Source organism: Lipophrys pholis, assembly GCF_963383615.2.
Source record: "Lipophrys pholis genome assembly, chromosome: 13".
NCBI classification, from domain to species: Eukaryota; Metazoa; Chordata; class Actinopteri; order Blenniiformes; family Blenniidae; genus Lipophrys; species Lipophrys pholis.
The window spans coordinates 24,973,686-25,101,015 of NC_137632.1; the positions used below are offsets into that span (position 1 = coordinate 24,973,686).

General features: G+C 42.4%; 2 protein-coding genes across 5 annotated transcripts; both read right to left on the reverse strand.

Moving 5' to 3' along the window:
• Positions 1-7,954: 7,954 nt before the first annotated feature.
• Positions 7,955-90,234, reverse strand: LOC308118776 (mitogen-activated protein kinase kinase kinase kinase 4-like). Of its 4 annotated transcripts, XM_080478326.1 has the most exons (32): positions 89,961-90,234; positions 89,621-89,686; positions 50,825-50,881; positions 40,749-40,874; positions 38,523-38,633; positions 38,334-38,424; positions 36,779-36,909; positions 35,851-35,905; positions 34,767-34,845; positions 34,489-34,664; positions 33,772-33,844; positions 33,086-33,296; positions 30,442-30,603; positions 29,296-29,382; positions 28,207-28,437; positions 26,950-27,141; positions 23,806-24,111; positions 22,573-22,682; positions 21,537-21,691; positions 20,488-20,585; positions 19,853-20,031; positions 19,416-19,533; positions 17,719-18,090; positions 16,284-16,398; positions 15,333-15,500; positions 14,524-14,667; positions 13,052-13,186; positions 11,380-11,480; positions 11,061-11,210; positions 10,383-10,542; positions 9,509-9,648; positions 7,955-8,194 (listed from the first exon to the last, which is right to left on the reverse strand). In XM_080478326.1, exons 1-32 carry the CDS (start codon positions 90,015-90,017, stop codon positions 8,111-8,113), a joined length of 4,440 nt encoding a protein of 1,479 aa, XP_080334452.1. In that variant the 5' UTR covers positions 90,018-90,234; the 3' UTR covers positions 7,955-8,110. The 4 variants fall into 4 exon arrangements, with proteins under 4 accessions (XP_080334452.1, XP_080334449.1, XP_080334450.1 ...); XM_080478323.1 differs by lacking the exon at positions 23,806-24,111; XM_080478324.1 differs by lacking the exons at positions 23,806-24,111; positions 28,207-28,437.
• A 5,258-nt stretch (positions 90,235-95,492) lies between these two features.
• Positions 95,493-108,227, reverse strand: LOC308118861 (LON peptidase N-terminal domain and RING finger protein 2-like). Its single transcript, XM_080478511.1, has 12 exons — positions 106,688-108,227; positions 103,421-103,539; positions 103,200-103,322; positions 102,871-103,026; positions 100,624-100,810; positions 100,399-100,498; positions 99,832-99,946; positions 99,229-99,350; positions 98,962-99,148; positions 98,755-98,889; positions 98,508-98,657; positions 95,493-97,377 (listed from the first exon to the last, which is right to left on the reverse strand). The coding sequence occupies exons 1-12, from the start codon at positions 107,433-107,435 to the stop codon at positions 97,219-97,221; spliced, it is 2,301 nt and encodes a 766-aa protein (XP_080334637.1). The 5' UTR covers positions 107,436-108,227; the 3' UTR covers positions 95,493-97,218.
• Positions 108,228-127,330: the final 19,103 nt, after the last annotated feature.

The following is a 127,330-nucleotide window of genomic DNA, read 5'->3' on the forward strand; positions in this document are numbered from 1 at the left end:
GACTAAAGCCATTTTCCCCCCCCAAACCATCTAAACCCTTATTCCAACCCTGAAACCCTAAAATCCAATTTTCACCTGCAAAATGCATGCAAACTGAAGACACGTGTACACAGGATTTTATTAAATCAAGCTTTATGTACATAGTTAAAACTCTACTAACATCACTCTGTGCATGTGAACAGGATATCCTGCCACAGGAACATCTTTATTAGACTGGAATTTTTTCCAAAATAGGTGATAATTTTGATTATTTTACTCGGAAACAAGGTTTAAAGGAAGTTGATCTAAAATGTGTAACTTGTGTTGGGTAACAATAATCCATATTGACAAAAGGCACTTCACATAGCAATTGGGAAAATGCATTAAAACTAAATTATTCAGACAAATCTAATAAAACCAATGAAATCTATTGCTTGATGGAAAGCATGAGTTAATAATGATGTTTTAAGTCCTGATTTTAAAGAAGTGAGTGTGTCAGCAGGAAGAATGTTCCACAGGTGAGGAGCAAATACGTGATCAGCGATATTGTAAAGTTCCGTGACTTGAGCCAGAGGGGGAATAGAGATGCTAAATAAAAGAGGCCCAGGGACGGAGCCTTGAGGAACCCCACAAGTGATTTTCATAAGCTCAGAATCATAAATACCTACTGAGACAGAAGGGGTCAAACTTGAAACTATTTAATGTCCAGCAGCATGTTGAGGTCGACTGGGTGGAAAACAGCACGAAGATGCATTAATACTAATCCTGAAACTCCAGATGTGGTTTAGGATTATTTCTGTTATCTACATTCAACACTAACGTTTCTGCCCTTAGACACTATCTGGAGAAAAACTATTGGAGTAAAACACACAAACAGAAAAAAAGCTTACGCAGTTTGAGTCACTGTGGAAGAATGTGTATAAATTATAATACTGAGCAAAACACACACCGATAACAGACACAGTCTCAAATAAACAGATTACAGAATATTATTATTACAAGTAAATATGTTATAAACACCTATATTAACGTTTTGTGTCTGCGGGCACACACACACACACACACACACACACACACACACACACACACACACACACACACACACACACACACACACACACACACACACACACACACACACACACACACACACACACACACACAATTATATATAGTTATACTCACAGTGCGGTGGTCCCCTCAGTGTGACGGTCGTGGCAGCATAGATTCCAGCTATTAGCTCAAAGTGTAGGTGTATGTGTGAGTGTGAGTGTGAGTGCGAGTGTGTGTGACAGAAGGGGGGGCTCTGTTCTCTTTAAGGTTCCCACCCCTCTGAGATGTAAAATTCTCAGGTTTCCCAATGTAACACGGTGTACATTATAGCTCACACACACACACACACACACACACACACACACACACACACACACACACACACACACACACACACACACACACACACACACACACACACACACACACACACACACACACACACACACACACACACACACACACACACACACACACACACACACACACACACACACACACAGTTATTGCAGCTGTTTGGTTTTTTGTTGTTGGACTTCCTGTCGGTCTCATAGATCACCTGACATGCCTTAATGGTAAACACCTCTGTTTGCTTTAGCAGAAAAAAACACACACACACACACAATAACAACGAACCAGTCCTACCAGGAGGGTTACGAGACGAGAAGAAGCACCGTGGGGGAAAGTCCCTCAAATAAACATTATTGATTCATTAAGCTACATTACTGCTGCATTCAGAGGGAAGATTGGTTTCTGTTGTGGAGGTAAGAGCTGAACTAAACCAGAGACTTCTGGGGGACGCCGGTGCAGTGGAGTTTGTCTAGAAGTAGACAGCGATCAACCGCATCGGAGGCTTCGGATAAATCATGAAACTAAATAAATGAACCTGTAATCTTCCATTTTCAGAAGCAGTACATGAATGCAACATTTGTGAATGTTAAGGGAGCTGTAATGGTTGAGACGTTTGGTCTGAACACAGACACGGAGACGAAATATCAAACCAAAGAAAGTCAAAAAGTTTCTCCAAAACTATCATCACTACACAGCCACGGTCAGCAGGGGGCCTCGTTGGGGGGTTTCCTTGCTTGTTGACAGTGTTGCACACAGTGTCTAGTTGATGGAGCTCCTGCATATTGTCATTGATATTGACCAATGTCCGCTCTCTCTCTCTGGGGGCCCCTCTGAGAGCCCACAGGAGTTACATAACTTGTTGCAACACTTCCGAGCGCAACACTTTAACCTTGGATATGTTTTAGATTTAGTAGTTGAGTTATTAGATCCAGTTTGGGTTTTGGGGGGTCTTTCTGTGAAGTTTGCTGGTTCTCCTTTCATCGTACTCTGGTTTTCCTTCAGAGTAAATTACAGTGTCGTCGGCGTATAGCGAGAGTCTCTAAAAGCCCGTCTGGTGCCAAGTAACATACAAAGCAAGTTATATTTGTTGAACAAGAAGGGAGCCATTAAATAAAAGGCAGAAAAGTCTCAAAATAGTCTAATAGTATTTTGAGATTGTAGCGAGTTATGAGTTATGTGATGTGTAAATTACAACGTCATCAGCATGTAGGGAGAGACTCCAATAGCCCATCTGGTACTAAGTCTCATACATATATTTTTTGTCCAATAATCATGTGTTTGTTGTGAGCGGAGTAAAGCTCCGGTTCAGTTTTTGGCATTCGATGTGTAAATACCGTTGTCGTCCATGTTTAAAAGCGGTTGCGTCCAAGAAATATTTTATTTCCATTGTTGTTATAGAACATTTCTCTTTCAATTATTTATGATTTAATGTAATGAAGAAGCTGATACTTTAACTGATATGCTAAGCTAGGCTAACGACCTGCCTTCAGTTGTGTTTCTGTTCAGAGAGGCAAGAAAACTAGTCCTGCTGACCACACCATCCCCACTGTGAAACATGGTGGAGGCAGCATCATGCTGTGGGGCTGCCTCTCTTCTGGAGGAACAGGGAGGCCCACCAGAATTGATGGGATGGTGGGCGGAGCCAAATACGGACGCCATCTTGGAGGAAAACCTGCTCATCTGAGAAAGACTCGAGACACGAAACATCCGGCTGAGTCACATAGGAAAGATCTCGATCAAAACATGTTGATGTGTTAGAACGGCCCGGTCAAAGTCCAGACCTTCCTCCAACTCAAAGTCCCTGGCAGGACCTGAAAACTGCTGAAAAAGAAAAACTGCTGTTAACATGAGTTCTCCATCTAATCCGACTGAGCTTCAGCTGCTTTGCAAAAAAAACACCTCGAAATGACTGTGTTGTATTTTGGTTCTATATAAATAAAGTTTAATTGAACTATGGGCAAAAATGTCAAAAATGTGTTGAGACTGACTCCAAAAGGCCTCACGGCGAGGACTGCAACCAAACGAGGCTCGACACAGTGACTCAGACCGGAGGGACACCCGTTGTGTCGGTCTCTCACATAAAATCCCCGTAAGAGACATTCGTGGTTGTCATGTGACAAAATGTGGAAAAGTTCAAGGGGCATCAACTCTTTTGCAAGCGCGTGCATGACTGGCACCGGTTGTCCCATCGCTTCACTTCCAGTGTTGGGCAAGTCGCTGAGATTGGCATCCGATAATCTGGACGGGTTTTCAGAAAGAAGCTCCGTCCCGAGGATCTTGTTGCTCATTGTGCTTCACATTCAGTCGCCCCACGTTCAAGTTTGTCACCAACGGATCAGATCGGACATTTCAGGGGTTTTTGACGAGGTCTTTTAATAAAAACGTCGAGCTCTCTGGGATTCACGCTCCAGGTTCCTCGTCAGACGAGTGGCTTTTCTGGTTTTAGTCCGTCGCTCGGCTCCCGTCTGACGTTTCCTCACAATTAGTGAACATCAGGAAACAAGTGACACTCCCTCCAGCGAGTACGTGAGCGTGTGCACCTCCATCCGTTCAGGTGGCATTAAGCCTTTGATCGTCATACTCAGTAGCTTCCTGTTTCTATTGGTAAATAGGTGAAACTCTCAGAATGCAGTCATGAGTAACGCCCAGAGGAGCTGCACACTATATAGAGTCTTATTTAAGGTGCATTTTTACATTGAATACATTATGTAGTAGAGTAACTGTTTTCTTTTTTGTAGAAATGGTAAAATGTGTGTGATTTTGGTCAATTTGATGACTTTTAACACATATAAGAGCCTCATTTTGGCTAAATAGGAACATATTTACATTTTCTCAGCAATGTGGGATTTATTTATTTAACTTCCAAGTATTTTGAGCAGTTTGCTGTAAAGTTCCTGCCTCAGCAGATTAAACAAGCTTAAAGAGGACGGCAGGTTAACGTGAGAATTATTCATTAAAGTTTATTATTTCTCATCAGTTTACTCATAAAACTCTTAGTTTGAATTGGACGTTGTGAGTATAAGTCGAATAAGAAGCTGTAGTATGCTGTATAATGTAAACAAACATATTAACATCGACGCTTCTTCATATAGAGGTGTAAAGTGGTTTGCACTGTTGCCTCACAGCAGGAAGTCCCGGGTTCGATTCTGGCTCAGTTTTCTGGATAGAGGCTGCATGTTCTCCCCGAGTCAACATCGATGTTCTCTGGTTACCGTTTTAGAACTTAGAAGGCACGTTTGTTTTTAGGCTTCTTTAAGTCGATATTTCCGTTTTAAGCCGTTTTTGAATTTTTTCTTTTCTGTTTTAAACAAGAAGAAAGCTGCAGAACGAGAGTCAGAGGTGGAGAAAACTGATGGTTCCAACACCACAAACTTCCACTGGATCTGTTGGAGATCCTGCAGGAAGGAACGGAGAGAGAGAGAGAGAGAGAGAGAGAGAGAGAGAGAGAGAGAGCGAGAGAGAGAGAGAGAGAGAGAGAGAGAGAGAGAGAGAGAAAATGGAGAGAAAACAGAGAGAATGGAGGGAGAGAACAGAAAGAGAACAGAGAGAGAAGAGAGAGAGAATGGAAAGAGAACAGAGAGAGAATGGAGAGAGAATAGAAAGAGAATGGAGAGAGAACAGAGACGAGAGAGAACAGAGAACAGAGAGAAATGGAGAGAGAGAACGGAGAAGAGAGAGAGAACAGAGAGCAGAGAGAAATGGAGAGAGAGAACGGAGAGAGGAGAGAGAACAGAGAGAAATGGAGAGAGAGAACAGAGAATGGAGAGAGAACAGAGAGAATAGAGAACCCAGACTCCAGGAGAGAGACCGTCGTAGCGACTGTTCCGATGCAGTGAACACATCAGCTGAATAAGCAAACTGCAGATAGAAAAAAAAAATAAAATAGAGAAAACTGTCACAGAGAAACAAATTGTTCCTCAAGAGTAAAAAATTGTCCTGGTTGCATAACCGACGGTAGCGGTGTGATGGAGGAGTGACTCACTGGCTCTGCATTCCTGAGAGTTAAGGAGGATCCTGCAGAACGTTCCAGTGTTTACACTCAAATCCACCGTTCTGAGGTGAAGACCAGACTCACGTCTGAGTCCGACTGGCGTCTTTCTTTAAACATAAAGTTTTGTTTGAATTCAGGACAACATCCAGATTATAGAGCGTCTTCCTCCTTTAACATCCAGATTATAGAGCACCCTCCTCTAACGTCTATATTATAGGGCATCTTCCTCGCCTAACATCCAGATTATAGAGCACCTTCCTCCTCTAACATCCAGATTATCGAGCATCATCCTCATCTAACATCCAGATTACAGAGCATCATCCTCCTCTAACATCCAGATTATAGAGCATCTTCCCCCTCTAACATCCAGATTATAGAGCATCTTCCTCCCACTATAATCCCACACATAGCAGGCCTTCCTCACACCGTTCAGCTCAGTTTGTTTGCACCAGCAGGAAGGAAACGTGCAGAACATCCTGTTCCTCTCTGGTCGACTGAGAGCAGAAAGTGTTGCGTGTTTTGGGATTTCTCCACATCGTCCGTCTGTCCAGGTGTGACGCTGGCCTGGGACTGACTCAGCATATTTCCAAATTCATCACCGTGCAGTGAGACGCGGCAGTGGGACACGAAACACCCGAGGATGAAGTCCGCAAGCTAAAGTCGCGGCGGGCCAGGTGAGGAAACGTCTCCCACGGCGACGAGACGCTCGGAGACGCTTTGAGAAAACAACAGTCTGTCTGTAATTCTGCAGAATAAAGAAGGTTAAACCACTTTTTCCATCCTGCTGACGACATGCGCAGCTTCTACGTATGCAAACAAACGTTCCTCCGAAGTTTGGTGACGCAACGCGTGGAGCCGAGGAGGACGTGTGTCGCTCGTACGACACTGACAAGACACACTCGTGCGAGAAGAAGAAAAAAAAAAACCAACCAGCACGTCGTTACAAAAGACATCCGTGTGTCGCTGTCACTACTTCTCTTTTAAACAGACACGCACATAAACACACGGACAGGAAGTCCTGAGCAAGAAGTCTGGAATAAAACAAACACTCTTCCTACCATCTGCCTCCGTCTTTGTTCGAAATGCTTCCTTCCTACTGCGCTTCAGTATCTGGAGCAAATCTCAATTTTCTGCAAGTAAAAATCAGAATTTCAGTGATTGATGAGACACAAATGGGACTTAATGATTATTAAATCGCTCCAATTTAATTCCTTTTAGTTAAGTGTTTTTTTTATATATTTAACTGTGTTATGTATGTTTGTATCTGGTATTTAAACCTGTATGGTGCCGTTTTTCCTCAACACCACTTTTTTTTCATCGTTAGAATTTGACTTTGTGATTTTTTATTTTTTTGCCTTCATACATACGGAAACCAAAAAAAAAAAAAAAAAATGTTTGAAATATTTTTCTTGTGTTGAATGTCTCTGCTTTATTTACATTTCGTCAACTATAACTATTTTAACTCAAATTAAAAAATAATTAAAGTTGGCCATCATAATATTAACATTATTATTTGTATGCATTTATTTCATCAGGACACGTCGGTGTAAATCATGAAAATGTGTAAAGAATTAATGAGTTAATAAGATTTAAAAAAAAAAAAGAAAACAAGTTTTTATTTTTTGTTCAGGAGAAAAAAACTTTAAGATTCCTTTTAAAGTTTATTCAAAGAAAAAAAAAAACCTTGAGTAAAACACAGGACTTCCTGTCACACGTGCACACACACACGCGCACACACACACACACACACACACACACACACACACACACACACACACACACACACACACACACACACACACACACACACACACACACACACACACACACACACACACACACCTTTATTTTAAATATCTGACTATTCACAGCAGTTTGGAGTTGGTCGTGTGTGGTGGTGGTGGTGGTGATGGTGGTGGAGGGGGGGGGGGGCATGACACTATCCAGAAGCTTTAAAGAACTTTATTGTACATAAACACCTTTCTTTTGTTTTTGAGTTTTTTGTTTGTTTGTTTTTTTCTTGGATCACACCCACGTCACGTTCCTCCGACACAAACACACCGAACAACTTCTGTGGTTTTACAGTAAAAGCAAGCAAACGGTGGGTGGATGTGCGGAAATATGTTATAAAAACAAGGTAAAAGACATGTTTAACTGCACGTAGTTACACTTATCTCCGAGGAATAATCATCATCATCATCATCATAATAATAATAATAATAATAATAATAATAATAATAATAATAATAGCAATGATTCAAAAAAATACTATAGTGAGATCCGTCTGCGTCGTCCTCCCTCCGTGTGTGATCCATCGCTCCTCCTCCGTCCGCAGAGTCCAGCTTTAAACTCTTGCCCGCTCCTCCGTCAGCAGTACTCGGACCAAACAGAAGTACATGTACACACACTACTGGAGCATTTATACAACCCCTCCCCCGGAGGTTTGGGGGGGGAGGGGGGCTCCCGCACAAGGTAGTAGCAGTAGTAAGAAGAAGCTAGACGACCTCGAGCCCGGCGACGACGCAGGACGACAAAACCTCAAAGCCTCCATCTTGATTTCTCTCTTCCTTTTTTTTTTTTCACATTTGATTTCATCCGGTGGGTTTGTTCGATCCGGCGGGACGTCGACGGCAGGTTCTGAGATCCAGTGTTAGTGAGGGGGGGAAGATGAGGAGGAGGAGGGGGAGGGGGAGGGGGAGGGGGAGGGGGAGGGGGAGGGGGCGGAGCTCTGGACCTCTACCAGCTCAGCAGGTTGCTTCGGCCCAGAGTCATGAAGTAGACCTGGCTGGATCCTCCGGACCGGACCGAGGCGAAGAACACCTGAGGACGACACGGAGCCGGAGGAAGAGCTTTTATAGAGACGAGACGGATTTCAACTTAGAAATAAATAAATAAAATGTGATCAGTGACCACATTGGTCCAGATAAAAGCTGGAATCAGGTCTGAGAGACGGTCCCCCCGAGAAATTCTGCAAACTTCATGAAGCAAAACTCGACTTCCGCCTCTTTTGTGAAAATGAAATTTTCGATTTTATATTCAGCGTCTTTAATATTCAGAGTACGTCACTTCCAGTATGAGAGAAAAAAAGAACGCGCGCCCACACAAAGAGGGAATAATAAGAAATAAAAACTAGCCGGTCTGCAAAAGCCAGACGAAGAGGAAGAGAAACTTCCGCAGCTGAAGACCTGAGAACAAACTTCACCCTGAAAAGAGACAATCTGACCACTTCCTCCAGAAAGAAGATGAAAATGTTTCAGGACTTTCATGACCAAAGTTTCACCGCTTTTGACCACTTGTACTTTATTTTTTGTTATTGTTTCTAGTGTCTTAAGTTGTTTTAACCAATTTAGTTTTTTGTATTATCTTGTTTTATATTGTTTAAGCTATTTCAGTCATTTCATCTTTTTTTATTTTTTTTGCAGTTTTGAAGCAATTTTAATTGTTTTTAACCACTTTCAGTTGAACAAGTCATTGTAACTCGATCGTGTTTAGGCCTCGTTTACACGACAACATGTTGGGTGTGCGTTTACACGACGACGGTGCTCGGAGTGGCTGAAACCACAACTTTTGTAAAGTGGCTTCCGAGGTGGAACTTTTTGAAAATGCTCCGACTCCGAGGAAACAGAGGAAAACTAAACCTTTTGAAAATCATCCAATCATCAACTTTACTGAAAAGCTGACAGCACCCACTAGTGGCCTGACATGCTAACTAAATCGTTGTCAGCATTTCTGCCGTTTCCGTGGCGAGAGACGTCGTTTTCAACGTTTCCGTGTAAACGCAAAAACAATGCATTTTTACGTGAAATATTTCTGTGTAAAAGAGACCTTTTTTTTTAAAATACAAATTTCAGCAGTTCTGTCGGTTTGACATGTTTCTTGAGGTTTTAGTCATTTTAGTAAGTTTTCAGGCAATTCTTTCCATTTTGTCTTCTTTACCTCTTTCACACGGGCAAAAAGATAAAAAACAAACAAACTTTCATTAATCTTTTTTCACGGAACCACCGAGAAGCTGAAGAGCCTGGTGTGGTGTGAGTCACCTGAAATGAGTTATTCCTTAAAAACTATTAGTTACATTACTAGTCTTGGTAAATAAGAAAGAAGTGGTGAGCTGCGGAGTGAGAGTCGGTCTCTCACCTTGTCGTTTCTCTCACAGAGGAACTTGAGTCTCTGGGCTCGCTTGTGCATAAACACTCCGTCTAGATGTCCCGTCTCCACCGAGCGGATCTCGATGGCCTTCTCCCCCCAGCCCATGATCTGGTTGGAACGGATGTAGGCTGGAGAGAGAAGGAGAGGGAGGGAGGGGGGGGAGAGAGGGAGAGAGAGAGAGAGAGAGAGAGAGAGAGAATTTTAATCGTCCATTGTATTGTTGTATAATGTATTTCAGTATTTTGTATGAATTTTAGGAATCCAGGTGTTGTAGGTTATATTTATAATGTGTATTATAATGTGTTCCTTCTCGTTGTGTTTTCTGTATAATGTGCTTTTAATATCTGCAGGAATTCTTTTATGAAAGGAGGTGCTACATTTTAATGCTTACTGCTAATGTTATAATGTTTTACTGTATGTTATATTTGTAAATGTGTATTGTTATGTTGTGTGACAGCAGATGGAAACTAGCTATGGCTAAAATCTTTTCTTAAGGATTAATGTTTTTGTACATGGTCTCTGAAAAGTGAACTAAATGAATAAATGAAATAAATCTTGAGTTGGCTGGACCGCTAAAATAGTGGCGCAACAACCTTTAAATTTAAACTTCACCGACGTCTCAGCTCGGGTCTCAATCAATGTAAAATATCTGTAAAATTTGGTGGTTTGACGGGCAGATTAGAGCCTCTAGCGGGTCGGTTTTGGCCCACGGGCTTTATGTTTGACACCCCCTGCCGTACATGAAGATTTTCATACTTTTATTTTACAAACCAACATATTTGGTGGTCACATAATTGACTGTTTGCCTGCATCAGCTGCATTTTCACCCACTGAGGTGGGCATCGCCCCTCCCCCGACTCACCCACTGAGGTGGGCATCTCCCCCCACTGCAGCACCACGTCCTTGGTGATGCGTCCGTACGTGTTGACGTAGACGCCCTCGTCCTCGTAGCACACCAGCAGCTCGATGCCGTCCGTGTTGGGCAGGATGATGATGGCGTGAGACTGGATGTTGGTTTGGATCTGGAGGGAAACGGCACACGCACACATGTCAGCACTTTTTTTCCATTTAATCAATTAAACATGATTTAAGCTTCATTTTTAGGGAGAAGACGATGAAACGTTTAGGTAAAGATAGCAAAACTCTACATATATTTAGTTTAAAAATATATATATTTTAGATATATGTATTCATTTTTTATATCTTTTAAATATATAGTTTGTTTGTTTTTTGACATACATTTTGTATTATTGTAATATATTTTACTTTTTTTTATTTAAATATATTTTTATGTATTTTGTATATGTTTTTATATATATCTTTATATATTTTATATATACTTTGCTCGTTTGTTTTCATACATTTAGTTTTTACATATTCATATAATTTTGTTTTATGTTTTGAAGCCGTGTTATCATCACTCTGAATTATAAATACGGCGTGAATTTGTTGAAAATGTTGAAAAGTGTTAAAATTGCAGCACTGTGGATTAGATTGTCACTAGTATTCCACAGTAAACACGTGTGTGGTGTGGTCTTACGTGAGTGGGCAGGTAGATGTCGTAGACCGCCCCGGAGTCCACGTCCACGGCGTGGAAGCCTGAGCAGGAGCCGTAGATGACCTTTAACCTCTGGCCCTCCTCCACAGTGAGATCGACTAGCAGGGGTTTGTGCACCAGGTCACCAAAAGACTGAGGGACAAGAGAAAGAAAACTAAAGAAAAGTTTCCTTCTCCTGAAATTCCAGAGGTGAAAAACACCCAAGAGGAAAGCGGCGTGTCATCGGCGTAGTGCCGTACGGTTCCTACATGACCGTCACGGAGGTCCACAGGGAAGGTTGAGTTTCTCCGCAGGTTCTTACCTTAAAGGCCATGAACTTGTGGTATGGTTTGGGAGCCCAGGCGTAAACTTCGACAGAGTTCTTCAAGGCCAGAACCAAAAACTTAATCCTCTCGTATTTCACTGGGGACAGAAAAAGAAACGCACAAAAACATCAGAATAAAAGAGCACAGCTGGAATCCAGGAGGGAAAGTGGATCACGTTACAGATTACGTGCTTCAGACAACGATCTTTTGGAAAGTGTCTCGTTTCTGTTTTGTTTGACTGGAGCGATGAAGCCTTTCAGCCCATTTTATTGGATCCGAACAGGAAATTAATAAATATGTCACTTTTAAAACAAATAAATCTAAATTTGGCATAAATGATGAGTCTTTTCTCTTAAAGTCCGACCTTTCAGATCCTTTTAAAACAAACTATAATCAGTTCAGATGAATGGCTAAATCTAATATGTGTTTTTAATCTTTTTATTTTAATTTCTTTGAAAGCCTCAATATTTTTCTTGTGTTGAATTATTTTTTGCAGTTTTAGTTGTTTACCTTGATGTTAATTTTAACTAAGTTTTTAACCTTTTTTAAGCTTTATTTTCTTAACTTTGTGAGACTTTTTGCTACATTACTCTTTTTTTGTCTGATTCATTCTGTAGAAGTAAAGACCGATTGAAAAATTCGAACTGTGTCTCGAACCCTCATTTTTTCACTCTGCATTGTTGGAAGTTCCTCAGCGGTCCACGAGTGCAGCGTGAATGAATGTCTAGAAATCCTGGAGAGGAAATTAGTTTCCTCAGCAGATGAACTGAACAGGAGTTTCCAAGAGGAAGTTTCCGTCTCTGCTAAAATGTCCGAGGACATTTTGAGTTTTCACACAGTGAGACATCGGGTTTGGGTCTTCACAGCATTTCTTTCCTAATCGAGGGATTAGTGTGTTTATCAGCATTTTTATAGTGGGAAACGAGGACGCCTTTGTAGCCCATCATAGAGTTGAACTAAAATGATGAAATAAACGAACGTACAGAAAAATACCATGTTTCAATGTATTTCCATCACAGATACTTCTCCATGTTTCAGTCTGGATGGAGAACCCGACTCAAAAAAAAAACCTTCCCTTTTTCCAGCAGTTCTGAGGCATCGTAACAACCAATAATATAACGGCTTTTTTTTATTTTTATTTACTTTTTTATTGTGGATTAAAAAACAGCCACAACCAAGATGTTACCCAGATATTACTCTAGACGTTCCCTGAGATGCTACCCTAGATGCTAGACCCGGGGTCCTCAATTCCGGGCCTTGAAGGTCGGTGTCCTGCACGTTCTGATCTCTTCCAGCTTCAGCTCACCTCAATCAAGCTTGTAAAAAAAGCCCAATAACGAGCTCTTATTGCGTTCAGGTGTTTTGCAACTGGGAGAGACCTACAACATGCTATGTTCCACTAGATATTACTTGAGATGCTACTCGAGACACTATCCTAGACTTTAAACGAGACGCTACCCTAGACGATACTGTAAACGTTCCTCGAGACGCTACCTAAGACGTTCTCCAAAATGCTACCCTGGACGTTCCCCGAAACGCTACCTGGGACGTTCCCTGAGACGATACGCTAAACATTCCCCAACACGTTCGCCGGGACGCTACCCGGGACGTTCTCCTCTCCTCTCCCAGCATCTGCGTCCATAATCCTGCAGTCGGATGACGACTTACCAACTTTGTAGTGGACGCAGCCCTCCAGGTCTCCCACGGTGGTCCAGCCCTGCTTCTTCTCCACCTCGGGGTCATTGTGCAGGATTTTGTTCCTCAGCCAGGACAGGTAGTACACACGGAGCTTGTTCTTTTTACCTGAAGTTCATCCGAACAAAGGAAGAACCCGTCACTTCCGCAGTAACACTGATCGCAAATTTTACCATCAGCTTGTGTCGCTTAGCGGTCAGGTCGTTGTACTAAAAGCTTCTTTACATACAATGTGATGCACAACATTTCTACAGAATGATGGTCAGACCTCCTCCGCGTTGTATCCAAGGAACTGTAACTGTACCACTCATGCAGTATCCTGACCTTAGTACCTGGTCAATAAAAACGTGTTTTTATTGATGTGTCCATCTAAATTGACAAAAATCCTCTTTTTCATTCCTAAAAACAAAACCTCCTGAACTCTCAGCTCTGAAAACGCCGTGGAAAATCTCATGTGCCAGTGTTTATGCCGTCTCCTGGTAATCCGATTACAACAAGTGACTGGAGTTGCATTAAGCGTTTTTACGTCGAACACGTGTGCAACTCTGCGGCCTTTTCTTCCATCATGGAAACCTCGAGTGTGTGCGTTACTTTAGCACACACACACACACACACACACACACACACACACACACACACACACACACACACACACACACACACACACACACACACACACACACACACACACACACACACACACACACACACACACACACACACACACACACACACACACACACACACACACACACACACACACACACACACACACACACACACACACACACACACACACACACAAAGATGACCAGACATGACTCTGCCGGCGGAGCTTTGCTCCACATCCGTTCACCTCAAAATATCTGTTGTGACACTCGAGCGTGCGACGTTGAGAAAGAGAAGTGAGGCAGCGAGGGCACTTTCAATCTGACAAACTTTGAATTCAAACGCATCGAATATTTCTGCAATAGAAACCAGAAAGTGGCGGGAAAGAAAGACGAGAAATACCTTCCTCTGCAGGCTGATATTTCTCTTATATTAGATTAGACTGTATCGTTGTTGCATGCAGCAGGCTTCTTTAGCACCGATAACATTTGGTGTGTTTGCCTCGTCTTAATAAAGAAAAAAAATAAATAAATCAGTGTTACTGTAGTTAAGCTAAAGTTAAATAAGAAGAAATGAAAGAGGTGGGACGACCGCAGGTTATTTATTGAGGATTTAAAAGATTGAAAGCTTCTAGTGACAGCACTTTTACTACGATTAACAATCCCGTTTTTTCATTTGAGATTTACTAGGATACGTTCAAAAGTCTGGCCGAACTACGTGATGTGAAATAAAAGCCTGTCCGAGGAGTAGAGGCCGATCAAACCTCTAAAACTGGATTTTCACATGATGAAAACACGTTTTGTTGCACTTTGGGTTGCGTGTGTGTGTGTGTGTACCTGAAATTGTGACCAGCACGTTAAGTCCCTCCAGCACGTCCATCTGCTGGAAGCGCCTCCGGTTGATCAGAGGGTAAACTTTTCCCTGACCGCTGCGATCCAACAGCATCAGACCGCTCTCCGTCCCCACCAACAGGTTGACTCCTGACACACACACACACACACACACACACACACACACACACACACACACACACACACACACACACACACACACACACACACACACACACACACACACACACACACACACACACACACACACACACACACACACACACACACACACACACACACACACACACACACACACACACACACACACACACACACACACACACACACACACTATTAAAGCTTTAGCTGCCACCTGGTGGTGAAAAGGTGTAGCCACAGCTTAAGCTGAATTTAATTCAACTGAATTAAAATCCTTAATGTGTAAAATGAATATACATTAAAGAATATTACAAATATATATTTAGTAATCTTTTTAATATCTATTTGTCAAAATATAAATTAAACAAATATAATAAAATGAAATAATCCATTAAATCAAAACAAGTGGATAGAGTCAAAAATACATAAAATCCATCAAAACAAACCTACCCGGCACATAAAAAAATTTATATCATGTAACTTTGTACGTCACTCTGTCCGACTCTTTCACACCAACAGTTTATTTCAGAGTCAAATTCAAATGTCTGTTTTTAAAATCTGTGAAGCACAGGTAGAACATGTAAACTCGCCACACAGCGGAAACGAGGGCACCCTGTGTCGAGTGTTGACTCGGTAAACGTGCGACTCCTCACCCCAGAGCGCAGCACAGAGGATCTCCGAGTTGAACCTCTTCTTGTACTTGCGGATCTCGGGCGTGTCGCTCTGGGGGCGGGTGTTGACCGGGTTCACGTTGACCACCGAGCCTTTCCGCGACGGGTCGGCTCTCAGCGCCTCCGCCAGCCGGGCGTCGTTAGCGTAGCCTAAAAGGTCAAAGGGAAGGGCTTAAGGTGGGACGGTGCAGGATGTGGAGGTCACCGGGCGGGGTGAGGGTCGGTCAAACGGTAGGAGTTAGAAAAACACTCAGCTCCTCAGTTTGCTGTGAAAACAGGAAACTGAACAAATTGAATTGTTGCTAATATTCGCTATGCGATTAAAACTGCACTGGAAGTTTTCATCACTTTATGAAATCCTCTCTACAATCTGAGTTTAAATAAATGATTAGATGATAATTGAGCAATCTATTACAGGAGTACTGGAGGTTTTTCTGAGGTACTGTAGCAGCTTTCTGTTGTCATATAGTGACATCTAGTGGCCCCAGATAGAATGTACCGATATATTCTAATATATAAGTCGCTTCGTACCAGCTTAACAACTGAAAATAAGTTTGACTCATTTGTCTGGAAAATAGAGTATTTTATAATCCTGTTTTTTATAAATGTTGCAATCATTCAAAAATACTTTCTTGCTTATATTTTACTCCTTTGACAATTTTTTTTACTATAGGTACAGTTATATTTATATATATATTTACAGTGTGTGTATGATGTATGAATACAGATTATTATAACGAAAAGCAAGTACCACCTAGTGGTCACACATAGTTCCTACAGCCAAACTATTAAAGAAGTTTGACTTATATTCTGGTAAATATGGTAATTATTCAGGCGATTTCTGCAGTATGATCGTCCAATAAATCACAGAAAAGATTTGTTTGACAACTCTCCAGCTATAAAGTGTAAATAACAAATGGCGAGTGAACTTACCGACATTGTTGAGGGCGCTGCCGGTGGATGGAGAGACCTGGAGGAGGCGAGGGTCGATGAAGGGAGTGAAGGAGGAGGAGGACTTGTGTTTCTGCATGTTGTTACTAGACTGGCTCTGCAGAGAGAACGTCAGCAGGTTAAACGGCGACGCTGCGGACAAAACATTCTCAGGCGGAGACGACTGAGCACCGACGACACAGATACACATGCAGTCGATCACAGGGTGAAAACACGTCGAGGTAATGATGAAAAGGGACAAAAAAAAAGAAGAAGGTATAAACATACAGATGCTGAACACAAAAGGGTTTAAAAAATAAATAAAAAAATCTAACAAGAGTAATACTTGCCGTGGGCCTCCTAACTGCCCTGTGTGTTATGATCTACTGTCACATTTTGTTTGCTGGAAATAGCGACATTAAGGAAGAAAATCATGAGATTTTAAATGTTGATTGAAAAGTTTGTGAACTTTAAGTGAATTTCTCCACTGAAGAACATTTCTTTGAGCAAAAAGAGCGACGTCGGGACAAAAAGAAAAAAAGGGAAACCTGCTACATCAATCAGCCACAACATTAAGACCACGTGAGTAATATTGTCTCAGTGATTGTTTCTAAACCACCGAGGTATGGACTCCACCAGACTCCTGAAAATCTGACCTCCGAGTTCCTCAGACCACTTTTGATAAGAGAAAACCCAAATCCTCCTCAAGCTCGTCCAACATCAACTCTGAGGACAAAACGTTGACTTGCTGCCTCACCCACTGAGCTGCCCAGACCACGAGAATAAAACAATACTAAAAACACAACTCTGTCAAACTTTATTTAAAAAAAATGTAAAATGCTGTATCCTCTTGCCTTGGATTACTGTAATAAAATTTTCCCCCAGACTCTAACCTGTTTTCATAGCGATGCTAAACATGTAACTGCAAGCTAATGCTCATTATTTAAACAATTTTTAATTTAAAATAAATGTATGAACATAATTTCTTGTGTTAACATATTCACTGATTTACAATAAAAACTTTGCTCTGAAATACTTTCAGAGGTTAAAATAATTGATTAAAATATATTTAACAAGATTAATATTTTTTAACGGAGTCCCACCACTGGTCATAATGTTGTGGCTGATAAGTTTAAGGCGCAGAAGGTTTGAGGGAGGAAATAGAAATGGTGAGAAGGCGCAGAGGAGTCACAGTTCCAGTGGTGGCCTGTCGAGGGCACTGTGCTCCATCTGTGGAGTAAAATAGTGTGACCAAGAAGAAGAGTCCATTCAGCTTCTAATGTTTTGTTTTTACAGGTTTCACCACATTTGACACGGCAGGCTTGTAAAGGGATTCGAACCGGGCTCCCACACACTCAAAGTCACTCCACTACGACGATCTAGCTGCTCCTGCTCTAGGTGACATGACTCCGGACGACCCTGAAGCTGGGTGACATACCTCTGCGAGGATGCCAAGCTTGTCCAGGGGGCTCTGGGGGGACATGGAGGAGGGGCTGGCGAGGCTGGAGGATGAGGGGGAGTTGGATGCGGTGGAGGAGGGGGAGGAGTGGTGGCTCTGCTGGATCAGGTCGGGGAGGTGGTGGATGCGGCCGGCAAAGCCGTTCCTGTCCGAGTGCGGAGTGGGGGGGTGATGGTGGTGGTGGTGCGGTTGATGGTGGTGGTGGTGATGATGGTGGTGGGGGCTGGGGGTGTGGTGAACGTGGCCCGGGCCCGATGGCGAGCCGGGGCCGGGGGCGAAGCCCGCCAGCAGGACGGGGGTCTGCGTTTGCCCCGGGCCGGGACCCGAACGCTTTCTGCTGTCACCTGCACTCTGGAAGTAAAAAGAGGGGTAGACAGCTGAGGGTCTACACGTGATCCTGAGGAGCTCCGGAGGAGGGAAGGTGTTCGCTACAGTGAAGGACAGTCTACAGTGGCTATTCTACAGGCCCACAGGAAACGCCCGTTAGCACGCCGTTAAGCTCAAAAACTCTGATGCTTGTAAATTTAATTCTCATCTTTCTGCTTGAAATGTGATCCGATCGACTTCTAGAGCTGCATTTCCACCACAGGAACTTTCTGAGTGCCAGGAACCATTACAGCAAGTTTCCCCAAGTACTAAGAACCACCACAATATCTTTACCAGAGTACTAGAAACCATTACAGCAAAAGTTACACCGTGTACAAAGAATCATAACTGAAACTTTGCCCGGGTTCAAGGAAGCTTAACAGGAACTTTCCCAGAGTACCAGGAACCATCACAGGAACTTTACCCATGTACCAGGAACTTTCCCAGAGTACCAGGAACCATCACAGGAACTTTACCCATGTACCAGGAACTATCACAGGAACTTTACCCATGTACCAGGAACTTCCATAGAGTACCAGGAACTATCACAGGAACTTTACCCATGTACCAGGAACTTTTACAGAAACCTCCCCGGTGTACCAGGCACCAACCTTCCCCAAGCACCAGGAATGATCACAGAAACATTCCCTAAGTACTGTAAACCATCACAGGAACTTCCTTAGTGTACCAGGAACCATCACAGGAGCCTTTTCTTTTTAGAACCAGGCACCAACATTCCCCAAGCAGGAATGATCAGAGAAACTTTCTCCAAGTACTAGGAAACATCAAAGTAACATTTATCAGGAGCAGGAACCATAATCGGAACTTTACTCAAGTACCAGGTAATTTGTACACCTCGGAAAAAAAACGTTAAAACAGGGCGTGTTCTGCAGTGCTGAACATTTCTGATTCCGAACCTGATCTTTATAAACAATTAACACATTCAAGTTTTTAGTTCCTTTAAAATCTGGTGGAAATACACCTCAGAGTAGATTATTTCACATTTTTTGATCATTTAATGATGAAAACTACGTACATGTACTTACATTTACTTAAATTGTTAATTTTAATATAATTAAGTTTTAAATGAATATACAACACATCCTGTACTTTTAAATGGGTGTTAAATTGATCGAAAGTGTAACCAAACCTGTAAAAACGAATGTGATTAAAATTAAAATCTGTGTGAGAAGAACACAAGATGAGGAAAACGAGGCACAAACAGAGTGGATCAACACATTCGGGGAACCAACAAATCAAATGAAGGTGACTGAAAGGTGTTCTTGGCGTACTCCGGTTCCCGGCAGTACCTGTCGGACAATCAGCGTGCTGTCTTTACAGGGCGTCGAGCCCGCGTCGCTTTCACCTTCATCGTGTACGATCATCGTCTTCACCGACTCCGTTTCTCCGTTACTGAGCCGGGAGGAGCTGCAGGAGGAAGGGAGAGAAACGAGTTATTCTGCGGGTTAGATCAGGGCTGTCAAACACTTCTTAAACTGAACATTTACTGTGTCTAACAATATATCGTTCCTTTAAATTTATATTCTACCCAAGAGTTAAGATTTTAAAATGTCAACAATCGTAACAAATATTGACTCGTTTTTTGTAAATAAACTAGTCATATCATCAACGGGTTTTTGAGTGGAAAAGCGCCATTAGAGTGAAACCGTAACCTCACACATGTTCTGAGACTCGAACAGGGGATCCTGCCAATGTGAGGTGAGCTAACCACTCGGCGTGTACGTACACGGCTCGGGAGTCCTCCGGTCCGGATGTAGACTCCTCTCCGGCCTCCTGGTCCACCTCTTCGTCGTCGTCTTCGTCGGTGGTGTCCGAGTCCTCGCTGGAGGACGAGTAGTCCGTCACTTTGTTCGGGGGACGCACGTCGTCCACCGCACGCAGCTCTTTGGCCAGCGCCGTCAGATCCTGTAGGCCAGGAGGAGCCAGACATGATTAAAACTCTTTTAATCCACGTTGTCTTGTGGTTTGACACACTGGTGATTAGTTTCTGTTAATCTGCCTGAAGTGAGAAAGCTGCAGAGAGAATCCAGGTTAGAAGCCAGCGGAGCGGAGCGGAGGAGGAGAGAAGATGACGCTCTGCACGCTGATGCAGCATCGGTTAGTGGATTAATCATGAAAACCTGGTTAGAGCTGCAAAGATGAACATTAGACGAAGTTCGTTGGGAAAAGCATGAATGAGAGAGAGAGAGAGCAAACGATAAGTGCAGAAAAAAAGTCTTCAGCCAAACAGATCGCTCAGTCAGACCTCACAGAGTCACACAGGAGGAGAAAAGCCTCGGTTCTACAGGAGGAGGAGCAGCCGCCTGGTTTCCACACAGCGAGCGCTACGTCTAGAAGCTAAAGGTCTACTGAGCGTCTCACCGCGGGTCTGCTCGGCCTCACCGCCTCCCTTCTCTCCTCGGGCTTTTTCCCAGCGTTCGCCGGCCGCTGGAGCGGCGAGCCCTCCGACTTGGACGAGGCTGGGGGGTTCGGAGGCAATCGGGTCAGTTCATCGGGAACACAACGGGGGGAAATGTGTGCTTGTGTCGCTCGGGGTGTCAAACACCGGACGGAGGAGGTCGATCGCAGACGGTCGGAACTGAAACTGATCATCGTCTCAAAAGATACAGTCTATTATTAATGTAACTTTGGTGGCAGCCGTGAGCTACATAGGGTTGTTTCATGTGTTTTTAGTGAGGTATTACGGAATGCTGTGCAGGTTTTTATCCAAGCTGACATTTTTCTGGAGGAGAGACGAGAAGTCTACAGGTTTCTGTGAATTCCTAAACAGAGAGAGAGAAAGATAGAGAGATAGAGCGATAGAGAGCTAGATAGAGAGATAGGTAGAGAGATAGGTAGAGAGATAGAGCGACAGAGAGCTAGATAGAGAGACAGGTAGAGAGATAGAGCGATAGAGAGCTAGATAGAGAGATAGGTAGAGAGAAAGATAGAGAGATAGAGCGATAGAGAGCTAGATAGAGAGATAGATAGAGAGATAGGTAGAGAGAAAGATAGAGAGATATAGCGATAGAGAGCTAGATAGAGAGATAGGTAGAGAGATAGAGTGATAGAGAGCTAGATGGAGAGCTAGATAGAAAGATAGGTAGAGAGATCGATAGCTAGAACTTTATTGATCCCCGAAGGGAAATTCCACTGTCTCATCAAAAGAAAACCTAAAAACATCAACTACACTTCCATCCATTCACCACTACTTCATAGGGGTGAATCGAATAAGTTAAATAAGTTAAGCATCAGTCCTGGAAGGCAGCCACAAGGTTCCTGTACTCCTGTTCCCGATTCAAGCTGCTAAAGCTGTATCATCTGAGTATTTTTGCATGTGGCAGGACTCCGTGTTGTTTTGAAAGTCTGCTGTGTAGAGCGTGAACCGAGTGTTTGACACCCCCGTGGCGGTGCAGTGTGCGTGGACTCACAGCGGGCCCTGAACCTCTCCCCAGAGCCGCAGTGAGAGCCGGGCTGCGAGCTGGAGTTACTGGAGCTGCTGGAGGAGCTGGAGCCGCCGCTGTTACTGCCCGGCCGGGGAACCAGCTTCTCCACTCGCTCCCACAGCAGCCGGGGCTCGGTCGCACTGAGGTGGGGGGGGGGGGGGGGGGGGGGCGACACGATGGTGGAAGTGAACAGAAGAGAAACTATTCCTGCAGGTCATTCATTGCACTTATTCACACGTCGTCCTACAGCTTATCCACTCTGGATTTAATGAATCAAATTTTTTTTTAAATTGTTTCTTGGGCCCAGTTCACATGATGTCACATTTGAATTGAAGAAGTTTCGCGTTTACACGGCAACATTTTGAGGAAGTGAATGAGAATGACAAAAGTAAGACAGACTGAGAATTATTATTCTGCTAAAATGTCAAGAGGAGAAATATAGTTGATACAACACCAGCAACTTCATCATTATTAGCTTCACTGCTCAGTGGAGCTTGAGGATTTTACTCCGAGCTACATGCTACATGCTAAAGAGTTTCGGGGCTCACACTCGGGCAATGCTACGTGCTAAACATGATTAAAGTATTACTGATACACTCATCTGAAGCTCAGTCCCTCAGTCTACAGTCTGCTTAGTGCAGAGCGTAAAGGCAGTCGTATTCTGGAGCCCTCACGGCAGACGGATTATGAATTAGGCTAAATGGAATTAAAACGTATTCGTATTGGTACTCGGTATCGGCAAGTAGCTAAAGGTTAGTAATTGTATTCATCCTGTGTAGTGACTTTTATATCTCCATTAACTTCTTTAAGAAGTAATAAGGAACAAACCAGTTTTTACCTCGCTTTGCTTAATTTTTCTTATTTTTGGAATTCGGTTTATGCAGCGGGAAAACGTTTCGATTTGATTTAGAAGTGATATCGTTTACGTCTGTATGACAACGCGCGGGAACACTCGGCGTGGCGACACAAGACGTGTAGGAACAGGAAACCCTGCGAGACGGGACGGGTCGCCACACTTTACCTGGGAGGGTTGCGGTGCGCGGCCTGGCCGCCGTGCGAGGCGTTTCCGTGGCGATGAGGCGAGTCTCGCCTCGGCAGCACCGGGGACCGAGACGTGGTCCTGACGGGGATCTTTCATGATAGAAACAGTGGCAAGGTTCACACACACAAATGCACAAACTCCAGAAGCAGGAGGACGCGTCAAGAGGTCAGCGGATGCACAGAAACACGGAAAATATCTTCAAAAGTGACGATTTAACCCTGAAAATGACAATAATAGAAATAACCCTCTTCACCAAACTGTTGTGGAGAAACTCCACCACAATCAATGAAAACCTTAATTTCTCCACAACACAACCCGACCACACCGTGATCAACTTCAGTGAGTTAAATTTGCTTTCAGAGCGAAGGGCAGATGATTAGAAAGGAAAGTGAAGAAGAGGAGTGATGCAGGACAGAAGGTAAAGCCCCATTCACTCTGTTCGGTCACGTGAAGGAGGGAAAAATATGACTGGATGCAGCTAAAACTCTGCTTCTGATTCAGCTTCTTTCTCTTCGTTTTTTTTGCGCATGAAAACTGGTGTCGCCTCGCTGTAAAGCTCACTATTTCGCCAAGTTGCTGTTTTCTGGACGAGCTCATTCGTTCTGCTTCTCGACTCCTTCAGCTGGGAACAAATGGTAGCTTTTCTGAATTTAGTGCACGGAAAGATAAAACTAATGTTGTTAAGGACGTAAATAAAGTAACGCGTTACTATTTCGATTGACATTTAATTGTGACTTTAACTTCTGCTGTGGACTTTGTTCATTTTGGAGAGTTTCTGTGGCGCTGTAGCAGCATTCTTTTGTCATACAGTGACACCTAGTGGTCATAGATGGTGTGTATCAGTATATTTGTTTTAATTAGATTTCTTAAAATAAGTGACATGACAAGACAAACGATTTAAAAAAAAAAAAGAAAGCATGACTTAAAGTCTGTAAAACAAAAAGTGACCATATTTCACATTGGTAATTTCTTTTTTTACCGTATTTTCTAGACTATAACTCACAATTTAGAATATAACAACTAAAAAAACTGCATCTTATGGTCAAGGAATAACGGTAATTAACCTTAATTAATTAGATTTTTTTTTTTTAAAAAGGGTTCCACAACTACAGTTAGTATAATTGTGTCTTAAAACTGGCAATTTAACAAATAGTTTCTAACTATTTCTACCAGACTACATGGGGGGGGGGGGGTCTCTCTTCCTAAGCTTACCCTGGGAGGGGCCACCACTGATAGGGGCTGTTCATTGACCGAGGGTCTGTGCTGGGTTTGGGGCTGTGGGTCAGTGCGTGCAGGCATTGATGATGATGATGATGATGATGATGATGATGATGAGGACGATGATGATGATGATGAAGGGTGATGGTGTTGGGGGCTGTTGCTGTGAAGCTTTTTAAAGCTAGGGACAAGCGGCTCGTTGAAGGAGTGCGATCGCGACACGACGGGCAGCGTGGTGGAGGTGGAGGAGGTGGCGGAGGAGGAGGACACGCTCTTTAAAGCAGCCAGGTGAGAACGCACCTTCCAGACAACAGAGAGAGAAGAAAGTGAGGAGCTGAGGTCAGTCTACATGCAGGGGCACGGACCAGCAGAGGGGCTTTGGGGGCTTTTAGAGCCCGATGTTTAACAACGACCCAAATTGTTATAAAATAAAATGCAGTCAAACCTGAAATGTAATAACTGGTCAATAATGTAACAAGATCCTGAGCCCAAAACTTAAAAAAAAGCCTTTAATATTACATTATGGAGCAGGCAAAATATTTTTCACCTAATACTGTAATAATTTGATCACATCATAAAGTGAGTCAATGATTTGAAAATTTGAAAAACACTGAAAGAATGACTTCTAAAAGTTTGGACTACTTGTTCATACGTATATCTCTATAAAGTTTAGGGTATTCATGTATGATTTCTGTTGTCATTTATAGTTCTGTTGTCTATAATTTGTAATCTATTGCTCCAATCATTAGTACAAAATAATGTTTAATCATTACACATATTAAGATCACATTTAAATTCTTGTTAAATCTTTTTACATTATAAACCAGTTATTACATTTCAGCCTCAGCTTTTTTGTTACATTATCAACCAGTTATTGAATTACAGGTTTTACTACATTTTATTTTATAACACTCCGTTGCATCTCGGGCTCTCACGGGGATTTTAGGGCAGATTTTTGCAACCTGAGGCTTTTAGGCTGGGATTAGATGACAACGTTTCAAGCGAAAACAGGAAAACCTTGGTTTGGGTTTCCGTTTACATGACAACGGTGTTCGGTGCCACTGAAAAACGCAACGTTTTTGAAAATGGCTTCCCATGGTGGAACTTTTTGAATACTTCCCGTTCTTGCGCACATGCACGAACAAATGGACCATAAAAACAATGTCTCTGTCGTGTCATGACTCTCAGTCCATATCCTCCTGGGACTTGGTAGTTTTATTTTGACAGTCACTGTAATAACAATCCAACGTGGTGGTCTGTCCACGAGAACGTCTCCCATCGTTGATGTTTATTGCGTATTGTTCTCTGCGCATGTGTGTGTGGGTTTCATTACAAAAGCAACACACAGCACCAACTCATGGCCTGGCAATGCAACTACATCGTTTTTCAGTGTTTCTGCCGTTTCCATCGCTTTTTAAACGCAAAACTGTTCCTAAACGAAAAAGCAAAAAAAAAAGAAGATACAATTTCACTTGAAACGTTGTCGCACAAACGGGACCCTAACATGCATTATTACGTTAGAAAAACGTTGTAACTTTACACACTACGGAACCTCTCCGCTCACTTTATTTGACGAAAGAGTGAGAGCAGCATCTCTGAGAGTAGAACCGTCCGTCACACTCAAAAACAGGAGATTGTCGTGAATGGATAAATGAATTAATGATGTCTAATCAGATGAAGAGCTTGAGTGCAGACTGAAGTGTGTCACAGTGTTCAAAGACGCCACATTGGAGTGTGAATGAAAGCCAACTGATTAATCCACTCCTAACATGATGCTTTAATAACATCGCTGCCCTCCTGGTTCCGTCTCACCACAACACAGCGCCGCTGCAGCGAGATCTAATCCACGTGACGTGTTCGAAGCAGACTGTGGTTATTCCTGCTTAGTGGCCATCGCTGGGTGTTTTTGTTTTTTTTTAATTACGAGCCAAGCGGAGACGCACGCACCCCCCCTCCCATCACACTGCCGGACACCACGGCGTCACGTTATGCTCACATTCACACACCCGCAGGGAAAAACGGAACATTTTGGAGGACGAGCTTTTGTTTGGGAACACGAGGGAGGACAGCTCGTCGATCAACGAGGCTTCAGAAGGCTGAAGGCGGCTAAGTGTGACATAAAACACAAGACATTTTGGTGTTCTCATAAAAAGCTCCTTGCTAACATATCATTAGACTCTTTTTCACCATAGAAAGTGATATTAGTTTAAATTTTATTTATTTTTTTAGCAAATTCAGTTCAAACTGAAGGATTTCGTGAAGATTATGTTTCAAACATATTTTAGTTCAAAAGCCACATTCAGCTCGATTTTATCTCTAGAGAGTCAGACCGGTTAAAATTAGAGCCCTAATAACCTTTAAATCTAAATTTCAAAGTTTTTTTCTTGTGGCGCAGAGTACACGTGATGAAAATGTCTATATTATCACAAAACCAAGCCGGTTTTGCATCACGGGCTCCATGAGGAGACGTATTTGGAGCTACATGTGGGTTTTTAATGGCCGCAGGTTTAGAAAAATAAAAAAATAAAAAAAAAGCCTTTAAAATCAGGCTGATTCAAGACTCATTTGATTCAGCTGGTACAGGGGTATAAAAACACATTCAAGTGTTTTTGACACAGATCAAGCAATCAACAAACACACAATGAAAACTAGTCAAAATAAATGCATGTAGATGGAAAGAAGTGAGATAGAAGTAAACACAACCTAGAAACTGAGACGAGTTACATTCTTTATCCAGATGAAACAGCCTGAAAGGTTTCAGTCAAAACAGGAAATTAAAGAAAGCAGTTTAGACGTTACCTGAAAGAGAGAAACTGAGTGATTAGAGGAGAATAAGCAGGAAGTTAGAAAAAGAAAGAGGCAGTTTGCTGCGGGAGTCACAACACAATCATGGATAAAAACGTAGTTTTCAGTCAACCATCATCGTCGTGACACAAATCTTTCACTGTGGAGTCGCACAATGAATCAAAGCAGCACGGATTGGTCTAACGCCGACGCCAGTATCGTCTGAATTAATGGCTCCCAACCTGCCTGCCACTCGGCAAACCTCCCACTCCCACTAACCCTTCACCAGGGTTGTTGGAGGTGAATGCACGCTGAAGATGTGCACATCTCAGCAGAAGAAGAAGCAGCGGTTACCTGTGGCTCTCCGGGCCGGTGCATGGCCGGAGCCTCGGGCGCAGAGTTCCCGTTGGGGTACGAGGACTCGGAGCGCGGCGGCACCGGCGGCTGCTGCGGCTGCTGCTGCTGCGGCGGCACCGGCGGTGGCGGAGGTTTGCTCTGCGCCGCCTGAGGAGAGCCCTGGATGTTCTTCCTGTACCGCTCGTCCGCCTGGAGAGGACAAACAGGAGCGGAGTGAGGGAGGGCCGGAGGCTGCAGGTCACACTCAGTCAGTTCACACAGCCAAGCCACCAGCCGCTACCGGTTGTTAGAAACACCTTCAGCTCCACCTGCAGGGTTAATAATGCTGCTGCTGCTGCAGTCAAACACCCCGGATACACACAATCATGCACTTCTCATGTGGACGGAGGCGTTCACGGTTAAAAACAGAAAGGTTAGGCAACACACCGAGGTCCGGGACACCGACTCACTGGACTTTTTAAACCCTGAAATTAACACTTCTGCTTAAAATAAAGTTTACCTTCGACTAAAGGAAAAAGAAATCCTGAAAATATACCCAAAAGGTTGAGACATAAAGCAGCTAAAAAGAAACACAGGTCAGGCCAAATCAAGTATTTAAAAAAATACTGTGATGTTCCCAAATAATACAGTCATAATAGAATAAAAATTCTATTTAAATGCTTATAATTCTTATTCACCTGTGGACTTGCAAGTAAAGCCTTTCGTGACAGATTTATCAAACATACATTTAGGGGAGCATATGTGCTTTAATCCAAACTCTTTTGAAAGATTTGAAAAAGTTACTAATTTAACCAGCAGCTGATAACGCAGTGATGGTTGTTTTAATAGGCGTAGTAACGCTCACCATCTGTTTAACGTCGGTGCTTTTAAATTTTCAATTTGACTTTTTTGAAAAAAATAATATTTTGTTGTTTTTTGAGACAGAAAAAATACAAAAAAACTCGGCCTTGAAATGATATGATATGACAATGATAAAAACTCATTATTCTCCATTTCAAAAATAATTAGTGGGTGCATTATAGAGGGGTTAATGAGAGCACTGTGAGTATTTATACTGATTTCCTCTGACGTGTGAAAAAGGTTTCGTTGGACCTGAAAAGCTTCGTCCAGCATCACCAGAGCAAATCAGGACAGGCTTGATAATTAGACGCGAGAGTCACACGGCTCGTCTACGAAGCGTCCATACACCGCCACCGACACGCAGCACACCCGCCGACACACACAAGCAGGAGGCGGCCCGGACGCAAGCGTCACCTCTCTGATTGGCTCAGAGTGAGGGGCGGGGCCTGGGAGGGCCGAGTCTGTTTCCGGTTCGGGGGTCTGTGCGGGCCTCGGCTGGGCGGCAGCTTTGCTACTGTCCAGGTTCTGGTTCTGGTTCTGGTTGTGGTTCTGCTGCAGGGACAGCAGGTAGGCCTGCTCCTGCTGCAGCTGCTGCTGGAGTTTCTGGGCCTGTCGCTGCTCCTCCAGCTCTCGCCATTTATATTCCTGAGTGCAAGTTCAACCAAAAATCTGTGTTTTTTAATGATTCTAGCTTCAAGGGAGCCATTTAGAAATCCTGCAGGGATCCGAGAACACCTACTCTACATTAATCAATGAACATTCTTATTTCGAGGGCTAAAACTGAACCCAGAACTAGTCAAAATAGTGAAAAGCAGAAGCTGAAATGGAGGTGAGAACTACTTGCAAATACAGTTTTAAACATAATGAAATTATACAAAAACTATTGCATTATTTGAGGTCTAAAATAATCCTTTAATTCTAACTATTGCGGCTATGAAAGGAATCTGCACTAATAAATGAAAGAAAATCACAGAAATAAGAAAAAAAAATAACAACCCACTTCATAAGTGTCATTAAACTCAATGCAGCAATATTTAATGCAGCTCATTTCGATCTCCACATCCAGCAGAAAGTGAATCAGGATGTGAAAGATTTGTGGGTTTTAATGCTAAACTTTATGAATGGAGGCCGTGTGTGAACGCAGACGATAATTAGACGATGTACGTGGTCACATCCTTCCATTATGTGGATATCCTCCGTAAGCCCTGAGGAACAGAAACCTTAAAAAATAAATGAAACATCCATTAAGTCAGGCGGAGCAGCAGAGTGTCAGAGCGGGAACATCTGGAGTGAAAACAGGGGAAACCCTCTCTTCCTGCCGGTGACGACACTGCGGGCCTGTAAACATCCGACCGGCCCAGAAAAGCCTGAGAAAAGCCGTTAACGTCTCCCCTCGGATCTCCTACAGTCCCACGTGACTCTGTGGAGGAGCTCGAGTAACGCGGGAGAAAGAAGTACGAGTGTTAAAGTGGAAGCTGTCGGCACCGAGGAAGAGATACTCACCAGTAGCATGGCCTGTTCGTGGAGGAGCTGCTGCTGCAGGATCTCCAGGTGCCGCTGCTCCTCCTCCAGCTGACGGCGGATATACTCCTGTCAGACAAACAGCACGCTTAAATCACGTTTATATCCACAGGAAAAGATCTGAAGGATTTATAGCACAGGTATAAATAGTAATTTGCTGCATATGTTTCAATCATTCTACAATCATAAAATCTCAATAAATCCAGTCATTTAAGTCACAATAGAGTGAAATCGATTTTCTTTTGTCTTAAATCGATATAAAACTCACCTGAAATTCAGATTAAACACAAAATAAATGAATACATGCCAGTTCGATCATCAGATTTCACTATTTGCAGGACTTAAAAATCTTTCTAACTTTTTGACCTCTTTATTAGTCATTTTGATCATTCTACAGCTATAAATAAAGAAATTTTCTAAATAAATCACGTTATAAAAGAGTTAAGTTGATCTTTGTTGTCTCAAATCTATTTATAACTCAACCGTAATGAACAAATTCAATGGCTACACCCTGGTTTGATTGTCAGATTTTAATATTCTGATTTTCTATTTTATCTTTCTAACTTTTAAACCTTCTTATTGGTCACTTTTTACAATTCTACAGCTATAAAATATCAATAAACCCAGTAATTCAAGTCTCAAAAGGGTTTAATAGAATTTTATTGATCTTTACTTTATGTAAAACACAACCAAAATACAGATTTAACACTAATTAAATGACTACATGCTGATTTGGTTTGGCTATTTGGATTTCTTCTGTTTATCTGTCTAACTTCTAAACCTCCCAATTGGTCACGTTTTACAATCCTACAGCCACAAAATATCAATGAATCCAGTCAGATTAGCTGAAAGAAGTTGAAAATAGAAGTAAAGTAGGACTGTTAGCTTGCAAGATTTAAACTCACACGCTCCTTTATTTTTTAAATGTAAATTTCTTATTTTTAATCACAATGAAAGATTTCATTGTTTACTGGTTTAACACACTGACATTTAATTTTCTGGTTTGATTAAGCTTGTCAAGCTTCTATCTTCAGCTCGTGTTCCGTTAGTGGTTTTTGATAAACGGATGTTTAGTGACACAGTAACGCTGAGAGGTCTTCCTCCCGCTGGTCTAATCTGATCTGATACCTGTTCTCGGTCGGCCCTCCTCTTCTCATCCTCCGCCCTCCTGCGCTCCTCCTCCTCTTTGCGGCGTCGCTCCATCTCCTCGATGCGTCTCTTCTCCTCCTGCTCGCGCCGGCGCTGCTCGCGCTCCTGCTGCCTCCTCATCTCGCGCTCGCGCCGTTGTTGCTGCAGGAGGAGACGGAGGAGAAAGCTGTCATCTTTATGGTTACTATTTAACTAAACTCCTGATGCCCCCCTGAAGCTCTCTGGCGCCCCCCTGAGGAGGCCTGCAACGCACTTTGAGAACCACCCGGCAGATTTTCACTGCATATTAACGGAATATGAGACGAATTCAGAAATATTCATGACTTCTTTTTGTGTTAATTCAGTAGCTGATGCATTTAACTCCAAAGTGTTTTATTTAGGTAACTAGTCACACTAATCCCAACAATTGCAGACGTGTTCCTCTGCTCGGGATCCGTTGGTGGGATCAGTCCGAGCAGGAGAGCACACGGAAGGCTTGCACTTGGGAACTTGTGAAAAAAAAAAAGGTAATTACATTTGACTTTGTTGACACGGAAGTATTTCTGCAAACTGTTCATGCGCCCTTTTTGGAAGCCTGTTATTGGCGAAGAACTAGGGCGTGTTGTTGAAGAACAAAGGGGGTGCGCTTCTATTATAAACTACTCAGTAAATACTCCAAAGTTTAGGATGTTTACCGTATTTTCTGGACTCTGAGTTTCAATTGTCAAAGAATGCTGTACTGAGTACCATATTTTCTGAACTATAATAAATGTGTGACTGAAGAGAAGCAGAAAAACTGTTACCGTGGCACAGAAAACAAAGAAGGCTAATCGTGGGCTAAAAGCACGATGGCCGGAGCCGGGGAACAGATTCAGAGAATGTTCTAGAACAGCAGCTACAGGACCAGGATTATCCACAGTTACGTCGGAACATGGAAAAAAAAAAATATATTTTTCCACTTTGTGAAGCAATTTTTGAAAATAGTCCAGAAAATACGGTAACGAAAGATTCAGTGATTTGTGTTTTAGCTTTTATACAGAAACTAAATGATCTTCTAAAATAAAATCTAACGTCACTTCCTAATTTCATCACCTTCAGTGTGGATAAATGTTACCACGAGCCGTTTCCATCCTTTCACTGGAAATGTGAACCGTCCCAGAGAGTTGTTTTTTTTAATAAGGAAGGACCTTGTTTGAAGAATGAAAAGCTGACAAAGTACAGAGATTTTAACGGTCTTAAAAGAAATTCTAAAAGTGTTTGCGTCAGGTGTGATGAATCTTCTCACACCAACTTCGTTCCCAAACATACAGCGTGCACCTGTCAAACTGGCTCATTTCCCCTCCAGCCCTCGAGAATTCATCATGAACAAGTCAGGACTGGATCCGTCGAGCTAAAAACCAAAATCTGTCGCTAAGACAAAAACAACTGAGTGACTCAGTGAGTCAGTGTGACACGACAAACAGCTGCTGGTTAGGAAAAAAAAAAAAGAAAAGAAAAAAAAAACAGCTTGTGATTATTGAGGGAGAATTGGCTGCCAGATTTTTAAAGTTCAAAGTTCTATGAGGAGAAATACCATGTACTCCTTTCTCCTGCATCCAAACGCTTACGTAAGTGAGCCAGCTCCATTTTTAAAGATGAAGCAAATTGAAAGTGACCACAGAAAACAAGAAAACACGCAAACATGTATTTGAAACCTCTGCGAGGGGAGAAATGACAGCGTTGTTCCGTCTCAAAGGAAAACCCGGCCGATTCCTCGAGGACACAAACCCTCATAAATATCTCAACTCCTCCTGCAACACGGGTATTTTTAGTTTTTCAAACACGCAGAGGTTTAGTTGATGATCGTAGACTGATCATATTTTATCGGTATCCCATCGGTATCTGATCAGTGGGCAGCTTTCTTGTCATGTATCTGTATGATATTGACATTGCATCTGTATCGTATCACTACTGTATTGCTTTTCTACCCGTATTGTATCAGAACCCTATCAGTATTATATCGGTATCCTATCACTCTGGTATCAGTAGTCTATCGGCATGGTATCAGTTTCGTATCGTATTGGTATCAGATCGGTATCCATGATACCAAATATGGTTTTGCTTTGCATCAGAACACAAAGATCGGTTGCCTTTGTCATATCAGTATCGTATTGTACAGGTATTGTATTGGTAGTTGTGATTCCAGCCATGGTTTTGCTTGGCATCGGATCAGAAAGTAGATACTGGTGTCAGCATTCATATGACTGCTTTTGTCCCATCACTATCGTGTTGGTATCAGTACCCCATCAGAATCATATCTCTATTGTATGGATATCCCATCAGTATCGTATCGGTATCGTATCAGTATCAGTATCCATATCAGTATCGTATCGGTATCAGCATTGTATCCGTATCGTATCGTATCCGTATCGTATTGCTATTAATATCCATTCAGTATCTGTACTGTATCGCTATCAGTATCCGTATTATATTTGTTTCCTATCGCTATTAGCATCATATTGACATCAGTATGGCACCAGTACTATATTGATATCCTATTGGTATCGTAGCGGTACCTGTGATACTAGATATATGCGAGTAGAAAGCTGGCAGCCTTCGTTTCCACGCGTTCAACTCGATTTCCGATCGCTGTCCGCCTGCTCACCTCCTCCAGCCGCCTCCTCTGCTCCTTCTGCTGCTCGATACGTTTCTGCCTCTCGGCCAGCAGTTGGCGCTTGTACTCCTCCTGCTCCCGGAGCTGCTGCTCCTGCAGTAGCTGCTGGCGGCGCAGCGCCTCCGAGCGCTCCTTGTTCTCCTGCTGCAGCCGGATGAAGTCGCGGCGCAGCGTGGACTCGCCCGGCACGTTGACGATGGAGCTGCACACATAAAGCAAAACCACCATCAGATCAGCGAAGCTGCTTTGTTCACTTGAAGGAAGGTGCTAGAAAAGTGCAGAAGGAGTCGTTATATCAGGTGTTTTTCCTTAGTTGGAACAAAAATTAAATTATTGAACTTATCAGAGTTGAACATAGCTTCTAAATCCAAATAGTTGCAAAATGAAAAAATTGCTTTTTTGTAAGTTTTACTGGTTTTCAACCTCTAATATTATCTTGCCTTAAACATTAAATAAATGATCTGTTCTTTTAGTCTTTTTAAAAGGTTCTCTTAATCTAGCGTTACTTTAGTCAATCATATTAATCATAAACTGTGTTGCTGTGTTATTTTTCGCACTGGTTAATTCTCTGTGAAGCACTGAACTCAACCTGTATGTTTGAAAGCTGCTAAATAATAATGATTTGATTTGGTTGATGAGACGTGACAGGTAAATCTAACTTAACGGCATGTGGTTACCTGGGCTCGCCTTCTTGCTCAGAAGCTTCCTCCTCCTCTTCTTCACTGCCACTGTACTCGTACTCCGTCTCATCTGGAGACAGAAAGAACCAAATCAAAAATGATACCAGGCATCATCAAAGCGATGTTAAAGTCTCTGGACGCAAAATAAAAAGTCACGCGGAAGCAAATCGATGGAAACTTCCTCCACAAGCGGCTATTAAAGAGTTACAGACACCCTGATGGATATGCTGTGTTTACAAAGTGCTTCATAGATAAGAGGGTTAATTGTTCTTTAAAACACTGCTGAATAAAAGTGATGGAGCGGAAAAGGAAAACAAGCGTTAACAAGCAGCAAAAAATTTTCTTTTAGAACATCGGACGTGGCCTCGTCACCATGGTACTCATAGGTTCATGGTCGTCATGGAAACATGATGCTTTACACGTTGTCATGGGAACATGATGCTTCTGATGTAGATGTAGAAACTAAATTCTCCTGACATCTTCATCCTCATGTCGTCGTGGAAACGTGACTTTCCTGATATCATCATGGAAACATGATGTTCCTCGTGTTGTGGACAAACGATGTTCGCAGCGTCTGAACCTCATTCGAGACTAAAGACTGAATCGTAACGTGACGCAATTTAACACACAAAACGTACATTTTGGTCGGGATCAAATACGCTTCCTGATACACACCGTCAGGCGAGAGAGCAGCATTCTCCCCGGTGGACTCACCTTTCTCCCCCCTCTTCTTCTTGGTCCGGTCGATGTGGTCTTTGAGCTGGATGCGGACCTGCCTCTCGTTGGGCTGGTCCCGGATGAAGGGGTGTTTCAGCAGCTGCTCGGTGGGAGGACGCTGGGTGTAGTTCTTCACCAGGCAGCCCTCGATGAAGCTGAAGAACTTCTTCGACCTGTCGGGGTCCGGTGTGAGGTTTGGGTTACAAACACACTTCATGTTTTTTTTAAGTGTGGAGATTTAAAAAAAAAAAAAAAAAAAAAAAAAGTGAGTGCACCATTTTTTGGACTTGAGCCGAGGAGGAGGGTTTCTGGGAATGAGGAAGAGGGCTCTCATTGGATGCATGTCACACAGAGCTACAGGAAACAAGAACAGAGAGGACAGATGAAAAGAAAATCACAGAGGCATGCACTTAACTTTTGGATTTAACTCTGACAGAGGACATTTAGGTCACTTGTGTGGCTGAAGTTAACCTCGGATTCCTCACTACACCCCATCATCATCATCATCATCATCATCATCACCACCCAGGCTCAGGGGTCTGCAACCTGTGGCTCTTCAGCTGCTGTGTCGCGGCTCAATGAAGTTTTCACAAAATGTAATGTCAATAAACTTTTTTTTTTTCATTTGGAGACCATGCTGATTTTCCAAAAATTTTTCTTATCTCCGGGATAAAAACCGCTAAAGAAGGCCAGAATAGCTGGAACAGCTAAAAATGGACAGAAAAAGGTAATAATAAAGTAAAAACGGTCAAACTAAAATCATTAAAATTGCTAGCTCAGATTTTCTTTTCAGGAAAAGAAAAAAGAAAACAAAAATGGATAAATTAAGTAAATGAGGAAAGAATGGTAATATAGCTGAAACTGCTCTAATAAGAAGAAGTACAGAGTGGCAATAAATGCTATTGCAACTGAAACAGACAAAAATCCATGAAAAAAGATAGAAAGAAATCGCAGCAAAAACTAAAAATGTAATAAAGTATATCTAAATTGTACCTTCATGAAACCACAGTGTTTGTATGCAGAACAATTCTCTTTAAATGTTTCTTCTTTTTCATCATTTCAGATCATTTACAGATTTCTGTGGCTCCAGACAAATCTTATTTGGTGGAAAACCCTGAAAGTGGCTCTTTTTGGTCATGAGGGTTGTAGACCCCTGCCCAAGCTGCATCTTTGTGTTTTTGTTCCGGAAATCATTTGACCAGATTTCAATCTCCGCAACAGAGACAAACAACTGCAAACATGCTGATCAGCAGCTGGGAACAGCTGCTAGTTTATGATTCCTTCACAGCAAATTGAGCAATTCATCACGCTGTTTTATCACAAGGAAACGCCGCTGAGCTGAATCTGATCAGTACTTACGGGGAGCTCCTTCAGCCATCTCTATGGCCGTGATTCCACAGGACCACAGGTCACTCTGAAGGAGGGAGGACAGCATTCGTCAGGTGTGTGAGTGTTCGCTTTTATCACTATATGCATGGGTACTTGTGCACACAATCGCTTTGTGAGGATGAGCATCAATAAGGCCTCGTTCACACTGCAGGGAAATGCGACCCGATTCTGATTCTTTGCGCACAGCGACTCATATCCGACCTGTTTTGAGGCCACGTGAAAGAGCCAGTTCAGGTTTTTTTCCACACCAGACCCAGGCCTCCATCATATCTGGTACCAATTCGGATATTGTTCTACATGCGACTGCTTCATCATTGATGTGTGACGTCACGGATAAGCGCTGGAGGAAGCGGCTCCGCCAAAATGTTAAAAGCTGTGCTATCTTTTTTCTTCATTCTCTTTCTTTCCCTCATGTTGTCTAGATTCTGTCGGCTCGTATTTAACAACCACTTGAAAATGGATCTACCCGCTGACCTGTGTTGCCAGATATGGCGGATATCCCCCAATTGGGGACCTAAATTCTCGTACATTTTTATTTTGTTTATTTCATGTATTAGTGTGTTTATGGCGTGTTCTTTACTACACACATCATAGTTTTATGGTTTTTAACATGATTTCTACACAGGCTGAGATTTAGGCTGGTTTTTATTGAGGTGTCTGGGTTTTACGTCGTTTGGGCTGGAAGCAGTGAGTCACATCTGGCAACCCTGGTGCTGACCGGCGTGGCGTCCATATTTAGTTCTGTCAACAGTCTCCTGCGCTCTAAGGCCCGAAACCATCGAGTCTGATCACGTTTAGGATGGAAAGTCCACGCAGTTAATCTGGAACTTATTTCTGGAAGGCCCGACTGACTGCAGAAGCGAGTGACCAACTGACTCAGTCAGTCGTTTGAGCTTACCCTGTAGTCGTAGGTAGCATCTGGGTTTTCATCGCAGGCAATGACTTCAGGGGCCATCCAATATGGCGTCCCGATGAAGGTGTTCCTCCGACCGACAGTCCGGTCCAGCTGAGCGCTCACGCCGAAGTCCACTGAGAAAAGAAAAAAAACAAGAAAAAAAAAAAAACACTCAACCAGTTTAGAGTTGTGTGAGAAAACTGCATGTTCAAGTATTCCAGCTTGTGTCAACAAAACAGTCACTGGTAGTTTTAATAATGTGGAGCATGAGATGGAGTGAGTGAGTGAGTGAGTGAGTGAGTGAGTGAGTGAGTGAGTGAGTGAGTGAGTGAGTGAGTGAGTGAGTGAGTGAGTGAGTGAGTGAGTGAGTGAGTGAGTGAGTGAGTGAGTGAGCGAGCGATTTCATAATGTTAACTAGTTACTAATCCTTTAGTCCGAGGTTGTTTTTGTCTCCATGTATTTATTTATTTATTGGTTTGTATGTATTTGACCAACTTTTCGCAAAAACTACTCATCCAAATTACGTGACATTTTCAAAGAAAGTTTCAGAATAAATCCCCCAAAAACTGCAAAAATATGTCCTCTACAAAGCAGATGAGAAAGGCACCTTGTGGAGGAGATCAACATCTGTTGCTATGGCAACTGCTCAGTGTCTCACACGGTGATTTAACTACCTGACCAACTTAGTTAGCGTCGATATGAGCTAACGGCTATCATGCTAGTGAGGCTAACGCTGTTTTGCAAACAAACCGAGAGTAGTTCTAGTTTTTAAAAGTTATCATCTATTTAGTTAACTATTTATTTATTTAACCAGTAACTCGTGTGTAACTAATTTCACAAAAGTAATCAGTTACTAGGTGATTACACATTAAAATCACTGTTTGTGCTTTACTAATTCACAATAGTAATCAGTTATTAGCGCAAAACTCTTTTAATAACAGCAATCAGTGACTAGCATTGTAGTCATTTTAAAAATAGTAATCGATGACTGACATTTACAATTTTAATTTACAATTAATTACCTGACTATTGAGCGCCCCCAACTACAAGCTGCACCCTCCAAATTTAAAAGAAGAAAAGAAAAAAGTAAGGTCAGATTTACGTGATGCACCTTAACGCATCACCCACGTATCATTGACATGAAAATCGTTAACCCTGAAAAATCCATAAATTAATCCCGTCACTGTTTAAGCCACAGGGTTCAAAGCGCGTGAAGGAAGTAGCGACTTGTAGTCTGGAAATTACGGTAATATGTAACAAGACCTTACTACAAACTTTACCTTTAAAGTGGCAGGAAAATAACACATTTAGTATGATAAAAGACATTACTGCTGATACTACTGTAAATGTGTTATCTTTTAGTCTTTACAGGCGGGTGTGTAACGGTGTAACTGAGGTTGGGGTTAGAAAAGAAAAGTGTGGTATTGCAGTGGAAGCTTCGGCTGGCAGCGGCTTGGTGCTGACTCAGTATTGGCTCGGGAGTGTGTTTTTTTTTTTTTTTAGCTCGGTTGTCCAAACGTGGGCGAGAGCCAGGCTTCCTGTCTGAACACAGTCATACCCAGTTTGACTTCAGCGTTCTCAGTCAGCAGCACGTTCTGCCCCTTGATGTCTCGGTGGATGACGTGGTGAGCGTGCAGGTGAGCCAATCCCTGCGGAAGTGAAAAAAAGAAACAACATCACTCCAGGTCCGGATTCACAAGCATTCGATTCGAGGAGTCGACTGCAGGCATGCTGAGAAAGCACCGACCCTGAGGATCTCCCTGGAGATGTAGGCGATCCAGTCCTCCTTCAGCGTGTTGCCTTTGGTGTTTTTCACCAGATCTGTGATTGAACCGGCGCCGCAAAACTCCATCACCAGCTGCAGGAGACAACAAGAGACGTTAAGCCACAAAACTCTGTCACTGAGATTCCCGTACGGGTTTAATCAGCTTCCATCAACCAATCAAGAAAGAATGCTATAATATATTTAAAGGGGCACTATAGAAGATTTAGGTCATGCTCTGTTGTACCAGACTATCCTCCTTGTGTCCCTGTTGTTGTTTTAACTGTCATAAGTGACTCAATGCACCATCTAGTGGTGCAAACTTAGATTGCATGGCTAAACAGGCAGCGGAAAGTGGAAAAGTTTCTGACTTTTGGTTGAATTACCAGAAACACGTCTCTAAATCATCTTCGAGACGACGCTGTGGCTTTTGTTATGTTTTAACCATGACCTCTCCAAAAAACACAAAAAGTAAATACATTCATATGAAATAAAGTTTATAATATATGAGATCGGTCCCGATAAAACCCATTTAAATTCACCGAGTAAGAAAATGGGAATTCTAAAACGCTCCCACTGACTCCTTCAGGGTCTCCAGTGCAGACCGCCAGTGTCATAAAGTGACACATGCACACCGTGTGTCACTCTCACGTGCGCTCCTGGCTGACAGCATGAAGCCACAACATCGCGGCTGTAAACCCGGGTCGTGGAAGCAGCTGTGAAAACAAATCTGTGCCTGAGCGGCGGCGTGAGAGTCGGGTCGCTCCTCTCCAGGAACAGCAGAGTCGCCACATCGTAAAAAGGGGGAATTCTGCCTTCGGCCGAGCGGCGGCTGGAAACCTGTTCGCCTTATACCCCCCCTCCTCTCTACTAATATCCTCTCTCTTCGTCTAATAACTCAGAGCACAGTGAGAGAGAGAGAGAGAGAGAGAGAGAGAGAGAGAGAGAGAGAGAGAGAGAGAGAGAGACTTGGAGGTTCACTGTCTTGCTCAATTTAAGGAGGACACCTATATCGAAATCTATTTCTATCTATCTGACTATTTCTATAGTCGTCTAGCTGTACTACCAATATACATCTACCAATCTCCATATCACCTATATCTACTATCAATACCATTCTTGCATCAGTTTTTTTATATTTTGATACGGGCAGTTGGGGTTGGTGGTGTGTGTGTGTGTGTTTCATTTCTCCTTTAAAGGTATGTGAAGCACTTTGTGCAACAACACTTGTATAAAAAGTGCTATACAAATAAAGTTTGATTTGATCGATCAATCAATCAATCTTTATTGCCGACTCTTAGGTCCATATAAAACATAAAAAACCCATAAAAAACAGTGAACACTATACATACATATTATATATATATATATATATATATATATATATATATATATATATATATATATATATATATATATATATATATATATATATACATACACACATACATATATATACATACATACATATATACACACATATATATACATACATATATATATACATACATATATATATATATATACATATATATATATATACATACATATATATACATACATATATATATATTTTGAAAAAACGGCAAACAACAATAAATATATAATAATATAAACCCATATAAACATTGTCTCCAGTGCCTACAAAGTGCAGGTGTGTACCTGACACTACTTTCCTTTGGTCTGATTAAAATCTTTATAAACTCAATGTTGGACAGCTCTAGTCTGGTGATAAATCTAAATATACATCCATATATATATAATCATCCATCATCCCCTCTATTGATCTATCAATCAATCTATCCATCAACATTCCTCCATTCTAATTGTTTTTTTTCTACGTAATGGATCTGATCATTACTTTATTACAAATAATTAACTCAGTGCAATAAACTCATCAGCATATATTTGTTTGTCTGTCTGTGAGCAAATCTACCGAACCTATTTTGTTGAAATCTTCACCACAGATAGAACTAGACCAGGGAAGAGTCCATTCAATTTTGAAATCTCAGAAATCTCAGATTTTTTTAAAGTAATTTCTGATTAGAAAAGAAGACTTAATGTGATTGTTTGACGCCTCAACGGGAGCTTCTATTCGGGCTTGTTTTATTTTCTACCTCAATATTCTGAATGACTCTTTCTGACTGGTGGAGAAAAAGACTGAAACCCGTCAGTCCGTCTCACTGCACTGAGTTCTGGGACAAAACCCACCCAGAGCTGGTCGTCGTGGCCCGGCGGGCTCTTCTTGATGAAGGCTCCGTAGTAGGTGGCTATGTTTCTGTGGTGCGAGTACTTCTTCAGCATGTTGATCTCCAGCTTAATTTCCTCCTCTTCATCCTGCAACACAGACAAATACCAAGAAGAGAAAGGCACCCCGTTATTGTGAGCTCAGACATCGTAATATTTAGATTATTAATAATCTCAGTTATGAAGCAACTTCTCTTTGACGTTAAGGCTGCTTCTGGTACATGTGAGATCGATTATCGTACCGCGGTTGTTTCTGGGCTCAATAAAAAGAACATGCACACAGAGAGAGAGAGAGAGAGAGCGAGAGAGAGAGACAGAGCATTACAGTATGTTCCACAGACTTTCAGGGTGCGTGTGGCAGAATTCATTTTAGGTTTTAAAAGAATTGAATAACAATAATAAATTGTAATTCGGAGAAGAAAAAGTATGAAAAATTCAGAAATCAGGTTGTTTTTGAGGCAAAACTGAAAACTAATGACCGTCTCAGCGCGAGCAGAGCTTCAGCTGTGTGGGTTTAGACAGATCTGAGCGAGGAAACAAGGAAACAATGTCCCAACCAGCCAACAAACAGGCAGATAGAGCCTGAGCCAGAGACGATAACGCAGCCAAACAAACTGCCATCTCAGGATATTACAGTGCAGACTCGGATACAAGCTCGTAACAAGATCAAGTGATTATTCCCCGATCGCCGCGACATCACTGAAGCTGGGTGACATTTATTTACCAGAGCTGCACTTCAGCCGAGTCTGAGAGCTCGTCTGATCGTACAGCTCGCCCGGGGCCGGCGGGACGGGGCGTTTTCTTTGTTGTTATTGCGTCCGCTCGATAAGCGAGGAGACGAGCGAGAAAACTGAGGTGCAGAAAAATCGTCCGATCAGTAAAAGCTCAAATAAGACAAGAATCACTGCATATAATACTAGCTAAGCATTCTGTGTGTTGTAAAGTTATCGCAATAAATAGAAACACATAATAATACAATGTTTTTGCTGTTTGAGACTTCAAAACTACTAGCTACTAGCAAAAACTACTCTCCTGAATTGCATGTAATTTTCAGGGATGATTTGTCGTCATCCAAGGACCAATGGATTCGATTTTGGGACGTTAACAGCTAACCGTTTATGAATAAATCCTCAAAAACTGCAAAACAAAATGTCACATACAAAGCGGATGAGAGAGGCACCTGATGAAGGAGATCAAAGGAGATCAGCGTCTGTTGCCATGGAGACGCTCCCTGCTCAGTGTTTTACACAGTGATGTTGCTACCTAACCTGACCTAGCTAGTTTTGCACCGATATGAACGGCTAACATGCTAGCGATGCTAGCTTGGCTCAGCAAACAAATGTGGCGTTGGCGAAGGTCTGCGCTCTACCGAATGTAGTTCTAGGATAGGTAGCAAACAGTTGCAAAAGATAGCTATAACTCACAAAAACTGCATGAGTAACTGATTTTAAAAAAAAGTTAATTAATCCTAATCTTTTTTAATCTGGTGGCCACATGTCAGAAGCCAAAATCATAAAAATTAAAAAATAAATTTACCAAAAAAAAACACAAAGTCAACAAACATCCAATCATTTTTCATGTGGAAACTCCAGTTATTTTTCCTCCCTCCAGTTCAGTGCAGGTGTTTAAACAGGTTTTTCCTCTGTAGCACAGGATCGGTGTTAAACGTCGGCACCGGAATTAAACCCAAACACACATCTTATCGCTCGCCGCAGCTGCAGAAGAGAACGAAGACGAGCAGCTGGTGACATTTCCAAGCCAGGCCCGGAAGGTTAAAGGGCGAAAAAAATAAGCATTTTGAGATGAATGCACGCCTCAACGGAGTCTTTCTGGAGACGCGTTATTACCTGCAGCTCAGTTACACTATCTCCCACAAGCAGAGCAGAGAGGAAAACTCAGGTTTGGTCACCTGGAGAGTGAAGACTTGAAAAAGAACATGTTTTGTCATTTGGAGACGTTAAAGAGAGAGAGGAATTTAGGTTAATTTAGTAAATTCATATTTAACTGTTTAGGTCCAGGCCATTGAAAAAAAATAGAGTTGATATGTTTTTCACTTTTATCATGCCAGAGACCATGTTTGTCGCAACTTTTCTTCCAACATCCAAAAATTAACTAAAGTTGTCCGATCTGCCTTTCTCATGTGAAATGTCGAGTATTTGTGGCAAAATTATCCCAATATATGACACATTTGTTTTAAGAATGACATCTTTTACCCTGTTATTTGTTCAGTCACACACAAGATAATTTATTTTGCACGAAAGCAAGATGGTTTTCTGAAAATCATTATTCATTTCAACAATGCTGGAGGGTTAAAGTTGTAAAGTTTAAGCCTTTTTCTTCCAGGGTATGGAGAGTTGTTCTGTAATCCTTCACTCCTCGCTCTTGCATTTTTGCCTGATTAGATGAAGCCACATCACAGACACATTCTTGTGTTTCACTTTCCAACATGTTAAAAATTTTAATATTTCTCCAAACGTGAACTCCGGCTTTGGTTTATTGCCCACAGTTGTGCATCGTCATGCTAGAAAATAGTCAGAACTGCTCACAGTTCCTCATTATCAACACTGAAAAGACCAAATCCCATCTGGTAAATTGAAGACTGGTCGCTTACTTTCCTTTCTTGGTGGAATAAGTAACAAAATCTGTCATTTCATCCATTTAATATATCGGGTTAACTCTTCTTCTATGGTGTTTGCTAAATCAGAGTCAGCATGTCCTGCCAAAACATCCACCAAAGACAAATTCCCCTACTTCCTGTGCTATGTTTAGAGCCCATTAGTGCACCACAGAAACCAGATGAAATTGTGATGTCTTTATCAAGGCCGCTTAAAGACTTGAGCAGGAGCTGAAGACGACGGGGTCAGTCGGCCGGCCGATCGTCCGTCACGCAGCCAGTTGGTTGGTCCGTCCAGGCAGCTGGTCGTTTAGCCAGGCAGCCGGCCAATCGGTGGGGACGCCGGGGAGCCAGACTGCTGGCCGGCCAGACCTTCTGTTAATCCCCTCATCATCATCATCACCATCGTCATCGACGTCCAGCCGGCCGAACCGTCACTCAACTAGTCATTGGGTCACTCAGATATGGAAACGAGACTAAGCACAACGTTCAAATCCAGAGTTAATCCATCAGCACCAGCGCCTGCTGTGGTCAACAGAGAATCCCACTGCCCACCAAATGAAAGTCGTTTAAACGCTCTTGGAAAAAAAAACAACTAAGAACTATTACAGATGTTGAGGTTACGCAGCAAGGGAGCTCGAACACAATGTCTCAGGCAGCAAAAACAGAGGGATTGCCTCCACTGACGTGATATCTGGGCAGCACACACTGGCTGCACAATGTATCGCAAACACGTTGACCGATCTGGACAATCAATTGGAGCAAAACTTCCCGAGACGCCCGCCCACTATGTCGATGTGACCGTATAAGGTCGTCAAGTGTTTGGGGTAAAAAAAAAAGAAAAAAAAAAGAAGAGCCAAAGCTATAGAGCATTACATAGCGCTATGGTATTCTGATCTATATTTGCAGAACTGGGGACTTTCTCATTGTACGGTAACAATGCTAAACAATACACTAAGACGTTTCAATGTCGCACATAAAACAAATGCTGTGAAAGTTGTTTTTTAGAAGAAAGGGCAGAAATCATTTCCTGAAAAATTTTTAAAAAGGAAAAACTTTCTCAAACCCTCTGGTTTAATTGAACAACCAAGAAACACATATGAAGCACATGCAAACTCAGAAAGTCCAGACTACATTTCGCTACACCAATATTTTAGAGCTAGATTTCTCAAACGTATCCTTAACTTTTAACCGTCAGTGTTCATGTTTGTTCTGACGAGAGGTTTGCTTTTCACACTGATCTCTCATAGTAACGGGTCAATCAATCGGGTTAAACTCAATCTTTTCTAAAAAGCTTTTATTTGGACTCATTAGACACAAAACCAACATAAACAGCAGACAAATATAGTCAGACAATATACCGTATTTCCCACAATACAAGTCACGCCTGAGTATTACTTTGTGTCCAAAAACCCGTTGTGAAGAAAAAAAAAACTAAACATATATGTCACACTGGTGTACAAGACGGATTTTTCTTTCCACCATTTGTTTCTCAGTAACACAAGAAAATAAATGTGTCTATTAATTAGTCAAGACTATTCTGTTAAACTAGAGGTTAAAGAATAAAGGCCAGATTTATTTGAGTTCATGAACTCATTCTCCAAAAATTTATTTTTCTACTCAATCTAAGATACATCATAAGCTAAAGAATAAAACATCACTTCATATATCTCTTACGTTGTGTATCTTTTTTTGGCCCAACGTTTTACAGTCAAATACAGTCGTACTTGAGGTTTGTTTTTTGGTGGTTTTTTTTTGGTGGCACTGTATCATAATGTTGCTGTCATACAGTGATATCTAGTGGCCAGTTGGTGTATACTGGTATATTTCATATATATATAAGTAATTTCTTAATATAATTCACATGAACAGCTAAACGAAACAAAAAAAATAAAAAAAGTGACTTATAGTCTGGAAAATACGGTATATGTATTTGTGTGGTAGATGGAGCAAAAGCAGGAAAAATGTGCTGAAGGATGCAGCTGCTTTAATGAGTAGAGGACACCACACCATCTCTCCGCTCCATTATACCGTCTCTCCATCTTGTTTGTACACCGCACATTTATTTTGGACACTCTCCGCCCCTGCCCTCCTTGTCCTTGCAGCATCACTTTCCATTATTGTCTCCACTAATGACTCCAGCTTTGTTGGTTGCATCCCGTCATGGCCACACCTCAACCTCTGTGTCTCTCTCTTTCCATCGCTCTCGCTTTCCTCCCGACGTGCAGTCAGTCATTCCAAACAAGCCATCCCGAAAGCTACTCATTATCATTCCTGGACATGAAATGGTGGGGAGACACGGCGGCAGCCATATTGCCGCGAAAGTATAACACTAGCACACACAATGTAAGTCAAACAGAACGCGAAACCCTGTGGGAGTGAACGGCCGCAGAATGGAACGATAATGGAAAGTGGAAGCAGAGAGTTAGAGGGAGACCCTGGGGGGTTGGGGCATATCTTTACCAGGCAACCGGGAACCTGGAGGGAGTCAATTCAGGCATAGTGTTAAACAGTGTGCGCTCTCCTGTCACACCTCGCTATAGCTGACGCCCGAATGCTCTTCTCATTGTGATCAGACCTGAATTCTGTGAAATCAGAAGCGGGTGTGGGTGTACGCCTTTAAAAAAAAAGAAAAGGAAAACACTCAGAAAGTGGTAATACAAAAGTAGTTTGGCATTTTAAAACCTGTCCATGGAAGTATTGTGTTTATTAAAGCTTTTAATCGCGATGTTAAACGACCATATTGGATTTTAAACGTTGCTAAAGTACGAGGCTCTTTTCTCTGTGCAGAAGTCCGCTCAATGGAAGGGACCGTGGGGGGAGGAATGGAGGTATTCAGATCTCAGAATGAAGATACCACCACAATGACCCAATATTCGGATAATCGGGTCCAGCCCTACCGTCTACGTATTTAGCATCGACCATATCCTACAAAGTCTTTTAAAGTGAATAGAACATGGATTCCTACAAAGCAATGGAAATGAAAGACCATTTTGAAAAGACGTCCTCTTGAGACATTTCTTCACACCTTCCCACTCCTCACTTTCACAGCTCGGACTGGACGGGGAGCGGTGTGACAGGGTGGGGGGGGTGACGCTGACTGACTAACGTGGTTTTGATGAGTCTATTTCTGTTCAGAATGCATTCGGCAGAGGAAACGTGAGGTTACACAACACAGCAAGAGGAGGCAGGAATCCTCAGAGGGGACAGAAAGGGAGAGCAACAACACACACAGAGACTTCTTTTCCCCACTAATCAACATAGATTTATTTTTTTTCCCCCGCAGAATGCTGCTGTATTACATCAGGTTAACGGCAGCGCTGAGAGCTGCATCCTTCTCCCTCCCGCTGTTCCATTTCTTTCCCGTTAACTATTGTAAATGATGAGGACTTCACTCCATCAATTTTCACAAAGAAAACAGGAGTGACGGCCGAGGAGAAGTGTAGGAAACGGATCAATGGACAGGGGAGAGGAGAGGATGTGAGCGAGAGGTGAAGAGAGAAGCAGCGACGGCCTCTCCTATAAACCCACTGCACTTCAGCTGAACCTCCTCACAGGAGAAGTGAGGGGAGGGGAAGAGGCTCTCTGTGATTTCTTTTCCTTATCTGAACTCTCTCACTCCGTTCCCGCTCTACCTTATCCTCCACGAGTCGAGAGAAAATAAGAAAATCCACTTATAGGTATTTTAAAAATGTCGCCTATGAAGGGTTTTTATGTGGGATGCATGTCTTGATCTGAATAACCAGATTGCTTCAATAGCACGAGATAAGCAAAAAGTTTTTTAGGTATCTAGAATCTGAAAGAAAGAAAGGAAAATATGAGCACAGAATTTCAACAACAAAAGTTTCTGCCCCGTCTCAGACAAAAGACTCAGACAGTGAGAGGAGTTCACAGCCGACTGTTGTTGTCGCTGTCCTGCACCAAAACAAACAGCTTGCAGATCTTCAAGGAGGCTAATCCTGGACCCCGTCCAACAACAAGGGCCAAACACAGACTAGAACGGGGAATTGGTAGAGCACATACCTTCGATTCGTCATGCTCGTTTGATGCTCAGACATTTTACAATTTTTGTGCGATAACCCTCCCTGACCTTTGACGCCTGACCGCTAACCAGGGTAACGACGTCGCTGCATAATGTGACATGTCAGAAGATAGGAAATTGAAAACGGAACGTTTTGCAGTTGGTTTGACATCAATCGAACTGAGTTATGACGAAAATACATTTTTGACATTTTCGTGACCGAGACCGAGACCTTTGACCCAATCGCTCTCAAAATCGAATCAATTGGTTCTTGTATGATGACAAATCATCCCTGAAGATTTAATTCAATTCAGGTCAATAGTTTTTGCGAGAACTTGATAAGATACATACATGCAAGCCAATAAATAAATACACACGGCCAAAGACGTAACCGTCGCTGGCGAAGGTAAAAACCAAACGAAGGGCAGAGTCACTCAGTCACAATTCCGCCATCAGGACAAGGTCGTCATACGTACCGGGGACTTGCTCAAGCTCTCAGGGAGAGCAAGAGTCAAACACGTCCATCAGTTAATATGAGAACCGTCACGGATTGTTGGGATTCTTTGCTCATATCTCAATGTTTTCCGGTTATTTCAACACGCATTCCCTGACTGTTTATAATTCACGATGATAAGTTAACAAACAAGTTATGTAGAAGTTGACAAATGTACTCACTTCACTGTTAGAAAAGCTCTTTCATGATTAAAGGAAAATATATACAGAAATCCAGTTTCTTTCAAAACGTTTGTAGCTTATTGGATGTCCATTTATATGAAAACGGTGCCCAAAGGCACTGAAAACACAACTTTTTGCAAACAGCGTACAAGGTGGAACGACTCGATTCAATGGCTGAAACCTGGATCTGTTCTAACGGAGGTTTCTTTCTTTTAATAGAAAGTTTTCAACTGCACATTCTTCTTCCGTCCTGTCGTCTTTTTCAGCGTGGAGTCTTTTCCTGTCCTCGGCTTCGCTCCCTGCCTCCGTTTATGGAGCAGGAAGTGGAATGTGGGTCAGTGGACACAAACACAGAAAACATGGAGAGCTTTTGCATCGGTGACACGTGAGAGTGTACGAACCGATGGCTCACACACATGCTAATAAACGTCCCATGGAATTGGTGTGTTTGAGCTAAATCTTAAACAACCCCAACGCAAACAGCTTCCTCTGGCGCAACCGTCGCTCTTGGCAGGCGTCCACACTAAATGTTTATTTTAGAGAACGGCTGAACCCTGCGGAAAAACGGACCGCTCCGAACGTTTTGGAGGAAAAAGGAGAAAAGTAACTGCGATGCCTTGGAATCCCAACATGTGTGTTTCTCTTCAGGGAATCAAGCTCGTGCACATTTCCATGAAACTTTCCTGACGCTTTCGTCGGTGTTCTCCTTGATCCTGACCGATCTAAATCGCATCATTAATTCATCGGACAATTTTTGTGTATAAATTCCACTTTTTTAAATATATAGAATCCTTCCATTTTAAATTTGAAGAGCATGAACATCGGCAGTGACCATAATTAGTATTGTGCAGCCTTAATGGCAGATTTCAAATGACGTAATTTACAGAACTTTTACAATAATTCAGATCAAAATCAGAAATCAAAAAATAATAGGTTTTTAACTCAAGGCTATGATTGTGTTTAAGAGCCATATGGAGGACTTTTGCAACATTAATGGATTAAATTCTCTTTGAAAATTAAGAAAATTAATGAAATCAATGATCCAGTTTTTATTTAATGAACTGCCTGAACTTGATACTTTATTTCAGACATATCTATATATATATATATATATATCTCATAACTTTCTACATATGTACAGATTATGTAATTACATCTGAAAAGGAAGGTCAATTCCCAGTTTGGCAGAATAATAGAAATATGATAAGATTGGTTAAGAAAAACATAATCATAAACTATCAAAATGTTGATGAATTGAGTTGTATACAATGCAGGAAGATATTGGTAAAGGTCGAGGTCATCGTAACGGCTCATTTATAAAAGTTGGACACGCAGACAGACACATACGAAGCCTTTTGTCCGTTCATCTCATCTGCATTTCTATCCATCTACGTATGGATACGGATCAACAGAGCAGTACCACCACTAACCATACAGGGGCAGTGTAGCCACCAACAGACACGAAGAAGAAACAAAGTCAGCCGAGCAAGTCATCAAATGCAACTTTCTGAAATATTAGAAATGCTGCTCGCCGTCAAACCCGACCTGAGTTCATCACTGCGATCTCTTCAGCTGTCGCCATGTTTTACAACTTTTACAACTTTGTTGCCACGGAAACTGTTTCCAGACTCTTTAATCAGAGCTGACCCCCAGTGGACGTGTGCTGTAATGCGCATGCCAACGTAAGGAACATAAAGAAGTATAAGCAGTAGTAACAAAATTCAAAGTTATAATTTCTACGTGTACTTAGTAGAGCCTCAATGAGACTTCAGTCAAAACCATCATATTTTAATTGAAGGATACACGTCTTCCTTGTGTCTCGATTTGCTTCGATCCTTTACTTGTTCATGTTTTAAAACATTGCAGTCATTTATATTTGATGTCAGACGTGACACATTTGGGACAAACTTTACATGAACTAACAGGGATTTCTGGAGACGGAGCTCAAAACCAGCAGGGGGACTAAAACGCAGAAATCCTCTTCAGATTAACCAACACTAAAGGTCTGCTGATGCGCCCGCCCCCCTCTGAGACGTCTGCAGGAAATGTTTGCCAACCTCAAGTACGCGTTTGTGGATGTTTCTCCTCCTGTCTCATTCAGCGAGAACGAATAAGGCAGGAAAGTCACGAGCTGCAGCTTCATCAGGCTCGCAGGAGGATCTTTTGCATGTATACACAATTCCAAACACTGGCTCTGATTATGCGGAGACACAAGGGCCCCCTGGCTTCGACTTCGTGGAAGCTCGCTTCAAAACATCCACACACACACACACACACACACACACAAACACACACAGGGACCGTCACTTTTTGAAACTGCTCCTCTAAGCTGCCCTCCGGAGTGGGAAAATCTGTTTAGCTTTTAAACACCAACTGAATTTATTCAAAGAGAAACAATTCATGGTATTTCAAGCCATTATGAGTCCCACTGTTTCAAATGATCAACGTGAGGGTGGAAAGTAAAAGGACTAAAATAATTAACTAATTCGGCTGTAGTTTATGAATCACAAAAAACAAGATTAATTGCTCATCTGCAAACTCCCCGATACTAGGTGAAGATATGTTCAGTAATGCGATAACAATATGGTTTACAATAAAGAGCTATGTAGAGGTAATGTCCTCGTGATTTCAGATTTCTTCATCCAAATAACTGCTTTTTACCCATCAGACCATTAAACTCTTAATCCGTTCAATGTGCTGTTTTTATGAATTAATCGGGATTACACTGACCTCCGTGACGTCCATGACCTTGATGGCCGCCAGTTGTCCCGTCTTAACATGTCGACCCTGGAAATGAAAGAGAAGAAGAGAAAAACGTAAATTTTTGCTCCACTGTAACATAAACAGCATTTATTCATCCGTGTCGATATCATCCATGCATTTTTTTTTTCGTGCTGTGTTACAGGAAGCAAGAAGAAGTGACTAATTTCAAGCAAAGGGTTGGCTCTCGCACCTCACAAAGAGAAAAACACCGGCCCAACATTCTCCTCCAGACACCCAATATAGATCATCTTAGCACTAACTAATGTGAACCTTGAATCCACGCAGAATCACAGCTGACAGTAAAATGTGTCAAACCCAGCTCCAACAGCATAATCCCAAAATGTCAACAGTTGATTTATAACAGTGTGAATGTTTAAAGTCACACGAACATACAGCATAGTTTAGTATCTTCTAAATGGTGAAGGCGGGCAGCAGTGCATTAAAAAGGTTTCAGGCAAAACAAGCATAAAAAAAAAAACACATGGGAAAATGTCAATACATTAAAAAACACAGAATCAAGGAAAGACATTTTTAGACATGCAAAGTTGCTAAAATAATTGTCTGTTGCTCATAAATTAAAATTAAGTCCATCATCATTGTCACTAAGCAACTTCTTAAAAGAGTCCAGTGAAACCAGGATTTTGAGTTTCAGGTCTTTTTGTAGATTTGAGGACGATCAGATGTTTGCATGACTGGAAAAAGTGAAGATCAACAACAGAAAACTCGAGTATTTCTGTTAAAATCCTTCATGTCTGAGTTCGTGTAGTCGTCTCTGAACCGCCACGCTATCGGGTTCCCTTTGTGAGAGAAGGCCCGGCGACACCTGAGCCCCCGATACCCCCTGTCCCTGTATGACAGAGCGACGTCTACGGCCTGAGCCATGACAGACGAACACATTTGGGTTTAGCCGGAGGGGGGGGGGGGGGGGGGGGGTGTCTGTGCGAGTGTGTATTGAATCCCGAGAATGCAGGAAAAGGTCGAGTAAAAGACGAGAATGACAGGAGAACAAAGGATGGGATGAAAAAAAAACTACACAGGATGACGATAAATCTTTTTAAAAAACGAACTCAACATTTGTTATTTGTTACTTCAACGTTGGATTATTATTACAGGTGATTCTCAACTACTAAACTAACAAGTCCCAGAACAATATGGACTGGGAGTCATGTCCCAAAGCAAATTGGCAAAAGAGGGATTGCGAATTGGGCAAAAATCTAAATATGAAGAAGAAGAAAAAATTTAGAAAACAGAAATATTAAGATATTGCCTAAAGTCGTTCAGGTGCTTTGGAGTGTGCATGTTTTCCCGGTGAGTGGCAGGTTTTCCGGTTTAGTCGAAAAATCCCAAAATGTGTGTTCTGAGGTTGATTGGTGTCTGTAAATTTCCCACGAGTGTGTCTCTGTTCGCCGTTTCCCACAACATCGGCTGGGACCGGCTCTGGATAATATATCACCATGGAACCGGGGGGTGGAGAGCCTGCGCTTAACTAGATTCAGGTGTGTGTGTGTGTGTGTGTGTGTGTGTGTGTGTGTGTGTGTGTGATGACACATTTTATTATTAGCTGTTTTTCCAACTGATGCTTCAACCAACCCGACGCTCTCTAAATCATCGCTATGCATCTCGTCTTTGTCTGGCAGGAAGGAAGGTCACCTCCAACACAGACTGCAATAATTACGGATCTCGTCGTCCTCCGATCGCGAGCTCGGACGGACGCACAGCGGTTAAACAGTGACATCATGCTGTGGTTTCTTTGTTGAGAAACAGACTCACTCACACACACAACCGGCCGACAGGAGCGTCTCACACACACACACACACACACACACACACACACACACACACACACACACACACACACACACACACACACACACACACACACACACACACACACACACACACACACACACACACACACACACACACACACACACACACACACACACACACACACACACACACACACACACACACACACAAGGACAATATGGAAAAGGGGAAAGAAGGGACTCATTTTTTGATGTGCAGAAAAATACTCATCGCTTTTTCCTTCAGCTATAACTGCAAAAGCCTGTTTTCTTTTCATTGTTGCACTTCCTGCAAGCCCTACATGCCATTCAAATGTTTTGTTTTAGAAATGAATACAGTAATGAGACAGAAAGTAATAGAGAGTAACCGAGTAAAAGTGATCATTGGAGAGATACACAGTGATAGATTGATTATATTCGCCAATGAAAGTTGGTCGAGAAGGTTATGTTTTCGTCTGTGTGTATTTATTTATTTATTGGTATGTATGAATGTATTTTACCAACTTTTCACAAAAACTACTCTCCCAAATTGCATGAAATTTTCACCGATGATTTGTCATCATCCGAGGACCTATCAATTACATTCTGGGACATTAAAGGCTAACCGTTTCCGAATAAATTCCCCAAAAACTGCGAACAAATGTCGATATGAGCTAACGGCTATCATGCTAGCGATGCTAACTCGGTTCCGCAAACAAATGTGGCGTTGGCGAAGGTCCGCGCTCTAACGAGTGTAGCTCTAGTTGTAAAAAGTTTTCCTGCCGGCCAAACTGAACGTGCTGATCACAGCAGGGGTTTCCTCCCAGACAGCAGCAGAAGACCCTCGCGGCGATCTGAAAGTTGAGTAAATCTTTCTCCTGACTCTCGGATAATGTTTTCATTGAAGCTCTCAGCGATCGCCTCCCAGCTGACTCGGCCCCCAAGGATGATATAATCCTTCTGTCATCCGACTCTCGCATGACCCCCCCCCCCCCCCCACCTCCACCCCCACCCCCAAGTCTGTGAGCTAGCTCAGGTCTGCATGTGGGAGGTTTCCCTCCATCATGAAGGAGCCTGCAGCGTTCGAGGTGGTGAGGGCGGAGCATTGTCAGGTTTCTGTTTGCATCAGATAACTCTACACACTCGCATCGGGATGTTTCTTTGCAGAGATTTATGGCGTTTTGACTTTTATTTTCACAGGAATAATGAAACTATTCATCACAACACACTTAAATCTGATTTGAGGCATAATCAATAAATTAAACAAGGACTGCATGTAATTAGGTGAACATATAAGAAATAAAACATGGAAAGATTGCAAACACGAGACACCAGATGACATCACTTTCTAAATTTAATCCATCCAACAAAATGTCTCTCTGATCAGGAATGATGGACGCTCTTAAAACAGGAGTTCCTCAGGGTTCTGTTGTGGGTCCTCTTCTTTTTAACTCTATTCGTCCCCGTTTCAAGTGAAAATGCCAACCTTTCATTGGGGATCCGTTTACACGACACTGAAAACACAACTTTCTCAAAACAACTCCCAGAGCGAAACTTTTTGAAACCACACCGACCCCGTCGTGTGACAGAGGAAATCGCGACACTCGAGCTCCCTCCCCGTGAAGACGGCACAAACGCTGCCACTGCACTTGCACACCATTGCCGTAGTGAATAGTTCTTGCTCAGTAGAGGGATAACAACAATGGCAGCCTCCAGACACACAACATCAATCACTGGTGACCCAACCTTAAAACTACATTATCTTCTGCACGTCTGCCATTCCCGTGTTAACGGATAACATTTTCAAAAAGTTGCCGTGTGAACCTGAAACTTTTCTGAAACAAAAACGCAGAAACGCTGTGTTTTCACTTGAAACATGAGAAACGGGAAAGGAACTTAGACTCTCATCACAGTGAGAATATAGGAAGAACTGCACATGGAAGTGAACTAAGGCAGTTCAGCGGGCGAGGAAAAGCTCAGTCAGCAGTGCTAACGTGGGGTCAGAAGGTCACCTGATGACCTGATTCACTCTGTGAGACTTCACTTTTTCTTTGGTGCCGGGGTATGTACCACTGACTCAGAGGTTTTCCTCCCTCTGAGGCCAACAGTCACGTTAATCAGAAGCAGCTTGCCAATGCTTGCTCCAAAGGGATCACCAGCTGACTCATGTTCAACCACTATGAAGCCAGCGACCATATTAGGCAACTTCTGGATTTCGTCACATCCTTCCAAATTATCTTAGAATGCTTTTATATCTTAACTCTACCGCTCCTCACTATCAGAGGATGCCTCCACGAGTCATTTAAGCACCATTTCACAAATCTAATGCTAAGGATTGTATGTCTATTTTCAGTGCATCCAGTTAGTTACATATAAACTGTGTTTTTGCCTTTGATTCCTAATTTCTTATCCTCTGAGCTCATTCAGACTACTTTGAAGAATGAACTGCTCCCCTCTCACACATATACAACAGCAGGAACTTTCAAAATATAAGAAATTAGCAGCTTCCTAGAATTGCTGTAGAATTTACATAGAAAAGGTAGAAACGTTGGAAATGATGCAGTTTTCACATTGGGCCACTAGTGGGTGCCGTTTATATGCAATAAAACCACTTATGTATGCAGAGAGAACATTTAGGCTCCTTTAATCGGTCTCTCTTCGTTGTTTCGGCTCACTCAGTATCGGTTGTTTGTAGGAAAGAAAATGTTTCTCCATATGTGATCCACAGGATGTTGTAGTAACTGTACACTTTAAAGAAGTGCTGTTAAATTCAAGAGTGAAAGACACACACTGCATTCATTGTCATGAATGAATGAACCCTTCGTGCGTATGGGCAGAACCATTTACTACGGCCGTGGTCCCCATGGGCTGTAGCAGCATTTTCAAAAAAGTATACTACAAAGATATTTCTTTACTTTTAGACTTTACAATATTTAATACAAAAAAATGTAAAGAGTTTGAAAGTCATTCTTAAAATTTTCTTTTTGAATTTTTCATTTGCAAGAGATGGAAAAGTATATTAGAAATGCTCCGTGTTTGTTTGTTTGTTTTTTTCCAGCGGGATTATTTCTTCAACTGGTATTTTATTATTTCTTCATCTGGTGTTTTACTTGGTCCACCATCTGTCACCAGAGGCCATAAAAAGCACAAAACTCTATTTAACCTAAACACTCAGTGCCTTTTTTTTTTGTGGTATTTTATTTGCTGGAACATGATCCCACACATTTCCCAGCGGTTCTCAGAGGTTTCATCAATCTGCTGCTGCAGCATTTGAAGAGATTTGTTTACATGGCCGGTAATTAAAACGGCGATCGGCTGTAAACGAGGCCGAGGAGCGGCAACTTCCCTTTAAAGCTTCCTCCGCTCAGATGTCTCCAATTGTCCAGGCCAGAGACAAGCAGGATGTGACCCCGGAGCTCCTGAGGTAAAACCTGGGATCTTTCAGCTGGAGCTGGTGTGACTTTTGACCTCGGGTTTGAACTCAAAGGGGGGGGAGGGGGTCTGGATTCCTCATTACCATGGCCAAGTTAACTGTTCCCGAGAGGCCTTATGAAAAACTACAAACTTTTTAAAAACACTTGATCCTGCTACTAGAGGCTGATACACATGAAGGTTAACTCCTGCTACATTAGGTCTGATCTTTTCAATTCTAAACATTCATTCTTCAAAAACATGACATTTTGTTGTTACTCAGATGACTCATATTTTCTTAAACCCTCTACTCAAGCTGGATTGGACAGCCTCTTCTTAGATAATGAATTAGTAAAAGAATAGAAAGTCAAAGCCGTTAGTTTTAATGTGCACTCTAAAGGGGGGCAATGGGGTCCCGTGCAACAGTTTCTTGCTTGAATCACACCAATAATGCTATTTTCTCACCCTGTATTTCCACATTTACACTTGCGAATCGATAACATTCTCACGGCCTCAAAATCAGATTTCTCTACTTTTACTTCTTGAAATTCATTTTTAAGCTGTCCTGGAAACCTGGATCTGCTTTATGTGCGTCTTCATACTGCTGCCAGAAAACAAGGAGAGTTACGGCGAAGACGAGCAAAAAGAGGAAAGAGGGTGAATGTCACAGGGTTTAAGAAGAAGCCAGAACGACAACATGGTGTGTGAGTGTGTGTGTGTGTGCAGTAGATAGAAGCCAGATAGAATTAAAGCGAGGGAAGAGAGGAACTGCGTGACTTCCCCCCCAAGGAAATGCCAGTGAAGTGGAGTCATTCTGGACCAACACTCACACACGCATAATAATCTGATGTCAACACATCTACATAGTTTGTGTTGAGCTCAAATGTGATTAACCGTGTGTGTGTGTGTGTGTGTGTGTGTATGTGTAGCCTACTTCTTCTATACTGGTGGGGACGTCAACCTGATTGCACACTAACTCATGTGGACAGAAGCTGGGGTCCCCATAAGAGGAATCATCAGAAGTAAAGACATGATTTACGGTTAAACGGAGGGTAGAATACAAGCAATGTAATGTCCCTGCAAGGCATGGAAACATGTGCGTGTGTGTGCGTGTCATGGTTTTTGGGACAAGGCGTTCTTTATTGCACCCCTCTGGGCTTTGAGGCAACGACAAGGAGCCAGGTGCAGGCTTTGACACACACACACACACACACACACACACACACACACACACACACACACACACACACACACACACACACACACACACACACACACACACACACACACACACACACACACACACACACACACACACACACACACACACACACACACACACACACACACACACACACACACACACACACACACACACACACACACACACACACACACACACACACACACACACACACACAGAGAGAGTCATCACTTTCAGTTGTGTGTGTGTAACTCTTGTGAAACTAGATTTCACTCATATAGCGCTCGATAGTCCCAAAGCATCGTTGCATCGTTAATCACGTTCAGCCATTCACACACACATTCACACACCAATGGAGGCTGCAGCCATGCAAGGCACTGTCACTCCAATGGAAGCAATTTGGGGTTCCGTGTCTTGCTCAAGGACACTTGGGCATGGACAGGCGGAGATGGGAATGGAACCCGCAACCTTCCGATCGAGAGACGACCGCGCTACCATCCGAGTCAGCCCAACTAGTTACTCTAGTCTCCCTCTGTGTTCCCAGTGGTAATGATGTGCAATTAGTTGGAAGTTACATCAGTCAGTAGAGGAAGATGCTCTATAATCTGGATGTTAATGGAGGAAGATGCTCTATAATCTGTGCTTCGATTCACTTGATTTCCTGCTGACGCACCGCCCTCAGCGCGGCGTGACGAGGTGGTGTGCAGAGAACACAACTTGTGCCGATGACAACAGGGTTAATGTGAAAAGCTTGTAGTGTTGAGTCACGTTTAGCAGCGCTCCCGGAGCTGGACCACAGCTGCCGCTCCTCACAGAAACAAACAGGGACGATGACGGGAGGCAGAGCGCGGTGACAGCCTGTAAACTATTAATAACGTCAAGAAGAGCTGAAAGGATGTTAGTGAGGCTTTCTGGCATCTACACCGAGGGGCAGTTAACGGAGATGATAAACTAATCATAAGTAAATATGAAAACATAAATCATCTCTTCGATTTTTTCTTATACAATAGTTTTTTTTTTTGCCATATTTCTTGGTTATTTCGGGTCGTTCCCAAGTTGAATCTTTTTAGTTAAACGCAAATTTCATGGTGCTTCTCCGTTAAAAAGACTCTTCTTTGAGACTTCTTGCCAACATTGTGACTTTGTGTGGATTAAAAAACAGGCTGCATGCCTGTGATAGTCTGCTCCTGATTCACTGCACTGATGTTTTTCCAAACGTGTCCACGACAATTGTGCTTCATACTCTGTTTACACCCTGTACTGGTTGGAGTGCAAACCATTAATTCTGACAACAATGCGCTCTGATCTCTTGATCTATACCTGTAAAACCTTCGTCTTAATGTCTTCACTCATATTCAAGTGTCCTTTTTGATGGCGTTGGGGACGAAGGCTCTCAAAACCATTTTCATTGATCCCAAACACCATTGACGTGCAATCCAAAAGCCAGTGCACAACAAAACTGTTTCCGCTTCACTTTGAATACGACGTTCTAACAGGACCCGCAATCCAGACTGGATTAGCATTTTCCCCACATAGAAGACGTCTAATGTCCTTCCACTCATGTGGAGTCGCTTTTTAATGGTTCTTCTTCTGATGTCAAAGTCAAAAGCAAATGTTGAAGAAGTTGATTAAATGTTGAGTGTTTTTTTTTTTTTTTTGCTGCCGTGTTGGCTCTGTTCTCAGTGTACAAATGAGGAGCTCTGTGTAAGTAGGCCAAGAAAACAGTCTGACTCTGGGGACCGCCACAGACAGACGGAAATAAAAAAGAGAGAAAGAGACAGAGAGAGAGAGAAGGAGGCCGGTCATTAGAAATGTCCCTCGAAGCCTCTGGAAACACAAAACACCTCAGGAAGGTTCAATATACATACATGAATTTAGATATTTATGTATAAGCAGTGCAGTGAAATCCAAGATTCAGTTTTGGACTTAAACTGACAAAAATAGGTGAAAATGTGCAAATATTAAAGTGGTGAGGTCTAACAGTGTGAGTAGAAGGTGAGACAGGTTGTTAAAGAGAGAGGCAGGCAGCATTAGAAAAGCATAGCCGCTGTAATTGGATCTTGTAGTAGTAAAGTGGGGAAGGTGGGTGGAGTGGGGTGGGGTGGGGGGGTTACATTCTGGGCACCGGTGCAACTTTCCATAACGTAATGGTGCTGTCACCCCATTTTTAGACACCCTGAGGCAAGACTGACCCGTCACTGAAATGGATATCTCTCAGACGCAGGCCACAACATCTGGGCTTCTCCACGGCCGTGAGGCAGCAGCCCAGGAATCGCAGAGATCCTCAAAAGAGCCACTCAAAGGCCGCTTTCACCCAACGATCAACAGTGGAGAAGAGGTTACTCTTATACTCTCTCTGTATGTATAGATAGTAACTCAAACCGTCTTTTACAGTTAGTATTTGAGGAGCAAACACACAGCGTCACAGCTGCACTTGGAGATGACTCAGGTTTGTGCCTCCAGCTGACGTTCAAAGTGACAAGAGATTTGCGTTCAGTGACTGTGAAGCCCGGCGACGGCCAGACACAAGGCCAGCCGAGCAGACGTCCTCCCTCACTGTCCCCTCTCAAGAGTGACATTCCCTCCATCAGCCCCGCTGAGCCTGGAGGATCAGCAAAGAAAACACGAGACAAAGGGAGGGAGGGGTGGAGAGAAGATGTGAAAGGCGAGAAAACGCTTCAAAAGGCACCGGACGAGCCAAAAGTGAGGACAGCGCAAAAACAAAGAGAAAATACTGGCCGAACTCAGGAGGGATTTGCTCGGATTTTGACTGCGACTTCATCCTCCGGCCAAAACACGTCCCGCTTATGAAAGGAGAGTCTCAGTTAAGACATGTTCAGAGGGAAGACCACCAACAACAGAAAGCTTTCTAGTTATGAAAGCCTTGGTTTGGACAGAAGGCCTCGTTTACACAACGTTTTCTTTTTTAATTCTATTTTTTGTCAAGAGAGATCAGACAGTTTTCATGTCAAATTCAAATCATCCAAAAACTACACATCTACATATTGATCTTTCAGTTACTGCGCTCCCTTTTCATTTTCAGATATTTTCTAATCAAGCATAAACACACACGACAACGTTTTCAAGTGAAAACTGAAAACGTTTGTTGTGTTTTGGGCGTCTGTTTACGCAACAATGTTGCTCGGAGTCACTGAAACGCCGCCCAAGGTTGAATGAACAGCGTTTTAGTGGACCACGTGAAACTTTGAGATTTTTTAAAATATCGTGGGCTAAGTTATCACCTTCTCCCTGCTTCAGTAAACTTTTCCCCAAAAGGTCTAAACTGTCTGGACGGGGCCCAGATGAAGCGGCCGAGCACACCGGGGAAATTAGCCGGCTGTCAGACGCCATTAGCAATGTTGGTACAGAGATACGGCGCCGAATCCGCCTCCACACGCCGCCCTCCTGCGTCCAGACGACACCGAGCGGAGCGACTGCTGGAGGGTCATTATTCCCTCTTAAAGGCTCATTAGTGCTCATCAGGCCTGACTGGGGGTGGAGGGGTGGGGGGGGGGGTGGAGGGGTGGGGGGGTGGGGGGGGCAGAGATATGAATCAGGGGAGAGTACACTATTAAACAAATCCTGTTAGGGAGGCCTGCTCGGAGGCTCCGGCCTAATAAATTGGAGGAAACAAGATAACACTTCTCGCTGAGGGGGACTTTAATTCAACAGAAAGGAAAATCCACACAGTTCTGTCTAATGACTGATGCATTGCAACCTCAAATGACAGTATTTTCTGTTACAAGCAGGCTGTAATTTGGGAGAACGGATGAAGGGACAAATTCTTCTTGAGCTTTATCTCCAATTTTAGTGATTGAAGCTGCTGAACCAGCAGGCCAGACAAAAGTACACTTGACTTAAAAATCTATGAAAATCCTGAAACTCAAAAACCTTCTCAATAGCTGATCCATAGAGGATATATTCATTTGTTATTACTTCTATATATTCATGAGTTTCATTCAACTTCAGGAGTGAAAACAGCTGGTCTCTAGTCCATCTGAGTCTGCACCACAAGATGGTGTATTGAGTCGACTCCAGAGTTAACAAGATGGATAATGTAACGACAGCTGAAGCTCTTGGCTATAAAACATTGATGTTTTCAATGAAATAAGCACAGTCTAGACACTATACCCAATCTGTGCTGCAGCCAACTAGAGATAAGAGCCAAAATAGCCAAGCAAAGATAAGCTGATAATGAAATTTCAAACAATGCCATCTCATATGCAACAGATGAATGATTGCCACTCTAGATGTCTCAGATCATAATTCCTCAACCATGATACATTCATGAGACATTAGACTGATGGCGTCCAGTAAAGGCCCAAACTTTAGTGAGAGATGAAAACCAGAGTATCAGTTTTAATCCTCTGGTTGGCTCGTTGCCTTCTGCAGCTCCCTCAGTGACCCACAACTCCAACAGCCTATTTCATCTCGATAAAACCTCCACCCACCACCTCAACATCAGACGAGAGGCTGTTTACAAACAGACGGTAGGAGTTCATAGAAGGGACGTTCAGAGCAGCAGATTATTTAGGCTCTAAGTGAGTTTAAAGAAAGGTTTCCGTTCAGCATATGGGCTAACATTCAGTAGGGATGAACACTAAGTGGCAGGAACCAACAGAAATCTCCATAGATTTGGTATCTGAGGGGTTCTAAAACATCTCACACACCTTCTGCTGCAGGGACGTTGTGTAGGCATCAGCAGCTTAGACTAGTAATTTCTTTAGTACAGTTTTGGGACTCTAATCCCCCTCGCACCCCAACGTAGGCTCCCAGACTAATTTTGAAGAGAAAGGAAAAAACGGAAAACACTTCAAAAATGCAAACGACACAAGCAAAAATTAGCTGTGAAATAAGAGGAAAATAACTCAGTCAAAGCGTGGCTGACTAATCCTCAAGGCCCAGGAAGCTGCTTATATTCAACCTGGAAACCAGCGCTGTGCTTAATCAGAGCGAGGCAATGCCAAGCTCAAGTGTTAACTCCATTAGCCTGTTAGCCCGGGATGACTGCGAGTTTGGCCTTTCCACCTTCTCAATCTAGTAGAGGGGGGACAACCGTTAAGCTCCTACCCTTTAATAGACATCTCATCTGTATTTGGATAGAACAAATTTTCCTCAGGGGTTAAAACACATCGTGAAGAAGTTATTTAACATGATTGTACGTTTCCCGAAAACACAACCGCTGTGCCAAAGAGCTTCGGGGCTCAATGGGACTGAGCTTGAACGTGACATTAAAATTAATATATCGAGTTTACTTCAGGAGCTGAATCCACTCCTGAGGTTACTCAGATGTGGAAAGAAAAGTTTGAACATTTGCTCTCACAAGACCCCTTTTCTTTGCTTTCCAACGCGTGATCAGAAAAATAAACAATCTCCACAGATCCGCAGAATCATCGGCCACCACCGGTCCAGTCAAAACAAATTTATGTCTGATTGCTGTACCAGTTCAGTTTCAAACTAGTCTATTGGTGGAGGGGTGAACCACCAAAACCATAATCTAGGAATTCCAGACTTTGAATATGATTTCATTTAAAACAATCAAATAAGGGCTGGACGATTTGTAAGCTATCAATTGCATCGCTGGGCAAAAACATTTGCTCAATGGTTTGAACTGATTCGTCCAACGACTTATTAGTTGAAATGCGTGATATCCTCACCCTTCTGCTTATACTCCACTGCAGTACCCACTATTTCTGCCTTTCGCTTTAGACTTTAACATGCCCGACTTGAACTTTCCACAATTTCAAAGAGATGAGCTCAGATTTTTCTGGCAGGAAACCCAAACTTGTCCATTTCGAGGGTAAAATTAGCTGGTTGTTGATTTCTCTTTAAAAGAGGTTTCGGAATGTTTGAGTTTTCCATATTTCTATTAATTTTAATTACGTCTGGGCAGTGCCAGGTTGAGGTTTGGGGTTAAAGAGATTAGTTTGTGAGAAATAATAAATGTTGGGATTAGGATATTTTCTCCAAGTATATCAATTTTGAAAGACAATGCTCTCAATAATGTCATTACTTTTTACGATGACACATCACTAGAGGTGGAAATCTAGATCATTGAATGTTATGGGCATTATCACAAAACACTCAATCAGGTGCGAAATACCCTGAATTAAACTATGAGAATACCTCAAAATAAAACCTGTGTCCATTCAAAAAGTTGATTTACTAAATATCTACCTGTTGCTTTTTAATTGAAGAATGCCACATTTTAATGTGACCATCCCGATGATGTCTGCTCAGAAATGCCCCAATAAAAACAATGAATCTTGAATGAATCCTTGTTGTTTAAAATCAGACCCTAGCGTTTAATCCTTGCTGGTTTCCATGTAAAAGCAGATTAAAACAAGGAAACCACGTTTGAAGCACATCCACCAATCACACAGTGTCTCTGCCGAGCGTCAAACGGGAGAGAGACGTCACATGGCCGGCGTGTCCGTCCACCCGTTCACTCCATCTGGGCGCGAGCGGACGTGCGGCATGTGCGTGCGATCGGCCATGTCAGACGCGGCTCGTTTTGATGACCCGCGCGTGCTGTGGCGGTCAGCTGCACGCCTGCTCGGCCCCCGTGTGTCTGTGCTGTGGGAGAGAGGCTGGTGGCCTACTTCTCCCCCCCCGCTGATGCAAGATGGCCACTAATACGGCGCTCTAGTCACACTCGGCCCAGCTGTAGAGGCACGCAGAGCGGCACGCCATAGAAACATGCCGATAAAGCATTTGCCTAATTGATTACACGTTAAGTGATTTATTTAAAAAAGGATCGCTGATGGCTCATGTTTCTCTCAAGTGCAAGATGACTCATCGGTTATTTAAACACCTTTAACAATAGAAAAAAGAGGAAATTTGACTTTAAAAAAAAAACAAATAATAATGCCTGGACAATTATTTTGCACAGATCATGAGACGACCTAACCGTTATCCCATAAAAAAAAAAAAAAGATAAAAGACTAAACATTTTTTGGTAATTGGGTCTTTAATGGTTGATGTTCTGTGACTGGAAATGTTTCAGCCTTCGCCCTCTCTGGACCTAATTTCACATCTTTTGTTCAGCGGCTACTGTTGCTCAACAACTGCACGTACAAAGTGTTTACACTGGAGGCAAGGCAGCACGGCGACCACAACAACAACAACCGGCATCCAGGCAACAATCCAGGAGGTGGAAACAAAGGAAAGGCCGCGCAACGGTGCTACCCAAACAAACTTTTCTTGTGATGGAGCTCGAATTTAAAGTGAAGAGCTTCGACAAACACTGCAAGACAGGATAAACTGTCCAACAGAACAACTTTTGTCTAAAAACAAGTGGGAATTGGTTGGAGTGGAAACCACGGGGGGACACAAAGACACCAGAAAGAGACAGGAAGGCGGGGCGATGCCCCGGGTGTGGAAAAACATATCGCTGTAGCTCTCTGGATCAGTTCCCAGGGATGATTCGGCCCTTTGATAGATGGTGCGCAGGGTACTGCGGTGTTTGGCTCTCTGGAGGAGCTGCCACATAAATGAAATCCTCCCAACGCACAATCGGAAGGAAAGGAAAGGAAATAAGAAGCGAGGGAGGGAGGACGTCTTCAAACGGAGCAAAACGGTGCCAAGGAAACCGATCGCCCCCCTCCCGAGAATCCTCCTCTCTGTCATTTTCGGCCAACGTCTGGACCTGGAAGCTCTACAGGAGGCCAACGTCTGCTGGTCATGCACTGCTTCACCTCCTCCACCCCAAAACCCCACCTCCACCACCCCCACTAGACAGGAAGCTGCTGCCAGATGAAGAGACAAAGTAACAGGAAGTGAGTGCTTTTTCTGTGTAATGATGCAACAGAAACAGCTTTTTATTTTCATGTGTCTTTGGGGCAAGTTGAAGATTTCTCTGCTATAATTTCTTCAATTGATGCTAACTACACCCTCTGCCTCTTGGAGACAAGGGCAGGGCGATATCCAAACCACTGGAACTTTCTACACTGGCATTTTTATCACCTCTTCAAAGGCCTGCCGGGGTAATGAATGGGGTTTATTTTAAAGAGAAACGGGGGGGGGTAGAGATGGGTGGTGACGGGTAAATATAGGGGGCCGTGTTATGGTGAGGAGCGAGTTCTGAAGCAGGTTTCACATTCACAGTGGGCCGCAAGAAGAGAGAGCGGATCTTTTTTCAGCGCGGCCGAGGGTGAGGCCCACTTAATTAAGACGGAGATGTTTTAGGAGCTGGTGAAAACATGCAGCTGGAAAAAAAAAAAGAGAGCGAGAGAGAGAGAGAGAGAGAGAGAGAGAGAGAGAGAGAGAGAGAGAGAGAGAGAGAGAGAGCGAGAGAGAGGGAGAGAGAGAGAGAAGTGGGGTGATGGCTGGTTGGCTCAGAAAGAGGAAATTATGAACTGGGCGCTTCGAAGATGCTTCTCTGCCATTGTTAGATATGCTCTCTTATCAGAATATAAGCAAATCCACAAAGGGTTTGACCTCGACCTTACTTGTTTCGTCTCATTATCACATTATCAATCATCTGTGAAGCGCCTTGAATTGAATTACCTGCATTAAAAAGTGTAATGTCATAAAAGTTGTATGGCTGGATCTCTCTCGGTACCATTCAGCATGTTCAATTCCAGACCAAAAACACGTGTCAAAGTTCACATTTCACCAATTTTTCATTAACAGATAGTGATCAGTGGTGTAGACCAGCGGCCACAAACCTTTGCGCCTCCGGGAAACGTTTATATCTCTTTCTTCTTCTTCTTTTTTTTTTTTGTCAGTAGATAACAGAGCAGGCTGTGTTTAAGAGCTGAACTCATCAACTCAGAGGGGGTTTTCTGCACGGCGCCGCTCGCAGCATCACCAGAGGTCTGATGTGCCGATGGCAAAGGTCACCGCAATCATGGTGTTTGATTTCTCTTCAAAGTGATCCCGCATACCAACAAGTCAACAAAGAGGGAATTAAATATAATGCAACCCCCCCGATTAACCAACCGCCCCATTAAAACCACAGGTTGGCTTCACAATGGCCACTCTTCCCACTTCATACTCCATCCTATCACACTGAAACACTGCTACTGTTTTTGGTAAAGCTTAGCCCAGTAAGAAGACCTGTGTAGGAATTAAAAACAAAGAATTACAGGCCACATAATCAACCATTCACAGGCAAACTATTCTCAGCAATGTAGAAACACAGACGGGGCAAAAACATTCCAGGACAACGGGGGGGGGGGGGGGTCCTTTAAAGCATCATCGAGCTTTATTCCAGGATTAGGAGGAATAAAGAGTAATTCAGTCAAAGCCTAAAGTCAACAGTACATTTGCGAAGCCCCGACTCAGTCCAGGTCGAGCTGAGCTGCTGAGGGACGCCGAGTCAGCTCGGATTAACTGTGAGCATGACTACGCCGGTCAATGTGGAATAAGTCCAAAGACAAGTTCACTTGATACCTTTAAGCATCACTAACTTCTATATGAATGCAATAATTAGCCAGTGTTTCCTTAAAAATCGATGAAGAACATTGTCATATCTGCAGACAAGGTGCAATTTTGTGACTTATTCTTTGCATATTGAAGCAAATAAATCAAGTGGAGCTTCAAATAAATAAATAAATGTCATAAAGAGTTCAAAACAGGTATGACACCCGCAAGACTTTATACACAAACACACCTAATCTTTCTAATTAAAACCCTGCAGCAGCGTTCCTACAGTCCTCTTTTATTTTTTATGAACATTATGTTTAATTGGAGGTCCAGCATTCAGCTGTAAATCAATGCTGCTGGTAGAGGTGCTGGAGGCAAAGTATGTCCCTGATCTGCAAATCACAGCAGGCATTTGAGGTCCCGTTTACACAACAGCATTTCAAGTGGAAACGCATCAATTTTGCGTTTTCATTTCAGAAAAGTTCCACGTTTACACGGCAACGTTTTGAAAACAACGTAGTTAGCATGCCAGGCCACGAGATGGCGCCGTTGGTTGTTTCTGTAAATAAACCACACACACACACAGTCACAGGATGATAAACATGCTCAAGGACCCCCGGTGCATGTTTTTTGGATTGTAGGGGAGACGCACACACGGGGAGAACATGCAAACTCCACACAGAAGGGCCCCGGGTTGGATTTGAACTCGCGACCTTCTCGCTGTGAGGCTAGAGCGCTGACTACCGCGTAAAACGCCACGACAATTATGCGTTTTCTCTTAAAAACGACGTTGTGTAAACGGAGCCCGGTACACATTCGTCACGACCTGTAGATGCTGGGAGAACTGTGCAGCCTTTGTTTTCAGGTAACAACTTGAGGTGGCTGGTTCCACTAATTATAGAGCTTCGCCTGCCGACCTGGACTCGGCTCCACCAGACCTCTTCCTTCTGTCAACAGTCTGCAGTCGACTGTGCGACGGGTACACTGGGTTTGTGTGTGTGTGTGTGTGTGTGTGTCTCTGTGAGATATCACTGCCCGTTTCTGATAGTCAGCGTGCAACAAGTCACAGTAATCAGTTCCTCTTGAACTTATCGTTTCCATACATTGTTGTTGCCCTCAGAAATGAAACCATTCACAATGTGATGCGCCACGCAGCAGAAAGCAGCTCCTCCTCCCTCTCAACATACTGACCCACAATTCAGCTCTCTCGCTCTATAAATAGACGCAGATTTAACCTGCAGCGGGGAGGGAGGGAGCGAGGGAACCAGAGGGCCAGGCAGGAAGATAAAGAGGGGATGAGAGAATGAGAGAATGAAAAAGAGAAACAAAGACAGATCTTGTTCCTGCACATGCAACTCATATCTGGAAATAATAGGGAGCGGCGTCGATGGTATTCGGTGACCACCGGGAGGTCACGTCAATCCATCCCCGTCCAGAGAAATGAGTTACTAACAGGTTCTTTTTCATATGTTTCTGAAATATATGTTTACATTTAGTTTCCCATCAACTGATTTCACTTCGATCACTCCATATCTGTTTTCACAATGATAATAAAACTTTATTTTTACTATCTTTATTCATTTGGGTGTGAGCCTGCATTGGTTTGTTTATACTGCTGTGGATTTGTGTATGTCACTGCATGTGTATGTATGCAAATAGTTTTGGATTGAAAGTTTCTGTCTCTTTGAGTAACAGTCTGTACGTAATGTACATTTACAGGGCTAATGTGGCGCAATTTTCAAGGTAATAAGCAGAGCTCAGGTAGGTAAACCGAGTACCGTATTTTCTGGACTACAAGTCACTTTTTTTTTCTTGTTGTACAAGTTTTATTCCAAAAACAGTTACATTTTTTGAACATATTCGTACATACCCTCTGGGACCATTACATTGTTTAAATTTTACATTATTTTGCAGTCTGCAGATGTACATAGTTTAATCACTGTGGAGTGGGGATGGATTTTATATTCAATCAGGAGGGACTGACCTGCAGTTGGTAAATCTCTTCAATCATATTCCAAATGCACCCTGGATAGATCTATATTTAGTATTTTAATATCAAAACAATTTCAATATAAACCTTGAATAACCTTTGTTTTTCATGAAGAAAAAATTATCTTAAAATAGTCCAAATAAACCAGAAAAAAACGTTGCAAATTAGTAATAAATCTAAGAAATTTCAATATTTAAAGGAAAAAGTACCATTTGTGACTTGGTGCAGTTCACTCAAAATGAGGAAATAAAATAATAGTTTATTTTCCATGTTTGACCACTGAGCACCAAACTTTGTGCACAGCCAAAGTTTCCAGGCTTTGTCCAAAAACCGGTGATTTAATTCAAGTAACTCAATATACCAAACTACAGCCTTATAAATCACCGCTGAACAAGCCCCGTGACGGACCGCGGTTCAGAGAGAAGCCAAATAAAACAAGGGGGAGCAGTCAGTCGTGCATAAACAGCGATTTGAAGACACGCTTTAAGGGCTGCGGCGTGAAAACAGTGAGAGGAGCAGAGAGAATGAGGCCCTGCGTTCTGCTCCGGTTGATAATCCCCACAGCAAAACTGGGATTACAACCGAGGAGGAGAGGAGCGAGGCGGAATCATCAGAGCAACACGCTGGTGGAGGAGAAGCCCGTTATGGTCTTCAGGTTTCCACTCAGGTGGGCTTACAGCCGGCTTGCGTCATCAACCACACGTCTGCCTCTGAGTCAGTTTCTTCAAGCTCGGGTTGGACGTCACGCATTCGCTTCTTGACCCACAATCACTGTATATAATCTGGAAATATATGCATGTATGTTGATACTTTACTTGATTTATTCTGTACATGTTGGTGCTATTTTATTCATTCAGAGTCGCTCTTACTTTTAACCCATTTAACACATACATATCTGCATATAGGCTGGGATTATTTTACTGTATGTAATCTGTAAACATCTATATATATGTTGGGATTATTTTACTGTATGTAATCTGTAAATCTCTATATATATGTTGGGATTTTTTACTGTATCTAATCTGTAAATCTCTCTCTATATATATTGGGATTATTTTACTGTATGTAATCTGTAGATCTCTGTATATATGTTGAGACTGTTTTACTGTATCTAATCTGGAATTCCCTGTGTTTTGGGGAGTATTTTACTATATGTAATCTGGAAAAATCTATATACTGGTCTATGATGGTGTTGTTTACAGCATTTAATCCCTATGGATTTGTTTATATGCCAGGATATTTAATTTATTAATCAGGATGTATCTGGCTATGTGTTGGTATTATTTTACTGTATATAATCGGAAAATATCTTTATATACTATCAACTGGGATTATTTTACTATAGGTAATTTCAAAAAAATCTCTCTATATATATAGATTGATGTTATTTTACCGTATTTGATCTTTATATGTTGTTTTGTTGTTTTTTTTACTGTGTATTCAGTGCATGTAATCAACATATTTATTGCTACATATACTGCATTGGATCTTTATATGTTAGTCGATACTTTGGAATTAATTTGGTGCATTTAATCTTAGAACTGTATCTAATTACAACTAATTACAACCGTGCGATGTAATGATAAAACGCACCGATTTAGAAGAGACTAGAGAACCACTTAGACGTCAACACGTTCAGCTGAAAAAAAACAAAAAACTTTGTGAAGCCGAAGCGGCTTAGCTGAGACGCCCAAAATACCCACAATTCCCTGCACGCTTCACAAGTTCCCTTGGGATCAAACTGGCAAGGAAGGTTTGTTGTGACCACGTGGTGGATGAGGAGGAAGAAGAGCTGATGGGGGTCAGAGAGGACATCAGACGGAAGGAGAAAGACGGAGATTACGGCGTGATTTCACGGCACAGCAACGCCACGATGAGAAAAGAGAAACAATGAGCCCTTTGGCTCTGCTGAGAGATTTACAGTGTTTGTGTGACAGGAGAGGTTTTTATAGCTCCCCCCCCCCCCCCCCCGTCAACCTGAGCTTTTTATTTTGCCCTTTACAGTGTTGAAATAGTGCCAAACCTTCACAGATGCTTCTATAGCTTGTAAATTTACACATACACACAATCACACCCATAAACCTTCCTTTGCAGTCAAGTGAAGTCTTGTCAGTTTTATTTAAAGAGCAAAAAAATTCTAAGTAAATCACAGGTTTGTTTGAGAGGGGCGGGTCCATACCTGGGGTCCAGGACTCCCCCGGGGTCCAGGGGGAAAATTCTCAGTCTGAGACCCCGTTTACAAGTGAAAACACAAATCTTTTTTGTCTTTTGAGATGCACCAGTCAAATATAAGTAAAACAAATGTTTCAGCTCCTTTGATTGGGTTATTGTTTATATTACTCCAACTACTTGTTTCAATGAAGTTTATTTACACAGCACTTATTATTCATTCTCTCGGCAGGATGCTTCTGTGCATGTTTATTTAGATTTCAGTGACTTTGTGAAGTGTGACTAGGCTCTGAACTCGGTCAGAAGTAGGTCAAGTTATGTAGGGCAGAGTGCAAGCAGCGGAGCCCTCAGCACCTTTCTATCAGAACCGCCTCCCCCTTCGCGTTCAAGGAGACGGGCACAAGAAAAGGCGCAGTCCCCATTAAATGGGAGGAAATGCTATATTGTTATATTTCAAGGAAATGACCCGGCTGATCAACATTAGAGCAATCTTTAGGTTTACTCGGACTATGTGTTTGTGAATGTATAGAAAACACCAAACAGATCACAAAGCGGAGCAACAAAGGAGGACTGAAAATACAATATTACTTCAAACTGGAGAGGCTGAATTCCAGAAAATAGGCAATCCATCAGGGCGGATCAGAGGGTTCAAAGTTATTACCGAAAGGCTCGGAGGAGAATAAACTCCACACACACATTCCCATTTACTACAACGTCTCCAAGAATGCGCTCATTTCATGCATCGAGTGTCTCACTCTATCGCATCTGTTTCCAGCGACTGTCATTCCACTATTGCAAACCTCCGAAATGAGAAACTACTTGACACCACAACAGTGAGAAGTATATACATAACAAATGCTGTTATGTAAAAAAAAAAAAAAAAGAAAATGCTGTTTGATGATGATGATGATGACGCAGGCCAACTGCCACACACATGCCTGTACACTATGCATGGAGGATTGTTTGTGTTGTAGACATGAACACGTAGTGCTCATGCATGGAAACATGCAACTCCGTATGTCATCACGCTCGGTTGTCATGGAAACATCCTCCTCCTGAAGTTATGTTCATGATGCTTCTTGCGTCGTCATGCTTAGTCGTCATGGAAACTTGGTTCTGCCGTCATCTTCCTCAGTCGTCATAGAAACATGGGGCTTCTTATGTTATTGTAAGTAGTCATGTTAACATCGTGCTTCTTATTTTGTTTTATGTAGTCATGGAAACATGGCGCTGCCTGTGTCATAATTCTTAGTAGTCATGGTAACATAGCCCTGCATAGGTCATCATAGAAAAGTGGTTTTTCATGTGTCATCATGGATACAGGATGCTTTCTGCGCCATCAGGCTAAGTAGTCATGGAAATATGGTACCCGTGTTGTCATGGAAACATGGTGCTTCTTTTGTAGTCATGGAAACATAATGCTTCTTTTGTAGTCATGATCTGTAGTCATTTAAACATGGTGCTTCTCATGAAGATATGTTCTGTAGTCGTGGAAACATGATGCTGCCGTCATCTTCCCGAGTTTCTCATTTTATGGAAACATGGCACTTCCTTTTTCATCGTGCTCAGTTGTCGTGGAAACACGCTAATCCCCATTTCAAAATCTTAAATAATCATTGAATTTTCGAGCTGCTATATCATCTGTGATAGAAACATGGAACTCGGTGTGTCATTGTGCTCATTAGTCATGGTAACAAAACGTGTCTGATTTTATAATGACATGGAAATACGGTTCTAGATAATTCGTCATAATGTATACTCATAGAAACATGGACTTCTGATACTGTCATGCTCAGTAGCAGGCATAATGTGAAACTTTCTCCTAAAAGCAAGAAAGATTACTGTGACTAACGCATTTCGATGTAAGTGGCTAAATCCCTAATACACCAAGGCTGACTTTCTCCACTGAGGATAAAACATGAACCTGAAAATCTCAGAGTGGATAAATATGTTGTATGTAGCTGAAACATGGCTCCCACACACAGAGAGCAGGAGTCAGCGTTATCCACGGACATGTTCAGACTTGTCCCTGAAGTTGGTGTCCTTGAGGTTTAAAGAGGCGTACAGGTTAGTTCAGGATCACGTGCTCTCAAGTGGCTGAAGCAAACTCTTTCAACAGTTCACTGCACACCAAAGTCCTTTTGTCGAAGGCTGCACACACCCTGTGGCTGATGCACGGAAAAGTTCCTGTCGTCCCGCTGTGCCATCAGAGGGACTTCACCGGGACAGAGGCGCGTTCAGAAAAACAATCCAATTGTTCAACATCCACCAGCAGCTGAAGTCATACCTCTGCAGACAATAAAGACGTTTCTAACCAAATACCCTCCCCAAGTTTTCAAGCTGAATCTGCTCAACGGTTTCCAAAACCAGTCTCCATGGCAACCCGGCGGACGGCGGGATGGTCGTAGGTGGGTGGGTGGATACGGGCACGCGGACTGGTAGGAAAACAACGGCGGTTGGCGGGCATCACCGCCCGATCTGACCCGGCGCTGACCCGAGTACCAGCTGCTGTCAACATGCTCGCAGCACGGCCACAAAAAACAAGCAGCGAACAGACGGACGCCCACGACTGCACAATAACAGGCTTCTGAGGAAATGTTCCCCCACAACTGAACACTCCAGTACAAGTAAGTAAGACTCAGCAGATTCTTTGACGTCACTTTCTAAGACTGACCTAATATTGTCATCTCATTCACCTTGTGATCCGTTTTAGTTTTATCTCCATCAAACCGAGATGCTGGAGGCGACAGGTCACCTGTCAACACGTTCATATCAACGTCTTCAGGCTATTTACACCAATTAACCTGGAAAACATGCAAACTCTAAACATAAGGTTTGTTAGATAGATAATCCTGTCCCATGTGCTTTTTTAAAAAACTGTTTTATAGTCTGTGCTTTTTAAAGTGTTATACATATAAAAGGTATTATAGGTAAATACTGAAAAGCGACATAATAGGAAAGAATCTGGATGCAAATGGATGCAAGGCCTTTTCCTTCATCAATTATTCATCTATTGGTATTCATCAATAAAACAAACACTGAGGATGATGTCATTCCGAATATAAATAAATTATACACAGTACATCTAGAGAAGTGATTCAGAATTGAAAGAAAACCTCAGAAACTTCTCTTTGCTCTCTGGATTCCCTCTAATATGATGTGATCGTTGGATAATAATATGCAGAATTGATCAGTTGAGTTGGTGAATTTTGTATATTTCCATTTTGAGTGGAATTAATCCAGATTGCCTTCACTTGCTGTGGCAGTATGAGCCCCCTATTGCTCTTCAGGCTTAGTGAGCAAACAAGAAAATCTTTAAGGTTTCTACTTTACCGTCTCAAATCAGTCTCTGCTCCCTCCTGCTGTGAGCAATCTCTGAAATCTGTTTTTTTTTTTTTTTTTTGTGTATATCTGCCTGGTAACACGAGCAGTGTCGGAGTCACGACAGCATCGCCTGTACTCGGGAGGTTTTTTCAAGCTTCAAATGAACCTCACTCGTGTCCTCAGTTCACACCGGCTTCAGGATTTCAGATGAATTCAGCAGCTTATTCAAAACTCCAAAAGACTCCAGCTACAGCGGTGTGGTCAACAAGAGTTTCAAACACAGTGTGGTTCGTTGCTATGGAAATCAAGATCATTTCACTCAATCTGGATATTTACTTGCTGAGCCACTATTTGGTTATATAACCACAATAAAAGGATTCCTTTTCATAACTGCACGTCTGTCTCTCCACTGCAGCCTATATGTGTTTTGAAGCCTCTCGGTCCTCACGGGAGTTTGCACAGTCTGCCCGGCTACAGGAGGAAGTGTTGGGGAGGATCAGGGCCAATCAGAGGCCTCGGAGCCGGTCAGCTGGCTGAGACTCGACGGTGCGATCCAATCAGCGGCAGCGGCGGTTGTCAGGTGACAGCTCAGACCGGCTCATGGTGTTTTGAAGCAGATGACAACAAAGCTAATGAGGCTGTCAGTCGGCCCCGGCCAGCTGGGCCGAGAGAGGCTACAGGGCACAAACAGAAGATTTAACATCGTCACGGCAACAAGTGTGTGTGTGTGTGTGTGTGTGTGTGTGTGTGTGTGTGTGTGTGTGTGTGTGTGTGTGTGTGTGTGTGTGTGTGTGTGTGTGTGATCAACACACCCTCGAAACAGAAATGGGGTCTCCGTTTGGAATTTAGTCACCAAACATAAGGTCCGTGGACCAAAACTGGCCGGAGGCTCCAGCCAGGAGGACCATGATGCAATGCTTCAAAATCACAAAACAAAACACTATCGGCTTTTAATTTCAGTATGTAACTGCCGTGTCAGATGGATTTAGTGGGGATCACATGTCTTACACTACACAGAGACCCCAGGGACGTAGCAGTGAAAACGAGCTTATTTTCTCATCGTAGCATCAAAGCCACCCTGTGTAAATGAGTGAGGAGATGCAGGCTGAACGCTGTAGAAATAACCTTAAAAGTGGCAGACTTCTGTCAACATTAGGCTCCGTTTCAACAGCGTTTCAAGTGGAATGCATCGTTTTTGCATTTTATTTCAGAAAAGTTTCACATTTACACGGCAACCCTATTGAAAACGATGTCCGTATCCATGGAAACGACAGAAACACTGAAAACGATGTGGTAAGCATTTCAGGTGAAGAGTTAGCACTTGTGGTAATATTAGTCATTTGTACTTATAGTAATTAGTAATCTAACTCAATGCAAAGTTTCGTCAAGTGCAGTGGTTTGCACTTTCACCATACAACAAGAAAAAAAAAAACCCAGTTGGAGTCCAACCTTGTGTGTGGCGTTTGCATGTTCTTCCAGCGCGTTTCCCTTGAAGTGAACCGATGACTCTGTATGTGTGAATGTGGTTGTTTCGTTTCCACAACTTCAGACTCAAACTTCTCCAAGACTTCCCTTAAAGCTTGTACCCAGGAAAAACTACCCCCCCCCCCCCCCCCCCCCCCCCCCCCCCCCCGGCACCCCACTGCCCAATAGCAGCTTTGTTTTCCCCCTCCAGATGGCCACCCATACAGTAACCACCCCCTTCCCATACACACACTCACCATGTCCAGCCATTTAAACCACCGAGGCTCAGACAGCACAACAACCGTCATTAAGAGCCCCGAACAGACGCTGTGGGTAAGCCGGCGTGTGTGCGTTTTGAGGGGGAGGGGCTTTAAGAAGCCAACGGGAGGGAGCACTGGGATCTGTTTGTTAACTGGTTAGTCCACTTCTTATTCAGTCACCGTAGTCCAGTCATCCAAAGCCAAATCCCCAGACAAAGACGCACCTCAGCCCCAAAGGGACCAGTTTTCTACTCCAAATAACACCGAATATCTTTAATCAGCCACCTTAAGCTCCTCAGGCGTCTTCGTGTACAGTAATAATAACGTTTTTAATTTGATGGGGCCATTATCAACCACTTGATGCAGGCTGCATGAAAAGTAAGAAGACATGCAGGGTGCCAACAGACCTGATGAGATGTGTAACAGAACCAAGTATATAAGTTGCTTCGACAAAAGAAAATGGCAAACCACCACAGGTTTAATGACCGTAAAATGTAAAATGAGCTACTTATTGGCTAACATCAGCTCAGAAACATCCCCGATTACCTTGGTAACATGACTGACGATAAGTTGTTTTTAACTCCTGACATAATAATGCAGTGTGAACAAATACGTGCAAAATATAATAGTCAATAGTTTATACTCAATATCAATAAACATACAGCTACTTTTTCAAGCTGGATTACGTGATTCTCTGTAGGCGTCAAAAATATGAAAATAACACTGCATATTTAACATAAATTTACTTTACAGCTTTAAGACAGAGAAAATCGTAAAAAAAAAAGAAATTATTTTAAGTGATAAAAGGACATGTAACTTATCACTAACTAATCCTGGTAAAAGCCCTTCAAATTAATGGATCCCAACAGTTTTGGTGAAGGGAGCCTGTATGAAATGCTCCAGTCGCTCTCTACGATCTCTGATTACCAAAACTTACAATAGATATTCTTCACATAAGGAGGTCGAGAAAAAAATTTGATAATCACATAAAAATAATATTCAGGGTAAAACCCATTTCCAAAAGTGAGCTGGCCAAGACGCCAACATGAAAATGTAGTTAGAACATTACACACAAACCAAAAAAAATACACAAAAATATAAAGATATAAAACAGGGTAACCACGTGATCCATATAAAAATTCTCCAGATTTCTACAGTTTCGACTGTTTCTCCATCTCATTCCAGGAAAATTCCTGGACCTGAGGTCCTTCACACAGACTGGGATATCATTGGTTCAAATGGATTAAAATAAAAAAGAAAGAAAGAATTTTGAAGAAGTGAAGCGGTGTAGTTTTGGACTTATAAATGGTTGGTTTAGTCATGTAAACATACAGACACGCACAAATAGATCTCACGAGCCTTTATACCACTTAGATGGCCACTGCCATTTTGGCTCTAAACATAGAGGCTTTCAGTGCGTTATCAGGCGGGAGCAGGTCACAGATAACAGAATGAAGGGACTGTTGTGCAAGATGCTTGCCAGGGCTATGGAAAATCAATAAGGGTGGAGCCCTGGGATAGAAGAGCCAGGGAGGCATGAAAGCCATCAAGGAAGAAGTGGACTCGCGTGACAAATCGCCTCCAACCCTGGAAATATGACCATTTGTTTACACCCATGACTCATGAGGCACTTAGCCGAGCTCAGAATCAAAGGTGAGAGAAAACTTAGAGAGAGACTCCTCAAACACCAACTTCTGCTCCCGTTTGCTCTGGGAGACGTGGAGTACTGCTGGAGTACTAATCTTTGTTTAGTCCTTATAAACAAACTATCCAAGTCTACATGTTAGAATGAAATGACACGTTCAATCCTGTACAAACTTTAGCACCTTTCTAAATGATAAACTGAAGAGAATAGTCAGTTAAAGCAAAGCTGAATGTCATTTTACCAGATACAGACGCTTGTGAACTATGCGTGTGTACAGTGTCTCAACATTGTAGGTAACGAATCGCACTGAAAATAGAGACAAAAATCAAGTGCATTTAAAGTTAATCATTCATTATTGAATTTGCATTAAAAAAAAAAAAATTACATATTAATTAGGGATGCATGCAACTAGTTGGCTAGCCGTTTGAATATCAGCACCATGTTTTACTCATGTACAAGGTCGATAAACTGTCATGCAGCCGCCGGCCACTAGTTGGTACCACAAAACCAGTCAGTACTTTCACATAGAAAATAAAAACAAATTAGCCTTTCAGCTGTGTCGGAAAAAAAACTAGCATATTATAATCACTCCACTGGAGAAACGCACAACCATGTTCCATTTAAAGCGTTTGACTGCTCGCTGTGCCAGTTAAGAACACCCGCTATCGTTTACTCTGAGACACTGTGATCCCGGTAGGAAAAGATAAAGCTGCTTAAACTTTACTGAGTTAAAGGTAGAGGCTTCAGGAAGGTAATGACATATGTCGATGATCATATAGTCTTAATTAAATTGTGCTTAATCAAAACGGAAACATCCTGAATCTGTACTTCCAGAAGCCTGACGCATTTCAACAGAGAACAAGCAAGTATGTTACTGAAATAAAAAAACCTGTAAACTCTCAGCTGAGCTCATATACTTTACGTGGAAATTGTAGTTAATTATGTGGTTCTAATAAAGGAGGATTATTGTGTTTATGTGCACATCTGCTTGTCAACGTGACTGCCGGCGAGGACAGAGGGGCGAACACAAAGGGCCTTCTATTCATAACACGAGAAATAATCAACCTAATAAACTACAAATCACTTCCCTCCGAGTCCCCACAACGGCCTCCTCACACAGAGAATCAAACCCACGACCCCGTCTAAATCACATTTTGGCATTTAGCTGCCTCTCTTATCCTCAAACATGTCTGACGGGCGTCACTGGGGTTCTACGTTTAGCTCCAGACTGCATCCAACACAATGTAGGCCAAGAGAGGCACAGACATGAAGGATTCAATATTCTGATCGCTATCGTCTCATCGAGTCTTGCAACCATGTTTGTTTGTTGATTTCCGTCACAGATTTCCTCCATTTCAATCGGAAATGAGTCAATATTGATGATTTCTATAATTGTGGCTTCAAACCTCTGAAATTGTGTAGTTCAGTGAGCCACCTTTGCGGAATAGCCGATGTCACAAATTTAAAAACAACCGACTCCGGCAAACGCAACTGAACAAGTTGACAGATTGTCTGCGTTTTCTCATGTGTCCAGACAGGAAGCAGCTCAACGCAATTGAATTGGGTCAACTGGACATGGTTCATACGTCTTCATTCCAGTGGTTTCGTCGGGGCAGGGGCCTTGTTCCGACATTACATCATCCATCTGCCAACATGTCCGCCATATCGCAACGTCAACGTCCTTGCGTATCAACGCTCGGCCCAGCAGGCATCGCCATAAGACCTGACTCAGTGGAGGTCGACGCCGTGCTCACGGAACTCAAGTGTCGATTCATCAACCTAAAACACTGCTGAAATCGTACAGTCTGTGGAAGCCTTTATAATCCTCCAACCGGTGCAGAGGAAAGCTGCCACCTCGCCATCTGGATCTAATAAGGTTTTTTTATTCTAAAAAGGGAGCTTTTTTTTTTTCTTTCTTTTTTCTCTTTCTCTCCATTGTCACCAATGCTTGCTCATGTGGGGTTGTGGGCGTTTTCTCCATAAAAGTGGAGAGAGAAATTTGTTTGTTGTAATCGGTGCTGTATAAATACAACCATTTGAAACCATCCTGGCCCGTGGAAGGTGAATCCCTCCGTCTACCCAACTGCAGTTGAGATCAGGTCATTTTCCCCGAGACGCTCCAGGCTCCTACAGACTGCGAGATCTCGTAACGTCGGCTAGAACGTCATCCAGTCTGCCATCGGCGTGCGCCATCAGTGCATTCAAGACAAAAATAAAGGAAGAGAACAAAGAATGGAAACATTGTGCTACTCGCATGTATATGTGGGGGAAACGCTTTGTGTGAAAGTACATGGACAATGTAGAAGTGGTCTTTTTTTCCTCTATGGGAAACCGCAAACTATTGTTTGGTGGCATCGCTTTGATTGTCAGTCATTGTCTGCTTATCTTCTAATGGTTTTTCAGTAACTGTAGCTCGTAGCAGTAACCTCTCACACTCTACGAAATAAAACTAGAGATTTTATGCGATGATCAAATACATCGCCACAATTGCTCGTCTTTTATCAGACGTCCAAATATTGCAGTGTCCAGCCGACTTAAATGAGCCATATTATGCAAAATTCACTTTCTAATGGTTTCCCAAAAGTAATATTCGTCCCCATACCTGGAATGACGCCGCAGAAGTGAAAAAAGTCTGTCCTCTCTCTCCCTGGCTTGTTTCAGTTTTTAAAAAGTGTGTTGCTCCAACCAGCCAATCAGAATTCAAACTCTATATAGTGTCATCGGGGGTTTAGCCAATCCCAGTCAAGGTAGGCCCTCCCTTTGACTCCTCCCACAATAAGGCAGCTCTGCTCTGGCCCATGGCACCACGAGAGGAAGTACTTCCTCCTCTTCCCAAGATGGGCATGTGTGGGCGGAGCCAGTCCAGCTCACACATACACAGCAGATTCTGAATGCAGCTCCTATGATTCAATATTCAAATTGGGGCAAATCAAGGAAAAGCTGGATTTGGGGCAATATACTATGAATACAACGTTTTTGGATGAACAAGACACACGTGAGAAGTGTTGAAAAGCTGGATAGTATGGCCCCTTTAACTTCAATAAAGCTGTATTGAAGATGGATGGATGTCAATATGATCCAAAGTTTCAGGCCAGCTTGCTGAACCTCACACTTTCCGACATTCGGCAAGACAGACACATTTCGGTCCACACCGAAGAGTTACGTGCTCCTTCAACAGCACATTAATTCACAGTACAAAAGCTCACTTACAGTGTTTCTCATTCTGCTGAGAAAACCCAAAGTCCACACTTGACAAAGCAGAGTTCCAGTCCTCGCTCTCCCCGAGCCATCTGTCTGCACGCATCCATCACTGCACCACATTAACACTGCAGCCGGTTACACAACACCAAACCCCACCAATTAAAAAGAGGTGCCTTCTTCATTAGGGTGGTTTTTTTGGGGGGGGTTTTCATAGCGACGTGCCAATGGGACATACAGCTGAAATTTCCATCTGTCCTCTCAAGAGTGTGCATCCACGTCATATTCATGACAGAAAATCTGACAGGTAGATGTCGAAACAAATACACCGACTTGGAAATAGAGGCTACTTACATCTAAAAATGTGTAAATGGGTATTTTATAAGGACTTAATTAGGAGCAGAGAATAAGTTAATAATCCTGATCAACCCTGACCTTAATTCCTCCTCTTCCTCCCAACATGTGCCATCTCATGCAGAAGGATTAGTAACTATGGTGCCTTCGATCAAACCCCTTCCTCCTCCTCCTCTTCATCTTATTTCTCATCCCCCAGCAGCACGTGACCAGGGTCAAAGAGTAAGGATGTTCTGAGTTCATTACACTGCTCTTTTCTGCCTCGTCGTCTACAAAACATCCCTTTTTGTTCGTTTTCTTTTTTTTTCAAACCCTATAGTCCCATAAACTTCCTAATAATCGGTTACCAGCTGGTTACTGTAAAAAGATGAAGAATCTCTTCGTTCCCAACACGGTTTACAAAAACACTGAATCACCAGGCATCGGCCACAATGAAAGAAATAATTGATTCATTTGTCACGCAGACGTGAAATTCCTGTCTGGTTCCAGTTTAGTTTTTTTATTCTTTTTTTAATAATAACTCGCAGTCTGTCTCGCTTACATAATAGTGGATAAACTAGCACTGGGTTGGTCGTTACCTTCATGTCACGATCACAAAAAAACCATGAAATTAAGCCACATTTTCTAACATTTCTGCTCCGGTGTTGTACAGGCTAAACTAGCACAGGTGTGTGAAACACATGTATACAAACCGGCTCCACTAAATTCCCCTGCAGGCCGATCTGCGATAGAAATGTGTGCTGAAAGTGCCTGGAAATTTGCACCCAAACCCGAGAAATCTCTGGGCTGATGTGTGAATGTTTCCACCGAGAATCACCAGCAGCGGTCAGTGCATCAGTCCACTCAGTGAGCATCAAGGAACATGACCCAGATACCGTCTGCGTCTTATTTTTAGATCAACGATAGCCGGCAGGGCAGAGATGGTCACCGCTAACGGACTCATTAACAACAGTACGAAGGATGTCACCACCGTGCCAAAAAAGGAGGGGGGTAAAAAAAAAAAAAAAAAAACTATTTGTGGAGTTTAATTTTCTGAGAATGGAAAGAACGCCTTGGAAAGCTATTTAACCTTAAATTAAGTGAAGCCAAACAAACAGTTTCAAACATACAAAATTATCTGAATTAAAGAGGATTTCTAAAAAAAAACCTGTTGCACTTTTTAACTCAAATGAAGATATCGGCATCCGCATTTTAGCAGTTAGGATTCGGGATAATTTGATATGATTTACGCCGAGACGCTGCAACCCCACTCGATCGGAGAGGATGACAATAACCTCTCAACAGGCACTTCCGCTTAACTTTGTTGAAATAAAAAGCTTCAGGAAATGCATTCAAAAGTAAAAGGCAAAATTAAAATAAACCGTCTTAAGAACAAAACTTCCAATTCAACACACTTTGAATGAAAAGGAGCAGAAGAGAAGATCACTCTTATAATATTACTAATATCTGCCCCTTCGTTGCCTTTACGTCAGTCTGTTACACAATGTTCAACATTCTAAATATTTACAGATATTTTTAAGCATTCTTAAGAAAGAAATTATATTCAAATCTAATTTTCATACTTTTTTTTAACATTGCAGACTTTATGTGTTTCTCGAATGTCAGGAGAGTTCCTGACTCTTTTACTTCTTTCTGAAGTGTATTCCATAAACTGATTCCTGTCACCGTGTGTGTTTTAGCCGCACTTAAAACGTTGTTGATGTTAAAAACGTCTTAATCGTCTATTCCTTTGGTTGAATATGAATTTACCCTCATCGATTTGGAACAAATGATCAAATATGTGTGATCAAGGGTCGAGGAGTTCATGATCGATACGTGAAACAAAGAGTCGGTCCCGGTAAGAGCGGTGCAACTTCTCCATCGCAAATCACGGCCGAGTCAAGTTCCTGTTCCTGCTATCGGCGTCGGTTCCTCCACCGCTTCTGTTTGGAAAAGGTCGCAGTAGATAACGTGCCGCTCGGACCGCAGAGTCGGACGAAAGTTGCTCAGTGGAGACGCGCTTTAGCACCGCCGCCGCCGTTTGTTGCAGCCGTGCTTTACATCCTGCGCTGTGAAAGGTCACGGGCAGACACGACTCACATTCCCGGTTTGAATAGCCGGAAGGTCGGTGAGCCAGCGTTGCATGAGTCTATTCCTTCTGACAGCTTTGTAGTTCCTCCATGTTACCCAGCCGGGGCTATAAATACATCCCCACAGTGATGGATTGAGTGGGAAACAATGCAATATTTGAGAGGTGTGGGGAGAAAAAAACTATAGATATATACAAATAGATATATATCAATGTATGGTCCATGTTCCAAAACCGGCCCACAAGAGGTTTCAATCTTGCAAAACTGACAAGCAAATTGTAAATAAGGAAGAGATTGTTTGTTTTTTTAACACATTTTGTAAGAGTAGTGGCCACAATACAATACTGAGACCGGAGTTGAGATATCGGTGATGCTGGCATTCACCTCACAGCCATGCTGTCAGGGTGAATTTGTAAAAACATGCATAATGCAACAGCTATAGGAGTTTTTTCATTTCACTGTCTTTTGCACCAGGTTTCATTAAAATTGGCTTTATGTCGAGACTGTGGTCATATTCCGTAATAATTGTTTGACTTTGTGAAAATATACACATTTTTATCACGTATACTCTGTGCCACAACAGAGAAAAACTTTAAATTTAAAGGTTATTATGGCACTGTTTTACCAGTCGACACCCTTATTTACACCGACACACTGCGGGATATCACACAGCCTTAAACAACATCCACGGACTTTATTAGCGCCATTGCACTTCTTAATGCAGGAGCTTTCCTCGGGGAAGCCTCCCCCACGTTGTCGTTTTTTTTCCAACCGACTGAGACGTTTCATGTTGATTCATCACGTAGTGATGGGTAAACTGCAGTTTTCTTATCCGACAATCACTCACTCAAGATTTCCCCCATTTCACTGCTTCCTCACAAACATCCTCCAAACCAAAGCAAACGAACTCCGTCTCCTCTCCTTTCTCCGAGTTCGTTTGATTCTCAAAACACATGTAAGGAAGACTTTTATGGACTCGAATGCGGCGTGTCTCAGAGGGCCTGAAACCATTAAAGCTGTGTGGGGTTTTTTGGTTTTTTTTTTTTTCCAAGGAGAGAGTCTTAAACTCAGCAAGTCATTAACGGGTTAAACCATTTCCTCCGAAAGAGGGGGGATTCCCACTCCCACGTGCCGAGTGTGGTCCTACCTCAGAGTTTGCAAAAAAAAAATCCCTCAACCTCATTTTTCTTTTACCTCCCACTGTTAGGTGGAAAAAAAGGAAAAAATTTGTGACCTCTATGCTTTACTGCTTATAACTACGTTTAGTTTAATTGATCTTCTCGGCACGTGTAGAAGTTTTCTTACTCGTTTTCTTCAAGAAACATATATGTAAAGCGATCTGAGGGGGAAACTCCAAACGCAACCAGAATCCAATATGTTTAGACTCCATTACATTCATTGACTAACATTATTGTGAGTTGTGCTTTTAAATGTCGTCATTTCTTCTCTCTTTTCTATTTCCACTTTTTTTCTTGCATCTCTGTGCCCCCCCCCCCCCCCGCCGCCACCCCCGATCCTCTCCTCTCCTTATTTTCCTGTCTCAACAGCTGTTGTGGGTGCACACAGCTGCAACGCTCAGTCAGCGTCTCTCTGCAGCGATTGGTTAGCCTGGAAATCACAGCCAATCGGCGCAAATCAAGTGCACATGTGCAGAATCTAACGCACACACATTCGTGCGGCGCGGCGAGTGAGCTCCACGTTTTGACCTCAATCATACCTCGAACCCTCATTCGAGATCAGCTGTAAGCCTAAAAAATAAAAACTACGTTGAGCACAATTTCATGTTGAGTGGGCCACTTAAAGGAGGAGAAGGAGGAGAAGGAGAAGAAAAAAAGGCCTCTTGTAAGTCCACTTTGACCCACAGACCCCCGTTTTAGACACAACGGAGTCAGACAAGAACGCAAAGTCACGTTTTTTTTTCGCAGCCTCATGAGGCCAACTCGTTGACATTATGTGTTCCCAAGCCCCTAACTCTACCAAACTACATGCTCAGCCCTGAAACTACATCTAAACACTTAAAACATGAAAAACCTTGAGGACAGACAGCTCGGTACGCACATTGTTGGTTACACACACATTTCAACAGCATGACACGTGGAGGCCGACTTATTGATTTATTGCATTTCTCAATCTCTCATTCTAACCTTAACCAGCACAACTCAGAGCTTCACCCTGACCAGAACCAGAACTAAGTATAGACTTAGTCCCTGAATCATATCTTTACTCTTAAAAAACAAAACAAACAAAAAAAAAAAAACAAACATGCAAAATTATGTGGAGTTTGATATTCTGGTCTCCACAAGATTAGCAGGACCCCACCTTTGTGGAGGTTTCTCAGGTTGAACAGTGAGAATGAAACAAGGACACATGTAGACACTCTTGCAGCATCGTTGTCGGGGGCCAATGTATCGATATAATTTAATTCTATATCTCCTATTCCAGCTTTAAACATCACAACTGACAGTCTAACCGAAACCACATCATAAACCCGGAACTAGTAAGCGTTTAAAGGAATGAAAATCTTGTGAGATCAAACATTTTGGTCTCCACAATGTAGATTTTCAACCAATCTGTCCTCGCAGCGACCACAGTGTGGCAGTAATGAGCCACCCGTGGCTGTAATCAACAGGAGAAGAAGTGAACAGCCGAGAGTGGGCCCTGTTTTGCGTCACAGAACAGTCACGTGTGGGATCACTTTGCGCGAAATACACAATAAAGACGTGTGACCGGCAAAGTGAGACGAGGTTGTCCACAGATTAATTGATTAGCAAAACAATCGCTAGCTGCAACCCTAGCCTTCAGAGTTTCTGCCTAAACGGGGGCGTCGTTTTTCAAAACGTTGCCATGTAAATGCAAAACTTTTCTGAAACGAAAACGCCCAAAAAAACGATGCGTTTCCACTTGAAACGTGGTCGTGTAAACGGGGCCGAAGTGACCACAATTACAAGCTCAGCATTAAAACCTTGAGGAGGCCAACATTTTGGTCTCTGTGAGGGAGTCAAGAGTCCACAAGTGTAGATGTCTCTATGGTTTCAGAGCGAACAAAGACACACACGCGCACACGCACACGCACACACACACACACACACACACACACACACACACACACACACACACACACACACACACACACACACACACACACACACACACACACACACACACACACACACACACACACACACACACACACACACACACACACACACACACACACACACACACACACACACACACACACACACACACACACACACACACACACACACACACACACACACACACACACACACACAGGTTTTTGGGTCAGATGTTTGCGGGGCAGACGAGGGAAGAAAAGGTTCATCTTCACTCAAACCGGCCTGGCGCACGTGGTTATGATTCACTGGCTCCTGAGGAACTAAACTCAAAATGTCAAGGTTAATTTGTGTGCCGGCGCATCTGAGCATTTCCACAACCACTTTGTCCCCGGCCGTAATGAAACGTTTACAGCCGCCGTCATCCGTCCGCCCAAAACGGCACGGATGAAGGAAATCTGAGACTAATTTTAAGTGCGCTTTGTTTTCCTATCGCTCCGGAGGAAAGAAAAAAGAAAAATGAGACCAAAAGTGTTTGATTATGAGGTGCGATCACATGGCACACAGTGTGGCGTAACGGCAGAAGAGCAGGCTTTGACACAGGATGGCCTCGGGGGGCCGGCCTCATTGTCCACCATGAGGAAAACCTGATTCAAAGTGACACTGGTCTCGGCAGTGGGATCGCACAGCGCTGCTGGCCACTTGGGTGAACCACAGAGGAAAAGATCCAGTGGACGCTGGGACCGCTCGGCTGTATCGTACACATGTGAAATGAGGGCAGAGTCATCAGCCCTGAGCACCAATGGAAGCGGCTGCTTATTTATCCCCCAATCATTACGTGATGCAAAGACTTTATGGCTCCGATGTGTATAATTTTCATCACCCGACGAAGCTTCACGCTGGCTAATTTGTGGCAGCCGCTCAGATAAGTAACGCCACTTCCTCCACCCCCACCCGGCCCTTCAGCTGTGCATTCACAGGCGCTCCTTTAAGGCCCAAAATGGCTCTTCATGTATACTCTGTAATTTCCTGAAGGACTGCATACAGCCCGTCAGTTATTTTCTGTACTGTTTACAATGACCGTCTGCCTTAGAGCTGCGGGGCATCGGCAAGATTTCATGTAGACTACAGTTAAAAATACACGCCTGCATAACGCGTGCCGACGTACGCACGCATCCATGTGAAGGATGGTTCACTTGTGTGGCCTGAAATGTACGACTTGGGCCACGTTTACGAAGCACCTTCAAGCGAAAACACAAAACTTTGGGGTTTTGGGGTTCGAGTTTTTGAAAACGCTCCCGATTCTGTTTCCGTGAAGACGGCGGAAATGCTGCTGCTGCACAATCCCACTTGGTCGTCTGGCTATACGAATGTCCATGTACTCCCATTGTTAATGTGTAGAGCGGATGGTTTCATTACAAGGAACATTTGCAGGAGAGAACCCACACCACCAACGCTGACATGTGTCTGGTGGTGTATCACCTCTGAATCTTCAGTGTCGGAGAGCAGATTTAAAGAATCTGCTGCGAACAACATCTCGGTCCCAGTTTCTCCTTTAAAGGAGTCATATTATCCAGCTTTTCAACACTTTCACATTGATCTCATTGGTCAAAAAACGTTGTACTCAATGTATATTGTCCCAAATCCAGCTTTTCCTTGATTTTCCTCCATTTGAATATTGGATCATAGGAGCTACATTCAGAATCTGCTGTGTCTGTGTGAGCTGGACTGGCTCCGCCCACACATGCCCATCTTGGGAAGAGGAGGAAGTACTTCCTCTCGTGGTGCCATGTGCCAGAGCAGAGCTGACTAATTGTGGGAGGAGTCAAAGGGAGGGTCTACCTTGATTGGGATTGGCTAAACCCCCGATGACACTATATAGGGTTTGATCTCTGATTGGCCCGACACACTTTTTATAAACCGAAACAAGCCAGGGAGAGAGAGGACAGACTTTCATCACTTCTGGGGCGTCAGTCCAGGTATATTAGAAAGTGAATCTTGCATAATATGACCACTTTAAGTTATTAATTAGTTGCTGATGATGAAATAGTCACTCGTTACTCATGCATAACATTTAATCATGTGTCTCCACAATGTGAATTGTAATTCTATTAAATCACACATTTTCCAAACTGAATCTGATATGAATAGAATACCATTAAATACTACACGTGTAAAGGGCACAAGTGTAACAGGTACACAGATTGAAGATTATGTATGAAGTCTAACTAATGATGACCAAAGTAGCGGTTTAACTCAACTCGTATCAAACTAAATGATGCTCCATTGCTAACACACATCACAACCACGGAGGAAACATATCCAACAATACAGCAGGAATTCTAAATATATTGTGTAAAAGCGCAACAATAAGCTGGATGGCGTGGCGACAAACTGCTAGGCGCTTGCAGTAAAGCTCGGGATGATTAAGTCAGATTTGCCTGCATCTGCACCACACACTTCAGACTCCAGGTCTCCTCATTGAGATTCACATGGATTTGTTCCAGGGGGCCTTTATTTGGCTCGTTTCATTGCCACAATGCAGCAAAGAGGCAGAAAAACACACAGGAGGGTCTATTTACCAGCCAAGTCCATCACAGTTGGACACAGTTGTTCATGCATGGTGCACACCCATCTTCCAATAGAGACGCACATTTTATTCCAGCTAAAACACACACGAGAATGAGTGCAGTCACTTTCAAACAGAAGCCCGAGCAGATTTCTCCCGTTTCATCTGCTCTCATTTCTACCAGGCAACAGCAGGAAAATGTCGCTGCTCGTCCCTGATGGGCGACGGAGGTGGAAATCTAGGATGCACAAGCACCAGGTCTCCTTCTCCATCATGTGGGCTTTTTCACCACTATGGATGAGTGTGTGTGTGTGAGATGGGATGAACAGGCCTATCCCCATTAATGCAGCACACAGCCACTCCAGCGAAAGGCCTGCTGGGCAATGGTGTGCACAAATGCGCAATGAAACACCGCCCACCCAATGGCGCACAAGTCGGTCAGCGTGGAGAAGAAGCCTGTCATGCAGGGATTGGGTTTAACCCGGCCATCAGAGCAAAGGGTGCACTGTGCAGGGAATATTTCACCAGGGTGTGGATGAGGAGAGGAGAGGAGGAGGAGGAGGAGGAGGAGGAGGAGGAGAGGAGGAGGGACTTAGGGACCAAAATAGGTGTCTTAGAATGATGTTTGCATCGCTACAATAAAAAAAATAATGAATGAATGTGCAGCTTAGAGAGGCCAAACCGCTATCAGACAGATAATCCAGGCCCATGTGAAGGAGGGGAGGGGAGCTGCTGGAATAAACGTCTACCTGAGGCCATCAGAAAGGAGTGAAATACACAGATGAATGTGTGTGCTCCTGTTTCCACCCAGTTTCTGTCTTTCAAATCCATTCAAATGCCACAACCCACAAGGAGATGGAGGCTCAAACTAACCTTGTAGACTTGTCCATAGGTGCCATTTCCGACCACTTCCACCAGCTCGAAAATCCCAGCAGGATCCTGGATTTAAGAAAAAAAAAACAAGAAACAAACAAATTAGAAAAAAAAAAAAAAAAAGAAAGAAAAAAGATTAATCGATCCGCTATAGTGATTCTGATCGGGTTCGTTCGATATAAGAGCCGGCTGCGCCCGACTGGCCTCTGCCAGCGGATATTATAGACAAAGAAAGGGAACCGCAGGGCTGTGTCAACAACAGTACTGCTCTTTATCGGGGTTTATTTCTCGTTTGTGCACAGCAGCAGTGTGAACGAGACACACACACACACACACTCACCCTGAGGGATGCCAGGTCTATATCCACCAGACTTTTGGCCGGGGAGTCGTTCGCCATTTTTGCGTGAAAAACGGTGATAAATCAGCGGGGAAACGGCGCGTTTTCGGTCTCGATCAGGCGGACGACGCGTGTCTCATCCTCGTGTGGTTCCACTTGTAATCCCGCCGTTGGTATTTTGTGTCCAAAGCGCGTTTTTCCGCTCTTTGTGGTGGCAGAAAGACGCTCCGCCGCTGCTACATACCGAACGACTGCCGGAGCTCCGCCGCTGTCCGCTGCCCGCTGCAGGCCCCGCCCACCCGCACGCCCTCGCTGCCTCTCGACCTCTCCCTGCCTCTCTCTCTCCCTCCTTCGGCCCCGCCCCCTTTCCCGGCGCTTTTATAAACAGGGCCGGCACGAGCTTCTTCAGGGTCCATGGAGGAATTTTCTGCTTGTCCCCCTCGAACCCACCAGGTGCTGACAGTCACCCTACAACTACTGTAAAATCCGTCGGTTTCACTAGCAACACCATGGAGAAGTCATTTGACTTTTCTTCCTCTAGATACCAAAGAACAGTCAATTGACTCACAGACTTTTAGCTAACACCTCACCCTCAGCTGTTTGTTACGTAAACAAGGCTAATACTGGTGCACCACAGGAGGGGGAGCCAGGTATTGAAATACACATGTGTACATGTATATTTATTGACATCAGGAGAACCACATTGAGATTACTCACCTCTTTTAGTACATAAAAAAGTTTGCTGTGTCTTATATTAATTCTAAATACAAAAATATTCTTAAAACAAATAAATAGCACAAAAGACAAATAGATGGAAACAATAAAAAGTACAGTCGCAGAGAAAGACAAAACTATAAAAGCCACCAAATACTTAAATATAAGTTAGCTAAAACAAGAACAAGGTTAGGTTTGTGTTTACATGTGCTGTAAAACGGCCCTAAACTCGCCCAGCATGACAAACTGTGAGTTTTTAATTTTTTTCTGTACAGCATTCCATAAACATGGAGCAGAATACATAAAGGCTTTTTTGCCCAGTTTATAATGGATGGTCGGAACTGTGTGTAAAAACAAGTCTTTAGACCTCAGACTGTAGTTATTCCTGGGACACATTATAGGTTATCACACACGCAAATATTCTACAATTTATTGCTGAGATTTATTGAGTGTGCTAAAAGAAGCTCTGAGCTTTGCCCATCCCCAAACACTCCAAAACATCCAAGGTGTGAAAAATTCCAATGCACCCCCCCCCATGTTGGGACCTCTCTCTATGCAAGTCAGATTCTCATTTTCACTCCCCTGCTGATCCTCAGGCAATGTCCTTTCATTTGTAAATAGAGTCATTTGACTTAGAGCTGGGACTTAGAGGAAGTCTGAAAAATCATGGGTCTCCTAGGTAAAAGAGCTGCCGCGACGCCATCTTTGATTTCCCAGAAACCCATGCGGCAGGTTTCCCAAGATGACGTTAGCAACACCTAAACGCAATTTGACGGCTACAGATTCCGGTTTGTTTGTGAACATATTGACTTTGGTGTGATCGATTTGGACATCTGCGGCTTGGAAATTTTGGGGAAATGAGTGATGCCGGTCTTGTTTTGGTGCAAAAGCACAAAAGTAAGCCCTCTTAAGTAACTTTAAATCACGGTTTAATGGAACAAAATCTGAACTCCACACGCGTACGCACAGTGGCGATCCGAGAGTATGCTGGGGCCAAAGGCTAAAGGCTCTGACAAGCGTCAAACATATTTATAAATGAAATGAGACAACCACTGACCAGAGAGGAAGTAAAGAAGAAACACGGCTCGTTGATTGGTCTGGCCCGTGGTGGCTACGCTAATTAGCCTTTTTGTCCTTATGTTTTGTGTCTTAAGGCCTTTTTTTTGCGTGTTTTCAAACATCGTGTGTTTCTTGTTGGTGGCGTTGTTAGTCATTTTTGTGTATAGTAGTTTTTAAAATGAGGTCTTTGGGGATCATTTGCTGTCTTCTGTTTTTAACTGTGCGAGTAAAGGCAAGGCAAGGCAAGGCAAGGCAAATTTATTTATAGAGCACCATTCAAACACTGGGTAATTCACAGTACTTTACAAAGAAATTAAAGAAATACAGAGAGGCTTTACAAGGACATAATAAATATATTAATAAAAGAAATACATCATAAAAGTTTTAAAAACAGCATAAACAAGGTAAGAGATTTATTGAGATAGATTTAATAATGTAAGTAAAATCTATTAAAGACATTTTGGAACTTTTTATCTGAAGCTCCTTCGTCCTGATGTTGCAGATTTGTTTGTATCTACTCACATACAATATTTGTACGTGTGATAAACATCTGCAAAATCCTGGAAACAAACCAAATAACCACATTATGAATGCAGAAGACAAATAGAAGCTCTGTGGTGTTTTCGTAAAGCACTTTGGATAACTGCAGATTATTGTAAAATACTGTACAAAGACAGATTTGCTTAATCAGTTGATGAAAACAATGCTTAAAATATGTAACATTAATTAAAGATATATTCTGTAATTACATGCATGAAACAAATCACTTTATTTTCCAGATGCTAACAAACATGTGGTCCATAGAAGCACATAGGGCTGTATGTAGTAGTAAAAAAAGATAGAATGGAAGAAGAAAAATCCCTGAAAAAGTATCACAATTACACAACAATATCAACATTACAAATAATAAAAACAGACAAAGAAATGAATTGTTTTCTTGGCTAAGCCCGTTAGAATCGATTAATTTATTTTCCAAAACCAGTTTGAGTTGAACAATGTTGCTACTTGAGTGAATCAATCAAATGAGATTCAAATAAGATTTATTATAGTCCAAAATTCATTAGGTTTATTTACACAATTAATTACAAGATATTGATATTTCCAGTTTTCATGATCTATAGTGTTAGAATATGTGGTAAATCCTAATTTTGAATCTGTTGTTATAGTTTTTAAGCACATTTTAAAATGTTATTTCAAACACTACAGTAAATTCAGCCATTATGATATATATTTTGATGAGATGTTTATTAGATTTAAACTCAAATAAATTATTTTTTAACATGATATCTATATGGGAAATAATGGTGGAAGAAAATCATGCCTGGCTAAGTGTTTCTCTGGCGCCCCCTGTCGGTCAGACGAGGCCGTGTATTTCCAAGAGAGATTGACATAGGAAACACTAATACTGACTCTCAACAAAAAAAATAAAACTTTTTTGAAGGTTATTTCTGTTGTTGTTGTTTTTATTTCCACTGGAGATATTAATATGTTTTATTTAAGTAATTGTATATCTGCAGGTCCTCTACCATCCAACAGAGAGCGCTGCTGCACCCTCAGCCACTAACACAGCCTCAAGCTGGATTTGATACAGCAATGAATAATCCTAATCTTCAATCTACGAGCACATTAACCCAAAAGAGGATCTTGAAGTGATTCATGTGGCAGCTTGTACATTTATTTCATACACACACATGAAAATATAGAATGGTATTGACAATATTTCAATTATGTTTTTATTTTTATCTGTCTATCTATCTATCTATCTATCTATCTATCTATCTATCTATCTATCTATCTATCTATCTATCTATACGCACACACACAAAAAGGACAGATAGATAGATAGATAGATAGATAGATAGATAGATAGATAGATAGATAGATAGATAGATAGATAGATAGATAGATAGATAGATAGATAGATAGATAGATAGATAGATAGATAGATAGATAGATAGATAGATAGATTGTTTGTTTGTTTGTTTGTTTGTTTGTTTGTTTGTTTGTTTGTTTGTTTGTTTGTTTGTTTGTGTCTGTGCGTCTCACTCAGTGATGGATGCAGGATAATTAGAGCATGTGATATGGAAACACTTATAAATATTTCAGCAGTGCTCTCAGTGCTCTCCAGGTGGGCTGTGTTATATCTCACACACACACACACACACACACACACACACACACACACACACACACACACACACACACACACACACACACACACACACACACACACACACACACACACACACACACACACACACACACACGGCACATGTGATTCATGGTTTCCATTATAACTAATAACAAATGAAGTGTTCCCGCAGTATTCCAAGTAGTATTCCAGATACGTACAGGAGTGTTGTCTGTAGTTTTTTCAAAATACATTTTTCACTACTTGAGTCATCTGGAAGGAATTATATATAGTTCATACTGTACGATGCGATGCGATGCGATGCGATGCGATGTGATGCGGTGCGGTGTGATAGGAAAATGCTCTATAATCTGGAAGTCAGGAGGAAGCTGCTCTATAATCCGGACGTTAGTGGAGGAAGATGCTCCATAAACTGGATGTTGGAGGAGGAAGATGCTCTCTAATCTGCATGTTAGTAGAGGAAGATGCTCTATAATCTGGATGTTAGAAGGAAGATGTCCTATAATCCGGATGTCACACACAAAAAATTACTAATATTTTTCTAAAAGAATAAAAAACAAGTCAGTTGTTCTTAAAATGTTCATAAAAGAGCAGATTTAAACATCTTTTTAGTGTCGCTGTGGCTTCTTACAGTGACAAAAACAACTGGCACAAACAAACAAACAAACACATAAATCTGTGGATTAATCTCCGTCTTCTTGTTTCATTATGATCAGATGAATCAGAGTCTGAAGTCCAACTTCCCGTTCAGCACGTGACGGTCATAAACTCTCCGTGTGTTCATCAGCTCAAACAAAGCGTCACGTCGAGCATGGCAGGGAGTCGCCTCGTGACCTCATTGCCTCGTGACGTTTGATTTGTGAAGCGGGGTTAGTGTTGGTGTTTTTATTCTACATAATCAGAGTGAAAGACAAATAAACATTCGAAAGAAGTTAGGTGTTTATAAAAAGTCTAAGCTCATTAACGCTGCAAAAATGTACTTTATGTTCTGGACTATTTTCTCTGCTTTCTTCATTCTGGACTACAAACGACTCTTTTTAGTTTTGACTAATCATAGATATGAAAATATACAAGTCCATACCATCTGTGGCCACTAGATGTCAGTGTATGACAACAGAATACGGCTACAGTACCACAGACACTTTAGTTTTCAGAATACCATATTACCTGGACTATAAGCGGCACTTGTGCACAAGTTGCGTCATGAAGCAGCATGAAGAGGACGAAATATCAGTGATTATTTTTCTTGTCCGGCTGGAACTGCAATGTTGTGCTTTTAGCCCACGATTCTGTGTTTTCCTCATCACGGATACCGATATTCGCAGCATTGCTATAATTACTGAAATTTGAGTTACTTTTGTCACGTGTTTAAAAAGTCGAAGCCGTCTATCTCAAGATTTTGTGAAAACTGTCCTCTGATTGGTTGATTAGGGTTCAATTCAAGTAAGTCGCAATAAAATTTCACTCCGTTTTTCCTCCATCTTTTTTTCCCCTTCTAATGTAATTTTATTTCACGCTTTATTCTTTTTTTTTTTTTTAAATGAAAAGAAGCAGTTTCACACCTTTAAAGAACATGGAAAAAAAAACAAAAAAACACCCGAGACAGGAAGTGAATGTGTTTTCAGTTTTATTTGCAATAAAAAATAGGTACAAGAGCTCCCTTTACAAATATATGAGGGAAATGCAGCACGTTGTGAACACGCTCGGATACAGACCGCGGGTGACTGTGGAGGAGTCACAAACATCTGGAAGGACAGAATTCTACAGAGACGAGGCATTTACGTGCACACCGACGACGCCGGTCAAACCACCGCGGTCCTATGAGAACAGACCGACGTGTAAACACTCTGTTCCAATTTGATTTGAAACCTTTTAAGTGCTGGGTTTTTCTTGTAAACTTGACAGTTTTAGAGACGATTCCATATTAGTGAAGCTGACGCGGAGATTTGAGCTCAAATTTCCTTTTAAATCGTCGCTACATTAGTTCTCGTGTTATAGATGCTACAGTCATTTGATGAAAGTGCTGGAAGAACTTATTGCAGTGGTCCAAGATGCACCTAAAGCCTCTTTAAAAAATAAAAAAAACAACCTCATTAATCCAGATTTTATGAGAATTGGAGTTATACTGCGACAGCAGTTTTGTGCAAATTAACTCCTGCTTGTATAAAGTGATAAAGAACAATTATCGCAGGATATTTAACCGTGTGCAAAAAAGAAAATGTCCCTAAGAAAACTCCACAGCCCAGATATTGCTTCAGTGTGCATGTAAATGTGACGGGAGGAGGGGAGTCGTCGAGAAGAGTCCAAATGCTCCTTAAATAAAACATTGAAAAGGCCTCAGAAATACATTGATATACATGTAAATCACGCAGAATGAAAAGAGTTCACCAGACACGTGCGGAGGGTTCGCAGAGAGAAAAACAAAACAAAGATGGTTAACGGCTAAAACTAAGTCCCGTCCCGGCGATCCGCTCCGACGGGACAGGGAACGACCACATCCGCAGGATCTCAAGAGAATTTGCATTTTCATATTTATTCTTCTCTTTCTTTTTCCCCTCCTTTTTGTTTTTCCTTTGGGCAATCAGAACTTGTGCGAGAGCCCAGCTCATATTTGATTCTTAAGCACACGCAGTCGATTTCTATTATAGAAAAACAAACAACAACATGTGGACGTGAAGCGGCTTGCACATGTTTAGCATGGACACCTTTCGCCCTGCTGAATTAAAAAAACAAACAAAAAAAAACAAACATTAAAAATGTGTAGGATTGCTGTAATGCCAGTTTAGTTGCGCCTCACTACCACCTGGTGGTGTAAAGCGGCATTACAGGTATCATCAGCGTAGCTTCTGGAAGTTTCTCTTCGATGAAGATTTTACTTTTTTTTTTTTTTTCTTTTTTTTTATCATTTCGAGAGAAGCAGCTGCTGGCGCACACACAGATCTCTGATTTGTTCAATGTGATGGATAAAGAATCGGCAGACGGGCTCATACATTCACTTGTGCGTTGCCATCATGCCAGGTTGTTTTGTTTTTTTTGTGAGCGTTTGTTTTCCCCACCTGTTGTCCTGGTGGAAAGTGATGTGTTCAGCACAGGTTTTTGTTCCTTCCGACATCAAAGCCGATTTCGACTTTCACATGAAAAAGTTAGTGAAGGGACGAGCGTGGACGAAGCCGGAGGAACTTCGGGTCGGACCGCGACCCGCTCCGCGTGACAGGAATGAGTTCATGAGGCTCTGAGGGCGAGGAGGAGGAGGAGGAGGAGACACCGGGAGCGGATCAGAGGACCCGTGAAACCACACGCCGTCTAGACTGCATAGATGCGAGAGGCGGCGGTTCATCACCGCGGCCTCTTGCGGGTGACGAAGATGAGGACTCTCCTGATGGCGATGAGCCGGTCTTTGAGCGACGTCATGGCCAGGATGGTGAGCTGGGCTCGGTTCTCCAGCGGCAGGACGGCGAGCAGCCACCAGGACCAGGCGGGACCGCTGGGGCTGGCCTGCAGGACGGACGGGGACACAGACACACAGTTGTCACTCAGACACATGGAAATCAGAACATTTAAACTGCTCTGGCTTTTTAAGATCTGATTCTAGAAGAGAAGAGCTTTTATTATCATTACACCACCAAACTGGAGCGCTGCTCCTCTCAATGAGAAATGACAATTAACTAAAAAATATCTTGAAAGTGTCTACGACACCGTTTATTATTTGCTATAATAAAATTTGACTTTTTTGGGAGGAGTGTGTGTGAATAATTATAAAAACAGGACAACACGGAGTATGACGTAGGCTTTATTCAGTTGAGGTGCTCGTGTCTGGATCAGTAAAACGTTAGTACTCGTACTGGTCCTTTAGAAAGTGGCATCGGTGCGCCTCTACTTTTATGTGCACAGAAAACAAACGGTGTTTATGTTATAGTGAGAAATGTGAGACAGAAGCCTCATTTATTTCATAAACATCTTAAAATCGAGAAATTTTGTTCAACATCCAGTTTTACTTTAAATGACCCATCAGTTTATTTTGATCTTTCTTGTTACGTTGCTGCAAAAAGTTCCGTCCCGATTGAATTTTTTCCCGTTAAATATAGCAAACAGTTTATTGTTCAGATCAAACAGTCTGTTGGAGTAACGAAGCTTTAATGCTGGGAGCTGCTCGTGTCATTTAAATCTTTCATTTCATTTTGAATGTCAGAAATGAGCTGGAAATAGTGACGGAGCAGCTCACAGGACTCAGATGAATAGAAATGTGATATAAACTGTAACTCCAGGACTTGGGGCGCAAGGTGGTGTTTTGTTTGTTCAAAGAATTTAATCTCTCACAGATTATCATCAGTGACGCTTACAGGTAAGAGTCACGATGAGATTCCTCACGGAGTTTGACCCTCTTGTTAATTATTAGACACATAAAACTACCAAAACTCTGGAACGAAAACTAACTGGGAACATCAGCGACTCACTGCTGCCATCTAGTGCTCAAATCAATGAAACTTTAAGAAATTGTGTGAATATGAGCCTAAAAGAGCAAATATATAATCCGTAAACCTTTACATTTGAACTTATTTCCTATATTTCTATCTGAGGCTGTGGTGAAGAGGCGGAGTTGTGCGTTCTGAGCAGCGTTTCCTCACCTGTGGGTCGGGGTCCTTGCTGGGCAGGTGTCCGAAGTGGCTGAGGATCTGACTCTTCATGTTGTCTTTAAGGGAGGTGAACCAGTTGTTGGCCTGCTCGTACACAGAGTCGTGCAGCTTCAGAAGCTCCACCAGCTCCTCCCCCTCCACCTGATCACGTTCAGATAAACAAAGACAGCTTCAGTTTTGTTTTGTTTTGAGCCGGTTGAAGTTTCAAACTGTAGCAGGAAATCAAGCCTCTCCTCACCTTCCTGTCCTCCAGGTACTCGATCTTGGCCGTGTTGTATCCGTCTCGCTGACCGTGGCTCAGGACTTTAAATCGCGACACGCCGATGGTGTCGACCACCGAGCGCCCGTCGGGGAAGAACTTCACGTCTCGCACCTGAAACGGTTAAACCGTGTTAACGCTGACGGACACCACGCCCCCCCTCGAGGTGTTCGGGCCGAGGCTCACCTGCAGCATGCAGCCGAAGTCCGCGAACCCTTTCAGCTCGTCAGCGATGCACATGCCGAACTGCTTGGTGCCAGTCTCCATGGAGCGGCGGATCATGAGGCGGTAGCGCGGCTCGAACACGTGCAGCGGGCAGGGGATGGTGGGGAAGGCCATGGTGCACACGAAGATGGGCACTTCCTGGTTCAAACTAAAGAGAAAGGGCACCGTTAGCGAGCGAGCGAGCGAGGGAGCGCACGCTGGAGCCGGAGCACTGTGAGGAAGACTCACTTGGACAGCTCCTTCATCTCCTCTTCGTGGATCTTCTTCCTCTCCTCCAGCTCCTCTCCGAGGTAACGCTGCAGGAGCTCTTCCATCAGCAGAGTCTTATTGTACCCCCTGGTGGCCAGATACTGCAACAACACAGAAGTGAAGCATTTTACACACTGAAGTGCAAACTTCAGAAATAAACCGAGCGATTTGAAAGTTTCAGCTCAAATCTTGAGCCAAAAATTTTGCATATTTATGTAAAAACTGCCTTGTATTGTTTTGTATATAGTCATAATTATGAGCTCTGATGTATATATGTGCTATAATAAACACTATTTGCTAGTATAACATACTATTTTAGGTATTCCTGTCTCACATTGGGTAAAGCTACACTATTTTATGAATGAATGTTTATTTCGGTTACAGTTTCAGTGCAAAGGTTGAATTTTTTTCCCCCCCACAATATCTGTTGCTGATATGAGTCTATGCAGAAGCCTTATAATGTGTACAAATTTTTATTTATTTTCCTCACCACTCCTGTACGCTTGTTCGGGGGCAGATTAAGCAAGATTCTAGCATTCTAGCTACATGCTGCACCGACTCCTTGACGCTTGGCACTCGTACCTCAGACAGGTTCTCCTTGCACAGCGGGCAGTTGGGGTTGTGGTCCAGGCAGCGTTCCAAACACTTGAGGCAGAAGGTGTGACCGCAGGGTGTCGCCACAGGCTCGTAGAACAACCTGGAAGGGGAAAATGGTCGTCAACCAAATGTGACAAGAGCGCACATGACGACAGGCCGAGGCAGCTCACATTCATTAAAACTCGAGTTTCTATCGTTCTGTCTTTGCCGGGCAGAAGAATCATCGATTCTTCAGTCTGATTACACTCAAATTAGAAACATAACAAAGTCAAAAAGTTTGTAATCTCATCTCAACAAAGTCTTCATCTGATTACTTTCAGACCGGTTTTTCACGTCTATGATACAATCCAGCAGTAAACAGTTCTGGTGTTTGTTTTTTTCTTTCCATTTTTAACATTACACTAATTATTCAGACAGATTGATCAGTGATACCAACAATAATGAAAAGTCATATTTTTAAAGAATACTTAACATATTGACATATTTCCTTAACAGTGCAGAGGTATTAAGCTCTTTCAGTGAGTCGCAAGACCTCCCGGACTGTGTGCGTACCTCATGCAGAGTGAACACTCCATGTCTCCGCTGTCCAACAGGTCAGCAGCAAACACGCGTCCTCCGCAGACTGCAGCCGGCTGAGTACTGCCCGTCTCGTCTGCAGGATATTAAAAAAAAAAAAAGTGTTGCTTGAGAGAAGATTCAATAAAAAATAGCTCCATCATAATCAGGGAGTTGTTCAGAGAAGATCAACCAGAAACGATGCAGGTTGGACTTTCTTACCGGTTCGGTGGAATTTGGAGGGAGGGCTGAACACTGCTGAGGGTCCGTCACTGCTGTACTTCCTCTTAAGGCCACTAGTGGGTGCTGGCAGTGCAGCGAGAACATTGGCCAGGGTCTTGGTGTTTCCTTCCTCTGCAGCAGAGTCCAGGAGTCTGGAGGACGACTCGTCCACGCTGATGTCAGAGTCCTGGGCGCACACACAGGTAAACACACATAATGAGATGGCCTGCCACAGTGGACTTCATCATTGCAGCAGTTTTAGTATTCATCGAATTCACAGGTTGAAAATTTGTACAGTGCACATTTGAACATTTGTACAGAGGACATTTCCTGGAAGTCATTTCAGCGGCTCTATCTTTATTTCTTAAAGCTCATTTTTAGTGAATTGGGTTGATTCAGACGTTGATATTGAAGCCATTTTCCCTCTTTTGGCTGCGTTGATGCTTTCAGCCATTTTACTTGTGTTCATCGTTTTTCTCCATAGATTTTTTTTAAAATAGCAAGTAGCTTGAAAAAGTAACCTAAAATGGAAAAAAAAGCAACCAGCAACAAGCAGTTTAAGCTGCTTTACCTGTTCTGGCAATTTTAGAAGTTTTATATTCTCTGGCTGTCTACAGTTTTTTTATTTAGAGTCATTTTGACAATCTTGACTTTTTAATTATTTTTTGTACCGAATTTAGATATTGAGCCTTTTAGTTGGTTTACCAATTCTAGCGGTTTCAAGCCATTAGTTGATTGCAATTTTAACTCTTTTAACTGTTTTTCCTTCTTAGCTGTTCTGTATGTTTGCAATTTTACACATTTCAAGCTACTTTTATTGCCATTTTAGCTATTCTACCTCACTTTTTTTTATTAAAGCAGTTTTAAGCCAGAAGATAAAATTGCTTTTGAAAATGAGTCTATTGTGCAAATGAAATGACAGACTGTATCTATGATATTTTCTGACAGCTTCCAGGAGGGGAGCAGGTTGCAGAACTTTAAGAGCAAGTGTTTTCTTGATCAATGTGTGTTGTGCTGTCGTTTGTGGCCACACAGCAACATGTAATCAATTACTCTGACACAAATTGGCTTTAAGTGAAAGCTTCTAATTGTCAAATGGCGTGACATTAAGCCGAAAGGCCAAACAAGAGGACTGATCTCCCTGATTACACAAACGAGGTAAAGACCTTTAAGTGTTTTCCACAGAAATCCAAATGGAAATCAAATGTCTTGCATCTTTGAAAATAGCGATAAACATATAACAGCTATCAATAATGCAATTATCAGCCAATGATCCTACCAAACATTTACTGAAGATAAAATGATTTAGATAATGAGTGTACGAGCAGGTGAAGCAGTGCTGACACACATTAAAATGTGCTTGTCTGTGTAACTGTCTTCACTCAGAGAGCAATACAGGTTATGGATTAAACCTGATATATTCTATCACAGGTATATGAAAAAGGGAAAAAAAGCTTTTTATAAATAATTAGTGAATCTTTTCTTTTACTCCAGACCATTGATCTCCAGCGGAAAAGTGTCAACCAGAGGTCCACACTATAATGAATTAAGAATGAGAATTACTGCTTCTAATTTAATATGTAAAATAAATAAATAAATGGCTCTAAACTGAACATATGAATCACAATGCATGTATTCAATCATTTCCATGTGAAAATGCATTTATTTCTAAAATATGCAAGGACAAACAATGTTGGGTTCAGATGTGGTTATTTGAGCTTCCCCCCCCCCCGTGTCACCATTAGTATAAACCATCTTACAAAGACAGAGGTAACATGTTTCCACGTCCATTCTGGAACGCACCATAGTCATTTCTTCTTTAAATAATGGTAAGTTTAAAACAAAAAGATTTATTTTTCTGAGGTTATTCCTAATCACCTCTGGTAAAATAGTCCATATGTGGCTGAACATATAGTGCATTTTATGTTGGCAGTGCTATTTTCAAATATTCTAAACATGGTTCACTTTTCGACAAAAGAAATAAAAACTTTTTAAAAAAAGACTGACATGAGTTTAAGAAGGTTTTTTTTTTTTTTTTTTTTTAGAAGTGCAAATCTAATTTTGACCATTTCCGAACAGGACATATCTCTGGCACTGCTTCCAGGTCGGGTCAGGAATCAGTGGTGTTGTCTGTCCACCAGTATTTAAGTAAGCACACCCTGAACATTGTCCAGTTCTATTTCTGACCCTCGCAAGTGTGTGTGTGTGTGTGTGTGTGTGTGTGTGTGTGTGTGTGTGTGTAGTGACCTGTGAGGATGAGCCTGGCTTCTGTGTGAGAGGCCTCAGAGTTCGGAGCAAAGCAGCGGGTTTGATGAGACGGGTGGTGCCCCCTCCCTGCAGGGGGTGCAGTGGAGTTTGCAGGTCTTGGTTCTCGAACACAGAGGAGAAGAGCTCACCGAGGACCTGAAGGAAGGAAAAATAAATAAATAAATCAACATGTGAGTCAGAAAGACAACAAAAGGAAGTTTAATCTCTTTACTGACAACTGACAAGAACCATCTGCATCATAGGAACTTTTTACACAACAGCGTTGTCGTGGAAACGGGACTATGTTATTCGTTTGGAGACTTTCTTACCTTTTGTGCCTCTAGTTTGACTTTGGTCCATTCGGGCTTCAGCGCCACACACAACAAATATTCCTGCAAGGCCTCGTCGTTCTGCCCCGCTTGAGTCAGAGCTTCGGCTTTCAGACAGTGAGCCTGAAATAAGCAACAACAAGAGTCAACATTTTCTTTCACACGTATAAGAAAAACCATCTCGGTTCTTCCTCTGTAGTTTTAATCCAAGCCTGACTCACCTTTGCCCAGAGAGGCTTCATCCTACAGAGGCTGTTGGCATCCTGCACCGCCTGGCTGAAGTTCCTCATCTCCATGTGCAGATCAGCCCGTTGATACAGCAGCCTGCCTGCAGAGGGCACTGCACACCACAAAGAAAAACACTCAGGGTCAAACTCCAAGTGGGCTTCTTTTTTTTCTCCCTTCTTGCTTTTCTAGGTCTGTAGGAAGTAGGACAATAATGTAACGTGGCATAACTTCTATGTACTGGAGATCATGTAACCTGTGTGGCAACACTGTGTCAGTCATGTAAGTGAAAAATCATTAGTCTGTAAAACAGCACGGCTCATTATGTAGCTCTTCTCAAACGACACGGTTGTATAATCATCACATCGAGTACATAATGCACCTTGCTGGACATCTGGCACATGAAGAATAAAGAAATACGTTACAGAGCCAGTGAAAATTTGACTAAAAGGGTTTTTTGGGGGGGGGGGGGGGGGGTTAAAAAAGAAGGTTTAACAAAATACTGATTATTTTTAAGCTAAATTTTCTGAATCTTATTTTAAAAAAAATTAACAAAGATTCAGAATAGATTAAAAAAAATTATATACCATTGATTTAAAAAAAAATAACTGCAAAAGACCGAAAACATGTTTCAGTACAACTCTTGCAATTATTCCGTTTTCATATCAGGTACCAAAACAAACAGCAATGATGATCAGGTTAAAAAAAAAAAAAAAGAAGAATTTTTCTAGTTGCAGAGTTGAGAAATATCAGTACATTACAGAGTGTAATTATTTGGGAGAGAGACTCCACCCGGATCAGAGTCAGCTAAGGTGAAACACGATCGCAAACAAACAAGAACCAACAAGATGCATCAGTGAGCTCCTGGTGAATTTCATAGGAACATGAAGTGACACTGCAGAAATACAGGTTCATTTGTAAAATGTCAAGATTTCTAGTCACCCAGGTTGCAGGAGACCCGTTTTAAAGTTTTGCCGACATTTTACCTCAGATCTTAAAAAACTTTTCTGGAATTCTGGATTCATAATGCTATATCTATACACACAAATAAAAATCAGGGATGTCAAAAGACACAGCCCGTGGGCCACAACCGGCCCTGAGAGGCTCCAGTCCGACCGACTAAACCTCCAAGCAAATGGTAAAAAATTCCAAGAAAACACTTGATATCAACCGAGACCTGAACCGAGGTATTGGTGATGCTGCCATGAAAGCTAGAAACCCAGCCCCTGTTATAAATCAAACTTGGCAGAAGGAGACATTTGAATTGGAAGTGAAACATCTTCCCATTATGGCATACGATAACTGACTATAAAGTTCAGTATTAATCATTTTCTTTGCCCTTTTGTTAAAATTATATCATGCTGCAATGAAAATAGTAGTTATTGTGGTAATTTGTGCACTCACTTCATTGCACATTTTTAGGTCGTTTCCAAATCAAAAAAAGCTTTCGAGTCATACGAGGGTCACCCTACATAACTTGTGATAGAAACCCAACATGATTCATGAAATATTCACTCTCATTCTCAAAAAATATAAACTAGCTGTGGAAAGAAAATGTACTTCTGTCCTCTCCCCATGTACATCCAGATGACCTGATCCACAAACCCATCCCCGTTGACATGAATACAGTTTATAAAATACTTATATAGCTTGGAGAGTTACACGGCTGAAAGGTTACGCTCATGCTGACCTTATGGGATGTAACTGACATGAGACACAACCGTTCTGCACTGGGAATAATGGGACAGCATGAAAAACAATGATTCAGTGTTTCATCTGTAGATTAGACCTAAATGTTGTACGGACAGTGAGGGGGTCACTGAAAATGAGTGCGTGTAATACGTCATTTTAATGCTTACAAATGATACAAATCCGGGTTTAGCCCTCTATAATAGTCCTTATTTCTCACTTCTGAGGAAGCGTGACACCGGAATTGTTTGTCCGCCTTGTAAAGCTGACCACATCTCAACAGAAGAGCATTAAAGCACATCAAGTGTTGGAACATGGTGATCAGAAGTCCGAGTTCTGATTCACAAACAATGATGAAGTTCATCCAGTTGGATGGGTGGGAGCATGACCTCCATCAGCCTGAAAGCTGATTGATAGATTAGAAATACTTTTATAGATTCCAGCGCAGTCGGAAACAAGGAAGTGTAGAAAGGTAACAGGATGCTACATATGTTTTTGTTGTTTACTTCTACTTCCTGAAAAGATAACTTGTGTAGGTTTGTAGATTACCTAAATAAATTTAGAGTCATATTCCACCTGTCCCCGATATTCCTTCAGAAAAAAAAAAAAAAAAACTAAAATGGAAATATGATGATGAAAAGGCAGCGGTTGGATAATGACTATATATTCAGAGGCATTTGGTACACTCATCCTACATCACAGACAGCAGAAGGGCTCCTGCTGTCTCTGTTGGGAAAACACTGACTGGCAGAGACAAAGCTGTGAAAGCACTCTGTCCTCGTCTCATCCAGAAGACCTTCACCAGACAGAAGGCAGGAATCAATATTGATCTGGGGGAGCAAAATATGTGAAACGCTGCCACTGTATCTTTGGCCTGAAAGCTATTGTTAGGTTGCAATTCATTCATGGAATCAAAACTGAATTTAAATACCTTTGAGAACTAATGGGACACTGAAAAATAGGCCAGATGTGGGAGGACAAGGAAGAGGGGTTAAGTAACTTTCTTCCAGGACAGACCATGCAACACCAAACGTCCTCTGGCCTCGAATTAATGAAGCTTGCTGGCATTTTTTACATCACGTGTCCACATAACAGGTTTTTGGCCAAATAGAATTGGGAAAGGTGAAACAAACTGTTGTCACCTGCTGGTGAATGACCAAAACTCCCTTCTAAATGTTATCCAATAGATCTTATGAAACAGCACTATCAAGGGCATAAATGAGGTTAGCATCTAATGTAACCCAGCCAGACACAAGACACCTGGGTGTCTTTATATGTAACCCCTCTGAAGAGCTAATAAAAGACCTCAATAACACTGCAGAGTATATATAGATAAAGTGTGAAATGTGGCAGAGGACGCTCAGATGTGTGCTACTTAAGTAACGAGGGGCCTGGCGTCATGTAATGCACGAGTTTATGCAAAATGAATGGGGAAGGGTAGCGCCCCCTGTTGGTGACACCGAGAAGCTCCGGCAAAAAGTAGGTCAGCTGCACCTTTTATCGATTTGATTTACACACAGAAAGAAAACATTAAATAAGTCTTCACCGCACACGTGAGTGTCGTGCACGCTCACCTAGATCAACAGCTGCGTTGAACTTCTCCAAGGCACCCGGCAAGTTGTCCTTCTTCCACAAAACCTCTCCTTCAATCCAGGACTTCCTGGCTTTGGTCTCAGTGGCAAACAGTTTATCGAGCAGGCCGCTGAGGACTACATTGAGCCTGCGGCCATTGGGCAGCCCGTCCTTGCTCAGCTTCTCCTTACACTGAATACAATCTTTAACAGAGTCGTCCTCTATACAGTTCTTGCAGAAAGTATGTCCACACTCCACTGTCGTGGGTTCGTGGAGGAGACACCTGCAGAGGCGACATGAAAACAGATCCAGGGCTTCATCCTCCTCGCCCTCACTGTTTTGACCCCCATCGTCCCCCTTGTTGCTGCTGCTGCTTGTACAGTGTCCATTAACAGCAGCGGTGATGCCCAGCTCCTTCTCCCGCAGAGTCCGGGCGATGGTCTCCACAAGGAGGGGCAGCTCCTCCGGCCGCAGTTTGCCCAGGCTGGCGGAGGAGCAGTACGAGTCCAGCGCCTCGGAGATCCGCCCGGCGCGGGCGAGAGAGTCGGCCTTCCTCAGACACAAGCCCCGGTCGGGCTGCTGGAGGTCGGCCAGCTGGGAGCTGTAGATCTCCACTGCCAGGCTATAGTCCCCTGCCCGGTTGGCTTCCTCCGCCACCTCCAGCATCTCGGGGCAGATGCCCGCAGCTCCGGGGTTGGCGAGCGGGTGGACGAAGAGCTCGCCCTGGTGGGACCTCACTCCGGTCTCCATCTTCACGATTGGTTTTCACACAAACTACCCACGATCACAGATCATAATTGTTGTAACACCCCCCGCCCGAACCAAACCAGACCCCCGGTGGTGTCCCGGTCTCAGTGGTGACCATAGTGGAACAGTGAAGCCGAGCAGAGAGAGCAACGTGGGAGCGGCGGAGTGTAAACAGCAGCCCGGCGGAGGTTGAAGGTCGGAGTTATTTATCGACTGAGCCCACGCGTCTTTTATAACAACACAACAAGGTGGAGCGCCGCATGAATATCAACCGAAACGTATAAAAACGTCCTATTTTTAAATTCCAGCCGGGGTGAGAAATCCTCCGAGCTTAACAAGTAAGGAGCTTAATGTCCACTCGGTCTACCCGTTCAAAATGTCCAACAACCCAACAAATGACAACTTTGGGAGCGTACATAAGCGCCGAGATCGTAAAAGTGCAGTTTAGATTTGGCAATATCAAACCTAAAGACACTTAAAAAGTGTTTTGTTATGTTTTCCGTCTCCGCCGCTGGATGCTTTCCGAGAGAGCTAGCTTACAGCTGCTTATAAACGGGCTCGGACCGAACCGACTGACCGCTCGTCGACCGCCACGATTTAAAAAAAACGAGCAAAAAACGAACACATTCTGAGCCGACAACTCGTGTGGTCGAGGACACCCTTCTCCTGAAGTTATGTTCTCCTCCGGGGAAACGATAAAGAGCCGATAAAAACACTGCCGCCGCCGCCGCCGAGCGAGTTCATCTTCGTGGCTAGCCAGCTAGCATTCGGCTCCTTCTTGGGTCTTCGGGCGTCACGTGACGCGCCAGGCGGCTTCCTATTGGCCGATAATGTGGCTCACTTATATAACGCGGCGATGTTGTATAACCTTCCCGACCGCAGTGAATGAGTCCGTAGGCTCGCAAGAAAAAACAATAACAACTTTAATATCTGTTTTATAACGTTCCGCACGTAATATAACAACTGAAAGTCTGAAGATGAGATGACACACAACAAAGTTCCACTGCTGGCTGAGCCATTTGGCTTTATTCCTCTTGCAGCGCCCTGGTTTAAGGGAGCGCTTCATTGATTTATATAAGGCTTTTATATAAGCTGCATGGAGACTGGCAGTGCAGTTGCAGTTGCAATGAGGACAACTTTTTTATGTGGCGCACTTATCATTTCAGAAAGCTTGAACATCTTCCTCAGATCCACTGAAATGTATGTGGGGGCAAAAAAAAAACCCCAAAAAAAAGAATAAGGAAACAAAGTGTGACCCAGTTTAGTCACTGGAAAAATCCACATGTTAATTCACAGGAAGTTATAATGCACTAATTCTTGTTTTATTATTTATATTCAACACAAAATATATGCATAAATCCTAAATTTTACCCCAAGAACCGAGTCCAGGACAGTAATTCTCGAGCCTCATCAGTGTTCAAATAGTTAAAAAAAAAAAAAAAGCAGGTTTATCTCTCTATATGTGTTCTTGTATCTAAATTACTGGAAGTGTTTAATAATTCAAATCCGTAACCAGTAGCAGATATTTCTCTCCATTCCTACATGTATTTTATGAAGGGTGATGCTCTTCTTTTAACATGCAAAGCACGTCTTTGACCATTTTTATTCTTTTACTATGAGAAATGCTTTATATAAAAAGAAAATGTTTGATTTTCAAGGAACTAACCAATACATAACTTGTTCTCTACAGACAAGAGACAGCACTTATGCTCATATTTTGGTCATATCAAACAAAATAAAACATTTATACAGATTATATTTTCAGCGCTTGAATATTTTTTTAAACATCTGCTTATTTTTCTACTGTACAAACCACAGTTTCTTCCTTTGCTGCTGCTTCCTTAAACATAGCTTTTTTTACAGCTTTTTCTAAACTATTGTGCATTATATTTTTGACACCATGTTGTATTTGATTTTTTTTTTGTTTGGGGGGGGGGGGGGGGGTTGTAGAGTTTAAGGCAACAACCAGAAGGTGTTATACAAGGATATTTCTATACCTTAAATCAGACTTAAAGTCAGACTAAAGCCTGCCAAATATGCTGTAAAATTGCCTAGAAAATGGCATTAAAGAGACCAAAATCACACATATTCCACAAGTTTAAAGAAAGTCCAAAAACACTTTGTCCCTCTTTAAAGATTGATATTGAGTATTACTTTCCCACTATACAGTGTATTCAATAATGTAATAATTTTGGCCATTTAAAGTAATAATAACACATTTCTAATAGTGTAATAGAACATTTGAGTCATTATCATAATACAATTCAACCAATAATCTAATAAGTTTTGCATAAAGGGGTAGAATAAAAAAAAATCTTTCCAGAATGCAGTAACTTTAGTCTTTTTCATTGAATAGAAGCTCTAATTCGCTTAAATTCTTGTTTCAGATGCTCAATCAGAATGTGGTTCCCTCATTGTGAAGAAATCATTTTTGCCCTCACAATGTTTCTGTGGGGAAAAAAGAAGAATATCAGCTGTGTGCGGTGGGATTCCTGGCCAAAGAGTAATCCCACCTGGAATCAAACACTGGAAGCCAGAGGAGCACCAGTCAGATAAGATCCTTAACAGCCTGACAAGATCAGGGGCGAGTATGAAGGGACGTCTCCTGTCGGCGTCCTTTTGAGGTCAACATATGGCGCCACACTGTATATAAGATTAAAATAACCATTCATCAGCTCTCCTGTCATCAAAACCTGCCCCTACTTACACCTGAGCCTTCAGGTGTGACATGAGACACAGTGTAAACCAATCAGCCAAAACATAATGACCACCGCCAGGTGACTTGGTCATGTCTTTGTGATGGCACGTGTCCGCCAGCAGGTTAAATCTGGCAGCAAGTGAGCATTTTTCCATCAAAGGATTACATGTAAGTTGCTCCTTGTGCAAAACCCAGCATGAAGAGGCGCATATACATGTTGGGTTTAGTCTCACTCATTAGTTAATGATTGTCTGAAAAAGCTGATTTTTGATCCCAAACTATAGATATTTAGTGATACACAGCAGACTGGCAATCTCAGTCAGGATGGAAAACTGCAACATGTGAGCTCCTGACGTTCAGACGTGCAATTTACACCAGCAATAAGCTGTCAGGGAATGCAGTCACCACACTGCGGCAATAAAACACGTGTCAGCTTATAGTCTCGGTTTATAGCATCCCCGACAAATATTTCCCTCTTGGGAGTTTTCATAATTGCAAAGTTGTCTAAGAAATCCCACGAGACTCAATAACTCAGAGCTCTGGAGCACCATCATACTGCACTTTCTGCTATATGTTTAACACAATGTGTGTGTGTGTGTGTGTGTGTGTGTGTGTGTGTGTGTGTGTGTGTGTGTGTGTGTGTGTGTGTGTGTGTGTGTGTTGTAAACAAAAAAGACAGAATGGCCTTCAAGATTATTATACAAGATGCATTTCCATGGAGAAAAAAATCATTTGATCATTCATCATGTAACACTTAGGCGAATACTTGCAGTAATATGCAAACACAACCCACTCATTTGTAATTATAAAACCACGTGTATGAGCTGAAATCCTGAGGAAACAGGCCTGAACAAAGCAGATTCAATCTATTCTTGGTGTTTTGTCACTTCCTGACACACACTTCTTTTTCAAACAGACTGTTCGTACACAAACGTCAAAGCCGGTCCAGAAATCGTCAGAACACGAGCTGTCAACAGTGAATCATTTCCCTCCTTCATGCAGCGGGTGAAATCTCACCAACATGTTTTTGTTATTTTTTCCTCGTTTAGAGATCTTTTCCAGTCATAATCTAGAATGGATGTCTTTATTTTTTTATGTGGGAGCCAAAGTAATGCCTGTGTGGAACATCTTTTAGATTGTTTTACTTTAATTGTTTCCACATTTGTAATGTTCACTATATGCACCTTGGTTAGCGCTTCATGTACAGCCACTGTGGTTTTGTTGGGCGGATAAAGTACACGGGCACTTTGGGCAGCGAAGGCACCTGCAGGGGTCTTGCAGCATGTGCATCTGCTGAAGTGTGGTCCTGTGTTTTATGCTACAGGTTAAGTAGTGAAAATGTTAAAGTCACAGTGCACAAGGAAGATTATGAGTGTATCTGTGAGTAAGGAGGCCAATGGGTGTAAACAGCCTGTATAAATGTGTAATAGTATGTGAATAGACCTTATTTTAATAATTATGCTATTTGCTATTTGAGGCCTAAATGTTAGAATAGAATCCCTTTGTTCAAGACGCGCCTGGCATCTTATCGGACAATGGAATGAAACCATTCATCATTAAACCCGATGAAACTGCTGAGCTGATATGACACAGTAAAGGCCATAAGATAACTCCGGGAAACGACACAATATTCTCACACGTGAACTGAAGCCATGTCTTTTCTGGCTGGCAATAAGACGTCATTTCCCAAATTGACCGAGTGCGTAAAGCCCAGCCCGTTGTGGTGGATCTGCTCAAAACCTGGAAGAAAAAACTGCTTGAAATTGAAATTCTTGCACTCGGGGGAAGAGGAAGTGTCATTTTCTTTGTACGACACGTCTCCAGGGTCCAGCGCTGAACACAGCACTTGGCTATCTTTGCTTAATAAACGTGTCAAACTTGAGAAGTAGTTTGGACTTTATTTTGAACAACCAAGCTTAGGATACGAGGACTGGGAGGAACCAGCGGGCCTAAGGCCGGGATCCAACAAGAGCGTATTGTTCTCTACACATGTGTTTGGTTTCATTACAAAAAACAAACAACAGCACCCACTAGTGGCCCCGGCATGCGAACTTCATTCCATGGAAACAAACATCGTTTTTTAAAATGTTGCAATGTAAATGTGAACGTTTTCTGAAGCAAAACACACAAAAAAAGTGTTTTCTCTTGAATTGTTATGTTAATTGGGACCTCACAGGCTGCCAGGATTCCAACTAAAAATCAGTTGCCTCCAATTATTGCCTTTTCTAATTACGCAGTTAACTGAGCTGCTCTGTGGAAAACTGTTATTACCACAGAAAACACGTGTGGATATTCAGCTGAAATATTTGAACGAGGAGATCCCCTGATATTCTAAGACCGTGTAAAGAAACGGATCAACATACTGTTTTTATGTAAGAAAATCTGTTGGGAAGTGTTAAACTGACCAAAATGACAACAGATTTCATGGCTTATATTTAAAAAAAAAAAATCTCACAAAGAAAATCTGTCACAACCCCGTTGTCGCATCCTAATCACCGCGTGGTGCTAAAAGAAAATGTGTTTTTCATCAGACAGATTCCACGTTATGTAATATGTGATTGATTTATAATTGAGAATGCTGGAAGAGAGCAGCTATACTTACTTGCCCCATAAAACACATATTAGGAGTATAAAAGTGGGATTTAAACCAGCAAACTTCCTTTTGCAAGTTCACCTCTATCCCCTTCAGGCATTTGTATTAAATGGACAATAAATGGCCCAATAGACGGGAAAAGGGGAAAAACAAAAAAAGAAAGATTTTTTATTATAAAGAGAAAAAAGGGGGGAAGAAAGAGAAAAGACATAATTAAAAACTTTTTAAAAAAATGAAAAATTCCACCAAAAAATCCATAAAAAATAAGCTTTTTTTTAAGTTTAGTAAGCATCCCATCTATCTTCAGTCCAATCTGATAAATAGCAGACCATAGTGAACATAACAAGGAATGGAGCTCTTAGTAATTACTATTTAAATAATTCAGGCAGAAATTGAAAAAATTGGCTAAGGCTGAGGACGGACTGGGTACTACAGGGACTCCTAATTTATCAGGGTGATGTGACTTCTAGTTTACACTTAATGTTTTTCATGGAAAGTGTAACACACTTAAAAAGAAAATGTGAGGACGACTTTTCTAAAAGGTTTCCAAATGAGCTGGAAAAAATCCAACCCACTCTGAGGGCAATGATTAACAAGCGATGTTGATATCAGACAACAGCTGGTTTGTTCAGAGCTGAAAACGCCCAGAAAATCGGTTTGGATCCACTTTAGGGAGGAAGAAAACAACAACTCCAAAATAAAGTCACGTGTAGAACGAGGCTGAAGTGCACAACGCCGAAAAAGTAAAGTAGCCTTCATGTTGAATTAGTGCTGTCGATTATCAGCTAGATAATAATTCCTCCATCATTATACTAAAACATGATGTCTTTAAAACATTAAAATCCATATACATATATGTGCTCATGCATGCAAAAAAATATTAACATATAGAAATCCCCTTGTAAATGATCTACATACATAAACAAATCAATTCTATATGAAAGTACATATACACAAAATAAATAATCGATATCTGAGTATACACACATCTTGAAATCCACACTTATAGACATACATACACATATACAGATAACACATTTATTTAGTTATTATTTCTTTTTGAATTCATATTTCTGTTTTGATAACCATAAATATGAATTCCTGCTGGGAGGAAACAACCCCTCCTTATAATTTCTCGATCAATTGCACCGAAAGTACGGTTTATTAATGCGACAGTTACTTTAGCAGGTAATCAGTTATTCAGTTTTTACTTGGAAAAAAGGTAGGCAATAACCACAGAGGTCGATGAACAGTGCAGTTTTTACTGTTCTGAAGTAGGTTTTTGTTTGTACTTTAATTTTTACTTCAGTATATAGACAACAGATATCTGTATTTCTGCCTTTTTACATTCTTCAGTGTTTAGTACAAAGTTCAGCTTGGTTGTTACCTGCTTTTCTATTTAGAAAATAACTTAGAAGCTTGTTGATCCAAACTGAGAAACCTACAATACAATATAAAGTGTAAGTGTGTGTGTGTGTGTGTGTGTGTGTGTGTGTGTGTGTGTGTGTGTGTGTGTGTGTGTGTGTGTGTGTGTGTGTGTGTGTGTTGACCCACAAACATCGCTCCTCAAAAAGGTGATTTAAAAAAGGTATTTTTAATCAATAAAGCAGAAGTTAATTTTGTACTTCTTGACTGCATTTATTTTATACTGCGTTTATTTCAGTGAAGAAGCCGAATGAGCACTTTCATTTTACGAGAGTACTTTTTATACAAGTATTTATACTCCATATATCTCGATCCAATAAAGTACTAATTTGCATTAACTTTCACAACACTGGTTTGAACCATCGAGCTGTTGCACAATTAGAGAAGTTACAAAAACTTATTGTTTATTGTTTATTACACACGCAGTCTGACCAAGTTTAAGGACACATATAGACTCTAGCTGTAAACAGGCAGGATGGTTAGTACTGAGGATAACAAATACTCACATCTCACTCCTGTGTTTCCAAGACTCTTTTTAGTTCTCTTTATACAACAAGACTCTCCTTCTTGGAACTTTGCCGTAAGGAAAAAAATTGAGGCGAAACTGTGATTAAATGCTGTTTATTGAATAAATGTATTGGTGTGAAGGGGAAAAGGCCGACTGTAGAAAATACAGAGGTTCTTTCTGTAATTAGGCGGCGACACGTGACAGCTCACTCTGCTGTCTTGGCGGCTCTCACATGGCCTGCAGTTATTCTGTACTCCGTATCAATATTCCCTTTAGTTATCTTTGTCCCCCATACTATTCACTGTGACACACAATACCAGCACCAGCAGCAAACACATGGGGGACAGAAGGCAGTGATGTTTGGACTAAACCACATTTCTCTCGACTTCATACACAATGGCAAAGCAAGCCGGTTCAAATATCACAGTATAAGTCAAACAGAGTAACAATAATGAGAGATCACTGTAGAACCTGAATATGAAAGGGAATACAACTGAAGAGAAACACAGTTGTATCGAAAAAATGATTTAAGTAGTTTTTATTACCGATGTTTGTTATACATCTAAGGGAAAAAAAAAGTTTTATTCTAAACACCAACCAACCAACCAATTAATCAATGAACAAAAATCACTAACCAACCAACCAACCAACCAACCAATTAATCAATGAACATATTAACCAGCCAACTAACCAACAGCAACCAATCAACCACTTAATCAATAAACAATTTAACCAACCAACCAATTGATCATGAACAAACGAACCAACCAACTAATCAACATCAACCGACCGATCGACCAATTACCTGGCCAACTAACCAACCAACCAACCAACCAATTAATCAATGAACATATTAACCAGCCAACTAACCAACAGCAACCAATCAACCGACCGACCAACCAATCAACCATCCAACAAATTAATCAATGAACAAATTAACCAACCAACTAATCAACATCAACCGACCGATCGGCCAATTACCTGGCCAACTAACCAACCAACCAACCAACCAACCAACCAACCAACCAACCGACCAACAGACCAACAGACCAACCAACCAACCAATCATAGGAACATCCATCTTATTGAGCTTCTTCCTCCTGCACAGTTCAAACAGCTCAACTCATGAGTCACAGTTCCACTGCAATAATTCAGACATGTGAACATTATCAAAGCAGAACACACACAGAGACGCAAAAGTAATGTAGTATTTTTTTTTTGTTTTTTTTAAATGACATTAATAGTAACCGTGATCACGTCCTAACTTTCAGCGGCTTACACAACATCGCAGCTGTGTAAGAGAAACTCTCTCCTTCGTCATTCATCTCTGCCAAGTGCACAGTGTCCCCCATCCCCAGCACGTGGCTCCATACCACTCTGTAAAACACATGTTCACAGGCTACTGTCTTGCACGCACACACACACACACACACACACACACACACACACACACACACACACACACACACACACACACACACCGGCGCGCGTGGCACCTGTCCTCCAGCTCCCGTGTGGCATCAGTGGGAGTAAATAATGAGAGCGGTCAGTGGCGACACGTGAATGGGGGATGAGGAGGAGGAGGAGGAGGAGAAGGAGGAGGGGGAGATGCTGTTGTTGCCATGGCGCCGGTGCTACTTGTATGTACCTTGATGTGCAGATACACACCGTCCTGCCTTTATCACTCCGGATGACACAGCATTGATTCGCATTAGTCTCCAGAACAGCCCTCACTGTTGTCACACTGCTTCTGTCTATAGTAAAGTAAGTAAAGTATATATACATAAAGAGTTTTTCACAGATAAAAATCACAAAGTGCTGTATATAAAATGGGTGCAATAAAGCAGAACATACGAATTCCATGAAATACAGTAAAAGTGAGAAAAGTATTTTGCCAAAAGCTTTCTTAAAGAAAAACGTCTTCAAGTGCGTTTTAAAAGTACTTGTGGAATCGAGTGTGCGGAGGGACGTGGTGCTGCAGCCTGAAAGGACCGGGACCTTCAGGAGACTCTGGCCCGAGGATCGGCGGGTGCGCCCTGAGGTGGAGGGGCGCAGCATGTCAGCACCGTATTGAGGGGCCTGACCATGAAACACCCTGAAAGTGAGAATTATAATTTTAAAGTCAATTCGATGACGCGAACCCTGACGACAACCTTTCACTTGGTCCCCTGCGAGGAAACTTTCACTTCACAGCAATTAACAGTCCCTCAAACTACGTCTAACAATGGCAAGGTACACAAATATCTGTCTGAGGCGATAACAGCAACACTTAATTTAAATGTGTTGTGCCCTATGTTAACAGTCCTGGGTGTCCTCGGGAAATGTTAGTAAAAAACGTTTAGGCCAAAAAAACTAAAGGATGAGTCTAATAATGTAATTTTCAACCTGATACAACAGATCCTGTTAATCTGAGACCATCCATCCATCCATCCATCCATCCATCCATCCATCCATCCATCCATCCATCCATCCATCCATCCATCCATCCATCCATCCATTCATCCATCCATCCATCCATCCATCCATCCATCCATCCATCCATCCATCCATCCAACCATTCATCCATCCATCCATCCATCCATCCATCCATCCATCCATCCATTCATCCATCCATCCATCCATCCGTTCAGGGTTGCAGGATTATGAAACTGAAGTGAAGGGAAAACGTTTTTTGCGTTTTCATTTCAAAAAAAGTTTCTATTTTCCCCACGTTAAAAATCGATGTCCGTTTCCACGAAAAACGGCAGACAAGCTGAAAACTTTATGATTTTCATGTTGAGCCACTAGTGGGTGCTGTTGGTTATTCTTGCAATGAAACCACACACACACATGCAGCAGAGAACAATCTGCTCTTAACGGACGTGATATTTTACTTGGATCACAAATGTAAACATAACAAGTTTGGACTTCCTAAGGGAAATTACTTCATTAATGTACAATATTGCATTTTAATTGAGGGTTAAAGGGCAGAATTTTCCCGGAATGGCAGCATACAAACAAATAATTCCTCCATTTATCTTCTTAATCTCTTTTATAAGCAGTGTTGTGCTAATTACTTTAAATTAATACACGATTACCTTGAATTGTATTTAATTAATTTAAAGGTTTTTCAAACATAGAAAAAGCCCATAGATCTTCCAGAGAACAGATTAAATTGTAAAGATTACCAATAGGATGTAATGTAATATTGTTTTAAGTTAAAAAGAAAAAAAAACTAAACCAAATTTAGATGATTTGAAATTAAAACTGTTATTTATGAATTTGACATTATGAGGATATCAACCTGCATACGTGAAAAGGCTGACGTGTGATAAATTAGGTTTTCATGCTCTGCAAATTTACAATGACGGAATTTTAAATGTGAAAGAAAATGTGATTAAATGCAATTAACTGTGTGATTAATGTATTACAACACTGGCCACAAGGCAGAGGTTATGAAGCACAACAAAATAAAGGGGAAATTATCAAATTCAACAAAGAAACAAGAGATGAGAAGGTGACTTTTGTTTGTGTGTAAATCAGAGTGAAGACAAAGAGTGCTGTTATACCATGTTGGTCAAAAATCGAATCAGTGTTCCTTCTTTTCTCAGGAGTTTCAAGTGTCTGATTCCATATTTCTGTGTTGTTTAGTCAAGAATAAGTACTAAAACAGTGTCATTCAATGTCAGAGTCTGATGTAAGTGAAGTGAAGATGCAGTGAAACTAATTTCTATGATGGTAAATAACCTTTTTGTTTTCACTGAAACGGATTTGGAGTCACTGTGGATGATGCGTCATGTCTGAGTTCACCACAAGATGGCAGTGTAAAGTCTGCATCAGATAAAACTCAGACTGGAGATTTCATGCGCATGCACTTTGTATGAGGAGCCTTTTCTCAGCTTCTCCTTTTTATTTTATTTTAATATATATAATTAATTATACTGATGATGATGCTATTTATAAGAAATGTGCCCTCAATCACAGCATTGTGACTGGAACTAAATATATGAGCTCTACTGGTTGAAGGTTCACACTTCTTCTACACTTCATCCACCTTAAGGTTGCTGGAATCAGCTCCAGTAACAAGACTTCTGGCTGGACAGGGAACACGTCCAAGGTGCAGGAGGCCTTCCTCCCTTTCTGTCAAAGTCTTGGTCTCGGGTCTCAGGACGCTCTGGTCTTGAGTCGGTCTCAGGACGCTCTGGTCTTGACTTGGTCTCAGGACACTCTGGTCTTAACTTGTCTCAGGACACTGTGGTCTTGACTCGGTCTCAGGATGCTCTGGTCTTGACTTGGTCTCAGGACACTCTGGTCTTGGTCTTGACTTGGTCTCAGGACGCTCTGGTCTTGAATTGGTCTCAGGATGCTCTGGTCTTGGTCTTGACTCTGTCTCAGGACGCTCTGGTCTTGAATCGGTCTCAGGATCCTCTGGTCTTGGTCTTGACTTGGTCTCAGGACACTGTGGTCTTGACTTGGTCTCAGGATGCTCTGGTCTTGGTCTTGACTTGGTCTCAGGACGCTCTGGTCTTGACTCGGTCTCAGGATGCTCTGGTCTTGACTTGGTCTTAGGACACTCTGGTCTGGACTTGGTCTCAGGACACTCTGGTCTTGGTCTTGACTTGGTCTCAGGACGCTCTGGTCTGGACTTGGTCTCAGGACACTCTGGTCTTGGTCTTGACTTGGTCTCAGGATGCTCTGGTCTTGACTTGGTCTCAGGACACTCTGGTCTTGGTCTTGAATTGGTCTCAGGACACTCTGGTCTTGACTCGGTCTCAGGACGCTCTGGTCTTGGTCTTGTCTTGGTCTCAGGACACTCTGGTCTTGGTCTTGAATTGGTCTCAGGACACTCTCGTCTTGAATCGGTCTCAGGAATATTTGATTTCTGACATGTTGTTGGTTATAATAGAGCTTAAGGTTCAGACAGAGTAACACTCCTGTAATCCACTGTAAACTCTCTCACACGCAGCCTCCGTGCCTGGTAGAAAGAATATTTCACAATAAATGCATTGTGGTGGACAGCTGTTGACAATAAAAGCACGTATGATTTTGCATTAAATCTCATTTTATGATTTTCAGCCGTCTTCATCATTTATCCATGAACCTTAAGTGTCGGGGCGAAGCGGAGTCATGATGCCAATAAGCGCTCTTGTCAAAGTTTTATGGTAACCTCTGCAGGCCGCGATCGATCTACGAGGATTACTCACAAATCAGTTCCTACGCTCGCGTTGCCGCTGCTTCTGGGAAAGTGTTACTAATTAGGATGTAAAGACTGACTTTGTTCTTCTCCGCTGTGACTCACCGGGTGACTGTTTGGCACCGTGTTAGAACAGAGTCATGCAGTGAAATGGGATATAATGTCAATTAGCTCCAGTAGTAACAGTCTGTGTGAGAGAAAAAAATAAATCTGATTCTCTTCAACAAAATTACACGTACAGACACATTGGCTATTCACAACTTCACTGACAAGGATCCTCAATAAACAGGTGACATACAGTCACCCATACATCCGTAAGTAAGCCATTACGATACAGAAACTAATTTTAAAGAAAGGAAAATTACACAAAAACTGGGTCACATCAGAGAAGATTACACTCGATCGAGTGGGTAAAGCTATAAGGAAAAGACGCTGAAGACAAATTCTGAATATTTTCTATCCTGTGGAAATATTTATAATTTTCTAAATAGTTCTAGTGGTCAGCACTGTCCCCAAGAGTTCAATTTGAGCTTTGGGCCTTTCGTTATGCAGTTTGCATGTTCTCACTGCATGTGTCCAAACACTTAAGTTTAAGGCCGATTTGTGACTCTAGACGTGTGTGAATATGTGTGTCTGTGTGGTTTCCTGCTCAGCTTGTACCCCGCCTTCACTCATGGCTCAGTTGCACTGCTCTTAAGTTATTTAAAATCATTTTTTTTAAAAAAGGACAGCTGTAAAGAGTTAGTCACAAACAGTAAGGAGAATACTGAAATAGAAGATTTCTTCCCAAAGAGAGAAAAAAAAAACAAACATTGAAAAATGTCCGATCAAATAAACTTGACTGTAAGTCGGATTACAGAATAGAAAAAGAAAAAAGACAGACACACGCCTGGTCATGTATATTTTGCAGAGACGGCCCATCCAGCTTTGAGGAATACCTTCGCCGTAGAGGTCGACGTTGAGCAGCGTCCACAGTGACTGACTGTGTCAGGTTTTCTGACTGACCTTTGAATCGGGAGCGGATGCACCCGCGAGGTTTCACCAATCAACACTGGCTGTCAAACGGGTGTCAGAGCTCACACTCCCCTCTCCATCATTCCTGCTTGCATGCCACCGGGATAACACCTCTGGCTCCACTCAAAGTGCGCCTAATGAGGTGACGTAGCCGGCTGTACCCGCCAAACTGGCTCAAAAAAAGACATTTTGCTCATGTGTTTGGAGAAAGTTTGGTCACTCTCACTTAAATCAATGAAGAAAACCAAAATTTAAAGCACCTGACTGGTATCCTGATCAACTAGTCACTCTTTTTGGGAAAAAATATCTGGTATTTGAATCACCAATAATTGACATCCTGTGCATAATAATTGAGGAAGGGTCACTCTATACATGTTGCCAGTCCAGCACACAGCAACACACACACACACACACACACACACACACACACACACACACACACACACACACACACACACACACACACACACACACACACACACACACACACACACACACAGCCAATCAGGAATCACCAATCAATTAGCCAGTCGTTTGATTCGAGGAGAAAACTGATGCCTGCACGGCAAGAACATGCAAACTTCACGCAGACGGACCTGCGATCAAAGCAGAATCTTTTCACTCTGAAGCATGAGCGCTAACCACTACACACTTTTGGATAAAGTTCATTTTTACTGATATTTTTCTGATTCTGTTGTCAGAACTCATCTCTTACGAGATGGATGTTAGGGGATCCCAAGTTGTTGTTTTTTAGGCTTGCCGTAACTAAATGCATCTTTTCGGACATAAAAATACTGGCAACATCCAATCTTACCTTCTGTACATCCTTCATTGAAAGAAAGCTGTATTTTTCTTTTCCTCAATCCCAATGTCTGTAAATGAAACGTATACATCAGGATATACACTATCGAAGTGCAAAAACGCCACGGGAAGCCTTTGATATTTTTCTTATTTCATATTCTAAAATCGTAAAGCTTCTTTAGATTGGGATACACAATACAAGCATTATGCAAAACAATGTCCTGAAGTCACAGGGATCCAAGTAATCAGCGGAGCTTGTCTGAGGCAGTGACCTCCAGGTGTGGACAGTACCACCAACCATCCAAGCACTGGAGAAGATCCACTCAACAACACAGCACCACTATAGAAGGTCTCCTGGGAGAGAAGAACCTATGTAGTCCTGCTTCCTCCTTGCTTTCCGAGCATGCTTTTAGTTCAAGTGGCAATACTGTGTCATGTCAAAAAACTTTAGAAGAATGGTATGGTGACCTTTGAGGACAGATCAAAAATAAACTCAGTTGTATGAGTCAGACGCCTACGAAGACCACCGGTCATAAAGGTAATAAGGAAAGCAAAGAGCCTGTAGATGTCTGCCATGATTTGTCTCTTTTTTGGTGTGGCAGTAGATTTTAATACAGATTTCTGCTGCATTAAGGTGTTGAGGCTCACTCCATCAAACCACTTTGGGGAAACGAGTTTCCAGTTGGTAATTTAGTCAAAGTGTAGGAATAAAGATGGGAACCAGCCAAAGTAAGCAATTTTCTGGTTGACGAACTGGCAACAAGACAAAGGGAGACAAGGACTATTTATACATGACGTAATGGAGAACAGGTGAAACCAGTCGAGGAAAAGATAATCACAGTAGGGAGGAAAGCAGGAAGTCAAGTCTCAGGCCATGTTTACGCGTACCAGGGTATTTGAAAAAAAACGGTGGTATTTCTCTGCGTTTGGGCCACACATTTACACATAAATGCAGCCACGACTCACCACAAACGATAATTGTTGAAAACTCCCGCCACAGTGGAGATCTGGATAAACTCTGTGTCTCTGGTTGCATCTAAAGAGGGGTAGGCGGATATTTACGTCACCAATCAGGACGCCATGTTTTCTTTTCCGACAAGGATTCTGATTGGCTATCATAGCTTCACGCTTCTTGTTACACTGCCCCCTACAGGTTTGGCATGCTGGGAGCAGCTCTGAACGAGGTGTACATGCGGGTCTGTGCAAATAAAGATTATTTTTTTTAAACGTAGAGGGGGAAATATGCGCTTTTTTAAAACCCAGGTACGTGTAAACGTGGCCTTATGCTGCCTTCAGTCTTCACTCTGCGCTGGACCGTAGCACTCCAACAGTCAGCGTCGCTAGTCATGGTTATGTTCTCCTGCTCGATCTGCTTCTCTCTGCCTGCGGTTGGAAGATGCGCTCTGCCTGGCACTCATCAGCTCTCCAGTCGGCCTCTGTGAATCTCTGGATCAGCTCTGTGACTCACCCTGCTCCAGTCAGCCTGAAACCTGCTCTGCTCACTGCTGCACAGCCTCGCCCGCCCGCCCACCAGTAAGCAACTAACCCCTGACGAAACCATCCTGTCCATCGACTCAGCTCCCGCTCAGCTCTGTGAAACTCGTGGGAGATCAATGAGCTCTGCATCCAGCTCAGATTGACTCGACTCAAGTTAATCACTCAGCCTGGTCCCCCTCAACTCGGGAAGAACAACCTGGACCTTTATCCCCAATCCCTCTGTACTCAAGACCCAAGTCTAGAGCTTTAAGTTAAATAAATCAAATTTTTGGGAATCTCAGTACTGCCTCCTGCTTGTCTGAGCCTCTGACTGCCCCCATAACATTCACCCGAATTGCATGAAATATTCAGATGATTTGTCATCATCCAAGGACCAAATCGATTAGATTTTGGGACGTTAATAGCGAACCGTTACCGAATAAATCCCCCCAAAATTGCGGAAAAAATATCCAATTCCCAACGGATGGGAGTGGCACGTCATGGAGCTCAGCGTCTGTTGCCATGGAGACGCTCCCTCTTCAGTGTTTCACACAGTGACGTAGCTACCTGACCGACCTAGTTCGCATCGATATGAGCTAACGGCTATCACGCTACCGATGCTAACTCTGTTCCGCAAACAAATGTGGCGTTGGCGAAGGTCTGCGCTCTACCAGGAGTGTAGTTCTAGTTTACTTTGGTTTAAGTATCGAGCATCAGTTTCATTTGTTTCAATCAATGGGAAAGAATTAGGCACGTAATCAGACTTTGGAGGGTCTCTGTTGGTAGATCCAGCTGTTTCAGACCAAGTATGGCTGCCAGTCTGGTTAGTGGGTCCCAGTTGGATTCCCGGGCCCACCGCCAGTGGAGGGCCTTGCTGTCCTCTGCCTCACGCTGACTGTACTGCCCGGCCACTGCGTGTTAATAAAAGTCATCCGTCTCCCACCACATGTCTGATTAGACGTTAAACCAGGCAGCTCCGCTGTGGGAGGAAGACGATGATGATGTGCGCCCAGATACACCTCGGTGAACACTTTACACTGACATGACTTGATAGAATTCACAGCTGCAGTCTCTTTGTGCAGGAGGGTCGTTAGTTTGGTCGTTGTCCTAATGAGGTATTCAAATAAACACCAAAAACATCTGTGGCTTTGTGACATAGAAGCACCAGTGTGTCGTTTAAAGCCTGAGCCGAAGCTGCAAATGCAATCGTGTTGATGCCGTTGCCTCACTGTGGGATTGCAATACTCCTGTGACCCTCCTCGAATTGTGCTGTAGTGTAAAGCTAACGAGTGGACCTGGCAGGTCACTGCAGCCTGCGCTGTAGATATGGACAATTGTCGAGGTTAAGGCCCCGTTTACACAATGTTTCAAGTGAAAACGCATCTTTTTTGTGTTTATAATTCAGAAAAATTTCACAGCAACGTTTTCAAAACGATGTCCCTTCATACGGAAGCAGCAGAAACGCTGAAAATCATGTCGTTTTCTTATGACGCCACGAGTTGGCGCTGTTTGTTTTTGTAAGAAAACCACACACACATGCAGCAGAGAGCCATATTCTGTAAACATTAACAATGGGCGTACACAGACACGTTGGTGGACAGATGACGGCATTGTTACGGTGACTGTCAAAATAAAACTACCAAATCTCAGGAGAATATGGACTGAGAGTCATGACACCACGGAGAAATTGTTCTCATTGTCCTTCTACTAAGCATGTTCAGAACTCCTAGTTACTACTGCAGTAGTGTGCATACGCAGTAGCAGCGTCTTAGACAAGTTAGACAAGTTTAACAGAGTCAGAGAGTTTGCAAAAATTTGCATTATCGGCTCAGAAAATCTTCCTTCACCAACATCCAGATTATAGAGCGGCTGTCTCCCTTTAACATCTAGATTAAAGAGCATCTGTCGCCCACTAACATCCAGATTATAGAGCACATTTGTCGCTTTAACATACAGGTTATAGAGCATCTCCCCCCAGGAAAATCCAGATTATAGAGCATCTTCCTCCCACTAACATCTAGATTATAGAGCACCATCTCCCCCTAACATCCAGATTATAGACCATCTTCCTCCCACTAACATCCAGATTATAGAGCATCTTCCGCCCACTAACATCCAGATTATAGAGCATATTTGTCCCTTTAACATACAGATTATAGAGCACCATCTCCCCCTAACATCCAGATTATAGACCATCTTCCTCCCACTAACATCCAGATTATAGAGCATCTTCCGCCCACTAACATCCAGATTATAGAGCATATTTGTCCCTTTAACATACAGATTATAGAGCATCATCCTCCCACTAACATCCAGATTAAAGAGCATCTTCCTACTGACTTTATATGAGCCTGACCAGTGAATCAGCTAAAGTGCCAAACCAACACCACAATAGCAAACTGCTTTCAAGTAGTTATATTTAGCGCTCAGCCACTCCAAGAGATTATTGTCAAACACTAACCTCACTCTTATTTCTTCAAAATCAAATCAGAAGAAAGTCACATAGAGAGACGACGCTGATGTTGTCTCGCACTTTCTCCAGAAACAAACCAACTAGAAAAAAAAACAAAAAAAACAACAAACCAAAAGAACCCAGAAGTAATTTGATCACAAATCGCGGTTGTTGAGAAGTGTTGAGCGATGCCCTTTGACTTGAGTGTGTTTTCATGTTCCCCCGAGCAGCACTTGAGCTGCATCGACCCTGAGAGACGGGATGCGGCGGGTCGTTTTAAAGGTGAGGTGTGCGGGCCGGCCGGCCTGAGTTATGGGGTTAATAAGGCGAACGGCGCCTCTCATCAGCAACAACAACAACAAAGTGATGTGGCCTCGCTCATTAAGCGCAGAGCTTGATAAACACTGCGAGTGATAAAAGAAGACGGTGAGACATTCAGAATCCTGTGAGAAGGTCTCTCAGTGTCTGTGTATTGATTTTCACATTTTTAAAGTCAGATTAGCTTTATTACATGAGTTTGCACTGGAAAAAAAAGTCCCTAAATGTCCATATAGAACAAGGGCATATGCTTGTTTTCCTGCACCATATTCCGGTTTGTGTGTGATTGACTCTTCACAGGCTGTTGTCACAGTTTGCGCCTGAGTCAGCAGGAGGGAGGCATTTGGTAAAATGGTTAAAAAAAACAAAACAACAATATTCCCCAGCTCAGAGACATGCAGGCAAACAAATACCGATATTTTATCGTTCAGAAAAACATTCAGAAAAGACAAAAAAAAATAAGTCAAGACGGGTAAAACATAATCCATGAAAGTTTTTCTAGAAAAGGAGTGAGAGCTATAATCCAACTGCAAAAAATGGTTCAAAATCTAATAAAATGTTTACCTTCATATTACCTTTATATCATGAAACTTCAATGCAACATAAGACCGTTTTTGTAGATATGTCTGAACTTTACAACTTTATGCTCGGTGTTATTTTCAATGCAAAGGTGAAACATGTTTTATGGCGCCATATGCATTTTTAATTTTAAATTTTTTTGGTGGAAAATACCCCAAATGTCTGTTTTGGTCATGAAGGTTGTAGACCTCAGGTTGCAGATGCAGACATCATGTTTTAAGAAGGAACGTTCCGTGCAATCAAACAACAATTTTTTAAAAGAACATGGCAGCAAATCAAGCACACACACACACGCACACACACACACACACACACACACACACAGATAGACAGAGGCAGCAATCAGGGAGACACCAGAACATCTCAAAACATTCATAATAATAAAGCAGCAGAAAAGCAATCAGCATAAAAAGCAGACTGGAAACCACCAGACTGCTGGGCATACTCCCACCGTGGCCTCGCTGCTGCAGTTACACAGGGGAGGCGAGGCGAGGCAAGGCGAGGCGAGGACGTCAACCTGGATGTGACCACGGGGAGGTGAATCAGGAGCGCATGGGGAGGGTAATGGGCCATTCGTGTGGAGGATTGTATCATGCATCATATTGTCCCGGAACACGAGCAGTCATAGAGACGCAATGATGATAGTAAGAAAAGGAAAAGGGAACTAAAGCAGGACTCCAAAAGGAAGAAAAAGTCCAGGAAAAACTGGGAGAGGAAAGGGAAGAGATCAAAAAACTAAATGGAGGTTGCAAATACAACTCCAGGTACTTGAAAATATACTCAACAACTGTTTAAAATACTCCACGTGTTAATTAGTTTTTAATAAATGAGTTCATCCTCCAAATGTAGCACGAGTGTTGT

What these genes read in the sequence shown, in the direction of transcription:
- LOC308118861 (XM_080478511.1), bottom strand. Translation starts at nt 107,435, where the DNA reads ATGGAGACCGGAGTGAGGTCCCACCAGGGCGAGCTCTTCGTCCACCCG. An exon ending in CAACGCAGCTGTTGATCTAG is followed by an intron (nt 103,540 to 106,687) that starts GTGAGCGTGCAC and finishes TGTGGTGTGCAG; the next exon opens with TGCCCTCTGCAGGCAGGCTG. An exon ending in GAGTGTTCACTCTGCATGAG is followed by an intron (nt 99,947 to 100,398) that starts GTACGCACACAG and finishes TTCCCCTTCCAG; the next exon opens with GTTGTTCTACGAGCCTGTGG.
- LOC308118776 (XM_080478326.1), bottom strand. Translation starts at nt 90,017, where the DNA reads ATGGCGAACGACTCCCCGGCCAAAAGTCTGGTGGATATAGACCTGGCA. An exon ending in GCCACGACGACCAGCTCTGG is followed by an intron (nt 38,634 to 40,748) that starts GTGGGTTTTGTC and finishes TGTCTCCTGCAG; the next exon opens with CTGGTGATGGAGTTTTGCGG. An exon ending in GCACGCTGATTGTCCGACAG is followed by an intron (nt 18,091 to 19,415) that starts GTACTGCCGGGA and finishes TTTTACTTCCAG; the next exon opens with AGTGCAGGTGACAGCAGAAA.